Genomic DNA, 141,182 nt, shown 5'->3' with positions numbered 1-141,182 from the left:
ACATGGGGAACTCAGGCTAGAGAGATGGCTCAGCTGTTCAGGACTGCGCTTCCAGAGGACCCGAGTTCCTCTCCTGGCATCTACACCAGCTGACTCACAACAACCTAGAACTCTAGAACTCTAGCTCTGGGGATGCAAAGACTCTGGCTTCACCTCACATACACCCCGCCCCACGAAACACATACACACAGCTACACACAAGACCTAGTGGGAAAACGAGTGAAGAACTTAACTAGACATTTCTCCGGAAGAGAGAGAGAATAAATATGCACAGGAATGGTCATCAGCACTGGTCTGCCAAGCAGGAAAATGCCAAGCAGAATGACAGGCAGCTCTGCCTTGGCAGCCTCTGGAACGGCTACAACCGAAAGTCCCACAATCACAGGGTTGGCACAGTGCAGGGTTCAGGGAGAAGTGTACACCATTTTGGAAAACAGTGGAGTAGGTCAAAGGTCAAACACAGAGCTGCCCTGTGACCCTGCTGTTCTGCTATGAGCGTACACCCATGAAAAACAAAAGCTTGTGTCCACATTAAAACTTGTACACATAATTGCATCATTTTCAAGAGCCAGAAAAGCAAAAATAGTCAACATTCTCAAGGTACACCCGTGCAATTAAACGTTATCTACTGGGGACTGGAAAGATGGTTCAGTGGTCAAAGGAACTTGGTGTTCACTCCTGAAGTGGACTGGAGATTGATTTCCAGCACCAACATCGGATTGGCTTTCACATGGGCTGTTAACTCCAGTCCCAGGGAATCTAATACCTTCTTCGGGCCTCTAAGGGCCACCAGGTGTTCATGCGGTACATAGACACCATACAGGCAAAATACCAGTATGCATAAAATTAATTAATTAACTGGTTAAACATGTATTTTGGGCCAGGCATGATGGTGCATAGCTTTAACTCCCATTACTTGAGGAGGCTGAGGCAGGTGGATCTCTATGAATTTAAGACCAGCCTAGTCTACTCAGAGAGTTCCAGATCAAAGAAAAAAAAAAGCTGGAGTCTAAAATGAGAAGTATAATTTGGGATTACACAAGTGTCCCTCTCCAGTCTATACTCTTAAAGCACACACTCTTTCCCTGGCTGAGTCAGAAACTGTACCCAGATAAGAGCAAGAGAAAGTCTCAGTTCCCAACTGCCATCCAAGCCCTGAAGACAAGGAGCCCCAGGCCAAGGAACTTCCAAACTGAGAACAGTCCTCAGCCAAAGGCAGGAGGGAAACCGGGGAGTTCTCAGATCTCAAGGCACTGAGCTGTACCAGAGCAGAACACTTCTGAAGCAACACCACGGCTTCTCTGCCCAGGACCAAGCAACCCCTGTAGCCCAGCCAGACCAGAGGCAGCGTAAGGGAACAAACAGATCGGTTGTTTAACTGTGGTACTCCATTATGGCAGCAACAGGGAACAGAATAATAAGTCATTTGGAGATTTCTTGTGTGGGGATGAAAATGTCTACCCATGGCTGAAGAGCCATACCACACCTGTTCTCTCCCTCCCTCTTCAGTGAGAAGCAAGAAGCCAGCAAGTAGAGCCGACTTGGGGCATGGTGCCTGAAAATAGAAACTGTAACATGATTTTATTTCTAACTCCATAGACATCTCTGTGAGTCATTCATCTCCCCGGGTTTCACATTCCATGTCTGCAAAGCAGGCTGAGTTAACCCCGACCTGCTCACCCAGTATGCTGTGTGATGATTAGAATACAAAGCCCCCCACCCCCACCCAACACACCCCAATGTGCTTCACAGAGACCCTGGTGTTTTCTTCCTTACCCAGTGCAAGATAAACCAGGCGCAATCTGACCACGAGAACCCCTCCCCTAAGGGACAGTTGTCCCCTCCCCCACAACCCCAACTTCCTCCACGGAGTTTTGAGTAAACAGTTTGGAGTGTGTAGTAGCAGCTAGCACAGAAAGGAGAAACTCCAGGCAGGTAGAGGTACTGGGACTAATCCCAAGCAAGGCCCACACAAACAAGGTTTCCAGGCTGATTTGGAGGAAGCAGTGCTCTCATACCTAGACAATTGGCGCTTAACGCAATTGGATTGTTTGTATGAAGAGTTAAGAAATAGTTCACGGGGCTGGTGAGATGGCTCAGTGGGTAAGAGCACCCGACTGCTCTTCCAAAGGTCCAGAGTTCAAATCCCAGCAACCACATGGTGGTTCACAACCATCTGTAACAAGATCTGACACTCCCTCTTCTGGAGTGTCTGAAGACAGCTACAGTGTACTAACATATAATAAATAAATAAGTCTTTAAAAAAAAAAGAAATAGTTCACATCAAACCAGAAGGCTCAGGGGTAGGACGGGAGGTGACAGAGGAAGAAGAGGGGGTGTTAGAGAGATGGATCAGTGGTACAGTGACTGCTGTGCATCGCTAGCACCTACATAATAAAGCCAGGCACGGTTACATATGGCCTAATATCCAAGCACTGGAGAGAACAGCCAAACCAGCTAGATGGAGCCCACTGTAATGGAGATACTGACTCTAAATAAGGCACAGAGGCTGGAGAGATGGTTCAGGGTGAGGGGAACTTGTTGCTATTTCAAAAAAGCCAGGTTCTGTTCCCAGCACCCACAGAGTGGTTTATAAGTTAGGTTTCAGGGGATCTGACACCCTCTTCTGACATCTACAGGCACCAGATACACACACGGTGCACATAAATACATGCAAGCAAAACATTCATACACATACATGCAAAAAAAAAAAGTGTAGAAAGATAAAGGAAGACACCTGGCATCATTGACTGCTGGCCTCCACACGTGCACATACAGCACACAGACACACAGACACACAGACACACAGACACACAGACACAGATGCGGAAGGAGTGTGGAGAAACGAAGCAACTCACAGTAATGTGGGGGTCACATCCCAGCAGAGCAGGTATAGCAGGCTTGCTTGTTCCTCTCCGAGTTCCAGCCCCACCACACAGGGGGGACACACGAGTATTTATCAGGCTGGTCACAGCTAAATGGGTTTGGGGATATTTTAAAAGATGTCTTCAAGGTAACTGGATGTGACTCCTATGATGGGCCATGGAGATCTGGTGAGTATTCCTCTGCTCATTTCAACCTCTGGGCACCTGCCCGCTCCTATCTGTACTTTTCTCTGGCTCTAGTTCTGTCTCACAGGACTAGGGAATGTGGAGAGGACTCTAGGATGTCTAAGAATCTGGACATCAGCTCAATTCGATTGGCCTGACCCCTGCCTTAGACCCTCTTGCTTGTTTCGGTTCTAGAGGTGACCCAGAAGGGTCCTGGCCCTTTGCCCCATGTCCCCACCTCAGACTCAGGGAGGTCAGTGCACCCTGTCTTCATTACTCCAAAGTTGCTTGGGCCCTGCTGAGACGAAGGACCACAGAGGGAAGCTGCAGGCCATCTTCAGTGTCAGAGTCATAGGGGACACTGTAGCGTCAGAATGAAAATGGGCATGGGATTGGGGGCAGGGCACCAAAATGGATAGGGGTGTGATAAAGCCAAGAGCGAAGATGTCTTTTAAACACCTGCTACTCTCTAGAGAGAGAGCACCCTGTTTTATTTCCTGTCTTGTTTAAAGCCACACAGGCACAAGCTAATTCTCCACCCAACATGACCTCAATATTTGCTGCAGCTCAGCAGGCTTCCCAAGGCCCCTGGGCTCCATAACAGTGGGCCCCAGCTTCCCTTAGCTTCCTAGAACCTCCTTGCCCAACATTGCATTCAGTAACTATGCCTTTTTCTTCACTTGGCCCTTCAGGTCCTGCCAAATTCCCCCTGCTGGTGCTTGATGCGTCTACTTGGACAGTGACCATCATGAAATAAAAAGCTGGTTCGTTTTCCCTCACACCACAGTCCCCTCTCAGAGGTGGCCATGTAGCCTTTCTGTCAGTGGAGTGTCTGAAAAAGGAGCAGAGTTTTGGTGCTCCGAGAGTAAAGACGGATACCCTCATCCCCGGGCAGCCTGGGAGGTCAGGGCACCGTGCCTTCATTATCCCAAAGTTGCATGGGCCCTGCTGAGACGAAGGACCACAGAGGGAAGCTGCAGACCATCTTCAGTGTCAGAGTCATAGGGGACACTGTAAGGTCAGAATGAAAATGGGCATGGGATTGGGGGCAGGGCACCAAAATGGATAGGGGTGTGATGGAGCCAAGAGCGGAGATGTCTTTTAAACACCTACTGCTCTCTAGAGAGAGAGCCTTGTTTTATTTCCTGTCTTGCTTATAGCCACACAGGCACAAGCTAAGCCTCGACATTTGACAGTTTCCGGTCCACACTTCCACTGCCTTCTGTGTAGAGAAGAGCACAGAGACCCAAGACCATGCACATTAGGTGGTGTCAGATCTGGAGCTGACTGGTGAAGGTGTGGCAAATGTGTGCACTCCCAGCGTTTAACTCACTCCTCTGGGTGGGCTAAACGTCACTACAGATAGGGGAGCATGAAGTCTGGAGAAGGCAGGGAACCCGTTCCAGGTTCCAGACTACACGCCAGAGGCGCTGCTCAACCTCTGAAGCTCCTCAACCAAACAACCACTTTCTCTACCTCTTAGCATCTCTAGGGGTACACGCACGTCTCTGAGCCAGCTGGGAAGCCCTGCCACCCAGGATACAACCGACATGGGGATGCAAGTTAAGCAAGAGACCAAGAGCAGCAGCTGTCCGACAGCAAGGGAAGTACTCAGAGGCCCCGCCTCCTCCGCGCCCCCGAGTTAGGGGGCGTGCCTATGCCCGAGGCCCCGCCTCCTCTGCGCTAGCTTCGCCCCAGGCCCCCATTGCGCGCGCTCCTGGCGCCGTGCGAGCGCGGCTCCCGGCCCCGGTGGCCTGAGGCCTGCCCGCTGCGCCCTGACGCTGCGCAGCCCGACTCTGCGGCATCCCGGGCTAAACTTGGCCCCGCGCCCTGGGCTCTCGCCGCGTGCCCGGCGCTCTCGGAGCTGCGAGGCGCGGCCCCGCGTGAGGCGCGCACCCGCCGAGGACGAGGCGCGGGCAGGGGGTCGCAGGTTTCCCCGCGCCCCCGCTGCCTGTCGTGCTAGCCAGCCCAGGCCACTTCCCGGACGAGCGAGATGAAGTAAGCTGCACCCCACCCCGCTTGCTCTGGGCTGCGAATTTCTTGCATCCGAGGACACGCCAGCCAGCCGGCCTGTCGGCCGGCCACGGTGGTGGCTCGGGTCCCACGGTGCTCGCCCGAGTCACCGATCCTTCACCCGCACGCCCCTCCTTCCGCGGAATAAAGGCGTCGTCACCCTACCCCAACCCCTGCGTGGCCTGGGGATGCAGTGCAGTTAGGTGGCGGGCCAGCAGGAGGCGGCCAGGCCCCTTCCCTGGCAGCCCTAGGGTCCCAGCGTGCCCTTGTCCCTGGGCTTCCTGGAACGTGCTTTCCCAGTGCTTAAGCTTTGGCAGTTGCTATCGCGTGAGCATTTCCCACATACCGACCCAGCACATTCTTTTCCAGAGGCACGAGACCTCTGAAATTCGGCTCTCCTAGCCTTCAATATTTAGCCAGAAATAAGAACTGAAATTCCTTCCATTCGGTTAGCACAGTAGCCAGCCCACCCGGTGCTCCACCGTGGCCCCTGAAAGGTAACGAGGCTGGGAAACTAGGACATCTGAAGTGATGCACGGCTGACTGAATCTTTGAGTTGATGAAGCTAATCTTTATTTTGGGAGCGTATCACAGAAAAGCGCATGCTTAAAAGGAGGCATAAATGGTGCACACCTTTAATCTCAGCACTTGGAGGGCAGAGGGCAGAGGCAGGAAGATCTCTGTGGGGCTGAAGACAGCCTGTTCTACGTTGAGAGTTCTAGACTAGTAACACAGTGAGACCAGTGTTTGGCTTGAGCACGGCTCATTTGAAAGAATTATGTATTTAACAAACAAACAAACAAATAAACAATTTAATATACAAGACTATCTAACAGAAAGCAACAAATCGCTGAGGCTACCCAAGTGGCTGTTTGGGTAGCTGAGGGACCATTTAAAGGAGAAAGAGTGGACTGGTAGAGCCCACCCATTATCCCAGCATTTCTGAGACAGAGGCAGAAGACTGGGGAGCCTATGCCAGCCTGGGCAGTCTAGCCACACTCTTGTCTCAAGACAAAACCAAGCCATAAAGGAGAATAAGGAAGATTGCATTAGCCATCTACAGTCCAGCCCTTCGGATCTGTCCGGGGAGCAGCTGTGCTGGGTTGCAAGTCAGCCAATCACTTACACCATGTCCTCAAAGAGTATTTTTTTGTTCCCTGATCTGGTTTCTTCTGGACAGCCATTAAAATTAGGTTGTTTATTCTCACTTTACAGCTAGGGAAAACAACATAGAATTAAGCCATGGATTTCTGGTTACACAATTACAGCCTTACGCTCTTTATTCTTTGCAGTTTTTGGACCTAGGACATCGAACAGACTAGGTAAACATCAAACTTTTGAGCTACGGCCCCAGCGTATATTTCTTTTAAAACAATTTATTATTGTTTTTTTAAAGATTTTTTTTGTATGTGTATGAGTATTTTGCCTGCATGTATGTACGTGTACTACGTGTGTGCAGTGTTCACTAAGGCTGGAAGAGTGTGGGACCTCCTGGAACCAGAGTCCTAGTTGGTTACGAGCTCCACGTGGATGTGGAGACTCTCAGAACTTCTGCAAGAGCAACATGTGCTCTTAACCACTAAGCCAGCTCTCTAGCCTCATATATAATGTGTTTGCACGTTCATGTGCCTGTAGAGAACAGAAGGGGAGGTGGATCTCACAGAGCTGGAGTTACAGTAAAGCTGTCATGTTGGTGCTGGGGACTGAACCTAAGTCTGCAAGAACAGCGAGGGCTGTGAACTGCTAAGCGAACACTCTAGTGTCGTCCCCCCCCCCGTCCCCGTCCCCGTCCCCGTCCCCCTCCCCCCCCGTGTTTGTTTGTTTAATTTCATCTATTTATTGTATGTGTGCGGTTGAGTGTTTTATCTCCATGTATATCTTGTACCTCGAGTGTGCCTGGAACCCTTGGGGGCCAGGCGAGGACCGAGGATGAGGACCAGAGTTACAGATGGTTGTGAGCGGCCACCCCCCCCCCGCCCCCCCACCTCCCCGGTCATGCATATGCTGAGAATTGAACTCTGCAATAGCAGCAGGCACCCTGAACTGCTGAGTCATCTCTCCAGCCCTGCTTTGTTTTGTGAGACAAGGTCTTGTTTTCTATCCCAGGTGGGTCTCAAGCGCTCAGTTTTTCTACCTCAGTCTCTTCAGACATACAACCCCTGCTTGTGTTCTTTATTCTTCCGGCCAGATGTTAGACTTCTCAAGGGCTAAGAAGGGGCCACCCCAGCCCCATACCTCTTCACTCTTCCCTATGACCACATGGAACAGCTGAGCTCTCATGATCCGTGCCTTGTTGTTGTTCTGTAGCAAGGTGGTTCATTGGTTTCGAGGTGCTGCAGGCGGTCAGCTCACGGTGCTAACGCGCAATGGTGGAAGCTAGCATCTCTTGAGAGCCTGCAGCTTGCCAAGGACGGTGCCAAAGTGCCTCGTGTGGGTGATCTTCACGTGTGCTCATCATGGGCTTGCTTTTCTGTTCTGTGCTTAGGAAACAAAGAGGTTAAAGACTGTCCGAGGTCACCTCGATGCTGAGAAGCCCGGAACTGAGTCCCAGATTGTATACTTGATGTCTTAGCCCACAGGGCCTTTCAGGTTTCACCAGGGTACCGACAAAATGTCCCTCCTGATGCCAGAAAGAGGGCATGTGAAGTGCTAGTGGACATGGGGCCCAAAGCAGTGTTCAACCAGCTGGCCCATATGAGCAACACCGGCAGGAGAACCTGTAATGTCTACGCCAAGCTGCTGTCTGTCCATTCTGTCATGGCGGTCAGGCCACACATTCTTTCTTGTCCTTTTTTTTTAAAGGTTTATTTATTTTTATGTCTAAGTTTCTATGTATATATGAGGTCATATGTACATATGACACATATGTATATATGTGATCATGTGTACAGTGCCCACAAGAGTGAAATGAGGGTGCTGGATCCCCTGGCACTGGAGTTACAGATTGTTGTAGGTGCTGGGAACTGAACCTGGGTCCTCTGCAAGAACAGCACATGTTCTTAACCACTGAGCCATCTCCCCAGCCTTTAGCCACACGTTTCATAGAGCCATTAGAGATGAGCTCTACGACCAACTGCTTCCATTCACGTTCCGTCACCTCTGAGTTGTCTGACCTTCAGCAAGGTAGTCTACCTTTTTGTTCACTGCTGGGCAAACGGTTGATAGTGCATATCTCACCGAAGTGGCAAGAATAGAGGGTCTGTTGCTTGTCATACTCTAAGCCTCGCATTTGGCATATGGTGTGCATGCTATAAATAGCTCACAATACTAATAGCATTGTCATAAGCAAGAAGCAGCTGTTGGTGGGTTGCGGGAGGGTCACCGTGCTCCAAGTGACCGCTACAGCCTATTGTTTCCATGGCACCATTCAGCCCTGGGTACCTTGTACCCGAGGTTATGGTGATCCTTTGTAAACGGGATTCATTTCGTCATTAGCAAGTATCGCTGGGAGCTTGCTGAGTGCTTGGCCATGGGAGTGCCTCCCATGGTGTGGGAGCTACTGCAGGGAGGTGACTGTACCTTTCCCTGTCCAGGTGGATCTTGACTTCTTGGGAGGAGTGCATGGCAGGCAGTAAGCGAGCTAAATGTAGTTATCACACAGGGTCTCAGGAAGTGTATACACATAGGGTCGGGGTTGTAGCTTGCTTGGTGAAGTGCCTGCCTAACATGTGTAACACATCCAGCACCGCATGAAACTGAACATGTGACATGTGCCTGTCATCCTAGTGCTCAGGAGATAGAGGGGGGAAGAGCAGAAGTTTATGAGTCTGGAGAGATGGCTCGGCAGTTAAGAGTACTACTGGCTGCTCTTGCAGAGGACCTGAGTTCAGTTCCCAGCACCCCACATGGCAACTCCCAAGTGTCTGTAACGTCCATTCCAGGGAGTCTAAAGCCCTCATCTGGCCTCTGCAGGCACCAGGCATGCATGTGGTACACAGTCATACAAAACTCCCACATACAGACAATAGGTTCAAGGACATTGAAGGTCAACCTCAGCTACATGGCAAGTTTGAGGACAGCCTAGGCTACATGAGACCAGGAAGGAAGAAAGGAAGAAAGGAAGGGAGGGAGGGAGGGAGGAAGGAAGGAAGGAAGGAAGGAAGGAAGGAAGGAAGGAAGGAAGGAAGGAAGGAAAGAAAGGACTACTGAGGGAAATAGAATAGGGAGGAGGCATGAGGTGGAAGTGGAAGTTCTAGTATTTTGTGGAGTGGTCTGAGAAAGCCAGACTGAGCAAGCGGTCTTGCTGAAGCTGGTGAGCTAAGGTGCCATGTGAGTACCTGTGGGGGAACGCAGCTCAGAGAGAAGAGCCAGAACAAAGGCCCCGAGGCAGGAGGATGGCCAGAATAGTACAGGAGGTCAAAGAGATGATGGTAAGATGCTAGATTGTGTAGACTCTTTCTTACCAACAGTGAGGGTCACTCTGGCCCCTGTGCTAGGCTCAGCTCTGCAGGGGCCATAGGAAGCTATGGGGGGGGGGGGGCGTTCTGCAGTAATCCAGACAGAGGAGATGGCAGGACAGACAGAGGCAGTGAGAGACACTGTGCTCCAAACCTGTGTGAGCTTTGTTGTGTTTGTGTGCACGTGTGTGTGTGTGTGTGTGTGTGTGTGTGTGTACGTGTGTGTGTGTGTGTGTGTGTGTGTGTGTGTGTGTGCACATGTGGAGCTCAGAGGACAGGCTGTGCAGCTGGATCTCATCTTCTACCCTGCGGTTCCTGTGGCGGGAACTCAGGTCATCAGGATTGGTGGCAGACACCCGAGCTGCCCCCAAATAGGGTTTGAAGGTGGACACCTGTATCTGCCAACAGACCAGACACCGCTAAGGTTTATGATCTGAGTATGTTGTGTTTACTGGGACTGGTGGAGACAGCATTTGAAGCAAGTTGAGAGATGTGGTAGGCCATGCCAGAAATCCCAGTGCCAAGGAGGACAGGGCTGGAGCATACCAGGCCTGAGGCCAGCCTGGGCTACATAGAGATGCCTTGTCTCAAAAACAAAGAACCACAAACCTGAAGGGAAGGGGAGACAGGGAGGGGAGATGTGGGGAGGGCAAGGAGGGAGTAATTTAAATTGTGGTTAATAAACCAGTTGGATTTAGATGTGCCTAAACCCAGTCAGCATTCAACTAATGTGATCAGAGCTCTGATCTGAGTATGAGTTGATTGACCACTCTGGAGTGAGGTGGGAAAGTGCAGCCAGGAAATACCGGTTTGGCCACACGATAGCAACTGGCTGGCCAGTGCTGAGCAGCTGCTATGTGGGAGGTGGGGCCGGGGAACTTGATTTATGATCTTTGCCAATATCTGGGTTATAGATGTCCCCCTAATGAGCCATTATCAAGAGCATACATGACAGCAAAAAGTGATCCCGTGATCAGGAAACATAAGTTTTGAGTGTCTATTGACCTTTGTTCTTAATGGAATTTGGTTGGTTATTCATTTATGTAATTTCACTTTATTAATGGCTGTGTTTAACAACCAGCTGGGAAAAATACCGGAAATTTTGCAATCAAAACATTGCAAAAAGGTTCAAAGGGGCTTTGAGTGCTCCTCCGGGCTCCCAGTTATCTTTAGAGGAGGCCGGAGAAAGGGCTCTTTGGACTTAGAGGAGAGCTTCATCTGGAAGTGCTGGTCCCCAGATTGGCCATGAGGGGACCAAATGCAGACCAGGGTTGACTGACACCAGGTTGTGTTCTTTGCCTGCACTGGTAAGTTTGGCGTCGGAGCCCCGGAACTGGAGGGGACGCTTGGCTGATAAGGATGATTTTCTAAATGTTCTTTCATCTGAATTCTTGTTTCTTTTCCAATCCTTTTAAAATTAGTATTTATTTTTATTTTTTGTGCATTGGTGTTTTGCCTGCATATGTGTCTGTGTGAGGGTGTCCGATCCCCTGGAACTGGAGTTACAGACAGTTGTGAACTGCCGTGTGGATGCTCAGAATTGAACCCCGGGTCCTCTGGAAGAGCAGCCAGTGCTCTTAACCACAGAGCCATCTCTCCAGCCCCCCAATTTCTTTTTAAAAGTCCAGATTCTGGGGCTGTGATTAGAGGCACCCCTCTTCTTGCCCCATCCATGGGAAGCAGCTTTGTCAATGGTATCTGAGGGGGTAGAGTAGGGAAGGGGAGGTAGGTAGTGGCTCCTGATCTCTCTCACTCACCCTCCCACCCATGTCTGTGGGCATAGAGACTGTAACTAGCCCGCACCAGCCCTGCCTCTTGGTGCTGCTGGACTGGGCAGGGACAGCTTTGGGATGGCTGGCCATGTGCCTCTTTCCAGTGAGGGTGACAGGAAGATGGAGCTGGACTCTGCCCCTGTTCACCATGGCTGGCCAGATCAGTCTTTCCCCTTCTGGAATGTTAGCAGGGCCTCTGTCTAAAGGGCGAGTCTCTCCCAGGACGGCCTGTCAGAGTAATGCATTCTTGCCCAGAGCAAGCCCGCGTGCCCTCCTGCTTGCTGACTCCCACCGCCTGTTTTATCTCGTGTGTCCCCATGTCTGTACGCGCACCATGTGTATACTTAGTGTAGGGTCCCCTGGAACTGCCGTTAGGGATGGTTCCGAGCCACCGTGTGGCTGCTGGGACTGGGTCCTCTAAAGTGCCGAGTCATCTCTCCAGCCTCCACCCTACTCCCCACCCCTTCTGCTTTTCTTTCTTTTGACATGGGGTTGCTAAGTAGCCCAGGCTAACCTTGAACTCACAATCCTCCTGACTCCTAAAGACTGAGACTGTGGGCTTGGGTTACCATGTCCTGTTCCAGCTGTTGGTATGAATAAAATTTGTTATACAGGAAACTGTCTTCCACCCTCTTCTGTTGTTGTTGTAGCTGTTGTTTTGGTTTTCCAGACAGGATTTCTCTCTGTATCCCTGGCTGTCCTGGTCTCACTCTGGGGATCAGGGTGTAACCTTGCCTCTGTATTTAGCCCCATGACGCCACTACTGTGGTCTGTGTCCCCTCTAGCACTTCCGTGCTTATATGGATAGGTGGTGGCATCTCCTTGATAGTAGGGTGGGGGTCTCCCTTGAAATGTGTGGGACCAGGGGCCAGAAGACAACCTGAGCACCCTTAGTCCATTACCCAGGGGAGGAGGCAGAGACCTTGGCAGGTTAAATGCCTTGTTCAAGGCTGCGTGGTTGTTTAGAATGAGGGCAAGAGCGTGTGGCTAAGGGTACTTTTCCTGTGTCTGTGTTGATGTCTCTGTCCTCTCTCTCCTCCAGCCTCTCTGTCTGTTAGTCATGGCCTCCCGACTGATTGCTTAATTAGACAAAGAAGGAAGCAAGGGAGAAAAAATTCCTTAGTGGAAATTTGGTTTCCTGCTTCTTGGCCAACGTCCGTTGTGTGTGCCGCTTTGGCAGGTTTATTTCCTAGCCCCTTCCTCTCAGCCAGTGTAGAGCCCAGGCGGAGACTGCTTGAGTAAAACCCCTCAGACCGCAGCCTCTGCAGCAAGAGGTGGCACTTCCTGTGAGGAGGAGAGCCAGAGGAGGCCCCAGGTCTCCAGGCCACATCTTGGGAGGCTGAGGGGGCCTGTGAAGTTGGTGACAGACTTTGTTCTTCGGGGCGCTCCAGGGCAGGGTTGGCTCTGTAGCCCACAGGTAAGGAGAATGGCCCAGCTTTCCTCCTAGCAATGGCCCTGTGCTGCCCTAAGGCAGGGAATCTCTTTATAGTTAATTTTCTTTCTTCCTTCCTTGCTTGCTTCCTTCATTTTTCCTTTCTTCCTGCTTTTTTCCCCCAAGACAGTTTCAAACTGCTTGTACTATAGGCTGGCTTGGATTTCTCACCTCCCTGACTTCACCTCCCAGGTGCTGGCTTCCCGGCCGTACATCACAATACCTGGACTGTTTAGATAATCTATTTAGTTAACGTTTGTCTAGCTCTCACTCTTTAAATGTCTTATTATTTTATTTAGTGCGGGTTATGTGTGTGCGCCCCATTCACTTGCCAATGCATGTAGGTCAGAGGACAAACCCAGGCAGTCCGGTTTCTCCTTCTATCACGGCAGCTCAGGGATTGAACTTGGCTCATCATGCTTCCTGATTACCCACGGAACCATCTCGTTCACCTGGGGTGGGGGTGGGGTGTGAGAGTAAGAGGAGAGGGAGGAGAGAGGGAGGGAAGGAGGAGAGAGAAAGAGGTGGAGAGAGAATGTGGAGGGAAGAGAGATGGGATGGGGGAGGGGGGAAGAATGCATTTCCTGGTTTGTTTTTGGTTTGGGAGACAGTCTTACTGTGCTTACAATAATCCCCCTGCCTGAGCCTTCTGCCTGCTGGGATGACAGGCACGCACTGTCATACATGGTTGTGTAGGGTTTGTTTTGTTTGTGTAGCTTGGGTCACATACCTCATCTGTTAGTCTTTGCGGCAGAGTCAGCGAAGCTATTTCTAATGTAGCCTTCCCTGGACCTTGGCCCAGGGCCTCGCTCATGCTAGATAAACCCTCTGCCATGGGTTGGAATCTTCAGCCCTCCTCTCGCTCCACATTTTGAGACAGGGTCCCTCTAAATTATCCAGACCGACCTCCATTTGTGGCACAAGCTGGCCTCGAGCTTGCGATGCTACTGCCTCAACCTCCTAAGTAGTAGGATCACAGGCCCGAGCCACCATGCTTGGCTTCAGCCATGTTTTGTAGAGTATGTCATTTCCTGTACTAGGGGTGCTGGGCCCAGTGTTTGCGACGAGGGTTAGCGTGGTAACTTGGGTTCTATGGCTTCGTAATCAGCTCCTGGGCATCTCCTCAGCTGTATCATGAGAATCGTGTCTGAACCAGTGGGGTGAGAAGTGTATAGCTCCATCCCCCAGGCCATGCCCGCTTCCACCGCTTCCACCGTCAACGCAGGACTTCGCGTCTGAAGCCGTTTCTGATAAGGAGATGGATGAATGAAGGCGTCTGAGGACCGGCCTGAGCAGGACTGTGCTGACTTGGTGATGAGCATGCAAGGCCGGGCGTGGGCTTTTTGTTTTCTCCCTTTGTGAGTATGGATGGGTGTTTCCTGGGCACTGTGTGCATGCTTGGTGTCTGTGGAGGCCAGACGATTGTGAACTGCCATGTGGGTGCTGGGAATCTAACTCTGGGAGCAGCTAGGGTGTCTAGCCACTGAGCCGTCTCCGCCCCAGGCATGCCTGCTTGGATGCTGACGTCCTCTGTGCTCAGTGTTCTGGAACCTTGCCTCTCAAAGTATGCTTCTAAGGACCCAGGCTTCATCAGCTCCTTAGGCCTCTCCCTCATCTTCTCCATCAGAGTCTGCCTTTTAGACAGCTCCCTAGGAGACTTAAATACACAGTGCAGTTTGAGCTCCGCTGTTAAGGTTTAAAAAAACCAGGATCATCCTAAAAACAAGTAACGTGTATGCCACCCACGCCGATTTCGGAAAGAGTAGTCACACAGGTGTTCAGTAATCACACAGTACACAGCTCTGTTGAAATACCCAGTATTGCCTGCTTCAGGAGTTCTGGGAATGTAAGGGTTTACATTCTGGGAATGTACTGGTTTACGTGGGCACTAGGTCTGGAACACACCCGCTGTCCGAGGGAAACAGTCTTAAGAAGAGGGCCAGAAGCCAGTGTGGGCTGGGTGCCACCCATCCCCCTTGTCCTCAGAGAGGTGGCCTTGGGCCCCCCACCCCCACCTGACAGGGCTCCCCAACTTCCCCCTGTACCAGCACATCTTGAGCCCTGGCTCCCAGGACAGGATCAGGAGTTGGGAATACTGCTTGCCAGCTGGCGCCACCTCCTTCTCCAGGCTGTTCTCTGGGCTTCGGATTTCTCCCGCACTGACCTTGTAGCTTCTCCTTCCCCCGGGGCAGAGGCTGCTGCCAGCTGAGAAAAAAAGGCTCAGGTGCCAAGGACAGGAGTTGGGAAGCAGAGGAAAACGCAAGGCCCTGTGGTCTGGGTAGAGATGCAGGGACTGCAGGTGAGGAAGGCTGGGCCCTCTCAGGTCCTGCGGATGGATGGATGGACCATCCATCTTGTGGACATGTCACAGACACTATTACTGGGCCTTTGTCTTACTTGGGTGTCACCGGAAATGTTTTGGGGAGGGATCCCCAGAGAGATGAGGAAGGAGGACTAGGGCCAGGCAAAAGCAGGTGCACGGCTCACATCTGCAATCCCAGCACTTCAGAGGCTGAGGCAGGAGGATTGCCATAAGTGTAAGGCCAGCCCTGGGCTACAGAGATCCTGTTTCATAACAACAATAATCAGTAGAGGCTAAGTGAGTCCCAACTGAAGAGTACTGGTAGGCTAGCCAGCTCTGTGGGGCCTTCTGTATGTTCAGCAATCTCTCTGGACCTCAGTTTCCCATCTGTTTGGCCATATTTATTCTGTTCATGCTGTCTGGCTTACAGAGGGTGCTTACCAGGTTCTGTAGCGGCCCCTTCACCTTTCCACCTCCAGACTGAACCCCGTATACCAGCTACTTCCTGGAGCCGTGGTTCCTCCTCTCTTCGCTTCTTTCTGCCTTTTCCCGAAGCCCAGGCTCAGTGGAGACCTGGAGGGCTGCGGTGATAGAAACCCAGCACTTGGCCCTGTGACTTCGACCAGAACAGAAGGTGGCACAGTAAATATGACACAGTAAATACTCAGGTTCTCCTGTAACTCGACCCAGGCCTCTTGCCTGGGAGGGCATGTTCGACTAAGGAAGTCCCGTAAGGCAGCAGCAAGGGCCCAGCTTGTCACTCTGTCTGTCACTGTGGAAGCTGCATTTCACAGCACCTCAGACTGTGTGAAGGGGATTGCAGTTAAACTGGCTTGGGTGGGTCTTCAGGTGAAATCAGACGGTGTTTGGTTTTGTGATTGGTACATAGAAGTATCATTTTTACGCCCTGCTATCAGCTGTTCTGTAAACAGGAGCTAACAGGCAGCAGGTACTGCCCTAAGCATCATATAAAGGTGAAGTTATTTTATTCTTGGAACAAGCCTGGGATGGAGGTACCACGACAGCACCCATTTTATAAGAAACGGGTGTGGCCAGGTTAAATAATTGTCCGGTTATTAAGGAGCTGATCTGGGGTTCACACTCAGGCACAAGGCCACATGGTCTTTCGTTTGTTTGTTTGTTTGTTGTTTCTGTGGAGGCGGTATTTCAGATAGTGTTTCTTTCTGGCTGTCCTGGAACGCCTGCTCTGTAGACCAGACTGGGCTCGAACTCGAGGATCTGCCTGTCTCTGCCTCTGGAATGCTGGGATCAAAGGCGTGCCCTGCCACACTGGACTTGTTTCTTGTTTTAAAGGGATTTATTTATTTTTAATTTTATGAATTTTTTTTTGCCTGTATGTATTTTTCCCTTGGAGGGCAGAGCCACTGGAACAGAAGTTATAGATGGTTGTGAGCCACTGTGTGGGTGATGGGGCCAGAACTCGGATCTTCTGCAAGAGTAGCCAGTGATTTAACTACTGAGCCATCTCCCCAGACCCTGTTGTTTGTTTTCTGAGAAAAGGCTTTGCTATGTAATCCTTACTGGCCTTAAATTCACTCTGTAGCCAGACTGGCCTTGAACGTGTGCCTGTCCTTCTGCTTTAGCCTCCAAAATGCTAGGTTTACTGTTGCGCACCACGCAGCTTTTTTTTTTTCTTACTGTTCTGGGAGTGGGTCCCAGTACCCTTGTGCATGTCCCAATACCAGGTTCCTGCTGAGCCACATCCTAGCCCCAAAGTCTATTCCTTTCCTATTACGTTAATCTGTGTATGTATGTGTGTGCATGTGCATGCACATATACAGGGAGGAGGTCAGAGGACAAATTGCAGGGTCCCAGGAATCCTTAGATCATTGGGTTGGGACAGCTGTGCTTTCATACTGAACCATCTCGCTGGCCCCCACAGTCTGGTCTTAGGTGCTGTCCCGGAGTCACTATTAGTTGTGACTTTTGCATGATGTCCAGCAGACATGAACAAAAGCTGAGTCATGTGTGAGAGAAGACGGCCGTGTCCTCTCACACTCCAGCCATTGGCTGGAAGGGTACCTGCGACTGTCCCTGGGCTAGGGTTCTTCTGCCATCCTGTTAGCCTGTGCACATGGCTGGGACTGGCTGTGGTTGTGAAGACTGCTCTCTCATCACCATGGACCTCCCTGGTGATTCATGCCATTCTCCAATGCTCAGAGTGGCAGACTGCGCTGGTTCCACTCAGTGGCCTAGGACTTTCCCAGGCACAATTCCTGTTTGCAGAGCAAGCTCCCGACATACTTTTGGCACGGAAGACAGACTGCTCAGGAGGGAGGGGATTGCTGTGGGACTGTAACATTTTCCTGAGAAACAAGTGACCGTTTCTTGCCAGGCAGGAAATGTTTGATGTCCTAGCTATGTTCCTTCTACATCATAGCCTCCTGACCCATGTCTGATTCTTCCTTGTTCCTTGTCTGCTCTTCCCAGGCACACAGGCATTTGGAAGATGCTCCTAGCGGCAATGTGCTTGGCCCTTCTGGGCTGCCTACAGGCGCAGGAACTCAAGGGTCATGTTTCCATAATCCTGCTGGGAGCAACCGGGGACCTAGCTAAAAAGTACCTGTGGCAGGGACTGTTTCAGCTATACCTGGATGAGGCTGGGAAGGGCCACAGTTTCAGCTTCCACGGTGCTGCCCTGACAGCCCCCCAGCAAGGCCAGAAGCTCATGGACAAGGTCTTGGAATCCCTCTCCTGTCCCAAGGACTTGGTACCCAGTCGCTGTGATGAACTCAAGGGTCAGTTTCTACAGCTGAGCCAATACCGCCAGCTGAAGACAGTGGAGGACTATCAGACCCTCAACAAGGATATTGAGACCCAGGTCCAGCAGGATGGGCTCTGGGAGGCAGGCAGGATCTTCTACTTCAGTGTGCCGCCCTTTGCCTACGCAGACATTGCCCGTAACATCAACAGCAGCTGCCGACCACACCCAGGTGCCTGGCTACGGGTTGTTTTTGAAAAACCCTTTGGCCATGACCACCTCTCAGCCCAGCAGCTGGCTTCAGAACTTGGGAGCTTTTTCCAGGAGGAGGAGATGTACCGTGTGGATCATTACCTCGGCAAGCAGGTGAGCTGCAGCTTGGAGCCTGGCATGGCTGTGCTAGGTGGTGTACCATGGCTCAGTCACGAGGAACTCACTGCCGAATGGAAAACTGAGCTGGAGAGTGTTAGGAACCCTCGGCCTCCATGGTCTTCCTGAAGGAAGACCGGAAAGGTAGAAGTTGAGGAAATGGGTGGAATAGCAGGCAGGACCAGTCTCTATATCCTCATCTGGGCTTCCCAGTGAGAGGGTATGTACTCTGAGTCCTCCATGTTGATCTGCCTTCTCCACAGAAGTGGTCCAGGGACTCTGATGTGTGGCTATGGCTTTCATTCGGGAATGTTGTGGGACTTAGAATTAGCTTTTCAAATCCCTTACCTGTCTGCCTTTTTAAAATAAAAATATTTTTTTTTCATCTTGAATGCTGTCTTGAGGCAAAAGGCTGATAACAGCTTAGAACTGAATAAGGAAAGCAGTGTTCACCAAAGCCTGGGAAACAGGAGCGTAGGACGACCTCCTGGAAGGCACAGGTCAAGACCAGTTCCCTTTGCACGGGCCTCAGGGCTGGGCACTCTGGGCTCATCAGGGCCAGCACCCCCCAACAGAGAGTGCACTGTACCCGTGCTCTTTGGTACCCAGACTGCTGAGCTGGGCCGCGTACTGGGCAGGGAGGCGACTGCCTGGACAGGTATTTTGCTTCCCATCCAGTCCTTTGCATTTGTCACGGTTATAGTCTCAAGACCAGGACCAGCTTTGCTAAGGGTTTATTGGCCTGGAAATAAAAGGAAACAATATTAAATGTATACAGTTTGGAGTTTTTCATATTACAATTTTGTCACTAAACTATTTTATTAAAAGTTGATAGTCTTAAAAGATAGGGATTTTTTTCTGTCCTTTTTTTTTTTTTTCATTTTCGTTGTACTGCATATTAAACCTAGGGTCTCCTGCACGTGAGGCAATCACCCTACACTGAGCCGTAGCCACAGGAAAATAGTCAATTTAAAACATGTTCTTTCTTAGCCAGAAACTGTTTAGGTCATTTTGTCTAGAGTATCTCACTGAGCTGTGAGACCTGAGGTCTAGGAGCCATTGTCCACAGAGTGTTTTTAAGTGGAGAGGGCTGGGGCTCGAGGGCTCTTCCTTTACCTAAAAGAACCTGGGATGACCAGTCTCCCTCCCTGACAGGCGGTGGCTCAGATCCTGCCCTTCCGAGATCAGAACCGCAAGGCCTTGGATGGCCTCTGGAACAGGCACCATGTGGAGCGGGTGGAGATCATCTTGAAGGAGACCATAGATGCGGAAGGTGCGTGAGAGTCCTGGCACTCCTTGCCTGCCTGGTGTTTGGTGGCATTCCAGGCCCTGCAGTCTGGAGTATCAGCCAGGTCTTTGCACCACGGCAAGCTCAGCTTGGAGGGAGGGTTTCTGTTAGTATGTGACCTCCTTCCAGTATGTCTCCCTACTGCGTGCTGCACTTTTTACTCGGCCAATCCGCAGGGTGTCTAGTGGTAAAGCCCAACTTGTCATTGATGCCAAAGGGGGCATTTGGTCCAGTGACATGCACCTGGTGGAGACGTTTGAAACGGCCGACAAGTAGTGCTGGAGGTTACCCCAGGAATGTTTTAGTGTGTGTGAGTGTGTGTGTGTGAGTGTGTATGTGTATGTATATGTGTGTGTATGTAGTTTTGAGATAGGTTCTCTTATAGCCCAGGCTGGACTCAAAATCGCTACATGGCCAGTAATGACCTTGAGCTTATGATCCTCTGGCCTCTCTGTCCCGGGGACTGCACTCTAGTGTAATGGCGGCCATTGCAGTTGTGAGGCTTGATTCTTATGTGGGTGATGCTGCTACCTGGGGGATGGCAGCTCTCCTATGCCCTCCTGTCTCTCTCAAGTGATCGCTAGCACCCTTGCTCGTTCTCTGGGAGGCCTTCACGGGCCACTCCCTCCCAAAGCCACAGGCTTCCCTTGCTCTCTGTGGAGCCCTTCCTGGCCTGGGCTGGCTTTCCTATCTCTCACATGTGATTATAGGTGCCAAGAGGGCGCCTGTCTTACGAAGTGCTGTACAAACGGTATCAGTCCAGGGTCGGGAGGCAGAGTACTGGGCTCGTCTCTGCCTCTAGCTTAGTATCTTCAGTGTGTCACTTTTCCATCTCTGGCAGGAGTAGGTTTTTTGGGTGATGACAGGTAAGGTTCCTTTGAGTTATGGCATTCTGCAATGTAGGTTAAAAATGTTTAGATGTGTGTGTGTGCGTGCACATGCACATGTGTCATGTGATCTTGTGGAGGTTAGAGGACAATCTTTGGAGTTAGCTCTTTCCTAACAAGTGGCTCCTGGTTATTGAACTCAGATCATCGGCTTGATGGCAACACATTTACTCAACAGGCCATGTTTCTTGTCCTGTTATTACAATTAAAACTATTTTTTTAGATTTATTTCATGTCTTATGTGTATTAGTGTTTTTCCTGAAAGTACTTGTGTACCAGGTACTCACCTAGTGCCCGGGAGGTCAGAAGAGAACACTGGATCTCCTGGGACTGGAGTTGCAGACAGTTGTGAGTCACCCTGTGGGTGCCGGGCATTGGATGCAGTTGCTCTATAAGTGCTTTAACCCCCGAGCCATCTCTCAGGCCTCTGTTATTGCGGTTTTGATTGCGCTTACAACATTGGCTCTTTTACCCCCATCCCACCCCCATTAAATAGTAATAATTTAAGAAGCTAACTGTTACTATGTCCCCAGTAGCCATATTAGGTGGGGACAATTACTGACCCTCTCTAAAAGAATCAGTATGGTACTGTGTCCAAAATCCTCGGCTGGAGTGAAGGAGACCGCTCTTAGGCCAGCTGTGCGGCTTCACCTCTCACGCGTGGCACCACTGCACAGTGTCACCGTCCCACGCAGATGTACGCCTGCCTTCTGCAGCTGCAGGAATCCCCAGAGGCCACCCCCCTTTCCACCCCAAAGTGTGACCTGGCTAGAGCAGAGCCCCCCAGGCTTCTGGCCCAATGATGGCTGTCTGTCCTTCCTCTCCTCCACCTGTACTTTATGCTTTGTCTTTCTCTTCCCCCTGGCAACTTCTCTCCTTTCTCTTGATGTGTGTACTTAGCACTGAAGCTCTGGGCAGGGTGGTAGGGTCTCTGAGAGTATGAGACCCAGGCCAGGGTCGGGGTGAAAAACTCCAATGTAGAGGCCACAGGCAAACTGGGAAGCAGGTGTGGAGTGAGGGGCAGGAGGCTCGGCAGGGCTTGGCAGGCCTCTCTCTGTCAGGAGGTAGTGATCTATGCCCTCCAGGATCCACGGCAGAGAACGGGTACAGCCCCTTCTCATGATTTTACATGGGTCTCAGGCAGTGTTGGGAACCCTTTCAGGTGCCTGATGTCCACGGAGAGTGAGTGCGGGACCTTGTCCTTGCTTCATCTGCAGAGAGCTGGCACTGAATGAGGGCTTGGATCTGACGGGTGGTACAGCGGCCACTCCTGAGCCAACCAGCGGGGGGTGTCCACTTCTTTCTGCTGTCCGGACTCCGTCTGTTCCCACCAAGGCAGGGAGAGAGGGTCTTGCTCCCTCTCCCTGGGGTTCTTCCCTGTGCTCGCCATGGGGCATGGAAGAATCCAGTGTGCAGTTGTCTGTGGTCCTTCACGTATTGCACACCCTCTATGGATTCTTTTTGAGGATTCTGTGGAGACTGTGACCAGGCAGACTATAGCACTACAAAGGTGCCTTTGGAAGTTACAGAGTGGAAGCTGGCAGACAGATAGACAGACAGGTGGACTTAGTGAGGCCAGCCTGTAGCAGTGAGAGCATGGGTCTGAACAGCAGCTGCTACCAGGGTGGCTGTGCCCAGAGACAGACCAGGGGCTGGCTACAAGGCTCCTGTAGCAAGTAGTTTGACTATTCCTATACCTCCAGGATGGTGCTGTCCCATGTAGTGGGAGGACAGGCAGCCAGGCCATGTGTGTGTGTGTGTGTGTGTGTGTGTCTGTCCCAAAGTGTAGCCTAGGCTGGCCTCCATCTTCCAATATAGCTCAGGTTGGCCTTGAACTCACAGAAATACTCCCGCCCTGATCCCAGACTCCCAAGTGCTGGGGTCACAAACACAAACTACCACTTATGATTCCCCTTTTCTAATGTTTGTTTTTGACCCAGCTGCCCAGCAGGACAACTGCTCTGCTGTGGTTTGGGTCTCTCTAGTCTAGGCACTGGTCCAGAGCAGCCAATAATGGGAAACTGTGCTACCAGACCCTCAGTCCCAGTAGGAGGGCCTCTGTTGCAGGCCATGTTGGCACTAGATTGAGCAAACATGACTGCTGGGCAGGCGAGTCTGGTTGGCATCCTGAGGAGTGCGCTGCAGAGGCTGCAGGCCCAGTCCTCTCCCATCTACCTGACAGGAGCTGTAGCTCTGCCCGTGCCAGCACCTGGGTGACAATGGATGAGGGCCACTCCTGTGGGCCTCAGCCTGGGCTGAGTGTTTCCAAGGCTGAATTCTGAGCCCTGCAGTCTGAATTGCAAGGGAGAAGACCAAGGTCACAAGCCATTTCCCCTCCCTCTTCCCCCACCCCTACCTGCTCGTGTTCTGCTTCTACCTAGGGGTAGATGCTGGGGCTCTAAACTGTACCCTGCATTCTGGAGAGGCAGGGGTGCTCTCTGAGCCTGTCATTTCCTGCCCCCGCCCCTGCTCTGTGGCAGCCCTGGGAAAGGGACTTTTGAACTGCAAGGTCGTTTGGCTCTTTCTCTCCCACCCCCATCCACCTGGGTGGCCGCAGTCTCTCCAGCTCCCTCCCCTCCACGGCTTCTGCTTCTGCCGCAGCCTTTGGCTCAGTGGAGCTTGCTGCAGAGGCTGCTGCAGAGGCTGGGGGCACACTGGAGGAGGAAGGAAGAAGCCATCCTTCAGGCCAGCAGCAACCCCCCCTGGCAGTGTCTGACCTGGGTTCTCCCCACAGGAGACCCGAGGTCCCTCGGTGGGGTCTTCAGACGCAGCAGCATGGGCTAAGGAAGTGACCTTGGTCACTTGCTGCATTGAAGCAATGAGTCCAGAAGACTGTGCAGACAGAGAAATCGGGTCTGTAATGACAGAGGTTCAGCAGTCTATGTTCTGGGGTTTGAACCCAAGCTTTTATCCATGTGTTCCTCAGCCTCTCCGTGCCCAGGCTCTCCAGAGTTGGCCTCCCTCACTACCCTGTACTCTGGACACTCCCTACCAATTCAGTTCCCTCTGCACAAAGAGTTGATTGGAAAATGGGAGTAGGGAAGCGGGGGAGGGGCACTCCCCGAGACTGCCCCTGGTGAGGAGTGTGCTATCCAGGCATTGGGGAAAGGCATGTTCACCCCTGGGGGTTAGGATGGCTGCCCACTGCCTCTCACCAAGGGACCCAAACAACCAGGCTCCTCCCAGGTGACACCAGCTGTCCTGGCTTCCTTCTGCCCATGTGACATAAGGTGCTGGGCACTTGCTCAGCAGAGCAGCGTCCCTTCCAAGCCATCTGCTGTGCTGTCTGCAGGGTGAGCTGGGGTAGCTGCAGCTAGCTCCATACCCAGAGCCAGGGAGAGAGAGGAGGGAGGGAGAGAGAGAGAGAGAGAGAGAGAGAGAGAGAGAGAGAGAGAGCGCCAGCCAGCCAGCAGTCAGTGTCTCCCCTCGGTTCTCACCTTCCTTATTTTTAGTGATCCCAGAAGACATTGGTAGGAACTGCAGCTAACTTTTGGTTGTTTTCTCCTCTTTGTTTTGTTAATTAATTAATTAATTAATTAATTTTTGGGTCTGGGAACCCAGGTCTCCCACAGCACAGAAACATGGGAGACGGTTACTGGCTCAGTTGGAGAGAAGTGACTCTTGGTTCAACTTGTAAAGAGTGAAAGCCGCCCTAGGCACTCTCTGGGTGATTTTCTGTGTTAAATTAGATAATGACCGTGGTTGTACTCAACAAATAGAGATTCCCTCCAAGTTCACAAAGGATGATCTTAAAATGCCTGTTCCAACCAATGCTGGCTTAGCGTGTGGTCTGTAACTGGTCTACAATACTCTTCCTGCTTTCTTAAACCTCCCATCCATATCTCCATGTATTGACAATCTGCATAATATATTTTTAACAGATCTATATTTTTGTTCAGTTCTATTTATATCACAGAATATGCAGTATAAATTCTATAACTAGGCATTTTGGCTGTTTCCAGTTTTTGCTATTTTAGGTAGTACTTTCTGAAATTTTTTTTTTGAGATCAAGTCCACATTCTGTAAAATTTATCATTTAAAGTTCGTGACTCAGTGTGTTTTAGCGCTTTTGCAATATCTACTTCTAGAACATTCATGGATCATTAACTTTTACCCCTCTTGCATATTTCTACAGTGGAGTCACTGGGCCAAAGATAACAAGCAGTTCCGAGCAGTCTTCTGTCTTTTAGATAAACAAGATAGCAGAGGGCAAAGCCACGGTCCACCCTGGACTCGCACAGCTACGAGATGAGTACACGGGGTCTTCTAGTTGGCCAAACTGCTTGCACTTCCTCTTTTCTACACTCTGAATTTTAGCTTGCAACCTTTAACCTAGAAAAGAATGTGCAAAGCCAGTAGAGACTCCCTTTAGGAAAAACAAATCAGTTCCGACAGCTGACAGGTCTTGGACTAAGTCAGCACACTGAGTATGGTGAGAGCGAGCCAGCGCCAGCACCTGGCAGTCCGCGCTGCCACTCAGCCTCTGGTCCCGCCCACTCAGCGGCTCAGCCTCTGGTCCCACCCACTCTGCCGATCAACCGCTGACCCCGCCCACCCTGCCGCTCAGCCGCTGAGCCCTGTGCACAGCCTCTTTCTCCTTCACGCGTGGCCCAGGCTACAGCCCTGGTTCTTTATAGATCAGGTTGGGAGCAAAACCCATAAATCCACGGGCTGTGCTAAATACAGGCACACTCCCAGAGCTTGAAATGAAGAAGTAAAGGAAGCACTCTCTAGTCAGCAGGTAGTAACCCCCAGGCATGCAATCTCCCCAGAATGAAGGAGTGGGTGGATAAAAATAGGAAGAGAGCCACTCGGGGATTTAGGAAATTAATGAATAGTAAGCAGATAGCGGGCTTTTAAGGACTCTGGTGCCCTCTCTCCATCAAAAATTCATCTGTTCTTAAAGCCGTAATTGTCCTCTCTTTGCTTAAATCTGCTCTAACCCATTGATTTTTATCAAGTATGGGTTTTCACATTTGAGCATCCCTGAAGCTGAGTTTGCTGTCCAGAGTACCAGGCTGAGCCAGCAGCCCGCTTCTTCCTGAAGTTATAATTAGCCACGTCGCTTCACCTCTTGCCTCCAGTGACCTTTTGGGGACTCCACCATGTGTCCCATGAGGTCTCCTCTGAATCCGATTTCAAATGGACACCATCAAGGTGTACTCACACTTTCCTCATGAAATGCCAACTGCTCGTAAAAAGAAACATTTATTTTTATTTTATGTGTATGGGTATCTTGCTTGAATGTATGTCTGTGTACCACATGAGTGCCTGGTGCCCATAGTAGTCAGAAGACAGTATCTCACCCCCTGGACCTGGAGTTACAGATGGTTGTGAGCCACCATGTGGTGTTGGGAACAGAACCCTGGTCCTCTCTGTAAGGGCAACAAATGCTGAGATAGAAATATATATATATGTACACATACACACACACATATATATATATGTCCCATATATACACATGTATACATATATATACCATATCTATATATGTGGTATATATATATATATATATATATATATATATATATATATATATACCAAATATGTGTGTGTGTGTGTGTATGCTGTCTTAGTTAGGGTTTTACTGCTGTGAAAAGACACCATGACCAAGGCAACTCTTATAAGGATAACATTCAATTGGGGCTGACTTACAGGCTCAGAGACTTAGTCCATTATCATCAAGGAAAGAACATGGCAGTGTCCAGGAAGGCATGGTGCAAGAGGAGCTGAGAGTTCTACATCTTATTCTGAGGGCTGCTAGCAGAATACTGACTTCTGGGTAGTTAAGAAGAAGGCCTTAAAGCCCACACCCACAGTGACACAGCTACTCCAACAAGGCTATGCCTCCTAATAGTTCCACTTGGGCCAAGCATATATAAATCATCACATATACCATATATATATATTTTTTTTTTCCTGAGACAGAGTCTCACTATGTAGCTCTTGCTGATCTGGAACTTTCTCTGTAGACCAGACTGGCCTTGTACATACCAAGATCTACCTGCCTCTGCCTCCCAAGTGCTGGGATTAAAGGCGTGCACCACATGCCTGGCTCTATTTCATTTTTAGTTGTACTGCATGTGTGTGTTTGTATGTATGAGTGCAGTATCAGTGTGGCCAGATGAGGGCTTCAGATGCCCTGGAGCTGGAGTTACAGGTAGTTGAGGGTGTGGGAACTGAACTCAGATCTTCTGGAAGAGTGGCAAGTGCTCTCAACCGCTGACCCATCTCTCCAGTGCCCCTCCCACACTGCCTGTTAAATTTCCCTTATTTCCTGATAGCCATCACATCTGTCCAGCGAGGCAGGTGCTGAAGACTCAGGATGCCTGCTCAGAACACGCATGCTCAGCTCACAAGTCTAAGCTAGGATCATCCCTCATTTATCTGCTTGGGATTAAATAGTAACAGGATTCCTGATAAAATAATGCTTAGGAAACAGGTGCAAGGTGAATGAGCTATGCAATAAGAAATACCAACAGTTTTTATTTCAGTTTTTTATTTTTCCCTCCTGGGAATGAGCCCAGAGCCTTAAGCATGATAAATAAGAATTCTACCAGCACACCCCACCTGAGCTCTTGCAAGTTCTGTTCTTCAAGACTTCTATCTAGTACAATTAATTAATTACTTTCTTATTTATTATGTGCATGTATGGGGTGTGCACGCCATGATACCCGTGTGGAGGTCAGATGATAACCTGTGGTAACCGGTTCCTCTTTCCTGGTTATGGGACCTGCAGACTGAACCCCAGTTGTCAGGCTTTCGAGCAAGCACGTTTCCCTACTGGCTTATCCCTGCAGCCTCCCAGCAGAGGTTTAAAGGGGCTTTAGCATCTCCCGTGTTGGGTCGCCTTGGCCTCTATTCCATTTCCTGTCCTCTGTTGCTCTCAATATTGAGGGACTTACTTCTGTTTGTATGTTTGTACACTTTTGTGTGCACGTGCGTGTCGCACACACGTGTTTACATATGTGTTCTTGTGGGGAGCCAGGTTTCTTCCTGAAACATAGTCCACATTGTTAGTCTTGAGTTAGGGTCTCAGTATGGCCAGCCAGCTATTCCTGGGGCTGGAGTGCTGTCCTTAGTGCTGGCGTTCCAGGCGTGCACCGCCACAGCCAGCGTCTGACATGGGTGTTGGGGATATGAACGCATGACCAGCAAGTTGCTGACTGAGTCATCTCCCTGGTCTTTACTGTTGTTATGTGTGTCCATCTCCTGAAACGATATGCTGTCAGATCCCAGTGAGGAGCCACACGTTGTACATCAGCTTTTTGTTTGCTTGGGTTTTTTTGTTTTTTTGTTTTTTTTGTTTTTTTGTTTTTTTGTTTTTTTTTGTGCTGCTGAGGTTGGAGACCAGGGCCATGTGGTGCCAGGCAAGGCTCTGCTGCCAAGTCCCTCCTCAGCCTTCCTTCACCTCTTCATCCTGCCTCCCTTTGCAAACTTCAGGTCTCTTTTCTATTTTGCCTCTCCCAGTTCCTCCTCATCTCTAACTACTCTCTGCTGCATTGCTAACTTCAGTGATGGCTACTTACTTTGATTCTGCTCATGGGTACCAGTTTAGAGCCTCTTTCTCCATTATTTACCTCTGTGTGTGTGCGTGTGTGTGCACTCACGTGAGTGTATGTACATGTAAGCGCTGGTACCCTCAGTAGGAGCAGCAAGTGCTCTTAACTCCTGACTCATCTCTTCAGTCCCCATAGCCTCTCCAAATAAGTTCCTCCTTGATCAAAGCAATGCTGTCTCCCTGTGACCCGTGCCAGGATGCGTGGGCATCCATTCCTTCTGCTGTCTATTGTATCAAAGTGGTAATGTGTTAGGTACCCCGTACACAACAGCTTAGTCTCCACCATGGCCCTCAGGTACAGATGTGAATGCAGCATGAAGTGGGTCAGAGAGGGCAGGTCTGTAGTATTGGAGGCCAGAGCTCCTAGGTTCTCAGGGCGCACAGGGATTAGTTAGCTACACTGTAGCACACATGGCAAAGCATTTGGTAAGTGAATGGTCTTTGTGCCGTGCTGTCAGGTTTGATGTGTGACTGAGGTGGCGACTGGGCTTGGTGTTTGCAAGTTGGGACCTCCAAGCCCATGACGAGGGTAGAGGTATATCTGAGTCCTGTGCTTTGATGCTTGTGTCTGTGTGGGAGTCAGGGATAATCAGAGCTCCTATGCTTTGGTCCTGGCCCTGGTCACACGACTCCTTCCCAGCTAGAACAGGGGCAAGCAGATACTGTCCATGTCAGACCTTCATGGTTCGAGAGTGACATATGTCAGGTGCTTGATGGTGTCCCAGGTCCCAGGTGGCAAGCTTTGGGCTTGGTGTTCCTAGACACAACCCTCACCGTCACACTGGCCCACCTGCCAGCCAGCCGTCTCCACCTGGATGTCTGCAACATTGTAACACATGCATGGTTTCCCTTCAAGCGTTTGTTCCCTGCCTGTCCTCCATCTCTGAGTGTTAGGGATGAAACTGCTCTGGACCAGTTTCAGAGTCTGCCGCTGCTCCCTCCTTTCCTTTTGCTGTTGTCACCCTCTCCTCTTTGGTTGGCAAATCCAGTCAGCTGAAAAGACTCTGACTCCCCAGCCACTGGCTCTAGCGGGAGCCTGGCCATCCCTGCCACCTCTTCCTGCCTCTACAGCCTCACAACACAGCAGGCCAGGATCCTGCTCCCCTGTGGACATCCAGGGGCTTCCCTTGGAGCCCTGGCACTGTACCTTAACCTCACCCCACAGGTTGCCAGCTCCCCTCCACCATCTCCTCTTGCTTCCCTGTCCAGCCCCAGCAGACCCTGTTTCTCCTACCCCAGGTCTCTTCATCTGCAATGCCGTTGGTCTCGAAGGAGCCTTGCATGACCCTCTGACACATCTCACAGGTTTTCCTGTCCCCTTTCCTCTTTCCTTTCCATTTTGTTGTACCTTGGCTAGGTATACTCTTGCACTGGGCCATGGGGTGGTGTTTTTAGCTCTGTTTAGCGGTAGGACATCCAAGCCAGTCAACAAAGTAGCCCTCATTAGGAGGTGGCTGTCAGAGCCAGCACCCAGCCTCTCCGGGCTGTCCTACCCGATTCTCACCTTGATCAGGTAGCTTTCCCTGCTGGCCTGTGCCCAGGGAGGGAGAAGGCAGGGCAAGGAAGCTGGCCAAGGTCCAGATATGTTTCTTCCTAGGCCTGAGACTAGGACCTCCCCAAGCACATTCCTGTAAGGCCTGACGGGATGATCAATCCCTTCTCCTAGAATACTTGTAGATGAAGGGCGGTCGGTCCAACCGTCCCCTTTCCTGTGTCATGTGAGGCTTGCTGTGGCACACCTTGTCATAGGTTCGTTAGATGGAAGAATGAGGATGCCAGGGCAGTGATGGGGTAGCATCCCGGGGACCCTCTGACGGCCCTCGTGTCACTCAGGTCGGGCCAGTTTCTATGAGGAGTATGGCGTCATCCGTGACACGCTGCAGAACCACCTGACTGAGATCCTCACGCTGGTGGCCATGGAACTGCCTCTCAACATCAGCAGCTCAGCCGCCGTGCTCCAGCATAAGCTCTGGGCCTTCCAGGCCCTGCGGGGGCTGCAGAAGAGCAGTGCCATCCTGGGCCAGTACCAGGCCTACAGCGGACAGGTGCGCCGAGAGCTGCAGAAGCCAGACGGCTTCCAGAGCCTGACACCAACCTTCGCAGGTAGGCACCGGAGCTGGTGTCTGTGGGGCCACCAGCAGCTGGAGGCCACTGGTCCACCAAGTGCCCTTTGCAGTGTGGGACTCCGGGAGATCTTTTCACCTCCTAGGCCTGTTGCCAGCTTAAAGCTGCAGGTCACCTACCTCAGGCTCCATGCAGTCCCAGGAAATCTGTGGGACTCGGATAGGAACCACCTTCGTGGTGGGCTGTGTTTGTCACTTCTATGATGAGGCACAGAGTTCTACCCAGCCACAGCCAAGGAATGGTCCTGTGGAGAGACACCACATTGGCCATCAGATACCTGCTAGAGCTACCTGGAAGGTCCCAGGAGGATTTAGGGAGAATGGCTGGCTGTTAGAAGGCAGAGACAGGGCATGGCCATCTAGAGTCCATTTGATGTGGCAGACAGTGTATGTGCCTCACCTTAGTCCCAACACACCCACAAGGCAAGTATAGTCATTGTCCTTGTATGTGAAGGCACAGAGGCAAGGCTTGACTCTGTGTGTCATGGCTCCTATGACTGTTGCCTAAACACACGTGCACATGTTACCCCACCCCACGGACTACTTCATCTCCTCCCCACCCACCTGGTCTCCCCTCATGCTTGCCCTTGTTTTGGCATCCTGGGGGCTTCACACCAAGAGAACTGCCCTTCCTCAGGACAGTGCCCTTACCCATCAAGGCCCAACATGCCTCCCACCACTTCTGCCCCACCACAGAACTTCCCATGGCAGGCAGGCAGGCAGGCACCCAGCCTGGTTAGACCAGAGGGTCTCGGAGGGACCTCAGAGTGCTGGTGTTCTGCTGTAGAATTAGCCCCACAAGCTGTTTCCAGCCCTGCCTGAGAAGAGGCAGGGAACGCTGAAGGCAAAGCAAGACAGGGCTTGCTCGGCAGGGCTGCCAGGTGCAAGGTGGGCTGCAAAGCTCACTCTCAGGCTGTGATGTCACTCTCAGGCTGTGATGTCTGCTCTTTCCCCACCTCAGGTGTCCTTGTCCACATCGACAACCTGCGCTGGGAGGGTGTCCCTTTCATCCTGATGTCTGGCAAGGCCTTGGATGAGAGAGTGGGCTATGTTCGGATTGTGTTTAAGAATCGGGCGTACTGCACCCAGAGCGAGAGACACTGGGTGCCGGAGCAGAGCCGGTGCCTGCCCCAGCAGATTATCTTCTACATTGGACACGGTGAGCTGGGCCACCCTGCCATTCTGGTCAGCCGGAACCTGTTCAAACCCTCACTACCCACTCAGAAGTGGAAGGAGGTGCAGGACCAGCCTGGGCTCCGCCTGTTCGGCCGTCCTCTGTCTGATTACTACGCCTACAGGCCTGTGCGGGAGCAAGACGCCTACTCCACCCTCCTGTCGCACATCTTCCACTGCCGAAAGGAGTCCTTCATCACCACAGAGAACCTCTTGGCCTCCTGGGTCTTCTGGACCCCGTTACTGGACAGCCTGGCCTTTGAAGTTCCACGCCCATACCCAGGGGGAGCCGAGAATGGCCAGCTGCTGGACTTTGAGTTTAGCGGTGGTCAGCTGACCTTCTCCCAGCAGCAGCTGGAGGTGCTGATACCAGATCTAGGCTCAGTCCCAAAGCCCAGTGACTTCCAGGTCCTCGGGGCCCGGTATAGACAGAGCCCACTGATTACCGCCTGGCCAGAGGAGCTGATCTCTAAGCTGGCCAGTGACATTGAAGCCGCCGCGGTGCAGGCAGTACGGCACTTCGGCAAGTTCCACCTGGCACTGTCAGGTGGTTCGAGCCCCATAGCTCTCTTCCAGCAGCTGGCCACAGGACATTACAGCTTCCCCTGGGCCCACACACACCTCTGGCTGGTTGATGAGCGTTGTGTCCCTCTCTCAGATCCAGACTCCAACTTCCAGGGCCTGCAGGCTCACCTGCTACAGCACGTCAGGGTACCCTACTACAACATCCACCCGATGCCAGTGCACCTGCACCAGCGGCTCTGTGCCGAGGAGGACCAGGGAGCTCAGACCTATGCCAGTGAGATCTCAGCCCTGGTGGCCAACAGCAGCTTCGACCTGGTGCTCCTGGGCATGGGCACCGACGGGCACACAGCTTCTCTGTTCCCACAGTCCCCCACAGGCCTGGATGGTGATCAGCTGGTGGTGCTGACGGAGAGCCCGTTCAGGCCACACCAACGCATGAGCCTCAGCCTGCCCCTCATCAACCGAGCCAAGAAGGTAGCTGTCCTGGTCATGGGCAGGACAAAACGTGAGATCACAACGTTGGTGAGCCGCGTGGGCCATGAACCCAAGAAGTGGCCCATCTCAGGTGTGGTGCCTCTTTCTGGGCAGCTGGTTTGGTACATGGATTACGAGGCCTTTCTGGGATGACAGTACCATCCTGGTCTTAGTCACTCTCAGCCTTCCTCTTTAGCTGCCCACTGTGCCTCAGCTGTGTGGAGCCTGGTACCAGAGTCAGGCCCCAGAGAAGGGAGGACAAAACTCTGTGCCGACTTCCTGGACCCACTGGTTCTCGGGAATTTCGGTGCCTGCACATGGAAACAAGGTAGAGCTCTGGCCTCAAAACCCAGATAGGAGAGGGACTAAGGCCTCCAGCAGTTACACACCAGTAGCTACAACACACAGTAAGACTGGGCGAAGGCTCCACGCTAAAGAACCAAAGTGGCCTGCCAAGACTGGCCTGCGATCTTCAAACTGGTTTCTGTGGAAAGAGGGGCCAGTGTTGATGGGGAGCAGGGTGCAGAGACTCCTGGTGAATGTCTTGCTCTGAGCCAGGCCAGCAGAGTAGACACAATCCTGAGCCTGCACCGGGCGCCTTGCCTCTTCTGGTATCCCATCATCCCTCTGTGCACCTAGCTGAGATCCAGCGCTCCTCCGGGCAGCTTCTGTCTACTCTGGGAGGACACCCACTGTCCTCAGTATTCCCCATTACCCCTCAGCCTCTCCCTCTCTACAGACACAGACACTGCCACGTCAGAAGTTCCCCCAGATCTAGAGACCGGGGCTCCCTTTCCCACTAAGAACTGTTATGCTGTCATTGGGCTGTCGGGCATCTCTGATCTATCTAGACGGGAGGGCTCTGTCTGCTCCTGGGTCGGGGGTGACTCCAGATCACAGCCTCTTTCTAGGGCTTATGTGGCCAATTGCCAGCATCAGGGCAGACTGCAGCTAGCCCTCCTCACACTACCTCTCTCTGGCTTCAAGTCTGGCAGCAGCCCCTCCTCTGCCGGGCATCTCCACCATTCTTACTGACGAACCTGGTACCACTGGGAACACTACAGGCAGCTCCTAACTTCAGTCCCCTCCAGGGCCAACAACATAAACATTTCAGGGCACATACAGTTTTCATTTAGGCCTCCTGCTGAGTCATGTGAACAAGGGAAGGCCCAGAAGGGTTAGGATGGCCCGTCCTCACAGTTACCTATGTGTCAGTCACAGAGTCTCCGTGTCTTTCAGAATTTTCCCATAGAGAGGTTTCCTGTGATGAGGAGCGTCAGGAAATCTGTTTCTCTCCTTTTATTTGATTGTACTTTCTCCCAGACAGCACATGGAAAAGAATTCTTGCTTTCACTAGAGATGTGTGCATAGAGTGTAGCCTGAGCTGAGGGCTCTGTATGAAAGGCACTCTTGTTGAAATTCTGCTTACTCTGACCTCCAGTGACCCAGACTGACAGAACACCTCTATTCCTTGGCAGAAAAGAGGAACGCCCTGGGGTCCTTTCCTGGCCTGCTTTGCTCAGGCTTGGATGCAGGTAGTCGCAGGTGAAGTTCCACCTTTAGCCATGTGGGGGAGCCCACGTGCCACCACTCACATTCCACCCAGGAGGCGGGTTTTAGTGCCAAACGTCTTTTCTTCGCTTTTCTTGCTCACTGCCTCTCAGGCGTCTTAGCCCAGTGCGTTTTCATCAGTTCTTAGGGACTCGGCCTTCTGCAGTTGCAACATCAGAGAGCAAGGGGCCTTGCATGCCTCAGGAGAGAGGGTGCCCAGGCTCTGTGTCACCATTCTGAATAACGGTGAGTCACTGCCCAGCCTGAGCCTAGAATGTCCCGTTCTTATCCAGATGAATGACTCGCCTCTGTCTGTGGGGAGTCTCTGCACAGGGGAGGCCAGTGTGGGGGAAATACCAAAGATCTCCTTTCCGGAAGCAAGCACAAATAAAATTTCATTGGAAAGGTTGGTGGGGGACATTGTCTGTGTTCTCTGGCATGCACCTGTGTGTGCCCTTTCCCTTTCTGCCCCGGGTTAGGAAGGAGTGATGTTCAGAGCCAGGACCACGGAAGATGCTGCTCTTCAGACTTTCTGAACCATCATCCACAGCCAGCAGGGCTTTACCAATCAGTCACATCTGTGTACGAATCTGTCTCAGGAAGGAGCTCTCAGCCTTAAGACCTGGGATACCCTCTATTTTTTTAAAAATTTTCATTAAAAAATTGTTGCTTGCAAACCACTTAACATTGAGTTGATAAACAGTGTGACGAATACAGCCTTTGCCAGCCTCCTGCCTGTCTGGAAGTGGGGATCTGAGGCTGGGAAGACAGGACAAGGTGTCCAGGTTCCTGGGGAAGGGAAGAGGGACATGTGGTCACTGTGTCTGGGACACAGCCTTCCCTCCCTGGATTCACTTCTGGCTCCCTTAGGGTCCCTGTAGCTGTGGCTTAGCACTGGCCTGCAGGCCGTAACCCTGGGCTGGCTCTGACCCCGCCTGGGATCTTCTAACTGCACCCTGCTCACTCCCTGTTGAAACAATGGAAGCAAAAGTCTGCACCTTGCCTGGTGGCTCTGTGGTCTCCCCACTGATGGGCAGATGCTAAATGCTATGCACAGGCACACCTTGTCCTGCCAATAGCCCAGTGTGCCACGTGGCAGGGCCTTAGTGACTGAAGATTTGAAACTGGGAAAATGTCCAGTGTTGTCCAGAAACTGTATGTTAGATTCTAGAAGCCATGCCAGCACCCTGTGGGGCCTGTTCCTTTCCAGGGGACCCATGAAGGGCTCACATGGCTGAGTCAGGTTCCTTGGGTAGGCCTGTGAGTCCACTATGGGAAGGACACAGGGGCATACAAATGGCAGAAGTTGTCCTCCTTGGGGCGACATGCCAGTTAGCATCTCCAGGCTAGATCCTGATTTCTAATTCCAGGCAAATGTTCCTGGTAACTGCACTTTAAGTAGTCCCATCTTGTTAATTTCTTGCTTCTTCTTCTTTTTTTTTTTAAATGATTTTAAAATTTTTATGTGCATGTTTGCCTGCCTATGTGTCTGTGTGAGGGTATCAGATGCCCTGGAACTGGAGTTACAGACAGTTGTGAGCTGCCATGTGGGTGCTGGGAATTGAACCCAGGTCCTCTGGAAGAGCAGCCAGTGCTCTTAACCACAGAGCCAGCTCTCCAGCCCCAATTTCCGGCTTACTATTGCTCTGGAGAAAATACTCTCTTCTCACTTTTGCTCCCCAAATTAGTGGAATCAGAGCTGCCTTCCACTTGGACTGATATCTTAGCGCTCTCCCAGGAGGGCCTCCTCCGCAGCCTGACAGGCCTTGAGCTCCCCCATGCTCTTTTGCCTTCTTTCTCTGACTCTGACAGAGAGTCGGGGGTGTGCCATGCAAAAGGGAATGAAGAAGCCTCCAGAAAACCCTCATGGGGTTACTTCTTAGAGCTTAATTTCCAGGAACCTTTTTTGGATTTTGTCTCCCGCGGAGTGTGCGAGCCCCTCAGAGCAGCTCTGCAGCAGATCCGCAGCTGCGTTTTCATCTTAGACAGCTGGCACCCCTGCAGGCCTCCGCTCACTACTAGAAAAATCACCTGGCAACATTCCAGGGAATGAGTCGTGGGTGGGGAAAGGAGAGCAGTACTGGTCAGCCCCTGCCTGCTCTGGGAATGACTGTCCAGGGGAGGGCTGCTGTCCCCAGGGGTCACAGGCTGCACAGGTCATGAGACTGCGAGCTGAACTGGAGAAAACAGGCCCATTTATCTGCCTTCTGCTCTCTTCTCCCCCAGCTCCCTGCCCTCCACAGTTCTGTACCAGCGTCTCAGCCCCCAAGGTCGTGCTGTGGCCCGGGACCTTGGTACTTGGCTCGTAGATTGGTTTGGCAGCTTATCCAGTGGGGGAAGATGGCGGGCAGGAGTTAGAACCCAACCTGAACTGGCAGTGAGTTGGGAGGCTCTGCGCTGTTCTGCCTGGGCTCATTTTAACTGTAGTATTTGGGGGTACCCGGCTGAAGATGAGATTCGTTCCTGGCACAGCCCTGCCTAAGCGTACCTTGAGCCCGTCAGCAGCCACAGTAGCTTAGCTGCGCAGTCTGCAGGTGCAGGAGAGTCAGCTCATACCTCATGCTGCATCCCATGTGGAGCAGAACTGGCCTCCAGGCATCAAAGGATTTCTTGCAAGGGTTTGGCCCCTGGAAGGGAGCAGGCATCAAACCAGAACATGTTCCTGGAAGATGCACGGGGCAGATGTCTTCCAGGAACATCGAATCCTGCCTTCTGCAAGCTCCTCACACCCACTGTAGGCTCCTCACACCTAGAGGTGGGTGTGAGGAACCCCAAGGATCTTTCAGCTTCTAGCTGAGCAAGGTGTCAATTCACCACTTCTGTCACAAGCACAAGACAGCCTGCCAAGGGATCCGAAGAGACTTCACTGTGATCTAGCAAGCCATGTGGGTAGTGATGGCTTGGATGTTTTGTACCTCCGGCCGATCAAGGTTGGGAGTATATTTATTTGCAGGTCCCAGAGGATGTCCACGTCTCTGTGTGACCATGGACAGGACCTCTGAATAATGACCCCTGTGTTCATTCTTTGACCTCAAGGGTGAGTTTGTTAAAGTCCTACGTTGCTTTGATGGCTTGGTGTTTTAAACGAACTCTATGCATCTTTTTCTGTCCCTTTCTATTGAGTGGCAATGTTTGTATTTGCTAGATGCTGTTGAGACAATTTGAACAGCCGAGAGTTTGCACCGAGAGTGTGGGTGTACACGGACACCACATGTGTCAGGATGCAGGTGTACATAGACACGGTGTTTGTCAGGGTGGTCCTTGGCCTCACAGAGGTCTGGAGGAGCTGTTTATTGTTGCGTTTTGTAAAAAGAGAAACCAGAGATATGTTTGGTGGGGACGAGGTATGGTGTGGGGGAAGGGGTGCCTCTGTGGGCCTGTGCTGAGGCATCCCTTCCCCTTGAGGTACCAGCCACACGACATAGGTATAGTATAGAGGAGAGTTTATTTAGGTCATGAGGGGGGGGTTGAGGGAGTAGAGACAGAGAAAGGCAGAGAGAGAAAGAGAGAGAGAGAGAGAGAGAGAGAGAGAAGAAGAAGAAGAAGAAGAAGAAGAAGAAGAAGAAGAAGAAGAAGAAGAAGAAGAAGGAGGAGGAGGAGGAGGAGGAGGAGGAGGAGGAGGAGGAGGAGGAGGAGGAGGAAGAAGAGGAGGAGAAGGAGGAGGAGAAGCCAGCCATGAGTACCTGGAGAGAGAGGGCGAGGGGAATGGGGAGAGAGGGAGAAGAGAAGAGAAGAGAAGAGGGTAAGGGAACAGGAGCAAGACTAGGAGAGGAGAGGGGAGGAGAGGAGAGGGGAGGGTAGAGGAGAGGAGAGGAGAGAAGAGAAGAGGAGAAAGGAAGAGAAGAGAGGAGAGGAGAAGAGAGAAGAGGAGAGGAGAAGAGAGAAGAGGAGAGGAGAAGAGAGAAGAGGAGAGGAGAAGAGAAGAAGAGAAAAGAGAAGAGAAGAGAAGAGGAGGAGAAGAAGAGAAGAGAAGAGAAGAGAAGAGAAGAGAAGAGAAGAGAAGAGAAGAGAAGAGAAGAGAAGAGAGCAAGAGAGAGAGGAGGGGACAAGCAGCCCCTTTTACAGTGAGTCAGGCATGCCTGGCTGTTGCTAGGTAACTGTGGGGCGGAGCCTAGACGAAATGCCAACAGTTATGATGCATTATGGGATTATAGCTCAACTGATGGCGCACATGCCTCATGTCCACAAAGCCCTGGGTTGCATTCCCAGTGTCTCATAAACAGGGAACGGTGGCACACACCTGTCATTGCAGCACGTGGGAGTTCAAGGTCTTCAGCTAATATCAAGCCAACCTAAGGTAGATGAGACCCCCTGGGGTTTTTTTTTGTTGTTTTGTTTTGTTGTTTTTTGTTTTTTTTAAAAACCAACCACTGTGAGTACAGAAGGTAAGGACCAGGCTAGCTGGGCATGAGGAAACCCACCCTGTTTCTCTCTTATCTCTGGGTCTGGCACTGTTAGCTCTTCCTTGATCTGTCCACTTGGGAGAGCGAGGCTAAGTGAACTTCAGTAGCCAGCAGGGCTACTTCTGCCTGCCCATGCCTGAGTGAGGGTGGCTGAGTCGCCATCAACTCCTCAGTCTCTGTGACACACTAGAGAAAAACAGAGAAGGAAGGATTTATTTTGGCCCATGATTCATTTTAGCCCAAGGTCACCTGACTGTGTTGTTTGTGGGCCAGAACTGAGGCAGATCGTCAGTGCAGGAGCATGGTGACCCGGAAGTGGGATAAAACAGGTGGGGAAGGAGCAAGGGACGAAACGTGTCCTTCAAAACCACTGCTGACAGGGACCAGGCTTTCTCCAGTGAAGGCTGACCTCCTTTCGTCACCTCTGATACAGTCTCCCATTACGAAACCAGCAAGGGATTAATGTGGCAGTGACCTTCAGCACCTTCAGAGCCCACCAGCTGGCAACCCAGTCCCTGAGGCAGGAGTCTGCAGACAGATTTCCATCCAAACCATCACAGAGTGGGCAAGCTGGAACGGTGCTGAGGGTCTGGGTCGGGGTGACGAGATAGGTGGCGACCAGCATGACCTTAAACCTACCTCTGCCTCCTGAGTGCAGGCTGGGGTTAAACCTCCCCTGACCTTGTGGAACTGTCTCAGAGAATAAAGTATGTTCAGAGACCATTTATGGTTTTTGTATGTCAAATATAACATCTGGCTTTTTTTTTTAAAGCAATAAACTTGTTTACTTGCCAAAATCCAAGTTTCTTCCTTTGGGAGATGAAGTAGAACGGCTTGTGAGTCTGGCTAGTGTGGTCAGGGGAGGAACATGGAGCAAAAAGGACCTGCTGGGTCCTGCTGGTTTGTACCTGTCAACTTGACACAGGCTAGCGTCACCTGAGAGGAGGGTGGTCCTCTTCTGGCTCTCTAGGGCACACACACACACACACACACACACACACACACACACACACACACACAGAGACACACACACACTCCCACACCCACACACACTCATACACATAGGCATACACAGGCGCACACACAAACACACAGACACACACATGTTCATATACAATAAAATTATTTTTAATGTTATTATTTTGGAAATCAGAAATGCTACTCAGAACACAGCTGAATTTACATAGGCACCCTGAAAAAATGATCATGACAACAGACCCGAAACTAAAAAAACAAAAACAAACAAACAAACAAACAAAAACCCCATTCTCATGACTCATGTGTGCTTGTCCTATATTTTATCCTTCCTCATCACCAAGTATTTTCTCGATCTCCTTCTTAAGTTTCACATCTATATTGTCTCCTGGCAGCTGTTTTCCTGAGCACGTAGAAGGCCACACTCGGAATATGATGAAGACCATGTGTTTTAGGTTTTTCTCTCTGACTGGGGGGCACCTCGTAGAATAGTGTACTTTCTGGGTCCATCTGCTTTCCTGAAAAATCTCACAATTGCATTTTTTTTTTTAAAAAAATTTGCTGAGTAGTATTCCAGCATGTAAATATACTACACTTGCTTTATCCAGTCATCTCTTGGTGAGCGCCTAAGCTGGTGCCATTTCCTTGCTCTTGTAAATAGAGCAACAGTAAACACGGGTGTGCAGACATTTTTTGTGATGGAATATGGCAAGCTTTGGTAAATGCCCGGGTCTGGAATGGCTAGGTAGTTCACAAGGTAGATTCACATTTAACTTGTTGAGGAGTCTCCAAACTGATTTGCATAACGGCTACATTAATTTATACCCCAGCAGTGAATAAAGGTTCCCTTTCCCTACAACATTTCCAATGTTTGATATCAGATTTCTTTTTTTAATGTACTTTTAAAATAAAGACTTTTAATATGATATTTTGTAGTAATCCTCCTCTTTCCCCTCCCCCTAACTTCTCCTGGATCTGGATCTATCTCTACTTCAACACCCCTCCCAACTTTGTTTTTTATCTTTCATTTTTTTTAACTTGCATGTGGATTAGTGTTTTGCCTGCATGTATTTCTGTGCATCACATGTGTCTAGTGCCCAAGGAAGCCAGAAGAGGACATCTGATCTTCTGGAACTGGAGTTAGACGTGGTTGTAAGTCACTGTGTTGGGGGCTGGGAATTGAAACTGGATCCTCCAGAAAAGCAATCAGTGCCCTTAACTGATGAGCTATCGCTAGCCCTTGTATCCTCTTTAAAACAACAACAACAACAACCCACTGAGTCCCATTGTGCTGCCCAAAATCTCATGGGTGGGGTGCATTCACTATGACTATGGTCAACCTGCTAAGGGCCACATTGACTCTCCCATCCCCAGAAGCCACCAAATGTCAACAGAGGGAGTGTGTGCTGGCTAGTTTTATGTCAGCTTGTCCAAAGCTAGAGTCATCAGAGAGGAGGGAGCCTCAAGCCCATAAGATTGGGTTGTAGGCAGACCTGTAGGGCATTAGCCATTGATGGGACAGGCCCAGGCCACTGTGGGTGGTGACACTCTGGGGCTGGTGGTCCTGGGTTCCATAAGAAAGCACTGGAGGAGCAAGCCAGTAAGCAGTATCCCTCCATGGCCTCTGCATCAGCTCCTGCCTCCAGGTTCCTGCCCTGTATGCGTTCCTGTCCTGACGTCCTCCAATGATGACCAGGACACATAAGCCAAACAAACCCATCCCTCCCCCAGTTGCCTTCGGTCATAGTGTTTCCTCACAGCAATAGCAACATCAGCTAAGACAGCGTGGCCAGGTCTCTTGATGGTAGCCATCCTGAATGGGATGTGGTGGTATCTCAAAGTAATCTTAATTTGCATTTCTCCAAGTGGTAACCACTTTTAAAAAAATGGTTCTTGCCTATACATTTCTTCTTTTGATAGCTGTTCGGTTCTTTAGTCCATTGGTTGATATGCAGTCTTTATTCCCCTGCTGTTCCATCTCTTCAGTCCCTTTTACATTCTGGACATTAGCCCTTCTCTCTGGTACAGCTGACACAGATTCTCCCCCCTGCCTTGGGCTGTCTGCGGGATCTACTGCTGCTTTTCCTAGCTGTGTGGAAACTTATTTTCCTGTAGTCCTGTCTGTTGAGACTGAAGCTGGTCCTGTGCCTTTAGTGTTCTAGTCAGGAGGTTCTTGCTGGTCCCTGTGCCTTGAAGAGCATTTTCTTTCAGCGTTTCAGAATTTAAACTAAAGTCGATTAAATCTCAAGCTGATTTTGCACAGGGTAAAAGATGTGAATCTAATTTCATTCTTCTGTATGTTGAAGCCCAGCTGTACTGGTGTCCTCTCTTCAATAGGATCTCTCCTCCCAACCCCCAGCACCGCATGTTTTTGCCTCCTTTGTCAAACATTAGGTTCCCCTGGCTCTGTGACTTTATTTTTGCATCTTCACGTCTGTTCAGTGTCCGGATACAGCCAGCTATGTTCTTCTCTCTAAGGATTGCTTTGGGTATTCATGGGTTTTTGTGGTTCCACGTGAACTCTTAGTATTTTGTTTTTTTGTTTTGTTTTGTTTTTTTCAGATCTCTGAAGAATGTTGTCAGAGCCAGACATGGTAATGCAAGCCTTTAATCCCAGCACTTGGGAAGTAGACTCAGGTAGAGATCTCTGTGAGTTTGAGGCCAGCCTGATCTATAGTAAGCTCCAGGACAGCCAGGGCTATGTAAAGAGACCACATCTCAAAACAAACAAGCAAACAGAGGAAGTTGTCAGTTCTTGCATTGAATATCTGCAGAAGCCTCTGCAGCCTCCACGGCCAGGAGTGACAGTCCGAGGGAGGCAGGAGGGCCGTCCAGTTCAACACGACTGAATAGGCAGTGTTGGTTCAAACTTCTCAAATCTGACCCCAAGTAGTTTATTTTAGGTATATTTAATCACGGGACAGTTTGGTGAAAACGTTTCTGGTGATAATTAGCTTGTCTGTGTGTACAACAGAGGATACATAAATCTCATCGAGGAACAAAGGAAGTTAAATAAAGATCGGACATAACCACACCAAAACTCTTTGTAAAGCGTGTGTGACACCTTTCACAAAGATGGGTTCTATAGATTGACTGGACAAAACCATGTCAAGGGTCTGGGAGAGGATCCAGTGTGGTCTAGACCACACTGACAGTGCAGAGGTCTCCAGGCGACTAACCACGCCCACTCCCAGCCTTCTGGTCAGATAACAGGTTAGGAATCACGTCCTTTGAAGGAACAACACTGTGCATTTAACATTCCAGGTTCCCCCGTACTTATCTGCGAGCCTCTGACAGCTACCAAGATTAATTTTGGTAGTAGAACCATTTTCATGACATCAATTCTGCCGATCCAGAAATATGGATGGTTTTTGCATTATCCAATCTTCTTTATTATTTCCTTCTCTTTTTTTTTTTTTTTTTTGTTTTCTGCTTTTTTCCATAGGGTCTCTTTATGAAGTCTGCTCTGTCCTGGAACTCACCGTGTAGACCAGGCTGTCCTTGAACTCACAGAGATCTATCTCCTCCTGAGTGCTAGGATTAAAAGCCTGTGCCACCACGCCCAGCTTTGGTTTCCTTTTCCGATGTATTAAAGCTTCAGTGTGTGTGTGTGTGTGTGTGTGTGTGTGTGTGTGAAGGCACACAAGTCAGAAGACAATGTGGGAAGTCGGTTCTCTCCTTCCACCCTGTGAGTCCAAAGGATTGACCTCACGTCATTAGGCAAGTACCCACCACGTCCTCTCCCACATTGATGCTTCCTTTGGTCTCTGAGGCCAAATGCTTAAATGCCTTCGGGGGCCTCAAAAATCCCTAGGCTGCCACAGCCTCCCCCGATCTCATCTGCCTATGATTTCTTGTAAGTATTTCGACTCTCAGTGCTGTGGCGGATACAGCACAAATCCATGGGAGGGGGCCTCTGGTGATAAAGGTGACATAGCAAATGCCAGGTAAGACACAGGTGACCTCAGGTGACAGATGAGAGATGCTGCCTCTGCACATTTTCCCACACACAGCCGCTGCTCAGCTCCACCGTGGTAGAGCATCTTAAGAGAGACCGTTCCAGGGACAATCAAACCAATAGGCTTCCTTTTCATCCTTTCTTGCCCTTCCCTCGGTTTCTCTCCCCCCTCCCTCTGCAGTCTCCAGGTGTCCCATCTTTCTTCCCTTGCCACCCCAAATGTCTCTCAGTATCTTCCTTCAAGGATGTGTCTTGTCCCCAGATACAGCTCAGCTCCGTGTATCAGGCAGGCAGTCCAGGGCCTCTCTAGGCTGGGTCTCAGGGTACCTGGATTGGTCACTCCTGTGTCTAAGAGAACAGAGGAGTGCATGCTACCCCCAGTCTGAGTCCAAGCCCTAGAAGGTGCGTCCTGGACCGTACAAGTGCCCTGAGTACCAGGCTCGCAATGGCCTAGTCATCTCTCTCATTTATTTAAACACCTTGAGTGGAGGCAGAGTGTTGGGCAGTGGGCGTGGGGGAATAAAGGGAGTGGGAGAAAACCCACATCCACCAGAGTTCCGGTGCTCTGGGGCAGGCGGACTTGGAAGACTGCCGCACGCTTTCCACGTGGACCCGGGTGGGTTTCTGGCTGTAAGAAGCCGTTGGACCAGGGGCAGTCCTAGGTACCAGGTTCTCAGCCTCAGACATCTCAGACACTGCTGGGCACCTCAGAAGAGCCGAGAACAAATGGGGGCCCTAGGGGCAGCTTGGTCATCCCTGGGGCCGAAGAGAGGAGAGGGCAGGGGAAGAGGGGGGAGCTGGGTGGTCCTCACGCCCACGTGGGCAAGAGTCCTTGGTCCAGTCCGTGGCTGGAGCGCAGGAAGGCCTCCTGGCGGGAGGTTAGACATGGCTCGATAGCAGAAAACCTATCCCATCGTTCAAGCACAGCGGGCCTTGATGAGCAGAGACAGTCTGGTTTTAGAGCTTTATTGTAGAAAGGCAGGGAGAAAGAGAGAAGGTAGAAAAAGGGAGACCGGCCATGACCACGTGGAGAGAGGGGGAAGGGAGAGAGAGAGAGAAGGAGAGCTAGAGAGGAGAGTAGGAAAGGTGAAAGCTTAAAGAGCCAGGAGGGTCCAAGCAACCCCTTTTATAGTGGGCTGGGCTATATGCTGTTACCAGGTAACTATGGGGCGGAGCATACCTGGCTATAGTCAGGTAACTGTGGGGGTGGAGTCTAGCCAGAATGCCAGGAGCTTGGGACATGTCTGCATGACTGATAGTCACACATCTCTCCTTCCGGGGCTGTGAGGGTGATAACTTCGACAGAAGCCAGGGGTCCAGGAGCCATGATGGAACACCTTCTGTCCCATGTAGGTGGAAATCACCACCCATCAGGTCCCCGGGGTTCTAAATCTTTGCTCGACTGGAGACCAGGCTGTCTGTGCGTAGCCCACTGCCCCACAGCAGAGGAAGAGATGGAGAGAAGGGGAGAGTACTAAAGATAGAAAGAGAAACCTTGTGTCAGTACAGCCATGGCTTGGACTTCCCATCTCTTCCCTGGTTCCAACTCCGAGTCCTTCTCAGTAGGGAGGCTAGATGCACTAGTCTGATTATATCTGGGTCTTATCCCCTGGCCACAGACACAGGGAGAGGGGGCAGCAGCAGGCAGCTTAGGTCGTCTGTAGGTGTCCTGCCCAGTAGCTTCCCCTCCATCCTGTCTCAACGTGATCCGAGGGAAGTTCATCACACAAAGTGCCCTTGGCCCTGACCAAGGTTTGAGGTATCAGTGGGCTTCCATCCCGCGCAGCCCCCTCCCCCCAGCCCTTTCCTTTGGGACTTCAGAAAGGAGTATAGAAGGGTCACAGCACTAGTACCCACCATGGCTTTCTTAAGGGACAGGTGCCAAAGGCTGGGGCTATAGGCCTCACCTACAGTCCTCTGACATCTTCTACCTGGATTTGAGAGCAAAAGAGAGTTTCTCTTTTTGTCTAAGAACTAGCTGGTCCTGTGTTTCAAGCCTACAGAGCAAGCAGTGGAGTCTGTTTCCTCCCCCATTGCTGGTCCCAGGGAAGGAAGCCGAACAGACTGGGGGCCTGAGGGTTCCCGCCAGCCTGTGGTGCCCAAGGCTCCGCCCACGCTTCCCCCATCCTGTAAATCAATCCAACTGCTTCTTTCCCTCCTTAAACGACTTTGAACTGGATTTTTTTTCACTCTTAAGGAAGAACCCTTGGATAATGGAGCAGACAGCCATAGAAGGGAATATTCGAGGCCAGTGCTCTCCCACAGAGACACATCCCCAGCCCAAGGCAATATTAGGGACTTAGGGTTCTTCATATCCATATTATTTTTAGTTTATATATTTATTTTATTTTTTCAGGGTTGGGGATTAAACTGAGGGCTATGTGAGTGCCAAGGTACAGAAAAAACAGGTTTTTTGTTGTTGTTCTTTCTCTCTTTCTTTCTCTCTCTCTTTCTTTCTTTCTTTCTTTCTTTCTTTCTTTCTTCCTTCCTTCCTTCCTTCCTTCCTTCCTTTCTTTCTCTCTTTTTTTCTTTCCTTTCTTTTTCTTTTTCTTTTCTTTTCTTTTTATTTTTAGACAGGGTTTCTCTGTGTAGCCCTGGCTGTCCTGGAACTCACTCTGGAGACCAGGCTGGCCTCAAACTCAGAAATCTGCCTGCCTCTGCCTCCCTAGTGCTGGGATTAAAGGAATGTACCACCACTGCCCGGCTATTGTTTGTTTTTTGTGTCAAGGTCTCATGCATCTCGGGCTGGCCTTGAGTTTACCACTTTTAGAGTGCTGACATCATATGCAGGGCGACCACACCTGGTTTATGCAGTTTTGAAGATCAAGCCCTCAAGCTCTGATCATGTTGGGCAAGCATTCTACCAACTGAGCTATATCCCCAGAAACAGAAACACAGAATTCTAATTCTGTCTTAGAAGACCAATGATATGGGGGGCCCAAAGCAGGGTGCTGCCCCCCCCCCAAGGAAGAGGACATGGGTGTGTCCTGAAAATCCCTGCCAGGGAAAAGGACTGGAGTAGAAGGTAGGCTTTTTAAGGCAGGCAGTCTGAAGCAGCGTATCTCAGACGGGAGACCTGTGAGGCAAGGATGGTCCCAGGCTTGCAGCTTGGGCTACCTACCTACAGATACTGAGCCTTGAAGGCTGTCTTATCTTCTCAGACTGGGCCTCCCCATAGACTTGCAGACATCAAGGTATAGGGGAAGGGGCACCATCTTCCAAAACAAAACCATATCCAAGAGTGGACAGAAATTACTTTTGCCCTAAACAAAGCTAGAGCTGCAAGTGGACTTCAAACCATTATCAGGCCTGGCAAGAAGGCTCAGCGCCTATCCATGCAAGCCGGATGGCTTTATACCTCCTCTCTGTAACTCATGGAACAGTGGAAGGAGAGAACTGGCCCCCCAAAGCTGTACTCTATTCTCTGCAAATGCTAATAATAATAATAGTAATAATAATAAGCTAAAACTATATCAGAAACACCAGGCCCAAGAACTTGAACAAGTCGCATGTGTGAAGAGGCAGTGACACCCACCCTGGACTCCGTGGAGAGGAAGGCACTTAATGCGGAGTCAGATGGTTCCGCTGTGTCCTGTCATCTGGTCACCTGTGACAAGAAACTGAGAGGCCAAGAACTCCCGACTGTGCCCAGGGCTCAATCTCGGATCAGTCCCTACAGCTAAGTCTGTCTGTTTAAGCTGCCGACACCATGTTGCTGCCATCTGTCCTGTCTTGTCTCATCCCACAGTCTGCTCCTCTGAAGCTCGACCTGACTCTGAGGTGGACCCTGCACCGGTTCTGTGTGCCCCAGCCTCTAGCCCACTCCTTTATATCTTCTCTTTGGGGCTGAAAGGTGGGTCAGCCGTCAGGAGGACTGGTTGAATCTATTTTGACATTGTGCAAAGATACAGATGTGTTTGTCAATGTTTACGGTGTGGCTTGCTTACACCAGGTGTCTGGCAAGTATAGCTGCTGTGGGAATGCCGGGGAATGCTGGGAAATGCAGGGGAATGCTGGAGAATGCTGGAGAATGCTGGGGAATGCTAGGGAATGCTGGGGAATGCTGGGGAATGCTGGGATGGGTGATCTGCACACCAACACACCGTTCCTTCACTCATTTTACCCACACCACCGTAATTCTTCCATTCAGTTCAGGCACAGTGGCAGACACTGGGTCCCTGGCTATGATGAAGCTGACCAGGTCCTCCCTTCCTATGCCCCACTGTGACATGTCTCTCCACTGTTACACACCCTGCCTGATGTGCCTTGAACACTCAGAAAGTGAGTCAGGCCTACAGGCCGGACCACCATGCTGCCCTGCCTACACACATTTCCCTCCCATGGGCTTGCTCAGTATCGGCCTGGCTCATGCTGGTCCCCTGGCACTCTGCCCACACAACCCTTCTCTGGCTCCTGCCAACAGCGATTTCCTTTCAAACCTCCTCCTAGGTCCACATGGGAGGATCGGCTTTGCCTGTGACACACTCTCCACCCTCTCTGGAGGAAACAGGGAGCAAGGATGTGGGGCCCCAGTTGTTTCCAGCTTGTTAAGGAGACAGCGCCTTGTAAGATTCCAAACATGAAAGATCCGAGTTCAAATCCTGGCTCCACTGCTTAGCAGTGAACGCCATGGGATCATGCCACCATTATGAACTTTGGTCTCCTCCTCTGTGAACTGGGATAGTTAACTCTGCTTTCCAGAAAGGAAGCACAAAGCTAGGACTTCCTATGACGTTCCAAGATCTTAGAATGGGGCACACAGCAGGGTTCTGGGCACTTCTGTTGGGGACAGATTAGGAAAGATTTCCACTGAGCCAGGGCCACAGGTATAAGGAGTTCAGTAAATGTCATAAGCTGGTTTTGTGTGGTCCCACTGGTACTTACTAAACACATACTGCGTGCCAGGCACTGCGCTTAGTACTGGGACAAAGTTTATAGCAAGACAGAGCAGGACATGCCCCAGGATTACCGGTCTGCAGGAGACAGGCCAGGTCCCAGGCAACCACAGCCCTGAACACTGCCGAGCCCAGCCTGTGTGCAGCCAGGTAGAGGGGACTCCTCAGGAGAAACCGACCCTCAGCTGGGGGCCAGTCCCATGGGCCTGGCCTCACCCCCTCTTACCCCGTGCAAGTTGCAAGCTGCAAGCTGCAGCAGCGGAAGCTGCCTTTCAGGCTTTGGCAGTTGCCATGATCTGATTTCCTGACGTTCTCAGATTAATAGGACCTACTCGGAGAGACTGAGCACCCCCACCACTTTCCTTTTAATATTTTATCTATTCCTCCTCCCACCCCCAACCCCCGTTTGTGAACAAGCAGGTTACAACACACAACATGCCTGTTGAGGTCAGAGGACTGGGAGTCGGCTCTGTCCCGACTGCGGTTTCTGGACATTGAACTCAGATCTTCAGGTTTATGGTTTTTATCCATTGAGCCATCTGGCTGGCTCTCTTCTGTCTTTGGCTGTTGAGACAGGGTCTCATATAGTCCAGACTGGCCTCAAACTTGCTGGGAAGCTGGCATTGAACTCCTGGTTCTCCTGTCTCCTCTTTCCAAGTTCTGGGATTAGGGGTGTGTGCCACTATACCTGGCTAGGACTAAAAAACCCTTTGAAAGGCCAGTGCCTTTGTAAGAGGATACTCTTACAGCAGAGCTGGCTTGTGGAAGCAGGTTTACAACCCAGCTTGGCCACAATGGCACAGACCACCTCCTACCCTAGGCCTATTAAGGGAGGTACAGCTTCTCCCTGAGCCTTAAATGAAGCTCCCATAGCCTTGCCTAGCTGCAGAATGGCTGTTTCCCCTTTGTACCATTGGCCCCGCCTGGAACCCTGTGAAACCCAGACCCGGGGAGCATAGGCTAACATCCCAGAGCAGCCCTGGCCCTGGCCCCTGGCAAAGAACAGCTTCCTGAAGCAGCTACCGGAAAAGGTTCATCCCACTCCTGGTATGTTCCAGATCCTGGGTGGTCTAATGTCAGGGACCCAGAGGCCAGAGGATCTGGGTTCAGATTGCCACCAATTTCCTGAGAGTTTTTTTTTACCCCCCTAGGGCTCCAGGCAAACCCACCAGTTGAACAGGAAAAATAACAGACCCCACACTTAAAACCAGATGTCAGAATCTCTCCTGAGCCATTCGGAGAGACAGAAGGCGCCAGCTCATCTCTTCCCCTTCCTCCCCTGACCAGTCCTTGCTGCAGATGGGTCAGCCACCACTAAGCCACACAACACACAACTTACTTGGCACCTAAAAATATTGCCTTGTGTTTTTCCTTTAAATAGAAAGGTCCCTCAGCTCAACCCATGCCAGGCCTCCGCCTTCTGGGTTCTGGGTGGGCGCCTGGGACTTCAGCCAGACTCAGCGGCCCCCGAGTTGAGCTGCCATGGCTCAGAGATGGAGCAGGGTCGGGGGGGGGGGTGAGTTGTCATGGGCACTTGTGCCCTCTCGAGAGCTGGATGGGGTGACACAGGGTAGACTGGTGTTTGATTTGCCCAGGGTCCCAGAGCATTATGTATCCAGATGGGCCCTATTTCAAAGCCCGGGGCACCCCCATGCACAGATGAGAGACTAGCGTTCAGGATTGGGGGACCCTGTGACAATAGAAGGAGGCAAGGCATACCGATGTGCTTATAGGACCCTTGTCCAGGGATATCTGACCTCTTGAGGTGCCAGTGAGAGCCGGGAAGCCATAACTCATGAGTTATTCGCTCTGCCTGGCAGGAGAGATCTTGGGTTCAAGATTCTTAGAGGAAGGACCAATCAGGGGCCCCTGGCAGTTGGGAGCCCTCCTTAATTCTGAGCCTCAACGATGCCTTTATTTCTTTATTGGATCCAACTCCGTGGTCAGTGTTTAGTGGGAAGAACAGAAAGAGGTCCACGCAGGGCTGGTGGCACCTATGGCAGAGCACACAGTGGACCTACTAGTCTCTGAAAGATGCCCAGGTGACCGTGAGAAGGCCACCTCTGGGGACGGGGGTTGCTGATTTGCACTATAATCAGGACAATGCAGGCTGTTGCCAACTGAGTGTTTGTGTCCTTAGAGCTAGGTGATGATCCCTCTAAAAGAGGCCTGAGAGACTTTCTCCACCCTTCCACCGTGTGGGGACACAGTGACGAGAGGTTACATGTAGGAGGTTATAGCAGTCTAACAAACAGTCTATGTTAGCTGTTTTTGTCACCTTGACATAAGCCAAGAAAGTCACCCAGGAAGAGGGAACCCCAACTGAGAAAATGCCTCTGTAAGATTAGCCTATCAGTCAGTCTATAGGGACATTTTGTTGATTAATGATAGATACGGGAAAGCTCAGTCCACCGTGGGCGGTGTCACCCCTAGGCAGGTGGTTCCAGACTGTATAAGAAAGCAAGCTGAGCAAGCCATGGAGAGCAAGCCACGAAGAGACATTCCTTCATGGTATCTGCTTCAGTTCCTGCCTTGAGTTCCTGCTCTGGCTTCCCTCAGTGGTAGAGTTCAAGCCAAATAAACCCTTTCTTTCTACGTTGCTTTTGTTCAAGGTGCTCAGCACAGCAATAGAAAGCAAACTGAGACACAGGCCTTCCCCAGACATGAAGCTTTGGACTTTACCCAGTCCCCCCAGCTTCCAGAACTGAGAAAGAAATCCCTACGGTGGTTTGTTATAGAAACGAACTATTTAAGTTCTTTATTTGTTTATTTTAGTCTGTAGTCCCTGTGATCAGACACAGGGCCCTGTGCTTGTGCCACCGGGCTATCTTTCCAATCACAAATCCGTTTTTATATGAGAAAGACACAAGTAAAATAACACACTCTTTCCCCAGTCCCTTCCTGCCCCGCCCCTCCAAACCCCAGTTGTTACTGGGGGGGGGGGGCTGGGGGAGGGGCGGACTACTAGAATTCTTTTTTTTTTCATTGTTCTGTGGTTTACTCTCACATTTTCCAATAGTCTTCCTCCATTACCCCTTCATAATGCTTATTTTATTTTTTAAATTGTGTGTTCCGTTTATTTAAATTTAAATAATTAAATTTTAATTAAAAATAAAAAGGTGTAAATTAAGTTTATATTTTTTTTAAAATTTAGTTTTAATTATTCTTTTAAAGATTTATTTATTTATTTATTTATTTATTTATTTATTTATTTATTATATATAAGTACACTGTAGCTGTCCTCAGACACTCCAGAAGAGAGCATCAGACTTTGTTACAGATGGTTGTGAGCCACCATGTGGTTGCTGGGATTTGAACTCAGGACCTTCGGAAGAACAGTCGGCACTCTTAACCACTGAGCCATCTCACCAGCTCCCTTAATTTTTTAATTAAAGAGTAAAGTGTCTGAGGCAGACAGGAGAAGGCATCAGATATTTCGGGGTTGGAATTACGGGTGGTGGGAAGCATGCTGGGAGCTGAACTCCCTGCTCTGTAAGAACAGGGATACTCTTAACTGCCGAGGCATTTCTCCAGCCCCGTATTTTCACTTTTGATGTCACCTAAACGTGTGCTCTCTCACATAGAGACCCGGTGCGATGCGATGCTTTTAACAGCTGGAACGGGGAACATCCTCCCTCCTCGGGAAGGATCTTTATTTTGGGAAGTCCGGGAATCTTTGGGACTGTGGTCCGACCAGCAGAAGTGGGTTGCTGCTTGGGAGCCTTGAAGGTGGGATCTGCTTCTGCTTCTTGTCCCTCCAAGATGGCCTCCATCTCACACTTTTTTTTTTCTTTTTTTTCTCGAGACAGGTTTTCTCTGGGTAGCCTTGGCTGTCCTGGAACTCATTTTGTAGACCAGGCTGGCCTTGAACTCAGAAATCTGCCTGCCTCTGCCTCCTGAGTGCTAGGATTAAAGGCATGCGCCATCACTGCCCGACTTATTTATTTATTTATTTATTTATTTATTTTCCCATCTCACACTCTTGCCAGCCAGGGACTGCCCTGTTTCTGAAAGATCCTGGCAGAATGTAAAAGGACACAGAAGCCCTGAAATTGGCAAGATAGACGTCAGTGTTAGCAGAACTAGCTTCACTGATTTAAAAAAATAGAGGTGCACAATGCTCTGGCCACTCCTTGAACCTATGTGTCTGCCAATGTTCTGACCAGGTGTGTGCCCATTGCTGCACCTTCATTAGACTCTTTCCTTGTACCCCTCCCATACCCATTTCTTGAGAATAGACATTGTTTAGATCTGGAAATCCCCTACTCTCCCCCTTCTCCTTTCCCCCCTGAGGGCCTATAAAAACTGGGAACTCTTTCCCCTCGAGGTCGACTCCTCTATCCCTGCGTGGGATATGAGTCGTCCCTAGAGCTCTGGCTTTCCCCGAATAAAGCCTCATGTGGTTTGCAACAAGCTCGGTCTGTCGTGAGTTCTTGGGTGTCCGCTATTGTCCTGAAGCCTGAGCGAGGGGCTCCTCTCGGAGTCTTTCATTTCTACCACCATACCTTCCCCGCCTGTGAGCGGCTGAAACTGTGAGCTCAAACCAACCTTTCCACGAACAGTTTGCTGCTGTGGGGTATTCTCATCACAGTGGTAAGGAAGGTTTCCAATATGAGTCCTGACTCTGGAGCCAGGTTGCATGGGTTCGAGTCCAAGCTGTAATTTAGTAGCCACACAAGGCACTGATTTTCACAGGCCACCAGCCCTGTGTGTTGTGTTTGCTCTGTCTACACCTGAAGGCTTGAGTGAGGATTAAGGAGATAAGGTTTTCTTTTGTTTTGTATGAGACAGTCTCACTTAGCCGAGGCTGGCCTTGAACTGCTAATCCTCCTGCCTCAGACTCCTAAGTGCTGGGATTGCCAGACTGCTACGCTTGGCACTTTAGACAAGGTTTTTCTTTTAAAAGTTCATTTATTGTAGCAGAACTGGGGACTCATCCCAAGGCTCTACGCATGCCACAGCCCAGAAGACACCTCAGGAAGCCAGGCGTGGAACAGGTCACGTTGGCTGCGCTTTGGGACTCTGTTTTTCCAATCTTCACCGCGCTATCCCTTTATTTGACTCAGCTTATTCCATCCAAATGGAGGTCCTCATGTATTCGTCCGACACTATTTGAGGAGAGTGGGGACTGAGATTATTAAGGAAATCCTCGCTGTTGTCTTGTTTCGCCTACTGGAGCATCTTTTTCCTCTGTCCTTGTGACTTCTTTTTGCTCCTGAAGGGAGCAGACCAGAGACTTAAAGGGCACACAAGCTATGGGTTCTCCTTCCAGGGTTTCTGCCGCCCTTTTAGCCCAGGTCCCAGTTTGCTCATCTATGAGTCAGGCTCGGACAGCCCTGGAACCCAAGGCCAGAAGAACCAGCTCATCTCCAGCTGCCCGGCTAGTGTGTGTGGGGATAAATAATTGCTCTTTAATGCCTCTTTGGGGTAGTTTGTTCCACAGCAGTGACTGGGAGATGCCGTGTGTCAAGGATCCAGGTGAGCCTTGGGCATCAATAGGAATGCAACGTAGCCCTTCATATAAGTCTGGTGAGATTAGGATGACCCAAAGATTCAGACCATCGGTGGCGAGATTGCCTCTCATGGGGGCTGTGAGGGAGGGCCAGGTGGGAGAATGTGTAATGGGGGGGGGGTGATCAAGCCGAGAAGGGCAGCTGGGAGCTGGGAGCCAGAGCAGGGGTAGGATGGGGGCAGGGAAGCTTCTGGAGAGAGGTCTGCGGCACAGCGGAGGAGGAGGAAGCAGGGGCGTGAGAAGGTAAGGCAGGGAGGAAGACTGCCTAAGGTTTATTGGACATCCTCAAAAAACGTCTATATTAGCCCCTCCCCCTACGCACACTGCCTAAGGCTTATTGGGCATCCTCAAAACGTCTATATTAGCCCCTCCCCCTACGCACACTGCCTAAGGCTTATTGGGCATCCTCAAAAGGTCTGTTAGCCCCCCCACCCCCCACTGCCCAGGGCTTATTGGACATCCTCAAAACAAAAACGTCTATATTAGCCCCTCCCCCTACGCACACTGCCCAAGGCTTAAGAGGGAACAAAAAACTTTTAAGAGCTGGAGAACCGGGAGGAGTGTGGTGGAATGCTGTCTTCTTGACATGCATGGCTGCCCTGCCTATGACCTCACTGCCGCGGTGGTTCCTGCACAAGCCCTGTATAAGAGTAAGCCAACCAATGTGATCAGTCCACACTGTAGCGGGTAGCACCAACTGAACTCAGCTGGTTAAAAAATAATAGAAAGAAAAGAAAAAAAAAAAAAAGAGCTCAATACATGTCCATTAAGATCCTCAGATTTTAATTAAAAAAATATCAAGAGACCAGAGGAAGAAATACTCTCAGCAAGTATTTGTTTACACTGTTTAAATAAAGATTTATTGTTCCAGTAAAGGCGTCCATCCCATGGGGAAAATACCCTGAAGGACTGGCAAACATTACTAGTGACAATCTGACAGAGGCACAGCATCCCAGCCGACTGGCTATTATTTTCGTGGAAGAATTATCAGAAAATATTGCAGTAGGAGCTGGAGAGGTAAACTTAGTGCCTAAGAGCACCGGCTGCTCTCTCAGAAGATATGGGTTCAACTCTCAGCACCCACACGACAGACAGCTCACAACCGTTCATAACTCCCAGTTCCAGGGGATCTGGCACCAACTTCTGGCCTCTACCAGTACCAGGCACTCACACAGTACGCTTGTGGACTCGTAGGCAAAACATTCATTGATATAAAATAAAAATAAGTATATCCTTATAAACAAACAAACAACAAAAACCATTGCAATAATGGTTATCGGAAGATCCCCTCTCCCCCTATCCCCATCTCTTGGGAATCTCAAAAAGCCCAAGCTGGTCTTGAACTCACTTTATAAAGGATCATAACATTGAACTTCTGACCTTCTTGCCTCTACCTCCCGAGTGCTGAGTTTACAGGTACATGCCAGCAAGGCCAGGTTTATGTGATGCTAGCTAAGAAGTCTAACAACTAGCTGCATGCCACAGAATGTCCATCTCTCTGTTAACATCTTCTCAGAGTCTTAAGAGCTCCTTTCAAGCCTGGGTACCACCCAAATCCTGGCATAAAGTTCCGGAGCCTTTTCTCTGAATGTTTGATATCGCTATACTGCAATCCCACATATGGCCAGCAGGTGTCACTGTTCAACAACGTGATCCTGCATCAGCACAGGCACAAAGGACAAATGGAGCCTAGTTTGTTTTACCTTGTGAGAGAGATCTGTCTTCTGTTATGGGTAAGGGATGGCCTACATGTACTAATATGCCCGTGTTTGTTCTCTCGGTCTTGGTAGCACTTGCAACACTTTTGTGTCATGGATTGGTCTCACAAATCCTTGGGAATCTTTAAGCTCCTCAACCCCCCTTTTTATTTCATGTTTGTTAAATAAGTGCACACATGTATGAGAACATGTCTCTACAAGCCCTGGGAAACACGTAGAGCAGTTCTATGGGTAACAAAACCAAATCGGCTGGGTAAAGTGAACCCCGCAACCATCCGAGTTAAAATTCCAAACACTCGGCATAATCTCATTTACATACTCCTACTTCTCAGATCATGGGGGAGAGGCGTGGACTGGAGATTCCCGAGAAGCTCCTATAACCGGCCTCGCAGAAATGAAAATATTCCAAAGAGACACTTTTATTTTTCAATTTGACTGTCAGACTATTGAAATAATGGACCCCAAAGAAATGGGAATTTCCCCAGGAATCTCATGCTGGCAGGAGAAAGGACTCTGGCTAGAGGGGGAACTTGTCTCCCAGAAAGATTTCACATAGTTCTAAGAACTCAGACCTCCCTATGGGATGCGGCTGAAGCCCAAGCCATGATGGGCCAGCGGGACCATATTTTGACCGTAACTGCCTAGATACGCGTATTCTTGGTCCCTACCTCACGTCACAACCCCACAGATGAACTTGTGGCATTTATGAGATCTCTCCAGTGTGACCACACCAGATATATCTTCTTTTTCTGCTGCTTTCCACTTTTAATTTGGCTACCTTAGTAGGCTTCTTTTTTTTTTTTTTTTTTTTTTTTTTTTTTTTTTTTTTTAGTTTTTTTGAGATAGGTTTTCTCTGTGTAGCCCTGGCTGTCCTGGAACTCATTCTGTAGACCAGGCTGGCCTCGAACTCAGAAATCCGCCTGCCTCTGCCTCCCAAGTGCTGGGATTAACTTAGTAGGCTTCTTGAGGATAGGTGACCCAACCTGATTTGAACTCATGTTGTAACCCCACATTCGACAACATGCCCAGGCCAGCTAGCCTGGTGTATGCAGCAGTGAGCACTAAAGCCGAGTCTGAGATGCAGCGGATGGCGAGGACCAGTGCCTGAGGTTGTCATGACCTCTGTAGGCACGCTGCTGTATCCACATGTACATTGCATATACTGACATGCACACAAAATTAACTTCAAACAAATCGAGTCTCTGCAGGTTAAGTATCTTGGTCAAGGACACCCAGTGGGTGAACAAAGGTTCTTGGGTTTACGCTAGGCTGGTCTTAATGCAAGGGGCCTCAGAGAAGACAAGGGCCCTGTACCCTTTAAAGAATGGCAGGGTTCTTCCCTGCGGGCCCCAACTATCCAAGACACCTCTAGCTAGACCTCAAACTAACATCAGAGAGAGCAATTCTGTGAGGGCTTGTTCCCTAATCATCCATCCTTATCATTTTCTGAAGGTTAGAGAAGTGAGTGAGCAAATCATATCAACAGAACCCATGATGTACAAGATGTGGGAGTGGGGTCTCGGGGCAGCGTGAACAGAACTGGGAGTCCAGAGCCTCCTCCTCCCCTGGGGCCTGATTTGACTCAGGCTTAAGCAATCATCAGCCGACCTTTCGATCGTATTTATCAGCTGGTGTATCAGCTATTGCGAGCTAATGACTTTTCAACAAACAATAGGATCACGCCCCTTCCCCTCACATTCCGGCTTTGAGGACTCTTTCACAGTGCTCTGACTCACCGAAGTCACTGCTGTATGACTAACGGAGATTTACTAGCCCACCTTCCCGGTGTCCCAGGGATAAGAACGATGACTGTCAGGTAAGCTTAGATATTCAGACCATCAGTATCCATTTACCCAACAGGGTCAGAACTCAGGAGTGCTGATAGAGAAATATTCAAGCCTTTTGAGAGCTGTCTTTCTTGGGGTCAAAGCTAAGAGGACCCAAATGGACAGCTGCCATTCTTTTTTTTTTAATTAATTAATTAATTTATTATATATAAGTACACTGTAGGTTTCTTTAGACACACCAGAAGAGGGTATCAGATCCCATTACAGATGGTTGTGAGCCACCATGTGGTTGCTAGGACTTGAACTCAGGACCTTTGGAAGAGCAGTCAGTGCTCTTAACCACTGAGCCATCTCTCCAGCCCCCCCGACAGCTGCCATTCTAACCATTTGAAACAGCTTCCATCTGTTCTGGAAGCTTTCCCCCAGGCAAAAGACAAGTCTTAGAAGAGAGTACATAGTCCCAGGTGTAGTGCTGCAGTACCTGCCCTGTGAGGTGACCGACCACACCTGATAAGGGACACGTACTTCTCGCTCAACATATGGAACATGCTCTCTTTCCAAGCTATATGGGTCAGTGGCTGCCGTGCTCACAGGGAATGCTTCAAATTCCCAGACTTTGAAGAGTCCAACAGGAGGGAGTCACCCCCCTGAGTCACCGGCAAGGCTGCCTGCTCGAAGAGCCAATAGCGCCCCGGAGAGGCCGCTTTCCCCACGCAGACCCACCTTGTCCATAGCAGTCTGGAAGCTTCTGTGTTTTCAAACAAAATTGGCAACAGTGAGGTGGTTGGAATCTACACAGTAGCCTCCGGCCCTTCGGGTCTTTACAGTGAGTGATTAAATAACTTCAGCGGCCACAGTATTTATAGCAACTTCTCTAGCATCCCTCCCCACGTATGGGTGAGGAGTGGGAAGATCTTAAGGGGATATCGCGAAGATGGGAGTGAAAATTCCCTCAGTCACCTGTGACTACTCTCTTCTGTAATGACGGGAAAGGAAAATCCCTTTCAGACTAGAGCTTCTAACGGTGTACTTTTAATGTGAAGTCCCTGTCGCTTGTGCCATCCTAAACTCATTGTCTAGGTACTGTGGACGCCTATGCGACCAGGACCTCGGGGTCTTGAAGTTCTGAGTTGCCTGTCTGTCTCCATGAGCGCGGAAACAGTAAGTATAGAGCAGCCGGATTACACATGGACTCATAGACAGTTCCTTTGCACGACAGCATTACAGAACCTTAACCCGGAGTTTCAAACGAGTTAAGCAAGATCTTGCTCCTGTGATTACTGCTATAACCTCACCCTGCCAAACATTTTTTCCCTAAAGAATGAACCTCAGCTCCTCAATACAGTGCTGGACACCACCGCAGCCCCCGCGCAGGTTTTCTGTTATTATGATCCTGGCCTTAGGTCCAGCCTTTCCTAAAAACTTCTCCAGAGGAATCAAAGCTCTTGCTGCAGAGGCCAAGGCAGAGCGATGTATGTCTGAGCCTACAGCCCTTCTGCAAGAAGGTGGTATCGGGGGCTACAGAGTTCGCAAAGCCCCAAGCCTGCCCTGCCTCAGAGCCCTGCGCGCTCCGGGCTCTCGGGCGACCAGCGCCGCTCAACGCTAGGAAACCCAGCGCTGGGTCGGAAAGTAGAGGGGCGTGGCAGGAGAAGGGGCGTGGTGTAGGGCGGGGCTAAGCGGGAAAGTGCGGAGGGGAGGGCTGTGAGGAGCGCCAGGCAGAAGGGAGGGTTGCGATAAAAAGGGCGTGACCTGAGGCGGGGCGTGGTGAAGGAGCGTGACATGGGGCGTGGCAGGGCAAATGGAGGCGGGGTGGAGCGTACAAGCCCCGCCCACGGCGCGTCCTTCTTTTTTCTCCGCCCTCCCACCTTAGAGCTGTCGGTGGCTTTTTCTTCTCAGCGCAGGAGTCGCGCTCGAGCGGCCCGCGCGCTTGCTGCAGGAACCAGCTCCAGGCGCTGGCGCCGGGGCCACGGGGAGGAAGCGACTTCGCTCTCTGCAGCGGGCGCGGCCCTGGGCACCGCGAGCCTCCGGAGCTCCAAGAGCTGCGGCCTCTCTGTGCGCGGTAGGCGGCATGGGACACCGAAGACCGGTTGGGTGGGCGCGCGTTCGGGCTCTGGGATCCGGGGATGGGGGAGACACGGGGACCACCACGCTGAGAGAACTGAGAGGGTGGGCGCGGGGCAGAGCGTGGGCATAGGGTGGGCACCCGGCGTGGAGCCATGATCGATCTTGGGTCCCCGGAGAGGGGCCGGGCGCCGCCCAGTGCGCTGCCGCTTCTGCTGCGGAGGCTCTGGGGTCCCACCTGCGGGGGCGGCATTGGGTGGGGACCTCAGTGGAGCGGGGACAGTCGCTCCCTAAGATGAGCCTAGGCTGCAAACCGAGAAAGAGGCCTGGGGCTCTCCTTAGTCCCAGGGCGCCTTAGGGTTCTGATTGTTGAGGGGGACTCCCATCGCCAAAGTCGAGGGGACCCCTTCTGCCCCATGCATCGCGACCCTGCTGAGTTAAGTTAGTTTCGCTTTTCCCGCCAGTCCGGGCTCTGATTTGTAGCGGCCCTAGTCCCCCTTCCCGATCCGGCCCCCGTAGCGCCTCTCTCTGGGAGACTGCCTGGTGACACTGCGCGCGGCGCCAGCCACCCCGGAGCCGCCGATGCTTCTCCGGGCAACCGAGGTTATGTCAGGAAATCGATGGAAACAGAGAAACAAGAGCAGCCTGAATCGGATGGTAGAGCAGAGGATGAGTTGTCCCGCGCCTGACGAGTGTGCGAGGACTTGCTAATCTCCAAGTTTAAGGATGTGCCATGGCAAAGACTGAATGTTCACAAATGGTGCCTGTGAAGATGTTTGCCAGCCAGGAAGTTGTGTGTGCTTTTGCGAATGAGAGTGTGACCTTGTGAGTTTCTGTTCGTGTCTGTTGTTGTGTATCGTTGTGAATATGTGTGTTTCCTAAATGTTCTTGCCTGTCTGTGAACAGTAGTGGGGCTGGCCATTGGCTCTGGAAGGTTGTGGAGTATAACTCCCCTTGCTTGGTTGGTTTTGGTAAGTGGGGTATTGCTGGAGTGCTGGCTGGCACCTTTCCAGGGAAGCTCCTGCCAGCTGAGCGGGGCTCAGGCTCCTCTCTCTTTTTCTCTGAACTCAAGCTGTACAGTGTGGTGGTGAGCTGGCAGAAGCTGCTTCCTGAGTGAGTAATAGTTAATTAAACACTTTAGTTAGTAACATCAGAAACTGCTCATGAGCTGAGTTTTAACAGGTGTTTATGGTAAGAGCGCCAGCCCCCATGATGAAGGCTTGGTGTCCTTGAAGGTTTAGGATCGCCGACGAGTGTGTGTGTGTATGTGTGTGTGTGTGTGTGTATGTGGGTACACACACACACACACACACATACACACACACACTCACACACACACACACACACACACACACACACACACACACACACACACACACACGCTGAGGTAGGATGGCCTGGAGGGAGTTGGCTTTCTTCCTAATTGTTAGACTCTAGGAGAGAGTGGGATTGCCTTTTCCTTTCTGCCCTACGCCTTCCCAGCTCGCATCTCTGGGAGGCAGAAAGCACTACACTAACATTAGTGGTACAGACAGAGGGAACCATTCAGTCAGAGAATCCCAACATCATTTAGAGACTATCTGCCCAGACCAACCCTTTCCCAGTGGAGGCCCAGAGAGGTTGGGTGATTTAGCCAAAGTGCACAGCCAGGGCTATGCACCAAGACAAAAATCCTGGCTGTTGCTTACTGTCCCTAGCTCTGAGGTCATAGGCCAGTTATCTGCAAACTGACGGGCTGGATTAGATCATCTGAAACAGTTCTTCTCCTTTTACTGCAGGGAACACTTCTTCCAATAGATCGAAGATGTTATCTAGATGGGAGATATGGAGTTTCTGAATCCGGAAACTTTACAAGCCTTTTTCTTCCTTAGCCTGTATCCCACTCAAATCAGCCAGACCAAAACCTGGGGAGAAGCCATAACTGTCAGTCTTAGGAAGGCTGGTTCTTGCCTGGGGCCCTGGGTGAAGTCACTTAGGGGGTAAATTAGGCTTCTTGAGTGCGAGGCTGTGCCAGCAAGGGTGGACACACCCTTCAATGGATTCCTCGTGGCTGCTGCATAAAATGGGTCCCCTTGGAATCAGCAGAGATGTTGAATTTCTCCTTGCTCCCCAGGCGCTTCTCATAGTGTTGTGAGTTTAATCTAGGGACTTCACACCAGTCTCTTTCAGAAATAGTGTGTGGCCAATATTCATGAATTGATTCATCTTTTTGTTAGGATGCACAGTGCATGGCAGGTATGCCTCCATGGGTCTGGGCGCCAGCACACAGTCCCTGCGTTCCCTGCAAGCCAGATTAGTGAGAGCAAGAGCAAAAGGCTGCCTATCACCCGGGGCTCTCAGTGCCGTGCCCACCCTTCTGCAGATGGCATCCCCGCCATTGGGCTCTGCTGTGAGCTCTCATCGCACTCCTGCTGGGCAACGGCTGGCACTGGTGGCAGCCTCCAAGCCAAGTGCTTGACACATTGCATTGTCTACACTTCTGAGGTGCTTGGATTGGGCGCTCACCGCTTCCACCCCCCTCTGCCCCAGCAGGTTACTTAACCAAGGTCTGTTTGCCATTGAAGGGTGGAGTCAAAACTTCAATCCAGTCACCATCACCATGGCAGTGTAACTCTCTTGTGCCTTCCCTGTCCCTTCAGCAAGTTTGTGTTATTATCGAGTGTGTACTGTGTGTGTGTAGGGGGTGCACATATGCCATAGCATGTGTGTGCATGTGTGTGTGTGTGCCAGTTTGTGGCACTTTGTCTGCTGAACCATCTTGATAGCCCCTGTTAACTTTATAAGTGGATTTTTCTGTTGTTGCTGCAAAAAACTCAATTATAGACTTGTAGAAAAGATAATGTGTAACACCGTGGGGTTGCTGGGAATCGAACTCAGGACCTCTGGAAGGGGCGTCGGTGCTCTTAGTCGCTGAGCCATCTCTCCAAGACTGGAAATGATAATGGAATGAACACGCCTTCACCTTTCTTCACCAGTTCTGAGGGTCATCATGTGCACATACATGTACGTATACCTGCATACATACATGTTGGAATATTCAGAAGCAGAAATATGTTGCCTTTCCTATGGTACCTTGTAAGGTGTATTAAAGGGGAGAGTTGGGCTAAAAACAGACCCCGTGACTCTGTATGAGGGGAAGGTTTGTGTGCCATCTTGTGTGTCTTCACTTTCTGCACTTTGAAGGAGAAGATGATGCTATCTATATTCTGTCGATGACCATGACCGTGCTGCCAGCAGCCCATGGGGGCTCCAGTTTGGTGCCGCTCTGCTCTTCAGAGCCGCTGGGCAGCGCCTGGCTTATTTAGCATTGTAAAAGTTCTGTTCCTTGCCTAATATTAAAAACAATGAGTCTGAGGATCCTGAGGCAAACCACATGGATTTAGGCCGTCTTGGCCTCCCTGAAGAGTTGGGCAAGAGAAGCCGCCAAGGCACAGCCCCGCTCTGAGGCCGGCCGTGGAGTCGCAGACCTTGTGCAATGCTCACGCAGGGGTCACGGCAGGCCTGGGTGTTAGGAAGGAGAGATGATTTGTCAACAAATGCTGGATCAGACATCAATCCAAGCTTAGCTCTCCAGCTTGCAGAGCTGACCATGGCTGGAAGGGGCTGGGAGCCCCTGCTTTCCCCCAACTTCTGCGTGCCCCGGGCTGAAGGTGGAGGAGGGTAGTGACTGGGATGTGACCTCCACACTCACGGAAGGACAGCTGAGTGGGAGATTGGCGTCTCAGGGTGGGAGGACCCTGCCTGTGACAAGGTCTCTACTCTGCCCCTCACGGTGAACCCTGCTTGCCACGTTAGCTATGTGGCTATGAAGCTTCCAGCTGTTTTGGGGGCCACCTTGATTGTTAAATTTACACCTGTGTAAGTTACTTTTCTTATTGCTATGGTGAAATATCTGATTTTGTTATATGTACATATACATATATATATGTATACATATATATACACACACACATATATACATATATATACATATATATATATATATACATAGATATGAAAATATAACAAAGAACAACTTAAAGGAAAGGCAGTTTCATCATCTTGGGGAAGGTGTAAGCACAGAAGCCAGAGGTTCCTGGTGTCATGGTGTCCACGGTCAGAAAACAGTGAGATAGGTGCCCATGCTCAGCTGGCTTTATCCTGTTCAGTTAGCCCGTCTTGGGCGGTGACACTTACATCCAAGGCTGGTCTTCCCTCCTCTTGAAACAGCCTCACAGACACACTAGTCTCTGAGGTGATCCTAAATCCTGTCAAGTTGACCAGGAAGACTAAACATCATGGCACCTCTGAGCTGTGAGCATCGGCATCCCCTACCTGTCATCCCACCCTTAAGGAGCAAAGGTGCTCTCCCTTGGGGTCACCTCCCTTTGGGCCATCTTACCTGTGCACAGTGAGCTGCCTTCCAAAGAAATGTCTGTGCCTCCTAATTTCCTAGGAGGAATCTACAAGCCTATGGGGGTAGATTTTTGTGGGTCTGGGGTCCTGGTGGCAGGGAACATAGAGTTGGGTCTGCTGACTTGATTGAGGCCGAGGTTCTTCGTTTAATGTTGCAGACCAGGAGTTGGGAAGGACGTTAACAGGTTGGCTTGGCCGGCTGAAACATGGAAAGCTGGCACACTGTGTCAGAACTGGAGATGCCAAGTCTCTCTGGGTTGGGTGGAGGAAGGGTCCGCAGCAGCTGGAAAAGATCGGGGTTCCAGAGGAGCGGATCTCTCCCACTTCAAGCCTCACTGCCCATCCTGGGGGGGCCCAGCAGATGGGCTTCCTCCCTCCAGTACTCTGGGAAATAGATTTGGGAGACCCACTCTGAAGTGCTTGTTGGTCTTCTCTGACCTTCTGTGGGACCCGTCACTGAGAACTCTCAAGTCAGTACAGATGGGGGAGGAGGCTGAGAGGTGGCACTCAACCTCCAAGGGCACGGTGGGTGTAATTAGTAATTACCATAATGGGCGGTCGAGCAAAGCAGCAATCACAGCTGTCTGGCTCGTGCAGACCTATGGGGCTGGAGAGTTAATCACCATGTTCCTAGGGGTGAAGTAGACGAGAAGCCTGCTGCCTTCTTGACTGTACAAGCAAAAGGCTTCCAGGGTGAGCGAACTGGAAAGCATAACTCGGATCATAAAACCAGACGCGTGGATCCGCAACTCGTCCCGCCTGAGCTCCATGACAGGGAGGCTGGGCCTACCCAGGTACACCCAAGTCACTTACGAAGAAAGTATACACTCTTAATTTTTCAGCCAGGCCTCCCCAAAGGGCCTTAAGGTCTTTGACCAGGACGGCTGGCTGTACACTAGGGGACAGGAAGTAATCAGAGAACCCAGGGACTAGTGGGTGTTGTCTGTGAGCTGACTCCATTCCAGGAGGCTGGAATGCCATTGTGGTCTTCTCTTCCCAGAGGGGCTGACAGGTCACGTGGTCAGTGACGTTTTAGCTTAGACCCAACTTAGCGGGTGCAGAGGGTCCCTGAACATCTCCTGGGGTTATTTACTGGAACAGAAAGTACAGCAGCCGGCATAATCACCACATTGACTCTCGGCCCCATGTGGCAAGACCAGGGTCAAATGGAAACCTGTCTGAAATGTGTTCAGCCAGGGAGAGATGATGAATTGGAAGCAGCGAGGTATCTCTCAGAGGGTTTCCAGAGATGAGCACCCCATCAAGGGTTTGAGAGAGGCCAAGGGTGGCCGTCTCCCCACCTGCATCCTCATTCAACTCAATGAGCACAGGTAGCCTGGGCAAAGCCACCCTGGGTCTTAGAAAATGATAGTGCTTATCATTAAATGGACCAAGCGGTGACTCCAGCTGCTGTACCAGATGTGGCTTCCTTGTTGAGCAAATGCACACATCTGGTATAGAGCCATGGATCTGGGCAATGCCTTTTTCTCTAGATCTGTCCACAAGACCTTCCAGAAGCAGTTCGTTTTCACCCGGCAAGGCCGGTGAGACGCATGCATGGCCCTACCTAAGGGGTAGTTCGCTCTCCTATGCTATGGCACGACTTCATCCCCAGGGTCTTGCCTCCCATGACCTTCTACGCTATGTCGCAAGTGCCCGTGAGGTTAATGTGCTATGCTGCTTGGACTGAGTGAGTGAGAGGTGAAAACCGCCCTGCACTTACTCGTAAGATCTTCATGGCAGAAGGTGGAAATAAGATCAATCGAAGTCTAGGACCCTTCGCATCAATGAAGCTTTTGTGAGTTGTGTGGTGTGAGGCATGCTGGGGTCCCCTTCTCCAGCAAAGGATAAGTTGTTGTGCCTTGCCCTGCTTGCAGCCAAGAAAGACGCGTAATGCCAGCAGACCTATCTGGACTTTGAAGATAGTACATTCCAGACTTGGGTGTGGTGCTCGGCCCCATCTATCCAGGGACTCCAAACGCTGCTGGTTTTGAGTGGGACCTGGAGAGGGAGAAGGTTCTGCAACAGACCCAGGGCCCCATGCAGACGGCTTTTACATTTGGGCTGCATGATCCAGAGGCTCAGGGATCCTTGAGGTGCTGTGGCAGATAAGGATGCTATTTGGAGCCTTTGGCAGCCCCCAAAGTGAATCACAGCACAAGTGTTTGGGATTTTGGAGCTAGGCCCAGCTGCTATCCCCAAATAACTACTCTCCTTTTGAGAGACAGCCCTTGGCGTGCTGCTGGGCCTTAGTGAAAAAATGAACCTCTGACCATAGGCCACCATTTATCCTTTGATCTGAGCCACACATATAAACTGGGTGTTATCGGATGCTTCCTCCCCGCAAAGTCATATGGATGTGTACATAGGAACAATCCATGATCCAAAAAAAAGCTTATATGGCCCTGAAGGCTCAACTATGTGTCCAAGTAGACAAAGAATGTGTAGCTAGATTCAAATGCATAGGATGCTTGTTTTGAAGATATTGGGCAGATTCTGTTTCCAGTCATCCTTCCTATTGCCCAAGGGTGTCCTAGAGTAGCCGTGGTGCCAGAAAATGATATTGTGTGTGCGAAGCAGAGATACTGATACGTGTATATGTATATAATAAGCATGCACGCACTGTTTGCATAGGCATGTGGGCTTACGAACCTTGAGGCAGTCTTGCTGTTCTAGCTTAGATTGGACTTGAACTTGTGACCCTGCCTCAGCTTCCCTGATGCTAGCTAGCATTATGGTCATGAGCCACCATGCTCAGTTTTTGAAGATAGAAATAGAAACCAGGTCTTGGTGCATGCTAGACCAATACTCTACCAGCAGGGCTACATCTCCAGCTGCTTGGGGAAGGCGGCTCTGTGGTGTGCCTTTAAGGTGATTGTAGAGCTATCAGCTCTGTGGGTAGTCGTGGGTTTCCTCTGATGCCTGCTTCAACTGGATTGCAGGTGGAGTGACGTTGCTCATGCTGCTGGTGGGGGAAAGGTCTAGGGGCTGGAGAGGTGCCCTATTGCTCTGGGTTCTTGGCTGTTAAGTGCCCCCCACCCCCGCACACGGTACCCCTGTCCTGGAACAAGAGGAATGACACCAGTCATGGCTCAGCCTTCATTCCCAGGTCTCTGGACTGTGGTCAACACAGTTGTCTCTGGTCCCTCGCCCTCCTAACCGCTGCCCCAGCCTGATCCTGGCAGCCCTTGTTACTAGAACTGCTCAGCAGAGCTCAGCAATGACCTGTCCCCATCAGCCATACACTCTAGGGTGCCCTTGCCCTTGCCCCCTGCTAAGGAGCTCCTGGTCGCTCCTTGGGTCTCTCCCGATGCTACCAGTCCCTGTTTGCTTCACCTCCACTGCCACCTGCCACACAACCCCCAAAGAGGACAACTGGACATTTGGCTGGTGGCTTCAGATTTTGTAGGCCGTGGTCACTCTGCTCTGCTGCTTCTGGGCCTGTGTGGCACTGCACAGCTCATGTGCAGGTGAGGAATGTGAGGAAAAGCAGCCTGCCTCATGGCAGTTGGGAAGCGGAGAGACTGACGTTTGGAGAGCCAGCAGGACTTTCTCTCCGTTCCTTCCTGACTGCTTCTTGCATTCTTTCCACACTTGGGCCGGCAGTCAGTGGAAGATGTCTGAAACACCATCTTCTCGAAGCATGGTTCGGCTAGTTGTCGGGATCCTTGTCAAATGCCTTCTCTGCCAGGCTCGGTGCTTGACACCCTCAAATGGTCCCATGAGGTCGATGCTGCTGCCTTGTTTATGGCTGAGCATAATGAACTTCAAAGCTGTTTCCTGAGCTGTAGATAGCTTCCAGGTTCCCGTGGACCCCGAGAACATGTGAATTCTAGACACATGTAGCCAGCCACCAAGAGGGTTCTCACAAGGCTGGGACTTTTCCCAGTCAGTGCTAGGAAGACTGGCTTTCATAGGGAAGCCTGTGGGATGGCTGCTACGTTGCTATATAGCAGGCGGTGGCATCCTATTTCAGGCTTCGTGGTTGTTTGTGGGTTCGGAGTATCCTTGTGCCCCTCCCCCACAATTTCACCTCCAGTGCTGTTCCTGTAATATTGATCAGATGGGATGCCCCCCTTCAGTTTCCTCTCTTACCTTGTATTTAAAACACCATAACTGGGGATCCTAGACAATTTCTCTCAGAAAACCCAAATTCAACCCCCTTGTCTGTCCAACTGCCTATGCCCCCTCCGTCAGGTTGTTGATGCCCCCTGGCAATGTTGCCGTCCACTGACTGAGGCCCAGGTATCTAATTGTGTGGTGCTGCTCTGTTGCCTTAAATCTTCCCTCTTGTGGGGTCCATGATGGTAAAACAGTCCTGCGCCTGCTGTGGGGGAGGGCACAGAGGAAGTGAGCCATCAGATGGGGATCCCAGGAAGCTGGCAGTCCCCAAATTAAGCACAGGAGTCAGAGAATAGCGGGCTTTGTGAGGGATGAGGCATTTGGCCTGAGACAGCCTTCAGACGGTTTCTGGATGAGACCTGTAGACAAAGCCCACGGAAATGGAGCCCTGGCGTTTGATTCCTCCGAAGACGAGGGATGCGGGAAACCTTTGCACGTTCTCCGGATCCCAAGCTCCTCTCAGTTTGGTGAGTTTTAGGGCTTGTGAGAATGATGGCTGTATGCGTCTGTGAAGCACAGAATTGGGGAGGGAGGGCTTCTTAAAGATGCACAGCAGTGTCCAATTTATGATAATTACCTATAAATTATATGTATGTGTCAGGGTTCCTTTGAAGAGACTTTCTTCAGAGTGATAGATGCGAGGCCCGGATTCCTCTGTCCCTTGTGCACTGTTGTGTTGATTCTGAGTCAGTCCCTATGGTCTCCCCCTGACCCCATTTGATCTCCAAAGCCCCTCAATTCCAGCCTTCCTACCACCCAGCTTTCAGGGCTGTCTGGAAAACTCAAGATAAAAGGCTTTCTGCTCCCCACTTTAAAAAAAAAAAAAAGAGCCTCCCTCATCATTCAGCCGCTGTCCCCTGAATGCCTGCTCTGTCTGGACTGTCCCAGTGCCTGCACTGAGGGAGATGCCCAGACAGGGCTAACCCGGAGGTCTGAGTCTGAGCTGCACCCTCGTGACTGGGTCTCTTTCTTCCCTGCAATGGGTCTTGCCACAGCGGAGGTTTGCACGGCTGTCAGATGTTTACTGTGGAAACTTGCAGACAGGGATACCTCCGGGCCCCGCCCCGACCACCCAGCTTCACCGCTCAGTCCCTGGGTCCTCAGTAGTGTTCCTCCCTGGAAACCACTCAGGCTCAGGAAGAGCGTTGGAATTCTAGGGAAGGGCAGCAGGGCTCTTGTGCTTTGGGGGTTTACACGGGGTGTCTCTGAGTCTGTGCCTTTGGACACCATCCACAGTTTGTGCAGAGAGGGGTTCTACTTACATTTGGATTTAGGGGAGGGGTAGTGTAGGGGTCTCTACTTTTTTGGGGGGGAAGGGGTAGTTTGCACTGTGACTTGGTCTAGAGGAGGTACGACAGAGCACCTTAGGGTGCTGCTTCCTGGGAGTTAGCAGCGCCCATCCAACTCACTCCCAATCCCAAGCCCTCAGCACACGCTGTACATGACAGCAGCATCCCCAGAGAGGCAGGAAAAGACCCCGAGTCTTGCACTTTTCCCAGACAACCCTAGACATGTTTAGCGGTTCTGCCGGGTTCTCAGTAGATCAGCCGCACCCAGCGATTCCTCTACTTTCTCACAAATACCCAGGAACAGCTGCCTGGCTGGGAAATCTGGGGGGCTCCCTTAGCTCCTAGGCCTTTCCCGCTGGGAGCTGCTATTCCCCAGTGTTTTGATTCTCAGACCTGTCTCCTAACCCAGAGGGGATGCATACTTGTGTTTGAATTGAGGAGGTCGAGGGAGGTTGGGGGGGGGGGGGGAGAGCAGGGCCCTGACACTTGCTTCTGCTTTTTGTCTAAGACTTCGCATTTAGACAAACTGAGAGAGGCCTCGAGGCTGGCCTTCCCTTGTGGTGCCGAGCTTCTCTCTGAGAAAAACCAGCCTTGGGCGGCAGACTTTAATTACCTTCCCGAGGGAGGCTTTCTGTGGGCATTTCTAGTGACAAGTGGCTGAGGCCGAGCTCCTGAATAAAATTAGGGTTTTTAACTAGGTCATAAGCTCCCGTGCCCCCAGAGGCTGCGAAGGGAGGAAGAAGGGCATCCGAAAGCCTGTGATAAAGCAGTGCGTGTCCCAGCTCAGGAGTAGCTCCTGCGACTGTGGAGCCCACTGGCATGGTAATGTTCCGTTTGGTTTTGGTTTTCCCCCAAGAGAAGCCAAGAAAATACACACACACACACACACACACACACACACACACACTGATAACTAACTCAGTGAGTTTTGTTTGAGAAGTCCCAACACTACACGGGTTGAAAATGAATCTTTGAGACAGGACACAGGACACAGCTGGGGAGCCCACTCAGTTTGGGTCCAGGCAGCTTGGGTAGGGGGACTGCTTCCAAACCTGGTCCAGCCCCCAGCCCACTTGCCCAGGTTGCATTGTGGTTAAAACTGAGGACCAACTCAGCAGATTCCACTACAACAAGAGACACATGGTGACTCTGAGGGACAAGAGGAGACAACCCCCTACACCTCAAGAGATGGTGTTTGCATGATAGTCTTTTGGGTACCCTGCACGGGCATGTCTCTGGACAGTTTTTTTTCTCACAGTTTTGGAAACGTAACACACACACCTGGTAGGTGCTTATTATATTTATGTTGCAGATAAGCAGCACATTGTGACCTGCTGGAGCCCTGCCTACTTTGGTGGGTGGGATTTTAATACAAGACTGATTGCCTTGTGTGTGTGTGTGTGTGTGTGTGTGCCAGTGACCTTGCCCTTAGAGCTTGGGCTGTATTCTAATTATATCTGCTGAAGAACACTGGGTGTGGAGGTCAAGGTCCCGCTAGCTCCTCTCCTGTTGGAGCCCCTGTAGGAGCCCCTGTAGGGTCCACAGGCAGTCCTACCCATGAGCCATCCAAAGGCTGCTGACTAATTCTCCTCACAAAGGGCTCAGTTTCATGCTGGGGCTTCCAGGAACCTCGTGGGTGGATTTGTTTCACTAAAGGGGAAAATGAAACAAAACATGGAGGGGTTTTCTTTCCCGAGAAAAGGACTCAGTAATTAAGGGTGTGCACGTGTGGCTCTGGGCATCCTGGTGCATTCTGCAGCCAGCAGGGCCTCTTGGCAGCCTGCTCCAGGGAGAAATGCCTTAGTCATTTACAAGCGGATCCAGGTATAGGAGGTCAGGGAGGTGCAGGGGCTGCCGGGGCACAAGAGACCCTGCCCCACCCAGGGAACCACATCAGCCCGGTGCTCCTTCCAGCTCAGATCTGCCCCCAACCCGGCAGGAGAGGAGCTGGGTGAAGAGGAAGGTGCCAGGTGAGACAGCAGGTCAAACCCTCGGGGCTCATGGCACTCCAAAGGGACATGGCCTGGCAAGAAGATGCTCCCAGCTGGCTAAGACTGCCTGCCTACTGCTGTTGGGCTGGAGACAGGGGAGTGCCTAGGCTGCTCAGGTTCTGCTGGGGAATGTACACAGCAGTTAGTTCCGGGAGGTGTGTGTGTGTGTGTGTGTGTGTGTGTGTGTGTGTGTGTGTCTGTCTGTCTGTCTGTCTGTCTGTCTGCCTGCCTGTCTGCATTGTATATTTCCACATAGCCTCCTTCAGGTCATCCCTATACCTGGATGGGTCCAAGCCATATCAAAGTAAGCCTGCTTTGGTCCTGATATTAAACAGGATCCCAGGAGGCTGTGCTATGTCCTAAGCTTAATGCAGAAGCTTGTTCAGTTGCTTTATGGGGAGGAAGCACAGGTCACAGCAGAGCTTGTGATTGGTTGGGCAGTTTTTGGTACCCTGCAGCCCATGTGTGTCCCTTGCCTCAGAACAGGGACGTAAGCATGCTGTGCAGTGACCGCTCCAAATGCAGTGGACTCTTCTTTAGGGTGGCAGGTTCTTGTCTGGATGGGGCCGCAGGGGAAGCGGGTTTAGTCTGTGTGTGTGTAGGAGGTTGAAGCTGTTTGGAGCTTGGCTGGGAGTCAGAGAGATGACTGCAGTCTAGCGTTGGAACTTCCTGCCTCTGTGACCTGAGCGTCCTGGTCACTTCTTGGAGCCTCCTGTTTGCCCCTTGGAAGTGGAAGTGTCAGGATGCCCCCCTGGATGCAATGATGCAGTGCAGGTGAGTTGCCTGGGGTTATCATCCCAGTATCCAGGATGCCCTATCTACTGGGAACAAGGCAGCTTATCATGAAGAGGATGGACAACCAGATAACTCCTCCCAAATACAACCGTAATGGAGGTGGCGAAGGGGTCCACAGGGATTGGGGAGACTTTTAATGGCAATCAGGAGTTATTCAGGAGACCACGGGAAAGCTACACCGGGGGTGGTGTCGCTGACCCTGAGTCTTAGAGCTGTGAGGCCTGAGAGCAAGGAGGAGAGGAAGACTAAAAGAGACACATTCACTGGGTAAGGGTAGTGTGTGCACAGAGTCATCAGGCGCTTAGCAGGGACTTAGAGTCATAACAAGCGTCCGAGAAATGTCACCAGTAAAAGCAGTAGGAGGTCTGGATTTTCAGTTTCAATATTTGGAAGTTGTGTGTGTGTGTGTGTGTGTGTGTGTGTGTGTGTGTGTGTGTGTGTGTCTTATGTCCGTAGGTCTGTCTCTGTCGTCCCCGCCCCCCCCCCCCACACACACATCCCAGCTCGATTGGTTTCTTGGGTCTGAGCCTTTTATTCTTTTCTGACCTTCCGTTTATCACACACATGCGTATTAAGGGTGTCTGTGGGCCAGCCATAGGAAGCGCAGTGGACAGCTGTGGGCTGCGACAAGCCAGGTGGAGACGGGAAGCATCTGTGTTGTCTTCCCCCCTTTCCGGGCAGGTTAGGGAAGCACGGTGATTGTTCTGGGAAGCTCAGTTTGGACAGCACCCATGTTTCCTGTGGCTGCCGAGGGTGTGGCCTTGGGGTCTGGGCTGCGGCTAGGGTTGGAGGTGGGCTGGGCACCAGAGGCTTACAGCGCAGTGCCATATCTTCAGCTAGGGAGGTGGCTGGTGGTGAGAGACTCTCTCCCCATACCCATGCCTTTTGCTGTGTGTTCTCTCTGGCTGTGCTCGCTTCACTTTCTCCATTGGCAGCCTAAGTCCCAGGCTTCTGCAGGCTGTCTGGGTAGCAGGCAGGCGAGACCGAGGGACGCATCTGTGTAGTGCTTCTTTGCCACGTTCTTGGCTCCAGAACCACCTCCCAGCATCCCCTCCCAGGCTTCTGTGTCTTAAGAACTCGGTGATTTGGTTCTGGCTTCTGACTTGGATCCTGGACCAGTTCCTGTGCCACTGAGGCTCAGCTGTAGAAATGGGTGTGAGTTCCTTGTGCTGAGCCATGGCCGGACTGAGTGGAGATGCAGGCAGATGTGTGGCTGGTGCCATCATTTAGACAACTGTGCCTTTTGTGGGTTCAACAGCTTTGCCAGACTCTGGATGCACAGCTGCACGAGGCAGGGTTCATGGCCCTTCCATGGTGGGGACAGTCGTGTGAGCTGGTGATTAGAACATGATATAACTGCAGGAGCCACCCCGTCAGGTTCCCAGCCTATGAATGTGCCCTAGAACAGGTCCTATGGAGGAGTCGGGAGCCTCAGAGGCGGAAGTCTGAAGGGCAGTGCAGTGTGTGTGGCCCATGTGAGTCGCCCAGGCCACTGCTCACCAGACTTCTCAGCCGGGCAACATACCCAAGCTCCCTTCTAGATAGACCCTCCCCTCCAGGATCCTGCTTTCTTCAAAGGTTGTGCTGATCTGAGGAGGTAGGAACCCTCTTAGCTGCACACCTTTAATAAACACTGCTAAGGCAGGAGGATGTCTATATGTTTGGGGCCAGCCTAGGCTATGCAGGAAGACCCAGTGTCCAAAAAAGGAGAAGTAGGCAAAGAGCTCTACTTTCAAGCCCACCGGGGTCATGCAGGTCTGGCTTCCTAGGGACAAGGCACAGTCCCATCCTAGAGACTAGGTGTTCATGTTGCTTCTGCTATAGTTTCTTTGCCTCCTTCCTGGCTTTACATGGCAAGAACTTCCTCCCATAAATAGGTGTGGAGATCCACAAGGACTATGGACTGTTCTTGCTGTGGGGGGGCAGGTGGCAGCTCAGTGGGAGAAAGACTAGAGGGTTGTAAGGAGCCATCACTGTCTCTTGTATGTTAAATGCATCCACTGGTTCAGCTGGCCAAGCCAGAAGCTTAAACCTACAGAAGACTTTGTGTCCTCTCAGCTCCCTTTCGCCTCTGTCTTGCCTCACGTGTGTGAGATGTGGGGTGGCCACAAGAGCCCTTATGTCCCCAGGTGTGATCTGTTAGTTTGGTATGTCTCAGTCCTTGTAACACAGAGGAAGCGAGTACCCACCTCTTTTCATCTTGCAAACATTTTAGGCAATGTCCCAGTAGAACCCTGGGGGAGTTATGGAGCCTCATTTAGAGCTGATCCCATCCCTCAGTATCAGGCCTGAGGGTGTCTAAAGAACCCACAGGCCCCAAAGAGAATGCTAGAGCACATTCCAGGCACAGACATGGCTTGATCTCTGTAAGGGTGGCGGGTGCCCTCTTAAACAGTAGCTGGGACATGGTGGCCGCACACGGTGGATGCTTGATAGACACTGAGTTGAATGGATAAGTGAATGAATGAGCTAGCACATCTCTTCACTGATGGTGGAAAACATAGCATCTTTGATCTAGCCAGGTCATACTTCGTAGTTATCCACTGATTGGCTCTCAGGCTCCATCCATTTAGTTCTGAAGCCACTGTGTCTAGGACAGTGCCTGGCTTACAAGGGATTGATTTTCTTGACCTAGTAAGGTGGACTACATTACCTTTGGCTCTCTAGCCTATGTCCCCTCCCTGAAGGAGCAGGTCTGTCTCCTTCCTCCTCAGAGATGGCTTCTCCAAACCCAGACTTCTACCTTCCTACTGAGGGTGGGCACTATGCTTGGCTCTCCCCACACAAGCTGACCACCGTCCTCCTCCGTGCCCATTGAAGGCAGGCTCTGTAGTTCTTGTTTCTCCTTGAGAGGCATTTTGTTTACGTCACTGGTGTTCTTGAGACGTAACATCCTGAGGTGAAGTGAGTGGAATGGAGGATACATAGGACTCTCGCTGGACAAGTTCAGAGTAGCAGAAGGGACCTCGTTCTACCAGGCTCCAGGGAAAGACTCCCCCCTCCTCTGCCACTCCCCCAAGCCTCTTCTCTGCCCCACGCCACCCCATGTCCTGTTCAGGAGTCTGAATCCCCAGGAGCCCCCACTCCCACCCTCCAGGCAAGAGGAGTAGCTTGGCCACGATTCTGGGGAAGGAGGCGGCAGGGTAATTACAGTTACTGGAAATAATCTTATTTCCTTTCACCCTTCTCTATCCCACTGAAAGAAAAAAAAATAAAAAGGAAAGAAATCAAAACAAAACAAAACACTGTCCCCAAAACACCAAGCCGAAAAGAATTCTTCAACCTCCCTAGTTTAGTCTGTGCGGTTGGTCCAGCCGCCGGCCTTAAACATTCGCATTCCCGGGGCTTAGCTGGCTCTTTGGGTGTAGGGTTTCTGGGTTAGTGGTCCTCCAAGGTGGAGTCAGAACTCCTTACAAAGAAAGTGTGTGTGTGTGGTGGAATGTCAAATATCCTGCTAGGCATGGGTGGGTCCCCGGAGCACGGGGGTGGGGTGGGGGGGGTGGGGGGGGGATGGGGGGGTGTTCATGGTGGGAATGGGCTCTAATCTATTTACAGGTCACCTCTGTGCTGGGGAGAGAAATGTCCCCTAGTTGGGTCTTCAGACCTTTATAGCATATCACTGTGTGTTGGGGTCACAGCTGAGAAGGGGTAAGAAGTTTGAGAGACAGACGTGGGGTTGTTCCCTTTTCATCAAAGGCCATTTGGGTGGAAGTCACCCGTTTGCCACTGTAAGGTGCCTTTGTCTTTTGGACCAGTCTGATGGCAGAGATAGTAAGATATGGGTCACATGACTGAGTCAGTGGGGGTGAGATGAATATGTTAGGCAGGTGGGTTATGATGGGTAGGCTAGGCAGTTGGGTGGTATTGGGTAGGCTAGGCAGGTGGGTGGTGATGTGTAGGCCAAGGTCCTGGGGAAAGAGTGTTATGGACAGGCAAGCTGGAGGACACAGACCTGATCCTTCAGGCAGGACACAGAGCTGGAAGACTATCGACCGACTGTGTGCTGTGTGGAGAGGTGGGAACTGTTGTAGGCCCCGGGGCTGCAGCTCTGGGTGTCTCTGTGGCTCACAGCAGGCCTGGAGAGGGTGGCAGCAGCCACAGGAACAAACCCAGAAAGGACCACCTCTGAGTGCCCCAGGTGGCCTCTCGGCCTATGGAGGGGCAGCTCTGGCATCTGTTTTATATATGGGCACAGGCTGTCTGTCTTCAGGAGATATACAGCTGGGTCATGCTCCTGCCCTTTCTGGACTCCCATCCTGTGAGAGGCTCAAAGGGACTTTACACACCTGGCTTTACCCTGGTGACTGAGCCTTACCTTGGTCCTGTTCCTGTGACTTCCTTTTAATCCGCTCTTGGTACGTGTCAGGCTCAGGACTCAGTGGATGCCAGCATTGTCTCCTCTAATCTTCAAGTTATTCCTATAAGACGAGGCTGTTAATCCAGTTTGTAGAAAGGGGGAAACTGAGGCCCACAGTCTCTCAGGTCCTGAGTCAAGGTCACAGCTCACATTGAAAATACAAAGTTTATACCTCTCTCTGATTTGGGCCACTTTTCCATAGTCTCTTATTTATTCCTGATTGGAGAACTGTCCATTAACCTGCCCTCCTCTGTATGGTGTGTTCACCAGCTCTTGGCAAATGTGATTAAAAAAAAAAATCCCAGCCTGGTAACCAATCAAGTCCAGACATCTGTGACTACAACCCGGGAGCCTCGGCTAATGCGTTCTCTTCAAAGCTGGATGAGAAATGGCTTCATCTCTGAATAGAGTCTAAGGACTAGGGAATGCTCTGCTAAGGAGTTCCCGAGTCAAATCTGAGGCAGTCAGGGTCACCGGCTAGTTTTATCATGATTGAAAATCAGTGGACAGTTTTGGAGGGCCAAGGGAAGCCACTTATAGGTCCAGGTATTACAGAGTGGCTACTCTGATGGCTAGCAGGAGCCTGGGACCCTTGGCCTGGAAGCCGACTCTAGGTTAAGTCAGCAGACTTACCCAGCCTCTTACCCTCACCACACCCTTCCTAAAACTCTTCCCAGACACCTTTTGTTGTCTGGCTCTGACAGCTGTCTGGGCTCCCAGGGAGGTTCCTGATGGGGGACCTTGGAAATAGGTCACTCCCTTCCCGTGTAGCCAGCACTGACCCAGATCTGACCTGCCCCATGTGACAGTGTCTGTCTGCGTATCACTCTTTGATGCTAGCAGTGGAAGGGCCAGGTGGCCATCTCTTCCCAGCTCTGGCCTTTGAAGACTCTATCTTCTCAGCTACAGCGCTCTGCATGCTCCTTCAGTCAGCCCCTCCTCCTCTCTGCCATATTGGAAAGGGGAAATCCCGCCTTGACCTCTTCTACTCTCATGAGTGCCCTGGCTGGGCTAGCGGCTCCCAGTCTCTGGATGAAATAGGCAAGTTCCCGCAGGGCCAAAGCCAAAGGCCGCTGGGCCTAGACATGGCCCCACTCTGGCCCCCTACCCTTCGACATCCCACAGAATCTTGGGTTTTTCTGTTTCTTCCCGGCTTGAGTTCTCAGTTGCACCCCACCCCACGAGCCTTTTGGCTGGAACCTTAGGAGATGCTTGGAACATGGACCTTCCTCTTCTTCCTCTCAGGGATTCCTGAGGGCCAACGAGAAAGTCCAGGAGACTTTCTTCCAGCAAAGAAAACTGAGGTACAACCCCCTCCCCAAGGAGGGGATCTTTTTATCTGAGCTGCAGAATTCCTCTCAGAGTATCTGGTCACAGTTCCTGGGATTTCTAAGCCTCTTCTCTTCCCTCTTCCTCTAGTTTCCATCCTGTTTTGTGGAGTTATATTAGATCTTTATTTATCCCTCCCCAGACAATTTCAACTTGGTGGGAGAGAAAGAGACAGAGACAGACAGAGAGAGAGAGAGACAAAGACACACACACACACACACACACACACACAGAGAGAGAGAGAGAGAGAGAGAGAGAGAGAGAGAGAGAGAGAGAGAGAGAGTTTGAATGTGGAGGTAAGAGGACAACTTGTGAGAGTTGGTTTTCACCTTCTATGGTGTGAGCTCCAGGGATCAGACTTCCGACTTCAGCATGCTTTGTAATCCTTCTACCAGCCGGGTTGTTCTATCAAGCCTAGGGTCCCTGCCTTCTGATCATCTCATGCCTACGGTTTTTCTCAGTCAGTAAGTCTAGCACCTGTGATGCAGCTGGATGAGACCCCAAGCAAGCAAGCAAGCAAGCAGGTTTGTTGTCTTTATCACCATGTGGACCCGCTGTGAGGCAGGCATACACTCAGGAGATTACACACAACCATTCATGGTAACGGCGAATGATGTTCTCAGTGGCTGGCAGTGTCTTCCCATCGGTGGCTCTGCTGTATGCAGGCTCTTCTGAGTTCCCACTGTTCGGCACATAGTAGGTCCTCAATAAGCTTCTCAAAGGGAGTGAGGAGATGATCAGCGCTGACTGAATATGCCTATCCTTGATGTCTTTGTGGCCAGCCAGGTTCAGAAAGTTTGGTGAAGTAGCCTGGGGGTCCTGGACTGTTTCTACTGAGGAGGCTGAGTGGGTAGCCATGGGGTAGGAGTCAAGACAAAACCTATTGTATCCTGGGAGAAAAAAATCCAAGCCTGGCTTTCCCTGGTGCTGAATGTGCCAGCGGCCAGCCTGTTTTCCCGTAAAGAGAACTTTGCGTGGGTCCTCATGTGAGGCAGCCACTGGCCAGTTGTCTCCTGGTGCCCAGAGATTCTGGGATGTGTGTGACAGCCTTGAAGCCAGGAAGCAAGCGCCATGACGCCAACTCAGTGATGCTTAACTTAAAGCTGACATTAGACTAGACAGTCACGTTTGGGACAAGAAGTCTGTTTTCTCTGCCAAGGGGCTTGTGTGGCCAGATCCGGTGCAGACACATTCTTTCTTAGAAGACAGTGCATAGAAAGCGCAGACACTGGCCTCCCAGGCTGACAGATAGAGAGGTGGCTGGGTGCAGGGCACACAGTTGATTGCTCTGTCTGGAAGGATCATACATACTAGCTGTTGCTCCTGAAGAGAATGCTCGTGTGCATGGAGGGAATATGTTGAGCCTCTTCTGTGCCTAGTGTAGGTGTGGGTTCACCAAGCTGGAGCTGGGTGCCCGGAAGGACCAATGAATGCTCTTACGTCCAGTCCAGAACTAATACGCTAGGCTTCGAACTGGAGAGGGTGAAGGTACTGAAGCCACTACCTGCTTCCTGAGCACAGCCAGCTCTACCAACACAAGACAATTTGGGCTGCAGGAGTCCTGACATTCAATTCTAGGAAGGAGGCACCTGAAAGGCAAGCCTGGGGCAAAGGTGCTTCTTACAGAATGGAGCAAAGTCAGCTGGGGACAGAGAGAGGAGCACGGGCACCCCTTCAGGGTCTATCTGGGGAAGACGAGAGGCCCTGCTTTCCCAGGAGGACTGTGTAACATGTCTGTGGAGCACAGTGCTATAAGATAGAAGGAGCTCCTCTCATCCAATCAGCATTTATGTATTCTTGTGCCAGTCACTGTCCCACATCCTGAGATGCAGAGAGCAAGACGACATGCATGCCCTCATAGAATGACTGTTCTGGTAAAGATGGAGTCTTAAGCTGATGTCCCTGGAGAAGCATGGAATGGTCTCCTGAGATAGGAGGGCTGGGCCAGACACAAATGCTATCATGAACGATGGCTGCCAGGCCTCTGTGGTGATTGATGTTGGAACAGAGGGCTAGCCCTCTGAACGGTGCAAAGACCCTGAGTTTGAGACTGAAGGCCGGAGAAGCTGGACAGAACGTGTCAGGGTGAGGAAGAGCAGGTGACAGTGGGGTCCAGAGGGAAGGTCTACAGGCTCAGTGAGATGTTAGCTCAGACCTGAAGACAGCCACAGGGGAGGGTGGGCAGTGGGGCAGCAGAGGGATGAGCTGGCTTAGAAGCCACACAGGGAAAGAGAGAGGAACCCGAAGGAACAGAGGTGTGGAGAACGGTCTGGCTCTTCTTAGGTTGACTGGGTTTCCGCCCTCAAACTTGTCCATGATGTGACATCAAATAAGGGTCAAAATGTAGGTGCTCCATCCACGTTTGCCCGACATGTGCTGTATGCCTGGTGCTAACTTAGAGAAGGTTTAGTAGCAGCAGTTAGGACAGCCCCTGCTGGACTGAGTCAGGCATCATAGGGACAGGGGTTCCGTGGCTGAGCACAAACAGGTCAAGGATAGAAGGCATGCAAAAGACATGTGAGGGCACAAGACTGCCCGATGTCAAAGGCTCTATGGGGGCAAAGTCTGATCAGGAAACAGGGTGTGCCTGGTGGAAGAAACCGTGAGCCAGAAAGCAGCCTTTAACGCTCTGCTTGGAACCGTGGAGGAGTCCTTGCTCCTCTTACCAGCAGCCCTGCCTCAGTCCTCAGCACCATAAATACATAAAGTTCATTTACGCGAACACACCAAACCACTCAACCTGGGGACATGGCTCAGTGCTTAAAGAGCTCGTCGTGCAAGCACAAGGACCCGAGTTTAATCTTCTAGAACTCACACAAGCCCCAGTGCACGCGCCAGCATGTGCCTGTGAGCCCAGTGCTGGGTAGGCAGAGATATGAAGAGCCCCGGAGGTTGCTAGCCAGCCAGACTAGGTCAGTCGTGAACTCCAGGTTCAGAAAGAGATCCTGCCTCAAATAATAAGGTAGAGAGTGAATATGGAAGACACCCAGGGTTGACCTCTGGCCTCTACTTGTACACCCCCCCATATGCACACACACACACATACACACACACACACACACACACACACACACACACACACACACACACACAAGCACCAAAGCTTAACTTGATTGTCAGCAGGAACTTTTTTGAGTCAGAAAATCAAATCTAAACAAGGAAAAAAAAAAAAAAAGAGTTGCTGTATGTCAGGCGTCTCTGAGTCCAGGGGCTCCAGCCCTGGCGTCAGCAACTGTGTCTCTGCTATTTAAACATCTAATTTAATTTTTTTCTTTACCCCTTTCTCAGAAGGTCATTTAGGCAAAAGTCCCGGGATTGTTTTGACTGGTCCCATATCTCACTGTCCCAGGGCCATGTGAATCATCTCCTGATGTAGCAGTTGGAGATCGTGTCCCGACTCCAGCAGCAGGTCAAGTCCTACTTTGTGAATGGGGACAGGGGACTCTTCAGACTCAGAACTGAGGCACAGCCTTAAAATGAGACAAAATCAGCACTGGATAAAGACATCAGGTGCCTTAGCACCCAGCAAATTGTCGGGGACATCGAACATTCTTGTAGGGTAGTCACGTGTTTTCTTGAGAACAGATTTAAAAAAGGGGGGGAATAAGGGATGAATCTAGAATCATAGTAGGAGGTCACAGAACACCTTGTTGACTGCTGTCCTTGAAGTGACCAGCGCCTGCAGACTTGCCAAGGTGATCTGCATACTTCGTGGGTGGCCAGCAGGTAGTTTAGCAGGGGCATGAGACAGCACCGGCCGTGGGGATGCTTGTTTCTGGAGCCTTGTTGGGTGGAGGGCATATGAGGACTTCAAGAAGAGTCAGTCCAGTTGACACCAGGGAGCCTGGTGAAGCTCTGCCCCCTCCTGACGCCCTTCTCTAGGCGAAGCTGCCTACAGCGAGCGGCATGGAACCTGCCATTAGCAGGCCTCGGCAACCTCTCAGCCCTCAGCAGCTCTGGAGAGCTCACAACCCCCGTTTTAGCTTTGGCATGGCTGATGGAGGACGTGTTTCTAAAAGCAGCCTGTAGTCCACTGTGGGGAAGTTACAGCTGGGTTCCCTTGGCATTCCTGGCTCCTAAGAAGATGTCTGTCTCTTTTGCCATCCAGAAAGCCAATCCTACAGCTAACCCCAGGGAGATTGAGCTCTCAGGATTAAAGATCATTGTAGCTAAGGACTGATAGAAGAGACAGTGTCTCAGGGCCAACCAGAATCAAGTAACTGGTCCTGTCCCATACTGCTGTTGTCCCATCTGTCCCCAAGAGCATGACAGAGCCAGCTGCTGATGTCAAGTGTGTGTGGGGTGTCCCCTTACAGGAGAGGATTTGTTTTTCTCTGCCTTTGATTGGTTGGCCCTTTGGTGCTCATGGGAAGACTTCTCAGGGGAGAAGAGTCCCATTAGGGTCGCCAGTGTCTACTCCAGAACCACCAAGAGCTGGTCTTACTGCTTTTCTGAGACTTAGGCTCCCCTGCCACAGAGGCTGACATCCATGGGCTGCCAAGAGTCACACAAACGCTCAGGCAGGCCGTTGGAGGCAATGCTGTGCTTTGAATGGGGGTCAGAGATATGACCAGAATAGATGCAGAGGTAGGAGCTTGGCCTAGATGTCTCTGTGAAAATGTCCTCCTTGGAGAGCTCTGGAGATCTGACCCAGGAGCTGGGGGCAAATCTAAGAGTTTGAAGAAGTTGGGGTACTCACAGGGCCCTGCTGCGGCTTCCCCGTCCACTTTTCCAGAGAACGCTGCTGGGCAGAGGGGTGCTGCACACCCTCCCCCCCTCCCCCAGAGATAAACAGTCCCCAATTTGCTCGACGAACAGACACAGTCAGCCTGACTCTCCAAGGGGCTTTCCTCATCCCTAAAGTTTAGTCTACTCTGGTTTAATTTCAAAGATGGTATTGCTTTTGAGTCAGAGCATAAAAATCCCCTTGGATGCAGTATAGAGCTTGTTGACTATGGGGGAAGGGAACCGGGCGGGGGGGAGGGTGCAGGACAACTAGAACATTTTCAAAGCCTCTTCTGCCTGCAACCCTGACCAGCCAAAGACACCCCCTCTCTCATCTGAGGGTCTTTGTGTTGGAGCAAGTGTTTCAGAGCTGGATAATGCAGGTAATTTCACGTGCTTAGATGAATCTGTTGTTTCTAGGTTCAGAGTCAAACATGGCCTCTATGCATGTGTGTAGGCTGGGTGACCCTCCATGCCTTCCTGAGTAGCATAGCGTTCACAGGATGGCCCACAGGGGGTGGGGGGAAGAAAAGAGTTTTATTTCTGTACCAATTTAAATTTCTCTCTCTCTCTCTCTCTCTCTCTCTCTCTCTCTCTCTCCCTCTCTGTATGTATGAGATAATGTTCAGTCTTTATGGCTATAGCCATATTGTGAGTATAGTACATGTATCAGTGTGTCAGTCTATGTCTTTTGGGAGTGATTGTTTAAAAATGGACCCTCTTTGCCAAATAGGCATAAAAATTGAAAAAGGATGGGGAATTCTGGTGCCAATGAAGCTCTGGGTTGTGAAGAGAATGGGTGTCTGGGAGTATCCTAAGACGTTTGGGGTGTATCTTATGGGCAAGGACAGGCCAGACCCAGAGAGAAGGGAGCAGTGGGCAGAGCAGCTGACAGCTGAGTCACGCCTCTCTGCTTTGCCTGCAGCTAGTCCTCCCGCTGGAGCCTGGTCCTGGAAGACCCAAGTTTGGGAGACAGTTTAGCCATTACCTAAGGTCTCAATCAATCAATCAATCAATCAATCAATCAATCAAGGGCCAGCAAGCTTTCCAGGCTGGAAAAGCAGACACAAGGTTGTTCATCTCCTGGCAATAGTGGTACACTGCAGAGGGCAGCCGTTTGTAACTAACAGGTCCACCGGCCCACTGCGTTCTGGAGAGGCACTTTTTTTACTGCTCGAGTACCAGGAGTGGAACTTTCGGGTTGATTGCCAGTTCGTTTCCCTATTCAAACCATGTGGTGCTAGCTCCTTGACTCTTCCAGTGGAGGCTGGATCTGTCTGGGCTCTAGAAATCTGGCATATGCATAGTGATGTCTCATTTTAATTTGGGGTTCCCCTGTCAACTTGAGTATGAACATCTTTGCAAGCAAGTCTGTTTGCCATGTGGAATTTCTTTTTTCTTTTCTCTCTCTCTCTCTCTCTCTCTCTCTCTCTCTCTCTCTCTCTCTCTCTCTCTCTCTTTTCTTGGGGTGGACTATTCACATCCTTTGGCCATATGATGTCTGCCTTAGCAGAATGAGGATCAAGTGTGTCAAGAGCTACCTCTGCAGTGGCTTCAAGAGTGAGGACTCCAGCGGGCAGAGAGGGGACCAGTTTGAACTGTGCTTTCAGAGGAACCTCACACCTGGCATGAGGTGTGAAGGATGCCCAGCAAGGCAGGAAGGCATTCATTCATGTTTGGACTGTGAGAGCCAGGGATTGAGGGTGGAAATGGATAGATACATAGAGAGAGAGACTGGGAGGGGTCTGATTGAGTCCTTATGAGGGTGACTGCCGGCAAGGGGCAGCAGTCGCCTGCAGAGTTGCCGGGGTGGGGCAGTGGGCAGTGAGGAGTGTACGCACGTCATGGAGAGGACAGCATCTGTGTCAAGGACACGGCAGGATGTCCAGACGAGGACGCTTTTCTTAGGCCCGTTCAATGTATTGATTAGGAATTCATAACCTTGAAGCGCACTTAAGGGCTGGACCTGAGTAGCCTGCTTCTATAAGCTGAGTATGGAAGGGAACAAAAGCCACAGGAAGTGTGGGCAGGAGCATACTGGGATACAGGTCATCTTGGGACTCCCAGCTTTCTCCTGGGCTCTCTGGCCCTGACTTAACTTCAGTGATGTTCATTTGTTTGTTTTATGCATCAGCTTCTGATGTCATCCAACCTTGAGCTCACTATATAAATGGAGGCTGACCTCAAACTCCTTGTCCCTCAGCCTCCCAAGTGCTGGGGTTCCAGACACCCGCCATCACACTTAGCTTGGCTTTCTCTTCACCAACAAGTAGCTATGTTGAGCACCAGTGATACCCACATGTCTCCAAGCTGATTTCCAGATCTGTGGCCCTGGGTGATGTCCAATGTCTCCATGAGGAAGGAACCCTGGGGCCTAGGAGACATGGGAGCTTTTAGTTCCTTGAGGCTTGGTTTTCAATATCTTAATCTGCATGCGCCTCCCCCCACCCCCCCCACCTCCCCCCACGGCTTCTATCTCTTCCCAGTTTGGTCTCCTGTCTGTTTGGTGAGGCCTGCAGCCTGTAAGCACATGCGCTGCCTGGAATGGCCTAGACTGGACCCAGATGCAGGCTGGAATCATGATAGGAGGGATGGATGCTGCAAAGAGCCCTGGGAACCAACCCTTCACCAAACAGCCAGTGTCCTTTATAGCAGGGCTGCTCTTGGGAGGACTGACAGCCATGGCCATCGAGCAGCTTAAAGAGACTTGGGACACTGCCGTGGGCAATAGGCCACATTTCTTAGCAGTTTTGAGCATTTGTCCCAGGAATACCAGAATGAGGAAGCTGCTTCTTTCATGGCTTTTAGACTTCCGTGCCTCTGGCTTTTCTTTTTTTTTATTTTCATACGAAAGAACTGCTGATTGTAGAAAATATAGATAACCTAAAATTTAGTATTTGGATCTCAGGCTTGGACCTGAGGCCTCGTGCTCAGTCGTAGGGCGAGCGTTCTGCCACTGAACCGAATCTCCAGCCCCTTAACTGTTTTCAAGAATAAACTCAGGCTAGTGGGATGCCTCAGAGAGCAAAGGCACCGGCTGCTAGGCCAGATCACAGGAGCCCAGTACCCAGAGCTGTGTGGTGGAAGGGAGAAGGGATTCCCACAGTCAGTGTCCACTGATCTTCACAGGCATGCCCTGGCACGTGTGCGCGCATGCACACACGTAAATGTGTGTATGCAAGGGTGAGCTCAGTGGAAGTGGTGATGGTATGCGTGCTGTCGTGACGCTATTCCCACTACCCGTCTCCGGAACATTTTCATGTTCCCCAACTGAAAGTCTTCACCCCCTATCACTCTGACCACCCCGACATTCACCGGCCTGCACCAGTCTCTGAATTTGTCCTCATAGGGACCACGCAGAAGTGAAAACATACTTGTATTTATCTTTTTTTGTGACTTATTTCACGTCTCAAAGTATTCTCAAGGTTCATCCTTGATGCAGGTGTCAGAAGTCCCTGCCCTTTCAAGTCTGAATTACACCTTCCTGCGTGTATAGATTACAGCAGACAGATGGGTTTCATGTATAGATTACAGCAGACACTCCGGTTGCTCCCGCCCTTAGCTAGAAATGCTTTCCATTCTTTTGGACATCGTGGTGATCCATCTTCAATGTTAACTGGACTGGATTTAGAATCACCATGGATGCACGTTTCTGAGTGTATCTATGAAAGCATTTCCAGAGATGTTAACAAGAGGAAAGACTCACCATGAGTGTGGGCAGCCCCGTCCTATGAGTTGTGTGCTCTTGGGTTGAATAAAAGACCACCAGTGTTCACCTCTTAGCTTCCTGACTGCAAATACCACGTGACCAGCCACCTCACACTCTTGCTACCATGCCTTTCTGCTATGATGACTGTACTCGAAATCTGTGAGCCAAAATAAATCCAATGCTGTACATTGCTCTTGTTGGGTGTTCTGACACAGCAGCAAGAAGAGTAATCCAGAGAACTGGTGCTGAGAGGGGGCCTATTGCTATGGTCAACCTGACCTTGTGGTTCGTGGGCCTTTAGAACTAGTTTGCAGGGGGAACATGGAAGAATTTGGAACTGGGGACTAGAATGCTGTGTGCAAAACTGTTCCTGTGGGAGTTTGGAAGAATGCAGAAAGAAGCGTGGACAGTGGAAACCCGGCTTAGGTTTCACAGAGAACAAATACTCCACTGGGATCGGCTGGAAGCCATTTATGTTTTATGCTGGCAACGAAATCTGGCTACACTCTCCCTTGTGTCCTGGGCGTTTGAGTGTGACTTAAAGGTTACTGGCTAATTCATTTGGCAGAAGCAATCTCAGCAGGTAGTATACTCAGACCGCGGCCTGGTTATTACTTACAGCTCTTATCCAGGTTTGCAGTGACAGCGAGCAACAAGGCAGCAGAGAGGTAGGGAAGATGTGACCCGGAAAGGTGTGTGACAGATTTAAAGATGTGTGTATGGAGGGAATGGAGAAAGGCAGCTGTGATTGTTAAGGAGATGAACTGTCATTAAAGACAGACTTCAGGTTCTGCACAGGGACAAGAGGAAACCACTCGTAGCTCAAGACACCCCATTCCCCCACCCCTCTCACTCTGAGGGCTTGTGACATTAGTAGCTGCATTTGGAAGAACAGAACCAGAAGTGAGAATGGAGATGAAGAGGTGCCCTGCTCCTAAATGGCCACCTAGGCAAGCGTTTTCTCAGGTTTAGCCTTAAAGGCACACAGAGGCTACCGTGTTTGTGGTTCAGGGGGTCTAGGTTACACCTTGAGCTGATAGCAGAACTTGGCCCTGTCACCCAGCACTGTTTCTTGTGCAGGCATGGAAGAGTTGAGGAGGCCGTCATAGAGGCTTGCACCAAGGTTCCAGAAAGTGAGACTTAGAGATTATTGCATGAACCCAGGAGGTGAAGAGACCCCTGATCAATTGGAGGTGCTAAGAAGAGAGGACATCTGCCGAGGGAAGCTGCAGGCGTGGAGTAGAGCTAGTCCCAGAGTCTAACCACCATGAATTCCAGAGGCCATGTACTGAACTGCGGGAGCCGGCGTTTGCCCTTCCGAGTCTTAGTCTTGCTCTGGTCTGGTACTGCCATTCTACCCTCCCATTCCCCCATTGGAGCAGGAATGTTAATTCTGTGCCACTGTGTATTGGAGGATATATAACTTGCTTTTTTATTTTATATAGATAGGAGGTTGCCTTGGGTCTCAGAAGAGACCTTGGTTTTTGAGTTGTATTGGGACTGTTAAAGACTGCGGGGACTTTCAGAAATAGACTAAGCTCATTTTGCATTATAAGATGAACATGAGACTTTATATGTCAGGGAATGACTGTTACAGCTCAAGAGTGGTGTTTCTGAATGCCATGTGGGCATAGGGTAGAGTTGTGATGGTTAGTTGTCATTATCAGCCAGATTGGGTTAGAATCGCCATGGGAACACACCTCTGGCTCTGGTCCAGAGAGGTTTAACTGAGAAAGGAGGGTCTACCCTGAATGTAGGTGGTACTATCCCATGGGCTAACCACAGACTGAATAAAGAGAGAAAAAAGGAAGGGGCCTATGAAATGTCTCCATTGATCAAGTGCTTGACATAGAAATCTGAGGGTCTCAGTTCAGTCCCCAGGAGCAACCTAAAGGGAGGAGAGAGCTGATTCCACAAAGCTGTCCTCTGATGGCTGCATGTGTGCTGATGCAGGCACCCACCAACCTCTCTCTCTCTCTCTCTTTCTCTTTCTGTCTTGCACACACACACACACACACACACACACACACACACACACACACACACAGCAGTAAATAATTTTTTGAAAAGGAGAAAGTGAGCTGCCTACCAGCATTCCTCTCCCCACTGACTACAGACGCCGTGCCTCCTCCTCCACGATGGACTGTGCACCCTCAAACTGTGAGCCAGAACGAACCGGTCTTTCCCCGTCACTTTTGTCAGGCATTTTGTCACAGAGGTGAGAACTAGCTGTAGACATTAGAAATATGTGCCCCACGTGGAATTCTAAGATTACACAGTCATTCTTAGTGTTTCTCACCATGACTGCATTTACAAAACAAAGCATTCTGAATGGATAGATGGTCCTTTTAACATTTTTATTTTTAAAACGGTGTATATGTGTGTGTACATGTATGCAGTACCACAGATGCTAGAGAGGACATCAGGCCCCCTGGATCTGGAATTACGGATGCTAGTGAACCACCAGACATGGGGTGCCGGAAACTGAATTCAGTCCTCTGCAAGAGTAGTGCTTTCTCTAGATCGCTGAGCCATCTCTCCAGCCCCATGGTGGGATGGACCTTCAGGCAGCTTTGTGCTTTAAAACAATGTGGTGCTCACACAGCAGAGTATTTTGTGTTAAGATTTAACCACATGGACGCCAGGTAAACATCCATCACCCGATGCACAAACACACGTCACCTATTAATCCTCCAAACTGCCACACAGAGGGCTCTTCTTCCTGCACATTCATGGTATTCTCTGATTGTCTCAGGAGCCTCTGGGGCTGGGGCTGGTATTTCATCTTCTCCGTTTTGCAAAAGTGAAAAACGAGCCCAAGCATGCTGAAGGTGGTGTCGGTCTTACGCTGTTTCCCTAAGAGGCACCTACTTAGATACTTCCCAACTCCTCTGTCCTGGTTCTTACCTATGTGTGTGGGGGCCACTGGACACACGCAGATGGTTCCTCGGCTGTCAGCTACGGTGTGTTGTTGTTTGTTTGTTGTGTTTGTTTGTTTGTTTGTTTTTGAGACAAGATGGATCAATCCCTCCCTCTCCCTCTCTCCCCCTCTCCTCCCCCTCCCCCTCCCCCTCTCTCTCATCATCTTGGCTGCCTAGCTATGTAACCAGGATGGCTTTGAACTTATGGAGGTCCATCTGCCTCTGCCTCCCAAGTGCTGGGATTAAAGGCACGCACCACCACACCTAGTGGCATTTTTTAAAAAGTCATTTAGTGTGTGTGTGTGTGTGTGTGTGTGTGTGTGTGTGTACCGTGCATGTGTGACGGTCAGAGTTCGGCTTGTAGGAGTCACCATTCTTCTTCTACCATGTGGGACCTAGGAACTGAACTTAGGTCGTTAGGGTTTGCAGCAAGTGCCTTTACCTGCTAAGCCATCTTGCCTGCCCCATCTTGTTTATTGACATAAGTTCTTCTCTGACTGACCTGGAGCTCTCCAAGTGAGTTAGGTAGCCAGCTAGGAAGCCCTGGGGCATCAAATCAAGTCTTTCTGCTTGAAGGCAAGAACTATACCAACTAAGCACCTCCCTAGCCCTGTCTTAAGGCTCTTTCCCCAAAGCATAAGAGAAGGAAAATGGGAAGAGAGGGAGAGGAGAGAGGGAGGGGAGAGGCGGAGGATGATGTGCCAGCTGTTTCTGATGCCTTTTCAAGCACATGTCTAAGTACCAGCTCCCATATCCAAGCCTGACTTAGATGGCTTACATGGCTGACTCTGGCAGAGCCTTCACTTTAACGCGCCAAAATGACACTAGTCGCCATGTTTACGGGCCTGCCACCCTTCCCTGCCTCTTGCAATAGGTGGTGAAACTCTAACCTCTTGGTAGGGAGAGGGCATCGGCTCTGTTTACGGTGCTTTCTGGTTCCCGTGTGGAAACCCCTGGGGGGTGAGTGCAACAGTGGAGGGGTGGCTTTCTGACGTGTGGTGTCTTCCCTGGCTCTCGTCAGGCTGCTGCCCAGTGTCCAGTCCTGCCTGCTCCCTGAGGTGTCACAGCCCCAGTGTCCTTGCCATCGGGCCCCAGACAGTGTTTCCTATTCTCACCCTAAATGTCCTTGTGCCCTAGGCAACGTCTCCATTGACTCAAGCAAAATGAAGGGAGAGTGGGTTTCTCATAGCTTCTGGCTAATTATCCTTGGAATGTACTGTTTAAAATTTCAGCCGGACAGTATCAAAATCTAAGACACTGACCTCCACATTAGTAAGTTCAGTGGCCTTCCCGTCTGTGACTAGGGCAGGACGAGGGGGCAGTGGGTCCTCAGGTCCCTCTAAGACAAGCGGTATGGCCTTTGCGTTTAAAGACAGGGACTGTGACATGGACAAGGCAGACCCTCAGCCTGGCTGGTAAGTGCAGTGGTTACCTTTTTTTTTTTAAACCATGTGACCTCCCTGGATTAGGGACACAAAACACTATGGGGTTGGGGGGATGGGAGGATGAGAAAGTAGGTCAGAGTTGAGAGTGGGGATGAAGACTATGTCCCTGCTATGCTCGGAGTCGGGTTCCGGTTGCACATATCCTGGGGCAGAGAGGGTCAGTAACATCTTCGGCATCCATCTTGGAGCCTCCCCCCTCTGTGCCTCACACTCATTCTGTCTCCTTCCTGTTCCCCGTCTCTCTGTCTCTTTCCCCTGAAGCCGATGTAGGCTGACTACTGTGGTCAGAGAAAAACACGGCTCCAGGGTAGCGAAGGAGCCGCAGGTCCGAGGGAGCCTGAGGTTAGGGGAATATTTAAGAGGGTCTCCGGGTGTTATGGTGGCTCCTATATGAAGGGTTTGGACTCGGGGTGAGGATCTGAGGAGGGATGGGATGTGCCCTCAGGTCTCTCCTGTTTCTACTTAAGCTTTCCTTCAGTGTCTACTTACAGTGTCTCAAGACCCCGACAGCAGGGTATCCCTGTGTGGGGGAGATCCCATCCCAGAAGATGGAGCTGAGGGGAAAGATTCTGGATGTGCTAGGATGGGAGGGGATTGGGAGTGTACCTGAAGCCCTTCCCCAACACCCCCCCCCCAAGATGGTACGGGGCCCTGGTGGAGTCCTGGCTGCTCTCCTGCCAGGTTTGGCTGGACTCTGGTGGGAAATAGCTTTTCTTCTTTATTGGTGAGACTATTCGTCTGATGAGGAGTTGCTTGGGGGAGGGAGGGAGGGGGGAGGGAGGGAGGGAGGGAGGGGGGTGGTGGGTCATGGCTGGCAGGATCTGTGAGAACTGTGCCCACCCTCAGCCTGCCTGGCCACCCTGCCTGGCTGAGGTTTCTGGTGATCCCTTCAGATGGGACATCACGCCTACACCTGCCAAGCTTACTGGTGGAAAACAGTTTTGCAAACCTGGCTCAGTGCTCTGTGCTGTGTCCTGTGTTGGCCATGACTCTGCAGTTCCTGGGGCTCCAGTGTGTTCCCTGTCTTTCTGAGTGGGGTTCAGAGGGGTCCCTAGGTCTTGGGAAATACACAGAGGCATAGGAAGGGAATGAGTTACTACTGGCCTCTCACTGGCTCGCAGCCTCCAATCTTGGAGGGCCCTTAAACTGCTGGGCCGATTACCCTGTAATTGTTCCCAGCAGCGAGGAGAGAGGCTTGCTAGGCCTCCGTGTTTGTTTTGCCTTCTGTGTTAGGCCAGTGGTAACCAAGGGCCGTTTCCCCTTGGTGACGGTGGAGCCGACTCCAGCCAGGACTGATCCAGGCAGCTCAGGCACGGCGGGCCTGGGGACCCTGTGTGGCGGCCACATTCAGGAGGATACCCAGGTCTCAGCTGCCTAGTGCTGCCTTCATTGTACTCAAATCCAACCCCCGGTAGTGAAGACCCACCAGCTTTCCTCCTGGCTTTTCTCCAAGGCACTTGCCTGGAACATTCCAGAACTCTGGATTTTGTGGTAGGTGTTGGGAGACTGTGAGGCCACTTGCTGGCTGGCCGCATGTGGGCGGGTCTTGGACAGGCTCAAGGACTTCAGCCAAGATGCTGGGTTGTGACTGACCCCTGCCTAAGTTCCTGCAGGCCCCGGGTCCTGAGGTCATCCCAGGGAGAGAGGGGAGGAGGAGATGGCTGTGTGAGGCAGCCGCAGACAGCCATGGACACCAACCAGGGAAGGCTCTATGGAGCGGGGCAGCCAGGACAGACCTTGAGAAGAGGGCTACAGCTGAGTGCAGTTCGTTCAAGGGCAGAGAATGTTTTATAGCAGGCATGGTGCGAGAGGTCTCGGGGTCTGCCTGTCTAACTGGAATCTGGGATATTTGGAGAAGAGCTTTACAGGATGACTGAAGCCTGAGGTGGGCAGAGGGAGGACTGATGGGTACCTGGAGGAGCAGCCTGGGGTGCTGTCCCCATGACTTGTCCTCCCAGATCCCTGTGACCCCTGCCTTCTGGCAGGTCTAGGAACCACAGCCTGTTTTATGTGCCCCACCCTGCCCACCTCTAGGGGTCTGGCAAAAGAGTCTCTCAACATTGTCTGCCACCTCTGTCACATGGTTGTGCTCTAGGGTCAGCTTCCTGGAGGGCGATGAAGCCGTCCATCTAGAGCAGGGGCTCTCAACCTTCCTAACGCTGGGACCCTTTAGTACAGTTCTCCCTGTTGTGGTGACCCCCAACCGTAAAGTTATTTTCATTGCTACTTCTCAACTGTAGTTTGGCTACTGTTAAGAATCCCAATATCTGTGTTTTCTGATTGTCTTAGGCAACTCCCCCCTGTGAAAGGGTTATTCAACCCCCAGGTTGAGATGGGCCTGTTGCAGGTCCCATCAGTGAGTAGGTAGGGTGGGACCTGAGGCTCGGCATTTTCTTCAGGCTCCTAGCATGCATATGGTGTTTGCTGGGCGTCACAAGGTGTAGGTCGAGCCAGGTGACCTGTCTCCTCCTTTTATAAAGTGACAGCGTGCCTGTGATGGGACCATAAAGGAGTCACACTGCACCACCTGCAGGATTTCCGTGCAGTCTGGTTTTCTGCTTGGGGGCCTGGAGAGGGGAGCTGTCAATCAGGAGAGATGGGATGCAGAGGGTGGGGCTGAGCTCCACAAGCAACTTTCACACGGGTCTCTGCCACCAGCCCAGCTGCCTGTACCATTAGGCCTCAGTGATTCATTGTAGCTGCGTTACGAAAACGCTGGTCCCAGCGGCTTGCTTTGTTGGCAGGTCTTGTCTGCTCAGCAGAAAAGAGAGGCTTTTTGATATGGGAACGGAAACTCAGACGGCAGTAGAGCTGGGCTGCGCCTTCGGTAGGAGCGGGGATTGGGGTCCTGTCCAGCTGTGGAAATCTGAGTCTGGCGGGAAGGCTTGCAGCGGGGTCCTGAGGAGGGGTCTCCCATAACTGGTCTGGTGGCAGCTGCACAGCCGTGATGTGCCAAGCCCTCCCACGTCCCCCTTCAGGAGGCAGGGAAGTGTCTGCAAAGGTGACATGCATGCTGCTGCTGTTCTGTCGTGGGAAATCCAGCCTGCTGAGGACATACCTTTCTGAAACATTGCCTGGCTGTTTATAGAGCTCTCTGCCAGCAAGGCCAGAGTGTAAAATATATGTTTGAGTAGTGTGTGTATGTACCTGGGGTGGGAGGAGCTGGGCTAACTAAAGTGGCCAGCCAGTCCTGGGGTTGCTTATGTCCCTAGGCTGAGCCGACCGTCGACCAGTCTCTTCCTTCTCTCCACCGGTTGCCATTCTGGGTCATTCCTTTAAATGGCCATGCGGCCAGTTTCCCCTGTTCCCTTCTATGCTTTTTCAAGAAGTGAGAACTGGAAAAGACAGTCGCCCAGATCCAAACTGCTTCCCTAAGAAACTCTCCTGATGCTCAGGCTCTGGCTTCCTGGCATCAAGGAGCAGAGGAAGGGAAGGGCCCCTCCTCTCCTAGACCTTGGGTGAAGTCCCCAGGAGCTCTGTGGCTGTCACTGAGTTCAGGATGGTCCACGGAAGCCACAGGGCCAAGTCACAACATCTCCAGGCTGCTCTTCTTTGCCAAGACGACTGAGTTTGGGATAGGGGGATGTTGAATCGCTGTCTCAGGAGACACACCCCTCTGCTCTGCTCTTCCCTCCCCCCACTAAGTTGGAAATGTATCTCCAATGCTATCTGTTCATGCTTTTAGTGTTTGTTTATTGGTTGGTTGATGTGCATGTCTGTTGTGTGCCAAGACCTTCCCTGGGGAGGAGATGCAGTGCACATGCCATTCATCCCACACCGGGAACCCATGGCAGACCAAAGTACCGATGCTACCAAAGTCCAACTTGATAAACCAGTAAGTTTTATTGGAGCCGCTTACAGGAATGGGGTGAGGGGTTTCTTACAGGAGCAGAAATGACTCAGACATCTGCATCACCAAAGCCTACCCTAGCATGAGTGACAGCTCGCAAAGCTGGGAACCCGAGCTCACTGCACAGCCTGCAGGTAGCAGAGCAGGTTGAAGAAAGCCCTTTCCAGGTGCCACAGTTGGTCTAAACCTCTTCTAGGCAGCTGATCTGGATTCAGAGTCTTTGCATTTCAGCTTTCTGAAATGGGGACTCTGAGTTTTTATTGCTTACTCTTGGCAGGGAGAGGCCCAGTGATTCTGGTCAGTTTCAGGGACTTCCTGAAGGCGTTTTTGAGTTGTTTACCTTCCTGCTTAAGGAGCTTTCCCCACAGGGTGGAATGTTTGACTCTCTGGAGGAAACTACTATACACAATACCATGGAGCATGTGTGGAGATCATGTCTCCCCTACTGTGTGGGTCACAGGACTCAAACTCAGGTCCTTGGGCTTGGTGGCAAGTCCGTTTCATCTCTCTGGCCCTGGCCGTTCATTTAATGCTGCGCTTCCAGTAGGATCATCATTTTATACTCTAAGCAACCAGTGAGGTTGGATCAACAGTGGATAAGGGACCCAGAGCTCAGAGAGCTGAGGAGATAAGGTCACCCACCTTGTAGAGCAGAAGTCGACGTCTGTCAGCCTAACTCCAGACTGCACATGCCCTCTGCACTTGGTTAAAGCAGTCTCCCTCGATTGATGGTGTTTCATACAAGCCCAACCCTGCTGGAAACGGTTTGTGGGAAATGGTGGCACCTGCCTGAGGTGCTTGGGCTGTGCTCAAGCTGAAGGGGTAACGTTCCCTTTGCCCATTGGAACGAGTTTGCATGTGGGGGCAGGCCGAGTCCGACTGAGCATCAGCGTGGGGCCTCCAGGGTATGAACAGGGGTTCTGCGGTGTGGTACTGCTGGCAGTCAGGCCAAGCGAGGATCAGCAGTGGGGAGCAAGCAGGGGCTGAGCAGCCAGGATGGTGTCCTGATATCAGAAAGTGGGGTCCTTGCCAATGTCGGGCAAGCCTCGGGCAGTGGACCTGCTGTGAGAAAGAGGAACCTGTGAGAAAGAGGAGCATGTGAGCAGGCCTTCTGCCTGCTGGGCTGGGCCCACGTGTGCGCTGCCCTGGCAACGCTTCTCCCATGCCAGCATCCTTGCAGGACTGCAGTTTGGGATGTGCTGGTCCACCACTTCCCAGACTTCTGTTTGGGCACAGGCAGGAGATACAGGCACACACTCCAGGTTTCTCCCGAGAAACTTGATCCACAGGTGCCTGCTCAAGGATGCAAAGCTGCCAAGTCAGACTCAGCACTTTGTTCTTTTGCAGAGAAAAAAAATAGTGTGTGGGTGCAGGGACAGAGTATTACAGCAACCAGACTCTCTCAGAGGCTCTCGTAACTCCCACATCCCAATACGCTTAGCCGTGGCGGGTGCTCAGTCAGCCAGGTCCATGTAGGTTCTGGGTGTCCTTCAACCTTGCATCTCTGCCCCACCTCCCTCCTCCTTTCACTGTGGCCGTGCAAAGGTGCAGGCTTCTATCCAGTTGGGTTTCCTTAACTTCAGATAGCACAGGATTTACCTTTTTGTGTATGTTTACAAGCGTGGTGGGGTGCACATGCACATATGGAAGACGCATACATGACAATGTGGGTCAGCCCACCTTGGTCTTAGCTATCAGGAGCTATCTATCTACTTTGCTGCTTGAGACCAGACCCTTACTGGAGCCGAGGGTGAACTCATCAGGGCTAGACTGACTGGCCCGTGAATCCCCAGGGTTCTTCCCTGCCCCCACCTCTGCAGAGCTGAGGTGACAAGGATGTGCCACCACGTGTGGCTTTGCACATGGGTTTGGGGGGTTGGATAATGGTCTCCATGCTGTGTGGCAAGCAGTTTAGAAACCGAGCTATCTCCCCAGTCCATGTTAACCTGTATGTTTAAGAATTACATTTAGTGTGTGCATGTGTGTGTGCTACGGTATACACAAGTGGAGGTCAAAGGGCAGCTTGGAAACAGTTCTCTCATTTGTGTGTGGGGGGAGGGGTCCTGTGATTGAACTCAGATTGTCAGGCTTGTTGACAAATCCTATCTGCCACCTTGCCAAAACAATATTAATCTTTTTTTAGAAAGGACAATTTGGTAGCACATGGTATACACATACCACACACACACACACACACACACACACACACACACACACACCACTTAGTTCCCAAACATTTGGGTCCCTCATCAAGAGATCCGGTCTACTGGCAGTCTCTCCCCATGACCTTTTACTGACACCTTGAAATCTGATTTGGTCTGTGTGGCTTCTCCTGTTCTAGCCATAAGGGGGAATCATAGGCTGTGTGGCCGTTTGTGTCTGGATTCTCTCGGGTAGCAGAAGGTTTCTCAGGTCCACCCACAGTGTAGCATATACCAGGACACTGCTCCATTCACCCCTCGTGCTAAACACAGCGTACCTTTACATTCCTGGCTCTTTTCTATTTATTTGCCAGAGAATGACAGCTTCCATGTTGTTTGGCTTGTTGAGATAAGGTTAGCCAACTTGCTATATAACCCAGGCTAGCCTCTAACTCAGAATCCTCCTGCCTCTACCTCTGAGTGCTGGAATTTCAGGCGTAGGTTAGCCAACTTGCTATATAACCCAGGCTAGCCTCTAACTCAGAATCCTCCTGCCTCCACCTCTGAGTGCTGGAATTTCAGGCATGAGCCAGCACCTTGCCAGCAGCATTCTGAACAGGTGAGAGATAGTGCACCTATACACTGTCCAAGGGGTCATTTTCTCCCTCCTACTTCTCCCTGCGTGTGACAAAGCAGTGCATGGGAGTTTGTTCCCCAGAGCCTACATACAGCTTGTCTGAAGCACAGGATTAACTCACTTGCCACCTTTGGACTTGCTGGGGCCTCCCCTTTAGAGGTCTCAGGACTTTCCAGGCTAATGGGGTGGGAACAAGGCGGCCAGGGACAGATAAGAGGAAGTTCCTGGAGGCTACAGGAATCTGAGAAATTAAAGTCTCTGTTTTCCCCGCTGCCTGTGGGACCTGGGGACTTACCCTCTCCCAGGCCTCTTCTCAGTTCTGTGAAATCCCACCAGGGACCAGCGCTGAGGCTGCTCCCCAGTTCCCCTTGGACTCCTGTCCAAGTTCACTGGCAGCCTTCCTTTAGAAGTCTGTTGGACAAACTAGGCAGGCAGAAACCCTTTTCAGCACCTCTGCCTGCACTGTGAGGTGCAAAGACCAGGAGGCCTCGAGGCAGGTTAGTGGGGTCTTCGATGTCTTCTATGAAAGGTGACTGAGGTGGGGGTTCTGAGGGCCAAAGTTTTGAGGGTGAGAGTGAACTACTTCCAGGTCACACTGTTAAAGAGGAAATCTTATCCCTTATGTGACTGTCGTTACAAAGAACCCAGGTTAGCATATAAAACTGAAGCAGGGGCTAAGCTATGGCTAGGAAGAAGAACCCATGTCCTGGGGGTGGTGTGACCTTTGGCCATGAATGTCCATCATTGGATCTGCGGCCTAGAAGAGTCCAGAAGGAAGGTGACTAACCGTACATATAAATCTTGGTGCTTTTCCATGGCTGTGGAGGAGAGAAAGCCAACTATGCTTTCTCCATTTCCGTATTGTGACTTCTTACTTGTGACATTTGAAATAGTTTATATCAAGGTAGAAAGAACAAGAGGTTTCTGGAAGGTCACAGAGGGGTTAGGGAGACTGTTCAGCGGATAGAGCGCTTGCTGCACAGGCATGCAGGCTGTAGTTCAGATCTCTGGGACACATGCAAATGCTGAGCTGATGTAGTAGCCTACCTGTAATTCCAGTATATGGGAAGTGAAGACAGGGCACCCCTTCTGCACACTGGCTAAGTGAGTCTCTACACACACACACACACACACACACACACACACACACACACACACACACACACACCATAGAGGAAGCCCATTTATTATGGATCGGGGAGCCAGGTGTGATGGTGAACACCTTTGTTCCCAGTATTCCAGAGAACCAAGACTGTACAATTCCCAAGGGCTGCCCCTGCTGCCCCCACCTCACTTTGAGAACCACTCTCGCAAACATGATTTCAGGGAGCAACGGCACAGCCTCTTCCCCTTCTGGATATTTTGGGGGTGAACCCTGCTGTTGCTTTATATCCAAGGGGTTCACATGACTAACTGAATCCAGGAGACTTTAAGAGGGTGTTGTGCGAGGGGGCCTTTCGGTCCCTCGGCTTTTTGTGTACGGTTTGTGTCTTCTCTCAGAGACAGCTGGGCAACTGGAGTTTTCTCTGTGAACTATGGACTGGTGACTTCCCATGAGCCCCTGCGCTTGCCGTTCACATTCCCTGTTTTTAGGGATCCTTTAGTACTGAGAGAGACGGGAGGAGGTAGAGCGACTGCATGGACGATGCTTCTCCTGTGTGCTAGATGCTGGGAGCTGGAGCTGCAGCCTGTGTCCTGAAGTAACAAGCACCATACCTCTTCCTCCTTGCACACTGTCAGGTGGCTTGCAGCTATTCACCTGGATCTGCAGAGTGGGACGAGTGTACCCCAACCTAGGCCCCTAATCCTCCTCCAGCACCCCCCACCCTTTCTCCCCACCCGATTCTGCTCCTTTCTGGAATACACGAAGTGAACTGAGGTCCACTTGTAGAAGTAATCTCTGTGAGAGGACATCAGGGTGCTCCCGTCTAGTCTGCCCCGGTACTAGACCTTGGGACCCCAATTCTGAGGTTTGGTTTGACGTTGGGCTGTAAGCTATCTCACACCTGTGTTTGCTCCCTCTCAGATCAAGCAGCCCTGGAGCCAGCCTGGTGGGGAACCAGGCAAGAGGGACTTGGGTTTGTTTTCCTAGGGAGTCTTCTCCAGGCAAGAGTGACCACTTGGGGGCCGCAGGCACCTACCTCCAGCACCCCATCTTCTGCTTCTCTCTGGAGCTGATAAGGGTTTAGGGTATGGGGCAGCCAGGGCCTTTCTCTGTGGTGCCTTCTGTAGATCTCCCTGCCTGTCTGATGCTGCACTCAGCTCCTGCCGTGCCAGCACTAGCAGCCCCGTTTGTGACTGACTCCCCTAGGCCGTGAGAACCAGTGGCCCAGAGTCTAGACTCTTCCCACTGTCACTAAGGTACACATGCCACGTTGTGGCTGCCCATTCTGCGGCAGAGCTTCTCTGAGTGAGTCGTAGACCATAGCCCTCCGGCTCTAACTAGACTACACGCTAACTGTTATTTTAATTTCTGGTCTCTATGAATGTCTCGCTGATTTCCCAGGGGTGCAAAGCAACTGCTTCAAGCCCTTTCTGAAAGTGCAGTGAGTCATCTGGGCCCTTCTGTAGGTGTCTGTGGCAGGTGCATTTTGCTCTTTTTGAAGCCAAAGGCTAGAGCTCTGGACTATGTGGGATTTTCTTTCCAAAATTGCCTCTCAGAACTTACCAGAATGGCTTGATATACTCTCTGATGGTTCTAGGGTCATCATTTTATCCCCCTACCTGAGAAGGCCTCTCAAGTGGTTGAGGTGGGACATTATAGCCCCACAGCAGGAGTCCCACGGAAGATGACACCTTTGTTCTGAAGGCCAGCTTATGCTGGTGTGCAGATCCCTGAGCGCTCTCCCCGCTTAAGCCTCCCTGCTGTCTGTGTTCCTCAGGCTGGAGGAGGCAGTGAACCCTAATGAACAGGCTAAGCTGGGGCAGGCGGTCAGACAGTGGCTCAGCCAGCCTGCAGAGGCTGCCCTGTAATATAATAACAGGCTGTTCTGCCTCAGGCATATTGCTCTTGCAAAACCCTGGGCTGCAACCACTGAGGTGTGAGGTGGGGAGGCCTTGGGAGGGAGGGAGCCTATTTGATCTTCAGGTGAAAGGAGGTTTTTATAAATAGGTCACCTTGTTCCACATCCTGAATTTCATTCTTTCTCCATCTCAGGTCAAAACAATGGTTTTCCTGTTCTGGAGTCAGGGGTACTGAGGGCGAGCCTAGCTTCAGGAGGTGGGGGTGTGTCTGCCTCCTCCCTGGTGGCCCTCCTCTGTCCACTCCCATGCATGGCCCCCCACTCACCTTGGCAGTGCCTTCTACAGTAAAAGGCTAGTTTTCAGAAGAAGTGGGGCTCTTGGGCCAAGCCATCTGAAAGCACTTTGGGGGAAGCGAGGTCTGAGGGGCTGTGTCATTTACTAAAGGGACACGGTAAGGTCCCAGGTGGATGCTGGCAAGTTCAGAAGTCCTACCTGAGCCAAGTGCTGGAAGTTGTCCCCTTAGATGTCTCCCTCTGAGGTCCCCATTCTTCCTCCTCGTCCTCTCTAAAGTTAGTGTGTTGAGTCCAGAGCAGCTCTGGGTTTTATGTGTTCAGCATTATGAGGCCCTGGACAGGGGCAGAGCCTGAGTAGATCCCACCCGGCTGGTTTGTAGTCTCAAACCGTGTGTCTGCAGCAAGTGGCACTAGACGGCTGCTCCATTTCCAGTGGACAGAGTAAGCTGGTGGTTTAGAAAGGGTAATGATGCTCTGGAGGGTTCTTTGGGAAGGCCTTGCAGCTAGACCGGCATTCTTACCTTTGATTCCGCACTTCTGTCAGTCTCGGACCTTGGAGAATCTAAAATGAACGTGCCTTGTCTTTCCAAGCACTGTGTCCCAAGGTGGCCACTGTAAAATGTTCGGCGTACATTCTTCTCGGTCTTTCTCTGTGCCTGCTCCTTCGGAGATGGAAGGTCATGCTGCGCTTTCCTGTGATCCACTTTAACAGCCTCACCGTATAGTTTCGCAGCCTGTCCCAAGATGCCCCATCCCCAGGGCTTATACAGTTCTTCATCTGCGGGCTCCTGAGCATAGGCCTGGAGGAGCCATGAGTCTCTCAGATAAGACTACTGGAAGGGTAGTTGGCACCTGGTTGGAGGTGTGCCATTCCTTTGCCCCAGCCTCCAGCATGAAGCTGCCCTGGCTAGGGTCCTATTCTCCACAGTCACTGAGAGTTCCCTGCCTGCCAAGCTTGCCCCTCTGTCCTCCGTGACGCCCTGAATAATGGGCCCTTGACTGAGAGTATAGAAGACTGCCCAGGGGAAGCCAAGGCTTTGGGAAGTTCCTATCTTGTTAGAAGCAAGCTGTGCGAGTTTGAAAGTCTGTTACAGATGCCACCTCTGGAGGATTCCTGGTGCCCCTAGCCATCTAATCTAAGCTTTTGCCTCTAACCTGGAACTGAGCTGTGACCCCAACTCTGTGTGTGGCAGGAGTGGGGGAGGGGTGGGAGCTCTTCCTTAAAGGCAGGCGGAAGAAATTTAAACCACAGGGTTCAGTGTGGTCTAGCAGATGCAGACACCCCCTCGGTACTTCCTGAGCTTCTGATTTGATTCACTCTAACATAAAGAAATATAGCGTGAGGTGTGCCAGTGTGTGTGTTTATGTGTGTGTGTGTGTGTGTGTGTGTGTGTGTGTGTGCCTGTGTGTGCATGTGTGTATGTGTGTGTTCATGCATGCATGTGAGTGTGCATGTGCCTGTGTGAAAGTGTACATGCGTGCTTCTGTGTGTGTGTGTGTGTGTGTGTGTGTGTGTGTGCATGCATGCCTCTGTGTGTATGTGTGTGTGTGTATTAGTCAGGGTTTTACTTCTGTGAACAGACACCATGACCAAGGCAAGTCTTATAAAAAACAACATTTAATTGGGGCTGGCTTACAGGTTCAGAGGTTCAGTCCATTATCATCAAGGTGGGAGCATGGCAGCATCCAGGCTGTCATGACGCAGGCAGAGCTGAGAGTTCTACGTCTTCATCCAAACGCTGCTAGTTGGAAGACTGACTTCCAGGCAACTTGGGTGAGAGTTTTAAGCCCACACTTACAGTGACACACCTATTCCAACCAGGTCACACCTATTCCATCAAGGCCACACCTCCAGATGGTGCCATTCCCTAGTCCAAGAATATACAAACCATCACAGTATGTGTGTATGTGCATGCGTGCCTCTGTGTGTGTGTGAGTGTGCGTGTGTGTGTGTATGTGTGCATGCATGCCTCTGTGTATGTGTGTGTGTGTGTGTACATGCGTGTGTATACGTACCTGTGAATGTGGCATCAGCCCCCAGGGCCAGTGCCTTTGCTCTTGCATGCTGTGCTCCTGGCTTTGCTTCCCATCTGTGTTTTTCTTACCCACCCCACCCACCAGCCAGAGATAGGAAGGTCCCACCATGTACTTGGGGCTGGGTCTCTTCCATTCCCAGGCTGACTGCTGTGTGCCAAGTGGAGCACGGGTTGAGTTGGGATCCAAGGAACAGGAAGGTGAAAACAGAGAAAAGACTGGGGTCCGCCTAGCATGCCCCTCTCACAGCCTTGGGGTCTGTCCCAAACCTGGCCCCTTCTCAGTGTGCTTAGGTCCAGCCACACATCCCTAACAAGAGAGCAGGATATCCAATGACATTGGTGGCTGTACGGGAGTGACCGACCTGTGTGACCGGTGAAGCTGCTCCCATGGCATTTTCTGGGTAATTATCCAGGTAGCATTCATGTCGCAGAGCCCCGTCACCACTGCTCTTGACTCTAGAACAAGAATTCATACTCCAAACAAGGGATAGGACTCTTTTATGACTCACCAAGTTCTAGTCTATTGTGCAGAGAACATCCTTTCTCTCCTAAGCAGCCCACTCACCCTTGGCTGATGGGCAGCCCCATCCCCCCCACCCCCCACCCCCTACCCACGCTGTCCTTGGTTGGTCTTTAATCTGATTTTACCTGGAGAAAAACATTGCTGAGAGAAGGACTATATGTATTCCCTGCTGCCCAATACGGGTAACAGACCTGCAGTTAGAGCCCGTGCACACACGCATACATACATACATACATGTGCACACACAGCATACACAAACACACATGCACACATGTACACATGGGTGCACACACACACACACACACACACACACACACACACTTGTGTGCATAATCTCTTAGCTGGGACACTTGCCTGCTGCACTGGAGCCATGATGGATTAATGACATTGTATGTCTCCTCTTCAGCCCTCTTTTAGGAGTGTTGCTGGTCTTTGGGGATCACCAAAATTGTAGCTGTGTGACAGCTGACAAAAGCAGCCCTAGAGACTATGCACAGTGGGAGGTGTTCAGTTCAGGGTGGCCAGAGGTTGCTAGGGCAAGCGGAGTACCACCGACTAGGGCTTTGTTTGGGGATTAGCTGGCCATGAGGATGCCCAGCAGGTGCTGTGTGGAGGGTCTTGCTGGTGAATGCCAGAGTTCACTTGCTGAGCATGAGATTAAGGGACTCAAGTAGGAGCCCCCAATTTCTAGGCTTCTGTCCTGCTCCTCCACTTCAGTGACCTCTGATGTCACTTCACTCAGCGGTACTCCTGTGCACACGGGCACATGTGCCTGTCTGTGTAGGCATCTGTGGGTGCCGTGGCTGATGGGACATGGTGATGGCAGACCAGCCCTGTGGGCTCCCTGCTGTCTAGTTTCAGCCTACAAGGCAACAGACACATAACCGCTCCTTCCTACCCTTCATGATTTGGTGGCTCCAGGGTAGGGATGACGGCTGAGTCCTCCCACCTCTCTGAGGTTTGCCGTCTGCTGCCCCGGAGAACCTCAGGCCCTAGCTCTCATGTGGCACATTTGAATTGGACCTAGCTTGAGTCTCTGCTTTGCTTTCCAAACAGCAGGAGATGGAACTGGAGGTGAGCCAGAGCCAGCATCTGTACTGGGTCCCCCACTTCTGCTAACAATACCCACTGTCAGTCTTTACTGGCTCAAGGAAACCTGTCCTGTCCAGTGTTAACCACACTGTGAAGACCTGCCCATGTTCCTGTCACTCAGCACACATGGGTGGCACATACCCACCCCACCCTGAGCTCCATGTCCAGGTATTTTGGAAGAGCAGGTCAGCAGTTTTTCACAGTCAGTAAACCACGGCTATGGGCTAAATCCAGCTCTCTGTTTTCTTAAAGTATTATTGGACATAGCCACACCCATTTATTTACATACTGTCTGAAAAGCCTAAAATATTTACTATCTGGCCATTCACAAAGCAAATTCACTGACCTCTGGTTTAGTGGAGTCCTTAATCTTGGTCTTCCGTGGGATGGCATTCCAGTGCTTGGGTCACAGCCAGAGGCAGTGTTCATGTGTTGGGCCAGGTGTGGTAACCAGGAAGACTGGCTCACAGTGATCTTTGTTCAGGGAACGAGCGAGCACATTCTAGAACATCAGAATCAAGTGCCAGCTGTGCCGAGCCCTCTCTAGGACACTGTCTCCATTGGGTTTCGGATGAGCATGTGACACACGGGCGACACCCATGTTATACGTGAACAGAGGGAAACTTGGACAAACCAAAAGTGAGCCGTAGTCGGTGCACAAGGCGCAGAGTCCTGAGCGAGTTCGGGAGCCTCGGAGACAGGCCTGGGGACATGCCCTGTGGACTCCAGCCGAGGGAGAGGTGAGAATGGGAGGGTACATCTGCATGGGCGTGTTTTAAAAAATAATTTATTTTCAGATTATGTGCTTGGGACGGGGCCTGAGTGCAAGTCCCCACAGAGGCCAGAGGCCCCAACTTTTCTGGAGCTGGAACTACAGACAGTTGTGAACCACTGGTGTTGGGCCTGGGAATCAAACTTAGGTCCTCTGCAAGAGCAGTATTTACTTTTAATCTCTGAGGCATCTTTCCTAGCCGCCTGTACGGGGACAATTTGAAGTGGGTGGGAGGAGGGAAGGGGGGTGGCATGGGAATCCTTGCCTAGGCTAGGAGGTGGCTTAGCTATGGACAATAGAGCAGTGTCATCTTCAGCCAACAACCTGGACACACAGGAAAGATGAGTCAAGAGGGGCTCTAGGTTTGCCATGGCAACCGACCACTCAGAAGGTTACTCAGACGATGGGATGGTGTTCAAGCACGTCTAATGGAGTGCTTGAACCGTGTCCCCTGGCCTGCCCTTATGAGAGAATCATTCCACAATACAGTGGACGCTTCAACTTGTGCCAGCCAGCCCTCTCTCCAGCTCCTCCTTTCCACACCTTCCATCCAATTCATAGCCATTCTGTACTGGAGGCTCTCACCTTCCTGCAGGCCTGAGAGGGAAGCAGCTCAGCTCAGCACAGCGAGGGTGTTGGTGAACTTGCTGGGCTGTGTACCGGCTGTTGGTCACGTCTTAGAACTAGAAGAGACTGTAGGACTAACCTGGACAGGTGGCGGATACTCTACCCTGAGGTAACGTTTTTGGTTGTTCTTTCTAAGGCTACTAGGAGGTCCCTTCTGATACCCGCCGTGTGCTTGCCTGCTTCTGCCTTCCCAAAAGACTGTTCAATGGCCACAGAGTGGGATCTGTGATCTGGCTCAGGGGCCAGCAGGCTGCGTGCTGGCCTGTTTTTATAAATAAAGTTTTATTGGAATGCAGCCGTGAACATCAGCTTCTATGCCTTTTGTAGGAGCTTGTATGCTATGGTGGTGACATTGAATAGTTTGTAATCTGGCCCATAAAGTCCAAGACAATTAGCATGGACCGTTTACTCATAGACTATGCTGGTTTCTGGTTGTTTTCATTTGATGTCTGCTGTGGTAATAATATTCCGATGAGAAGCAGTTTTGGTAAGGAAGAGTGTTATTCCAGCTTACAAGTTACACTCTTGTCATTGAAAGACGTCAGGGCAGTAACTCAAGAAGCTTGAAGCAAAAATCGTGGCCGATTCATCAAGCCAGCAACACAAAGCCCAGAAGAGAAGATTTTTTTTGAAAGGATTGGTGGTGTAGCATACACCACATGCACACACATGCCACACATATGTTTAAAAAGCATCATACGTGTGAAGCAGGCCCTTTATCCACTGAGCCATCTTTCCAGCCCTCCAGGTTTGGGTGGCAGAGAACACAGCTCACGAGAGAGCCCCAGGAGTGCAAACTCTTTACTGTTTACCCTGATCCGAGCCTGGGCAGCAACAGGTGGGGAAAGTATTGTCAGCTCTCCTCTGGAGGTCCAGTGGACAGATGCGGTGAGGCCTCCCCTCTGCTCCCATTTCGTCTCCTAGCCATACAAATCCAGGATCCAGCCCAGGGGATCTTGTGGAAAGCCTCGTTGATGGCTCAGGTCCAGGCAGGGTAAAGAGCTGACAAGGAGTTGCAGAGGCCTCTGAGCTGTGGAGCCTGGATGAGTGTGTATGCATTTCCTACGCTGAACTGAGATCTGCATCAGCGCTCCCTCCCTTGGGCCACTTGATGTCATGACTATGAGGGGTGACAATGCTGGAGAAGAAAGGGGAAAGGCTGGGTGTGGTGTCTTCGTCTGCCTGTGCTGTGCTTTGCACTCTATACAGGGAAGAGGGGAGGAAGAAAGCGTCAGTGAGCCGAGGTTCACTCCGGGGGTCTATGCTGCCACCTTGGCCTTCTGACTATGAAAAGCCAACTAGAAGCCCAACCAGCATCCCCCGTGTCTCAGACTGACCCGGGACGTTGAGGGCAGCTCCAAGTTCTTAAGCCCACCTCTGCCTCTCCACACAGACCACGAGGTGGATGGCCTCTTGCTTTTGTGATAACATAGCCACGGGGACAGGGGCATTTCATTCTGAACCAGGATTCCAAGCTGCTGAGATGTATTGGGGTGTGTGCATCTGTGTTCCTCTTTAACCTTCCCCCTCCTGCTGCACCCCAGCTCACCCACTCTCCTGTTTTTCTTTCCACCCATTAGGCAATACAGAGTGCTTCACGACCTTTGGAGATCGCCTAGCAACCTCCCTTAGGGGTTCTGTCCGGCCCCGACCAGAGATCTGGAGTCAACGACCCAAGATTGATGAGTTTGCCTTGGGAGTCAGTGGAAAGGTGAAATAAAGGCCAACATGGGTCAGAAGGTCACAGGAGGGATCAAGACTGTGGACATGCGGGACCCCACATACCGACCTCTGAAGCAGGAACTCCAGGGGCTGGATTACTGCAAGCCCACCCGGCTGGACCTGCTGCTCGACATGCCCCCTGTGTCCTACGATGTGCAGCTGCTCCACTCCTGGAACAATAACGACCGTTCGCTCAACGTCTTCGTGAAGGAAGATGACAAGTTGATCTTTCACCGGCATCCGGTGGCCCAGAGCACGGACGCCATCAGGGGCAAAGTTGGGTACACACGTGGACTGCATGTATGGCAGATCACATGGGCCATGAGGCAACGAGGCACGCATGCCGTGGTGGGGGTGGCCACAGCAGATGCCCCTTTGCACTCCGTTGGGTACACAACCCTTGTAGGAAATAACCATGAATCCTGGGGCTGGGACCTGGGGCGTAACCGTCTCTACCACGACGGCAAGAACCAGCCAAGTAAAACATACCCAGCCTTTCTGGAGCCGGACGAGACATTCATTGTCCCTGACTCCTTTCTCGTGGCCCTGGACATGGATGATGGGACCTTAAGTTTCATCGTGGATGGACAGTACATGGGAGTGGCTTTCCGGGGACTCAAGGGTAAAAAGCTGTATCCTGTAGTGAGTGCCGTCTGGGGCCACTGTGAGATCCGCATGCGCTACTTGAACGGACTTGATCGTAAGTGTTCCCTGCTTTGTCTAAAACAGTGTTGTACCCCATGTCCCCGTGGTTCTGGCTAGCTTATATAGTTATTGGATTTAAAATATCTTTAGATAGCCCAGTGCTTGTAGATCCTCACAGGTCATATTTCACCTCTACCTGGTTAAGTGAGAAAGTCTGTCTAGAGCTTGCAGGAGTACCCGGCAGTGTTTCATGAACAAATAAAAGATGGATGGATGGATGGGTGGATGATGGATAGATGGATGGTGGATGGATGGATGATGGATTATGGATAGATGGATAATGGGTGATAGATGGATGATGACTGGATGGAGAGATCAGATGACTGGATGAATAGATGATGATGGAGTAGTGAATAGATGAATGAATGAATGAATGCTTTCTTTTGATTATTCTCTGGATAACATGTTTCTAGCCTTGAACTGTAGTTGACTGTATTCTAGCACTGTAGCTAGCATCAGCAAGTTGATACCCTGGGGATGCTCTGCTCTCTTAGATAAGTGAAAGCCAGGGACCTCTCTGGATCATGACCCAGATTCTGCCCCCCGCCCCCCTCTCTCAGAGTTAGGCACTCCATTGCACCACCGTCCTGAGAAGGACTTGCTTAGTCTTGGAGTAGAGACGCTGCTGAGTCAGCAAGGACGTCTGCCTGTCCCTTTGGAAAGGGGTGTGGCCTCTTTGTGTGTTGAAATGGCTTGTGTGCAGCAACACCGTGCTGGTGGCAGGTCCAGGTCTGGGACATCCCAGCATGAGTGAGGTTGGGAAGCCATGTTAGTAGGGGTCCTCATGTTCCAGACCCATCTACCCCCGTGCCAGGCCCCCTCTCACTTCCCACAAGGGTGTCTCCTGTGGTCTGTATCACATCTCCATATTGGATGAGTATATTGGATGAGCCAGAAAATGCCAACCACCCATGGCTGCTTTTAGGGGCAAGTTTGGCCTGGCTCCAAACCCCAGTCCTGATCTGTGTATCGTGATAGGCGAGACTCTCACTGATGTCAGGAGCACAGGCTGGACCATCCTACTCTCTAACCCTTCAGGATCCCCTCATCTGCCTCAGCCTTCGCTAAGGTCCTTCTTTGAAAGGCTCTGGGATATTCGGAGTCATCAGGCACAGGAGCTAACTCCTAAATCTTCTCAGAAGCCCCTCTCTGTTCTTTTCCATATCCAGCGACTGGGAACCACTTGTTGGGTGGAGGCATCTAGAGTGCAGAGTCCCTGCCTGCTCCATCTTTCCCTGTGCAGCTCAGCCAAAGGGTATGGCAGATGTGGCCAAGCGTGCACCTCAGAGGGAGCCTCCTAGGGGACCAGGGAACTAGCAGAGCAAGTTCTGTGGGTCTGTCTCCCTCCATTACAGAAACAAATAGCATAAGCCCACAGCCGACTTTGCCGGCACGGCCAGAGACTCCTGCGCACAGGTGTCCGGGGCTTAGGTTCAAAAGCCTCCCTCCTCCCTACAGAGGAGTGCTCAGTGCCCTAGGGAGGGAGGTTTATGCTCTCTCATGGCAGAGTAGCAGATGTGGGATGGATGTCTCCTAGACACCAGATCTGAGCTCCCCAAGAATTGTCCAACCTTGTATTTGGCCTGCCAATACTTCCATGAGCCCAGAGAGTTTGTGTGGCTTCCACGTATTCCGGCTCCTGTACAGAATGCAGACCCTTAGCAGCTAAGAGGGGCCTGGGGTGTGTTTGCCCTGGCGCGTCATGTGTAAGTCACGTGGCTTTTCCATCAGTGCCCTTCCAGAGGCCTAGACATGCCTTGTGAGCAGACGGTACTTCACGGAGCTCTGCGTCAAGTGGAGGGTTGTCTACCCACCAAACTAGTTAACTCTTCTCTTTGCCGAGACAAAGCTGACAGATGCCCCTGAAGGAAGGAAAGGAGGGAGGGAGGGAGGGAGGGAGGAAGGAAGGAAGGAAGGAAGGAAGGAAGGAAGGAAGGAAGGTTGGTTGGTTTATTCTGGCTCACAGTTTGAGGGATGCAGTCCATCATGGCGGGGGAGGTATGAGGTAGCTGGTCATATTACATCCCTAGTTGAAAAGCAGAAGAAGATGAATACCTGCTTCCCCCTTCTTCTTCAAAGGGGATCCAGAACATTCTAAAGAGGTTGAGTGGGGCCATGAGAATGGGAATAAGTTGTTAGAAACTGACCAGCAGTCTGTCATAGCAGCTAGGGTCCAGATAGACTCAGAATGTCACATCAAGATACTTCTTGGTCAGCGACACGCACTCAGGGCTCGCCCTCTCTCCAGCTTACCTGAGTGCCAGGCAATGCCGAGACCTGTGGCTTTTTCTTCTCCACGGTCCTGGATATATACGGTTGACTTTGGAGGACAAAGATGAAATGTGTCCCTTTCCCGACAACCTGAGCAGGACATCTGAGGGCGGCCTGTTGTCATGAGCCCTGCTGCAGAGGGAGAGTGAGGAGAGGGGGGGCGTGTGTTAGCGCCATCACCTGTCTCCCCTGACACCTCAGCACAGTGTCGGACAAGGAGCAACTCCTGCCTTACAGGGTTCCCTTGGCTGATGGTAGGCAAGGGCGGCTGCCATGCCAGGCAAGAGATGGCTGGGCCGGAGGCAAGGCAAGAGCTAGAGAGGTGGTAAAGGCAGCCAAATTCTAGACTGCACACCTCAGTAGATTGTGTGTGAGAAATGAGAAAGGCTATCGAGGCTCTGACCCCAGGTGTTTGGCCTGAGCAGGTTGAAGGGTATGGCTGCAATCAGAAAGCTGGGAAAGCTGGAGAGAGACCATGTAGAGGTTGAAATCAGTCCAGGGGGACCTACAAGTCACCCGAGACACAGGGGACACAGGGGAGAGCCGCGGAGTTCATCCATATACAGACAGCATTGAAAGCGGCGACTCCTGGCTGAGAGTATGGCTTAAGGGTAGCAGGCTTGCCTAGCATGGGGAAGGTCCCGGGACCCATCCCCCAAAACAACCAGAAACACACCCTGGCTCCGTGATGAGCGTGCCCAGAGAGATGTGGAGAGCCAGGTTTGAGAGCTGAGGTTGGACCCTGTTGGAAGCAGGAGGCCCAGGAGAAGCAGGCCATGTGTCCAGAGGGTCCCAGGAGATGGTGTTGAGTGCCAAGGGCAGAGAGAGTTTCAAGAAAGACAAAGTAATGACAGGTCAAGACAGCTGCCTTGGCAACCAGACGGTTGCTAGTGACCTTGCCAGGAGTCATCTGGGTGGATCGGGGTTAAGGCCTGAGGCCTGATGGAGGAAGCAGGATGCTATCTGTCACAGTTCAGGAGGCCAGATGTCTGAGACCGAGCTGTCAACAGGGTTGGAGCTCTCAGAGGCTCTGGGGGAGAATCAGTTCCCTGAGAACAGCAGGCCTAGAGTCTGCTGTTGCTCTGTTTGTAGCCATGTTACGCGCTTCCTGCCTCCCTCCACTCCTGGCCAGTTCTCGGTATATCTGTCCTCTCTTCCCTCCTTGTTCTCTGGCTGCCTTGCCACAATGGTTCCTTCTCAGTGCCCCCCAGATCAAGCAGTGCTCTGGGGAGCCTGGCTACCCTGCCCCTGCCAGGACGCCCTTCGGGGAGTGTCACACCATGAAAGAGAAGTGACACTGTCTCTCAGAAACGCTGGCCTCATGGAGACAGCAGCTTCTCAGGGTTTGGAGAACAGAGACCAAGAGCTTCTGTGTCACTCGGAGAGGTACCTCATGGGGACAAGGATAAGGCTGTGAGGTTCCATGGCTCTTCCTGTGAGGACCGCTTAGCACAGAGAGTAAGATCAATGGTTAGTTCCACTCAGAACATTCTAGAATGTCCCCATGAGTATTTCTCCTACCTGCTGCTTGTAGGAGCGAGCGCCATGTCAGCCACACGTGCCATGGGAATAAGCAGCAGGACCATTACTGAGCTAGAGTCCCCTCCTGATATAACTTTTTTCCTGGATCCTTTGTCTGTCATAGACAAGGACAAAGCATTTGCCTCATTATTTTTTTTAACTTCTTGTTTTTGCATGTGCATAGGAATGTTTTTGCATGTGTGCATGTGCACCTGAATGTCTTTGCATGTGTGCGGGTACCTGTGTGTGGCTGCGTGTGCATGTGGAAGTCCAAGGTTTATGTCAGGAATCGTCCTCAATAACTTTTCCACCTTATTCACTGAGGCAGGTTTCTCAATCAAACTCAGAGCTCACTGATGTGCTAGTCTTGCTAGCCAGCTTGTTTGGGGAAACCCGTCCCTATCTTCCAAGTCTGGACTTACAGGCAGATTGCCATGCCCAGTTGGCGTTCACAGGGTCCTGGGGGTGCAAATCTGGTCCTCACATTTAATATTATCTATTTATGTTTATATGAGTACACTGTAGCTGTCTTCAAACACACACCTGAAGAGTGTGCATCAGCTCTCATTACAGATGGTTGTGAGCCTCCGGTGTGGTTGGGAAATGAACTCAGGATCTCTGGGAGAGCAGTCAGTGCTCTTAACCTCTGAGCCATCTCTCCAGCCTGGTCCTCACATTTACACAAGTGCTTTAACTCACATTTAATAAGTGCCTAAGCCATCTCTTCCTCCCCCCCCCAAAAAAAGTCTTGTGTTTTTGAAGCTTTGTCTGGGTCAGATCTTTTTCAGGGTACCACAGACATCTCAGGTTGGGGCTCCAGGGCTATGCAGAGCCTTGTAGATCACTAGGAAGCTGTTCCTCTTAGAAATGCAGAAGTGGGCATGGGGGCTCTCCCAGGTCCCCAACCTTCTGCTCCTGGAAACAGTGTCTGGTTAACTTCCTGGTGTCTTTGCTGCACACTCTGCCCCCATCTTCTCTGTCATTCACAGAGAAAGCAGCGACCCACCCCAGCCTCCTGAGGCAAGCATGAGTAGCCAGTGGTTCCAGACAGCAGCACGTGTGGCCACCAGCTCTTGGAAAGGGCAGGGAGCAAGCCTGAAGCTCTTGGCCAAAAGTACAGAAGTGGGAGCGACCCTCCTGGGTCCTGCAGTGACCAACTGAAATTGGCACAGTAGGCATTGTGTCATTTTGCACAGTCCATGCATTCTTGTCTCTGCCCAGAATTTGAGAAGCAGGCAGACCACAGCTCTGTGTACTGTTCTTTCTCCCCCTACTTGGATGGGGAACTGTGAGCTGTTTGTTCTTGTTAGCAGAGTGAGTGGCTTACTCTGATTATATTTTAGACTCTTAAGGCATCACTACAGCCATTAGCTACCCCTCCTGTAGCTGGTCCTAGCAGGTCACACAGCCCATGACCATACCTCCCCATCCCCCGTGTGCCTGCCTTCCACATGGATGAGTGAGGTAGCGATGTTGCCTCTTCAGAGACTTTGGGCTGCTGATGTCTGAGTCCCCATCTCTAGGTTGAGGCAGCAGTCCTCCCAGGCTCATAGCACAGGCTCCACCTACCATGGTAGTGGTGGTGGTGTCTGCTGCAGTGTCCATCCATCCATCCATCCTGAAACACGGGAGCTGGGGTAGTCCTAGTCCCCTGCTTTGGAAACTTACTTCACACGGTATCTGTGAGGCGGCCTGAAACCCACAATGCCAAGGGTTTCATGGTGGGAATGCCTTCTGGGTTGGTGGGGCTCCTGATGCTTCGTCAACAGCCCTCCAGTCCTTGGGGAACCCACTGTAACTTCCAAGTGGGGCGGAGCCCCATCCTCCCGGAATACTACTCTGAGCAGCCCTAGACCATTTGCCCCAGGGACGCTCAGCAGTGAAGAGGAAGCACAGAGGATTCACCACGCTACCACGTAGAAGGGCACCCACAGCTGCCAGATGTTGGCCAGAGGCTGCTGTTAAGCCTTCTGGTTTCAGGGTCTACTTGGACATGGATGCATAGAACTCCTTTAGTTTATGCTCCTGCCTCCAGGCCCCTATGATCACACTGAGCTGTCTAGGAAAGGCTCGATTTCAAGGCATCCCATTAAAAACCACTGCTACAAGTCCCGCTCCTGAGAAACTACGGCAGAAGCACTCCTTCAGGTTAGAGGTCAGGAAATGCCTAAAGTTTATTCTTTTTTTAAAAAATATGACTAAACGTGTGTGTGTGTGTGTGTGTGTGTGAGTGTGAGTGTGAGTGTGTGATGTGTATATGTGCGTGTCTGTGTATGTGAGCATATGTGTATGTGTGTGATGTGTATATGTGTGTATATGTGTGTGCATGAGTCTGTGTGTGTGAGCATGTGTGTGTGTGTGTGTGTGTGAGTGTGAGTGTGTGATGTGTATATGTGCGTGTCTGTGTATGTGAGCATATGTGTATGTGTGTGATGTGTATATGTGTGTATATGTGTGTGCATGAGTCTGTGTGTGTGAGCATGTGTGTGTGTGTGTGTGTGAGTGTGTGATGTGTATATGTGCTGTCTGTGTATGTGAGCATATGTGTATGTGTGTGATGTGTATATGTGTGTATATGTGTGTGCACAAGTCTGTGTGTGTGAGCATGTGTGTGTGTGTGTGATATGTTATTTGTGTGTGTGTGTGTGTGTGTGTGTGCGCGCGCTGCTGGCACACCCATTCTTCAGATCAAACTCTGGTCCTTGAGTTTGTGCCACAGACACTTTACCCACTAAGCCATCCCATCAGCTCAAGTGTATCCTGTGGGGCAGCTGTAAGTGTGAGCCAGTGCATACACACATATATGTGGAGGTGTCATTCCTGACACAGAACCTCCTCCTTTCTCTCTGGGGGACTCATTATATGACTAACCTAGCTAGCCAGTGAGCCCCAGGAATCCTCCTGTCTCTGCCTCCCCAGCACTGAGATTACAGTGTGCACTACCACGCCTGGTTTTGCTCATGTGTTCTGAGAACTAAACTCAGGTCCTCCTCCTTTCGTGGCAAGCACCTTCTAGACTAAGCCATCTTCCCAGCCTGGTTTATTCCTTTTTAATACGACTCGTGTAAGACTCAGCTTAGGTGCCATTCTAATGCCTCCGTGTGAAGCACCCGGTGACTTGACTACCAGCGGCATCTGAACATTCTCCTACCCCAGAGAATCCTGCACGCCATGTTCTCCCAGACATAGGATTCAATCGTCAATGGATTTTTACTCACTTATTTAGTTATTATTTGGTGATGGGATCTGAACCCAGGGCTTTGCACATGCCAGGCGCGCACTCTACTACCCTTAAGGGGATTGCGCTTGCTGTTTAGTGGCATACTGGTGACTCTTGAAGAAGCAAACAGAAGGCTGCACTTTAGCATTAAGGTCAGTCAGTAAAATGCTTGCCTTGCAAGAAGGAGGGAAGGCCCAAGTTCGATCCCTCAGAACACGTGTAAAAAAGCCAGGTGCGATGTGTGCACTTGTAAGCCCAGCATTAGGGACACATATCAGAGGCTAGCTAGCCAGAACAGCCCACTTGGTGAATTCCAGGCTGATGGCCTTGTCACAGAACAAACAACAGCATGGTGGGTTGTTTTCCTAAGGAATATGGGCTACGGTTGCCTGTCCTGTGGCCTCTACATTCACACACATGCATGTCCACATATGAACATGTATATACTTTGTCATCGTCCTCTGCAGTAAAATGAAGGCAAGGACAGTACCTAACAGGATCCTGAAAGTAGAAGCTGGGTGGCATGCAAGGACCGAGCTCCCCTGGAAAACCTGCCTGGGGCGCTGTGTCTGGAATGGGGGAGCACTGAGCTGACTCACTGTCCCAGAGCCATTCATACTCTTTATCCAGACAGGGCAGAGTAGCCCCCACAGGGAGACCAGGAGCAGGTTCCTTCAGGTTCCTGCAGGGCAAGCCTAGGCAAGTTGTTCACATGCTGTTTCTCAACTACCCTTTCTGTAAAGGGAATGAGGACAGCAATGGCCTCCCTGTGTCTACTCCATCACAACTGATCACAGTTGTGAGAGCCATGACTCAATGTCAGCAGAGGGCTTCTGCGTAGCCCAGGGCTCCTCCTCTGCAGTCGCCACAATTCGGAATTTAAAATACTTTGCACCATTTGCTAATGATCTGTTTGTTAAACTCCACTTAGATCAGTTCGGCGCTAACCTTGGACGCGTCGTAAGCGCTGTCCTTAGACGCGTTGTAAGCGCTGTTGTCTGTTCAAGATTCCTCTTGAGCTTTGCTAAGGTTCTCCTCTCTCTCCTGGTTTCCCCAGCTGAGCCCCTGCCACTCATGGACCTGTGCCGGCGTTCGGTGCGCCTAGCGCTGGGAAAGGAGCGCCTGGGTGCCATCCCCGCTCTGCCGCTACCTGCCTCCCTCAAAGCCTACCTCCTCTACCAGTGATCCAAATCCCAGGACCGCCATACGACAGCCACCTGGTGCCAAGTCACTGAGCCCGTTGGGGTCCGCCGACCCCTGCGCCTGGGATGGATGCCCACCCTCAGCCATGGGCAGACGTGCCCCCTCATCCTACCGGCTGCCTCTGCTGGGGGAACCTATGCCAACGGACTTCTCCCTTCCCAACACTGGCTGAAGCAGCAGCACCCAGGCCCTTCCCTGAACCAGATGCAGAGAATAAACTATGAGAACCTCTCTCAGGCGCCTTCTGCTCTCAGGTGGAGTGGGCTGCCCCCCACTCTCTGCAGAGAGAGGCTACACCCACCTGGGGGGTCCTGGGAGGTAAGACTAGTAGGAGGTGCCAGGGCTGAGTCCAAAAGCAGGAATGGCCAGGACCAGGCCATACAGATGAAGCTCAGGATGTCACATACCATGGACACTGAGACAGAACCCCAGGTTGGACTTCCCTTGGGCCAACGAGTGCCAGCTTTAATGTCAGCTGCCGGTGCTCTGTGGCCTGTATTTATTCTTTAAACAGTAGCAAAGGCCATTTATTTATTCCACTTAGAAAGGAAACCTTGGTGGGTGGCTTCCCTCGATGTGCTTTCCCCCACCTCCCTGGAATGTGTGTGCCACACCTGTCCTTGTCCCAGGCCAGGACTGTGGCACATGAGCTGGTGTGCACAGATACACGTATGTCGTCGTGCATGACCCCTGACTAGTTCCTAAGTAGCCCTGCACCAAGCACCAGAGCAGACCCCAAGAGAGGCCCGTGCAAGTCCCCATGTCCCCAGGTCCCTGCTTCTGTTGCCTTGGGCACTCATACACCGGCACACGTGTTTCAGCCTCTTGACTTCCATGAGCTTCGAATTTTGCCCCCGATTCTTCTGATATTTCCCATTGGCATCCTCCAAAGCTCTGGGCCTGGAGGGCCATTAGGACACATGGAATGAGTGGGGTCTCCAGCCCCTGGGAAAGCCACTGGCAAGGCAGGATTAGAAAGACCAAGAGCAGGGTGGGGCGCCATGAAGCCTGTATGCCTCTCAGGCTCAAGACCCCGCCACACACCCACTCAAGCCTCAGAAGTGGTGTGTAGGGCAGCCCCAGGAGAGGAATGCCTGTCCTAGCAGCACGTACATGGAGCACCCCACATGTGCTCCAGCCCTCTGGCTGTTTCTCTTGCTCTAGAATCAACTCCCTACATTGGGAATGTAGCCATTTGGTAGAGGACTTGCCTAGCCTGCAGGAAGCTCACGTTCCATCCCCTGCACCAAGGAGAATCAAAGCTCAGGAGGCTGAGGCAGGAGGATTGCTGTCAGTGGTGTACAGAGGTCATGGCCATCCTGGGCTATATTAAACCTTGTCCTTTAAGAAAAAGAAAAGAAATCAACTTCCATTGAATCTGAGTTCTGCTCATTTCTGCACAGGTACAATAGATGACTTTATTTGTTGAAAAATGTTTAATATATTTACATATATATATATTTGTAAGAAGCATTTTAAGCAGCTGCTGTAGGGTACCTTAAAAAAAAAACTTCCAGTAGAGTATAAATTTTAAAGCACAGAATTGGTGCCAAGACTAGATAAAGAATGTAAATTATTCTCTTTATATTTTGAGGTTCTTTTCCTTTTTGGGGCCTTTGTCAGACTGCACAACCTTACTTGTTCTCATTTGGAGTGGATGGTGTTCAGTGGTATAGATCCCAGCGTGTCACCCCGATCCCAGCTGTACTCCCATGCATGCTGGTGAATTTCCAGGCTCTCCTGTGTCCCCCATACTCCACCACCCCAGGACTCGCCACACCTCCCTGACATCCCGTCACCAGCACCGTAAAGCCTTGTGGCATGTATAGTTCTGAAACCCCCGTTCTGTTCTGTTTTATGATGACTCATAACAGTCAGCAACCTAATAAAGGAAAGTTTGTTAAAATATGAAACCATCCGAGTCCTTTCGTGCCCGTGGGGGTGGGGGGAGGGCGGCTAAGCCCTCTTCCATCGAGCCAGTGACACTGCCTACTGTGTGGCTGGCTTGCTGCTCCTTGGCCTGGCCTAAGAGTGGGGGTGCCAGCCGAAGAGTGTGGGTACCATACTGGGGTACACCTCACACTTGCAGAAAGTGTTATAACCCCAGAAACCCAATAAATGTAGCCCCCTGAGCCCAATAGGAAGGGATTCTGAGTGTTGATGAATTTCTCATTGCCTTGTTAAAAAGCTTAGTGGGGGGGCAAGAGGGGGGAGGAGGCACTGATTGAGATGTAAAGTGGATAAATAATGAATTAATGGGGGGAAGAAAGCTTAGTGTAAGAGTTGGGGAAGATGGCATGTCACTCAAGCACGGGGACCTCAGTGTGGATCAGAGCACCAGTGTAAAAAGCTGGGAACAGTGGCATGCATCTGTAATCCCAGCGCTGGGGACAGAGACCAGCAAGTCCCTGCAGGCCAGCCAACCGTGCCAAATCCGTGAGCACCAGGTTCAATGAGGAGCCCTGTCTCAAAAACTAAGGTGGAGTGATTGGGGGAAACAGGTGACGTAAGCCTTTAGCCTCTGCACACTTGTGTGTGCAAGGGCACACTCACAAGCGCAATGAAGAGGGAAACCTGAATTGACTGTGGGCTGGTTAGGATCAGAGCAGCAGTTAGCATGGCTGGTTCTGGCCCTCAGAGTCTAGTTCTCTTACTTACCAGGAGACCTTAGGCTTGCGTCCCTCAAATCAAGAAGGCAGCACTATTGAGAGAACCTTGCCTGGGAGCTCATCCCTCCAGCTGCAGCAGGCAGAGCCCCAGGGGAAGGACAGGAAATTCTGGCTTATTTAGAGGAACAATGAATGACATGGTGAACAGTGAGCTCACACGTCATAACGAGTTCCAGAGAACCACCAAGAGTGTATGCAGCTCATTTGGGGGGTGGGGGTCTGAAGAACACGCTGGGCTCCGGGGGTGCTGTGAGAAAGTTGCCTGGTCGGGGGCAGGGGGTGGGCAAGCGGAGTAGCTTGGCCCTTTCTGAGAGCCTCTTGACCAGTTTTCCTTAGATCCCTCCATTGTTAAGTCAAGTTCCTGCTTTGTGATAGAACTCAGTTGGTAGAGGTCTTGCCTAACACCCAGAAGTCCTGCGCTGGATCCCCCAGGACCATAGATAATCTGGTATGGTTATCTATGGCTCAGCAGGCTAAAGGCACTAACAACCACGCTTGATGACCTGAGTTTCATCCCTAGGAATGTCCCCACCATCCAAATGGTAGAGCAAACTGACTCCCCTAAATTGTCCTCTGATGTCCTAATGCACCATGTGGTGTGTGCACACAAGCACAGGACAATTAAGATTGTAAAAACAAAACTCAGTCTGGTGCGGTGACGTAATCTCGGTACTCAGGACGTAGAGGCAGGAAGAGCGAGTGTTCAGGGTCATCTTAGGCTGGATAGTAATTTAGAGACTGGGCTGGGCTACATGAGACCCTGTCTCAAAAAACAATGCATATCACAGCAACCCCACCCCAATAAGCCCAACCAGCATTACTAGGGCCAGCCCCAGGAACCTACACTTTCTTACATGCCCACTCCCCAGGTAAGTTTGCTTGAGAGACTTGCTTGGTCTTTGAGCCCATGCGTACTCTGTCTCTCGCAAAGTTGCTAGGTAAAGAGACTCACTTCAGTCTGGTGGCACCTTGACCCAAGAGCTAGCACATGGCATCTTCAGCCACACCCAGAGTCTAACACTGGTGGTATAACCTTGGACAAGACTGTAAAATGGCAGTCACCAATGGAACAAGGGACTGTGAGGCCCCCAGAGCATGCCCGGCATCACGGCGAGGCCCATGTGCCAGCATGCGCTTCAGAGACCAGCTCTTCTGAAAGATATTGTTTCCTCCTCTGGAACTTGGCTTCTGAGTACAAACCAAACATTCCTGATCTAAGCTTCGAACTAACTTTTCTTCCCAGGTAGCTTTCCACAAATCAAGGTGGATCCTGGGGGAAGGACCTTTCCGCACCCGCCCCGGATGTAGGCAGAGGAAAGAGGGCAGGTCTAGAGTTATTTTTAGGCAGGAGTTCATGTCTGGGTTGCAGTTGGATCTTGGGCCTCCTTTGAAAGGGTGGCAGGGGAAGAGGGGTCAGGCATGGGGTAGGGGAGGCACCAGAAAAATGAGGGCCTTTGTGCTGCCAGGAGACTTCTGGGGGAGCCGGCCTTTGTGCTGAAGGGAACAGTTTTAATGAAACCATCTGTGCAGACTTGGCCCATCTGGTTGTAATTAATCCCCTGCCTTCAAGCAGGTAACCGGCTCTCTGGCTTGGCCATAGATGGGAAGCTGCCTCCGTCTCCATCCTGGCAGCAGCCTCCCTCCCGCTCCTAGGCGGGATGAGGAATGTGGACTTTGCTGAACCGTAAACTATGCTGGGGAAGCTGGGGAGGGGGCTGAAGACAGAGCAATTCGTTCATGTTCCAGTCCAGACACCCAAACATGGTCGGGTTCCAGCCACAAGGAATATTTGAAATAAATGCACTGCACGGGGCCAGGAGTTTGCTGTGTTTTCTGCATGGGGCCATGGCAACCGGAGAGGAAATCATGAGCCCGGATCAGGCTGAAGGATCAACAAATGATGTCCTGGCCCAGCAAACCCGAGGAAGCCTCGCATGACTCTCCGAGAGCTTCTCGGGACTCAGCTGCGGGGAGCCAGGACTGTCCGTCTTTCTGGTGCACTCAGACCTCATGATCTGCTTCTAGACACAGGCGCTTCATTATATTTTGTAGACCATAGAAGGTCTGCTACTGTCACTGAAGAACTGATAATGATTTTGAGCAGAGGGGATGTTCTCAGAAAGCCCAGGCTAAGGGCTAGAATCTAGCCGCTCTATGGAAGTGACCATAGTGCTGACCCCAGCCCGGGGCCTGTCTTTCAGCCCAGACCTAGTTGCAATCCTTCTGGCAGGTCCTAGCTGGGGACATCAGTTGAAGTCCACAGATGCCCCTTGCATCTGACTCACCTGTGGAACTTAAGAAAAAACCCAAATCCTAGCAAGCTTGCTATGCCAAAATGGAGAATCTGGTGACTGACTGCCCCAGAGTTCCGAGATCCCAGAATTCTGCAAAGAGCCAGGCAGATCCCTCTGCCATTCCCCACGGTTTCCTGGAAACCTCCAAGGGGGCTAAGAAGGGACTTAGTAACATCCCTGGTGCAGACAGTACCGTGTGAAGGCTTGGCCAGGCCTGTTTGCTTTGGTCTTAGCACCCAAGGAAGAGCTGAGGCTAAATTGGCAATGTCAGCACCATCACCCACACACACACCCAGGCCCAAAGGTCTTGAGAACTCAGTAACTGAGTCCACAGGGAAATTCCCTCCTGGAAAGCTGAACCAGGAGGCTGCTGACATTATCAGATCTCCAAGCCATGGCTCAGGCAAGACCTTTCTATCAGGACTGTCCCCTCCAGGAGCTGTCCTTTTATTTGCAATGAAACCGAAATCATATGACATTAAACTCACAATTTTTCAGTGCACACATCGGTGGCTTTTAGCACACTCTCAGTACTGGACATTAGCCTCCTTCCTGATCTCAGACGCTTCATCATCCCCAAAGGAACACATTCGAGAGCGAGTACACACACACACACCACCACCACACACATAGACCTATAACACACATATACATACATATACCACACACACATATAAACATGCACCACACACACACACCACACACACATACCCCCACACATGCCACACCACACATACACATATACCACACACACACACTTACACATGCACCACACACATATACCACACACATACTACACACATTCATATACTAGACATACATACACCACACACACACACACACACACACACACACACACACACACACAAAATCCCTCTTGTATTTTCCCTTGCCCACAGTCCCTGGCAACCACACACATGCTTTCTGCCTCTATGGATTTTCTGTTCAATGGGCTCATGACACCATGGAGCCTTTTGTGTCTGTCTTTTGCTTCCAAATGGCCTGTGAAGAGGGTGTGTCCCTCATATTTTCCTTTATTATTTCTCTTTGTCTCCTTGTCTGTCAGAGAGGGAGAACATTTCCTCTCAGGATTCTTTCAAGATCCCTAAGCCAGTATCACTAGAGCGCTCAGTGCACATCTAAGCCACAGATGCATGAGAGGTGTTCCACAGTTCCAAGCCACCACAGTCCCTGTGTGTGCTGAACCCAAAGCTCTTTCCTACGAGGGCTTTCAAGGCCGTTGCCAAGACCCAGGGGACTCAGTGCTCTGGGAGGAAACCAGGTCTGGCTTGTTGTTGTTGTTGTTGTTGTGGTGGTGGTGGTGGTGGTGGTGATGGTGGTGGTGGTGGTTTGGTTTGGTCTGGTTTGGCCTGGTCTGGTCTGGTCTGGTCTGGCCTGGTCTGGTCTGGCCTGGTCTGGTCTGGTCTGGCCTGGTCTGGTCTGGCCTGGTCTGGTCTGGTCTGGTCTGGTCTGGTCTGGGAGCCAGGAGCAACAAAGAGCCAGGTGATAAGCCCTTCCTGGCCTTGCTCAGCATCTCTGAGAATGCAAGCGGTTCCAGGTTCCAGCTCAGCCCCTCCCTCTGTTTTTACACCTGTCTTCTTAGAACACTTGTCATCAGGGGCCCAAGAGAGCTGATCTCAAGTCCTGGACTCAATGGCATTCCCCAGAGAAAGTCACATTCTTTTGGGGTTCAGGTCTCAAAACACAGACACATCACTTGAGGCCACCATGCAGATCTCCACTGCATCTTAAGGACAAAGTTCCTGAGGTGGCTGAGAGGACTTTTCCAACAGAAGCCCATGAGAAATGCAGCCCAGGCTAGCCCATGGGGGCTGCTGCCACACAGAGTTCTCAGTCATCACTGGTTACGTTGTCCTCTCTCCCTGGCCACTTACCTAAAGGCTAGTCCTCCGACACCAGGTTTCTGTGTGCTTGACCCATATTCCCTGGGAGGAACCCAGGGCAGACTCAATGTCGTAGGTCCAGGATCCAGTTACAAATCTTTTACTGTACACTTCAGTGCGTGCTAATATAGATGCTGTCTCCCCTCTGACCTACTATACTATCACGGTCTAGAAAGGATGAGCACCAATCAGAGAGGTCCCTGGAAACAGAGGTTGAGCCTGAGTGAGACATCACATCTTAAGGGTCAAGTTCCCTATGGGACCTCAAGAGGTCTTCTTCCCTCCACCCTACCCCCCACCCCTGTCTGATGGCACAAGGATGCCAACGGACCCCTGCAGCTTTTCCTGGAGGGCTGCGTGAATTGGTCCTACAAGGACATGGAATGTGAATCCCGAGCTACTGGGAGACAGGAGTTGCAGCTGGTGCCATGCCAAACTGGGGTGCCGTGGTCAGTCGTCACAGTCCTCTGTGCGCATGGTTTGATTTACAGGAGGCCGAGAGCAGCTCCAACTGCAGACAGAAAACTATTTGAAGCAGCTGCCAGATGTTGTGTCTGAGCTGGGTTTTACAACTTGCTTACTGGTGAACAGCCACCTCCTGCTGGAGTTCAGCTTGCCCCAGTGGGTTTGGGCCCTGGCGCCAACCCCACAAGCCTGTCTTTTCAGCTGCCTGAAGGCTCGCTCCTGTTTAGCAGGAATCTTGTTGGGACGTTGAGGGGGAGCCAGGCTGGGAGCCCAGTTTCCAAAGCATCCCACCTTCCTGAGGAGGTCCTGAGGGTCTGACTTCAGGATTTCTCTCAGAAGCTCTAAGAACGCTCTGGAATGCCTGTCTGAGCTCAAGCACTTGGGGTGTGGCCTGAGAGATGTATGTACCGAGTATGACTTTTTTGTCTTTCTTGTTCTGTGTCCTGGTCTCTCCCGCTTTAGCCATCTGACCCCAAAGGCACAGAGGACGAGGGCTGGGACCAAAAGCTCAGCCAAGAGCTTCTAGAAGGTTCCTAACATTGTGCACGAGAGAGGGAGGTACTAGTGAGTACAGCCTGTCTGTGGATGCCGCAGTGTTGAGCCAAGACAGCCCTAAAGGGTGGTCAGGATTTTCCCTAGCATGAGACTACTGGAGTTCACTGGAAGTTAGAACACATTTCTAGCCCTCCCTGTGGCAAGGGACTCGGGACTCCAGGCTCATGATCACTTCCTGGGGCTGTGAAGCAGAGCTGAGTGTGACAGGGAAAGGGGCGGGGAGGAGGAAGGAGACGCGTGATTAATCTTGTTGCCTGTGAAAGCATGCCTGTGTCCGTCCAGGAATCCTGGCCGAGGGCCGCCAGAGTGGACAGAGTGTTCAGTCCCCTCCTGAAAGCGCCAGCGATGTTTTGTCCGCCGGGAAGGAAAACACCCTTTGCCTAAGCTAGAACTTGGCTCTGCCTCCGGGAGACGCCTGGGAGGCCTCCTTCTGAGAGGAGTGTAGTTGAGGACTAGAGGGTTTTGAGAGCCCTGCTTCTCTGAGGTGCCAGGGGTGCCCTCTAGCCTCAGGACCGCCCCTCTGTGATCTTGCCCAGCTACTCCCCCACCCAACCCCCCTTTTTTTTTCCTTCTGCAATAAGAAAAAAGAAAAAAGTTCCCAATGGTTCATCTCTCCCAAAAACCTGTGTTACCCGCCCAAAAATGATGGCGGAACTTAAGACATTCCCAGGCTGGCCCACATCAGGCACAGTGACCCTGCAGAAGTATAGGGACTCAGGCCCAAGATCATACGTCTGGGGTTTGGACTCAACATCTGTGAATGTGGCCCTGTCAGCTGCCCAGGTAGCCTGACTGTGCCTTCTGTGATTGGGAATAATAATAACTTTGAACCAAGCTCATGCTATTACCAAGATCAAAGGCAGTGTGAGTGAGGAGATATGACCAGAAGCCCAAGAAGCCATGCATATACGCACGCACGCACGCACGCACGCACGCACGCACGCACGCACGCATGCCCTAGAATCATTACCCATTTATTTACGGGGCAGTGGGAAAGAGACGCCTCCTAGCAATCCCTACTGCTGCCAGACAGCCCCTCCCTCTGGCTCAGCACTTCCTCCTGGGTCCTTAGCAGCCCTTCAGGAAGCTGATGGTCTCTTTGAGCATGCCCCCCCCCCGCCCCCACTTCCTGAAAGGATGGATTTGGCTGCAGGTGTCACTTCCTTCAAGGGAAGCCATGCAGCAGCCCAGCCCAGACTCACCCTGAGAACATGCCGGCCTCCTATGAAGGCTCAGAGGCCAGGGTTCCTGTCAGGATAGCCTATAAAATGTTGCCAAAGACCCCAGACTAATGGAGTCCCATTAGACCCAAACAGGTCTTGGCCCCATTGCCTGTGCCAGACGCACGTGGACACTGAATAGAGACCCAGAAAACCTGAGGTTCAACGGGAGGACACGAACTGGCAGACACGGGGCAGGGGCTGCAGGGGAGAATGTGGTGGACCCTCCCAGGCATCCTGGGCAGGGATGTCCTAGGGGCATTGGGAAGGATGAGTAGGAGGGTTCCAGAAAGGAAAGTAAGCCCATTTATGTAGGTTTCTAAATACAACTGGTTGTTCTGAGTAGCTCTTTGTAAAACAATAGAGTCCAGGGTTCAATTGGCTTTGTGGTAGACATAGAGGTCATAGTTAGTGATGGTGGTGGTGATGGAGATGGTGGTGAAGATGATGATGATGGTGATGATGACAGTGATGGTGATAGAGATGGAGATGGTGCTGGTGGTGGTGGTGATGTCATCCAAGCACATGTGTCTGTAGCCCACAGAAAGCTCTGTGAAGAGTCTTAGAAGCCCAGGTAGTCTCTGGGGCCCAGTCCATCCAGTTTCTGGCTTTCTGAGATGAACCCCTTCAGAGCAACTCTCTTGAGGAAGGCCCTGGATTCCTTCCCTATTCTGCATCTGGTCCTTTTCCACTGGGGATCCCGGGGCAGTCATGAGTCAGGCCAGCAAGACTGCTGTCACACAGTGGGGCATGGGTTCAGGATAGTAGCACCCCACCGGCTCTTGCATGGCCGAGAGCCTGTGGAAAGTTTTTTCCTGAAGTGACCCCACGGGACTAGAAAAATGGCTCCGTGGATAAAGAACTTGGCTCAACTCCTTAGCAGTCATGTGAAAAGCCAAGGAAGACTTTGTGTCTGTCACACCAGCCATGGGGCCGACACACAAAGGAGGAGAGGGGAGACCTAACACAGCGGTTCTCAGCCTTCCTAACACTGTGACCCTTTAATACACTTCCTCATGTTGTGGTGACCCCAACCATAAAATTATTTCGTTGCTCCTTCATAACCGTAATTTTGCTACTGCTATGAATGGTAACATAAATATCTGATACGGGGCCCTAAAGAAGTCTCCACCCACAGGTTGAGAACTGCTGGTCTAGCTTAATCAGTGAGAGACCCTGTCTCAAAAAAATAAGGAAGAGATCAGTTGAGGAAGACTCCTGACATCAGCCGCTGGCCAGTACGTGCTCACACATGTACAAGTTCTTGTTTCTGTGCACACATTACAATATGTAAACACACATAGAACACATACACAGTACACATACAGACACACACACAGAACACATACACAGACACACACACAGACACACACACAGACACACAGACACACACACAAACACACACAGACACACACACAGGCACACACACACACAGACACACACACAGACACACACACACAGACACACACACACACACACAGAGACACACACACAGACACACACAGATACACACACAGACACACACACACACACACATAGACACAGACACACACACAGACACACACACACACACATACACACACACACAGACACACACACACACACACACACACACACACACACAGACACACACACAAACAGTCCTAATTTCTCTTCATGCTGGCTCCCAGGTCTGGGAGGCCAAGTTTTCTGCAGACTGACTCCTGGTTGTTCTAGAAAGCCTGTCCCGGGCAAGGTAGTCTCTTCCTCCTGCACCTGCGCCTGCACCTGCACTACTTATGATTTGGGCGTGCTCTGTGGCCTCACCGAGGGCAGCTCTGCAGAGGGGCCACAACAAGCAGGCTGGCCTCCCCAGGGCCACATGACTCCTGTTTTCTCCGTAAACATTGCTCGGTCCAAGACCAGCGAGGACACCTGACCCGGCCGAGGTTACCCTGGTCTTCTGAGCTCTGTGTCAGCTGCCAGCTTATTTTTATGAGCTGTTTAATCTGCTCACTGTCCTCTGTTCCCAGTAGATGAGGACACGCATTCCAGGATGACCTCGAATGATAACAGCAGCTGTCTAGACAGAGGCTGGCCCCAACACCATCATAAATAAAAGTAGCTTTGTGCTCCAGGCTCTCGTCTGAGCCCAGGGAGGGGCGAGCAGGCCCCTGGTGGGCCGGCTGCCACAGGGCTCACCCAGCTACTGTCCGCCCCTACCCCACACCCTGGGATCCTAATAGAGTGCCTAAGACCTGCATGAGGGCAGAAAGCAGCCTGCTGGTCCTAGGATGCCCTTGGAGGAATGCAGTACTGAACATTGGCCCTTTCTCTGCTCCATCCATCCATGTGATCTGATGGGGTTGCTTAGACAGCACACAAGGCAGTCATGTGCTGATCTAACTTTACACCCCAGAGTTAGCGCTCTGCCTGCTGCTCCCTGGGCCCGGGGCCTCCAGGCACAGCCAGAAGTTTTGGCCTCCTGCTCTCTCCCTTTACTATCTCCTTGCTCCATGAAGCCCGTGCTCCCTCCACATGGTGTTCATTCTCTGGTGTGTTTTCTACTCCCTCTCTCAATGCCGACTGAGCCCTGTTTCCACAGAGCCAGGCAAGGCTGAACTCAGGGCTGAGAGGAGCTGGCAGATAGAAGGACCTTGGGATGCCCCATGAATTCAGAGAGCTGGGCATGGCTAACTCATCCATCGGGTGCACCAAGAGTGTGCAGAAGCATCCATGGGTGCATTCAGGCCAACGTGTGTGTGTGTGTGTGGGGGGGTGGCATACGAAGGAGGCCACAAGGGAATTAAGCCTCTGGCTCTTCTCTGGGTGTGTGGCATGGTTCATTTGGCTTCTCATGGGGGACAGGAAAGCTGTGGAGCACAGTGAGAGATTTGGAGAGAACAAAGATGGTTCTTGAATACAATCTGGCTCTTGGGTATGACTGGAGGTGAGGAGACAACTGTGGGCTAGATTCTACAAAGATGTATGTCATTGTGACATGGTATGTACCACGGTGCCCTGCGCAAGGGATAGGCCTTATTATCATTACTAGAGACTTGGGGACTAGATCTCAGTGCCGAACACCCCTTCTTTGAAAGGGGCACAGCTCCCCAGGGGCTTGGCACACCTATGCTGATCTCTCACTCCTGAGCGCATAGGTCTTCATAAAGCACAGGTCCTCAGAGACTGGGACCTGGGGACAGCAGAAGGGACAGCGCCCAGATGAGACACACCTACAGTGCACACACTGGTCCTTCCCTGTGCCCTGGCAACAGCCAGCACAGACCTGGAGATCCTTTTGTTTGAAACCTTGGTCAGCCTATTCCATCGAAATGGCCCTGTAGAGCTGAAGGGCCCAGTAAGGAATTCCCAAACCAAGCAGGTCCCTCCCACTCAGCGGAGGTCACTTTTCCTCCCTCCCCAGATCCCACCCGCACACACCCACAGAGGCTCCAAAATCAGGAGAGATGTCGCTGTGCTGGAGATAAAGCAGCAATGACTATTCTAAGGGGAGAGAACGTGTAGGATCTTCCTTGGATCCCCAGATGACATCTACCCCTGTGACAGGTACTACCAAGCCAGGAGTCCCCTTCCACATCCATGGTAGCCAAGCAACCTTGGTCTACCCCATCCCCAGGAGGCACCCCCATTCTGGCTTCACGGAAGGCAGCAAGTCCTCTGTGCTTTGAACATTTGTTCACATCCCTGACCTTTCAAGGTAGAGAAGAACGTCCGGGAGAGACGGTGGTGGGGATGGGGCCACTGTAGGTCCATCAGAAAAGGCAGTGTGGACAGCAAGGAAAGCAGCCATTTCCAGGAACAAGAGACAAGGGGCAAGGCTGATGAAGTAACCTAGAGAGGACCAGGGTAGGATGGGACTCCTGTCCTGTCATTGGCCACAGCCTTCACCCCCCAAAACACATCCAAGTCAAACAGGAAGACTGTAAGGAAGAAGGCAGAGAGTTTCCTCCCTGTCTTTTGTTTTGAGATAGGATATCATGTAGCCCAGGCTAGTCTCCAATAGTTAACCTCTGCCGACACAATGCACCAGTTCAAGGCGAATTAAAAAGTATATAAAGGCAGGTTTATTGGGGACAGCTCTTGGGAGGGTTCACTGATCTCCCAGGAGGAGGTCTGGGAAACAGCATTCAGGAAGAGAGAAATGCAGAGGGGGTGGGGGAAGAATATGTCTGAGTAATATAGTGAAGAGCCCAGCCCCTGGGCTGGAAAGTTCAGGGTAGAGGGCGTGGTATGCCAGCCATGCCCTTTAACAGGTGGACTGAGGGATGCTGGGAAAACCAGGTCTGCTTTGGTATGTTGACTAGGCACCTCGGGCCGCTTGTTCACTTGTTCCAGCTCTCTGTACAGAGGATGACGTGACCCCCGATCTTCCTGCCCCCACCCCGATATATTGGTGAAGTACAAACACACACCGCCATGCTCGCTTTGTGCAGTGCTAAGGAGTGACCTGGTGCATCACTGTACCAACTGAGCTGCATGCCTAGCCCAAGGACTTACGTTTTACGTGTTTATGATCTTAACAATTGAACTAGAGCAAACATCCATGTGACAGGCATCAGGTAAGGCCAGCGAGGACTTAAGGATGTGTCTGTGCCCCAAGCCTGTGGTAAAACACCAGGATATACTACCTCAATGCCACTGCAACTCTGAAATATTAGACACTTCATTTTACAGAGGAGGAAACCGAGGCACGGGGGGGTGGGGGAGGACGGGACGGGGAGGGGACAGTGTGCCTCACAGCTGGCAAGGGCAGAGTCAGGATTCCAGACACAGATGGCTCTGATTCCCTGTCGTCGTCTCAGCCTCTCTGTGTCCTGTAGTGCCTGGCACTGAGCTGGCACCAGGCGTGTTTATTCAGTGCATGGCCAGGACAGATCCGAGCCCTCCCCGCCTTGCTCTGAGTGGAGCTTCACTCTGGAGTCTCACGCGGCAGCTTACCAAACAAGAGTCTGTTGAGGATGTGGAGCAAACAAGGAAGCATTGGACCAGCCACCCCTGCCTTCAGGGGCCTCTGGCTGGCTGGGCAAAGGGAGACATCCAAAGTCAGAAGCCTGGTTTTGTGGCCATCAGGAGCGGAACAAGAGGCAGGGGGTTGCGAATTGGGGACATGGCCCTTCCTGACCATCTTTGGAGCCCTGGGCCAAAGTCTCTCCTCAAAAAGGCAATAGGGAAACAAGGTACCAGGCAGAAAAAAAGCAGAGATGTGTGAGGAAGGGCTAGACCCTGCTCATTCCAGCATTAGATCCTTTGTGAGGGGCCCAGGACACCAGCCAGGTCTGCTAAGAATGGAAGCCATGATCCCTGGAAGGGGGTGGGAGGGTGTCGGGTTGAGGTACCTACCTGGGAGAGGACAAGTGTGGGACTGTCTGAGTATAGCAGCCTGGAGTGTCCTGAATCTGACACAGGACATCAAGAGCATGAGCCTTGCCCCCTCCCCACAGCCTCTGGCCACCCTTTCCTTTAGCTCCTCTGACCAGGGAGGACCCTAGAAGATGAAACCCCCTTGCCTATGTCCCCTCAACACTACAGTTGACCCCAGTAAGCTCTCTTTCCCTGGTAGGACCTATGCAGCCTAGCTATCACCACTCTCTCCTAAAGTGTGATCAGCTCCCAAGTTTCAATTTGGGGAACTACCTGCCCAGCCTGTTGTGACTATCTGCTGGTGTCTCCCCTATGACCATTGTCAACAACACCATTGCGAATGAATCCTGCTTCACAAGGGGAAGCCTGTAGCCGGATGGATCTTGGAGCCCAACCCTCTGGAAGCTATCTCAGTCTCTCTCCGGGAGCTATCTCAGTCTCACCTAGTAGAACTGCTGAGAGTGAGCCACAGAGAGGGGGGGCTGGGCCAACTTCAAGCGATCGTTTGCACACCTGCATCCACAGGCACCCCAGACCAGGCCTCCACAAAACTCTTCAACCTATTCCTGCTGAAGCTGGTGGGAACTGGGGCTCTGGCACCCACAACTGCAAGAACCTGGGGTGGCTCAGTCCCCATGTCTCCTTACCATAAGCAAAAAGGCTTTTCCTGGGGCCCCGGAGGAAGGAGGGAGAAGGTTATTGTGTGAGTGAGGCCCGTCAGGAGCACAGCCCTGGAGCACAGCCCTGGGCAGACCTTGGCCAGTCTCAGCCTCCTGATATTAGACAGTAATGCAAACCAAGCCCCTTGGGTTATGGAGATAGCCCCGACCCCTTCCAGGCCTCCGGTTCTCCCTGTTCAGTGGGAAAGAAGAATAGACAGAAACCAAGACTGTGCTCGGTGTTGGCGCTATGTCTTGTCCAACAGGAGAGAGAGGGCGGCCTCAGAACAAGTCAGGGAAGGTTTTCTCACATGGTGTGTGTAGGGCAGGGGAGCCTCAGAGAGAAGACAGCTGGAGCTGGTGACAGCAAAGCCGCCTTCTCCCCAGTCCCGCAGGAGAACGGTGGTGACCGAGAGCTAACACCCAGAACAGTAAGCCCTTCTGCCGGCAGCAGTAACTCCCACTCATAGACTTTGCCGGCTCACAGGGGCCAGCAGTGTTCTAGCCTGAACCCCAAATTTCATGGTCACCCAGAGCTCAGAATGTGAGGTCACTTATAAGCTGGCTTGCTTGCTCTCTCCACGTGTATGTGGGGAAGTACAGCAGATAAAGTTACATCCAGTGACCTGTGGCCCCATGAGAGGACAACACAGTCAGATAAGGAGCTAAAGGCCATGTGCCGAAGGAGGCAAAGACGTGAGAGATGCGTCTCTGAGCCAAGGAAGGCTGGAGCCACTCCAAATGGGGATATGCCTGGACAGGTCTTCCCAGAGCCTGAGGAAGGCCCTAGACTTACAGACACTTTACGTGAACTGTGAGAGAGTACGTGTATGTGTGTGTGTTGTGAGCTCCACATCTCCTTCCCTCTGGCTCACCTTAAATCTAGCCCTAAGGCAGAGGACATGAAAATCTCTTGGGGTGATCTACACAATACAGACTCTAGACTGGAAGCCGGGGAAAGAGAGAGCCAGGTCCTGAGAGAGGAGAGGAAGGCTAGAAGGGACAGCTGTTGTCACAAAGGGCAGCCTACCCAGACATGCAAGGGAGACCTGCTCTCTGGGGAAAGTTGTCACTCAGTGTGCTCCTGGTGGCCATATTGGCACCTCCGTCCATTTTTCAAATCACATGCTCATCTACTAGAGTTCCTCAGAGACCCACCTGCCCGCTCTGCTCCCGAGAAAGTCAAGAAGTAGCAGAGTCCCCTAGCCACTCCCCAGGGAAACAACCCAGGGACACTTGGGTTTATCACTGCCTGTGCTTTCTCTCGCTCACTGTGTGTGTGTGTGTGTGTGTGTGTGTGTGTATCTGTGTGTCTGTGTGATTGTGTGTCTATATGTATGTCTGTATTTGTGTGATTGTGTGTCTATGTGTATGTCTGTGTCTGTGTGATTGTGTGTCTATGTGTATGTCTGTATTTGTGTGATTGTGTGTCTATGTGTATGTCTGTATTTGTGTGTCTGTGTGTCTTTGTGTATGTATGTGTGTCTGTGTTAGTATGTATGTGTCTGTGTGTGCATGTGTGTGTCTATATTTGTGTTTCTGTGTGTATGCGTCTCTGTGTGTTTGTGTGTGTGTGTTTGTGTCTCTGTGTGTATGCATCTGTGTGTCTGTGTGTGTGTGTGTGTGTGTGTTTCTGTGTGTGTGTGTCTGTGTGTCTGTGTGTCTATGTGTATGTCTGTATTCGTGTGATTGTGTGTCTATGTGTCTTTGTGTATGTATGTGTGTCTGTGTTAGTATGTATGTGTCTGTGTGTGCATGTGTGTGTCTATATTTGTGTTTCTGTGTGTTTGTGTTTCTGTGTGTGTGTGTTTGTGTCTCTGTGTGTATGCATCTGTGTGTGTGTGTGTGTGTGTGTGTGTCTGTGTGTTCATCAGTGTGAACACACCCAAGGAAGTCATAGGTAAAGCCCTGCAGCTGTTCCTCAGGACACCACCAGCCACTTTGATATTTTGACACGTGGTCTTTCACCAGCCTGGAACTCAATACAGCTAGGTCAGCTGGCCAGCCATCCTCAGGGGAGTGTCTCCACACCCCGTCCCCAGCACTGGAATAGAAATGTGACGCATGCAAGCACCCCTCGCTTTCTTCTGGATCCTGAGCATTGAACTCAGGTTCCCATGACTACAACTGAGCCACCTCCCGGCCCTAAGTAAGGTAAGGTAAGTTGGATTTCTTCAAGAGGAATGTGGAGCCAAGCCAGGTCTAGGGATTCATTTGGACTTAACAGAAGGACAAACAGATGCACTGAAGGCTGGGTAGGTCAAGCACTGGGGATAAAGGCCAACTAAAGTCCCAGGATCTATAGGGATCCTGTCCATCAGTCTCTTGACACACACCCTGGGTGGTCAGATGACAGGTGGGTGGTGCTGTTCCCTTCACACTGTTAAGTATTCTCCACTTGATGGGTCCAGGTGCAGGTATTCCCTTTAGTCTGTGTTCCTCAAGTCCTTAGCCTGGTTTTCCTGGTATGACTTTAATACATCTGTGCGCCCTTATGTTCCTAGTCTAGCTTGACAAGTTTTCAACTGTTTGTTTCTTACTTTTGAACGCTTGCTATCAGTCTGCATCCCAAACCACTTCTACATGCACAGGATGCAGAGTTAACCTGTCTGCATTTGCACTGAAAATGCAGCCAAGTGCCCCTTGCAAAACGGGGTCACCCAGGGCAAGGCACAGCCTGGAAGCCACAGAAGGGTCCTGAAAGAACCTAGGTGCTTCTGACAGGAGGCGAGGACACCAGGCAATCCCTTTGAGTTTCCTGTGGCGGCGTGACAACCGACCACAGACACACAATGTGTGACTTCACAGCTCTGGAGGCCAGACGTGACAGGCAGGTACGAGCAGGGTTGACTCACTCTGAAGCCTCAAGGAAGACTATTTTAATTTTCTAGCTTCAAGCAATGCCTCCGTCTCTGGGCTCGCAGCCTCCTGCTCCATCTTCAAAGCCATCGGCTTTGAAGCATCTTTGTCTCTTCCTTTCTCTGGTTCTCTGCGTGTTATCTCCTCTTCCTGTTTATGTCTCTCTGACATTTCCTGTCTCTCTCATTTTACGTCTCTGTGTCTCTATCATTCTGTCTCTGACTTTCTTGTCTCTGATGCTCCTGTCTGCTTCTTGTGGCAATCCTTTTGGTAACCCCAAACCTGCCTGGGATTCAAGAGGCCCTTAATCCCACCTTCAAAGTCCCTTTGCCCTGTAGAATCATAAAGATGATGTAGACGTCTTCACAGAGATGTCATTCTGCTACAGTGTCCCTGTAACTAATGTCACAGCCAGCCACTCATGCTCAAACTGCAGCTCTATCTTACTCAAGGTCAATTTTCAGGCCACCTCCCAGGGCCATTGGGGAATCAGCCTCCTGTGGTTGAGGATGCTCCAGCTGACAAGGTGCTGTGCCCAGTCTAGCGGCAAACAGCGAACCCTCCCCAAAAGTCAACAGGGGTGGTGGGGCAGAGGCCCATTAGCCAGACACAAAGAGACCTTGTCATTACAGACCACTCACTGTCCTAGCATCCTCGGAGATCTCCAGAAGGGCGATCAGGGAGAATCAGGGATGCAGGGGAGGCCAGGGATGCAAGGATTTTTGACTCTATAGAAAATTCAAGGTCTGGGTCCTTTCAATAAAATCTTGCTAGATGTAGCTGTCTCTTGTGAGACTATGCCGGGGCCTAGCAAACACAGAAGTGGATGCTCACAGTCAGCTAATGGATAGATCACAGGGCTCCCAATGGAGGAGCTAGAGAAAGTAGCCAAGGAGCTAAAGGGATCTGCAACCCTATAGGTGGAACAACATTATGAACTAACCAGTACCCCGGAGCTCTTGACTCTAGCTGCATATGTATCAAAAGATGGTCTAGTCGGCCATCACTGGAAAAAGAGGCCCATTGGACTTGCAAACTTTATATGCCCCAGTACAGGGGAACGCCAGGGCCAAAAAGGGGGAGTGGGTGGGTAGGGGAGTGGGGGTGGGTGGGTATGGGGGACTTTTGGTATAGCATTGGAAATGTAAATGAGCTAAATACCTAATAAAAATGGGAAAAAAAAAGAAAATTCAAGGTCATCCTGAGCTACATGAGACTGTGTCAAAATATTAAAGAAGAGAGAAAGGAAGATGGGGGGAGCAACTAAAGGATTTGTGGGAGCAAGACAGTGGTCCCTGCACATCTGGGGACAGGGGGGTGACACACACCCATGGAACCTGGCTCTGAGGGTTAGCACAGTCCTGATTGCCTTCCTGGACAGTATGGAAGAGGCACTAGTGGACAGGGCCAGGCTTGCCGACGGGTCCTGGAATGTTCTCAGGAACTGCCCAGAAGAGAAGAGGGAAGGGGCTGTACAACGAGTGTGCCTGGCAGTGCTGGCTGTCCCCAAGGCTAACTGCCATGCTACCTCCTACCCGCTTGCAGGCAAACCTCACAAAAGCCCTGGGGCCTCACCGAGTCCTGTTGTATACTGGGCCTCAGTTGATGGAGGCCTCCCCTAAGCTTGGCCACAAGGCTTGACTATACTCGCCTCTGAGAAGAGTGGGAATCTTGCGGACCTGTGAACTGGCTGTCAGCCCTGCAAGCTTCTCCTTGGGGTGCAATGCAGAGCCTCATGCTCTCTCCAGACCTTGATGACCCAACCACAGGAGAGATTTTATACGCTTCTCAATTAAGCCTGAGAGGTTCAGAGCACCCTTGAACACAGTGCACAAGCCAGGGCCCTCTGATAGCTACTCTGTTGGCACAAGTCCCCTGGCTAAGCCTGCCAGGAACACCCTTGGATAAACCAGGTTTTTCCTGAGTGGAAGTTAGGTTCAGATCCATGTGCCCTGCAGGCCTGAGCAATTGGGCAGGCCATCCGGGTCCCACAGCAAAGGTGGGGGATTCTGGCCACCAGCCGGGGAGGGGAAAACAGAGAATTCTGAGAAGCTGCCAGGCTTCATCCCGCCCTCCTGAGTCACACGGGAATGTTTGAGACCAGAAGGCAGGTGGGTGGGGGTAGGGGCCTTCTCACAGCCCCTTCCAGGGTCACAGTCAGGGCACTGCAGAGGGAGAGCGGGCCAGACCTGTGAGGGATGGCAACCAAGAGGCAAGCGGAGGATACAGCTGCAGCCTCGGGCCAGACACCACTTCCTCCCTTCATGCCCACCCTCCTTTCCAGAGATGCAGCCCACCGAAGATCTCGTGTTCTGGAAACACTGGCCGATCCCATCCCTTCCAGTAGGGGAAGGATCTGAGGTTCCTGTTCCCAGCGGATCCAGGGAAGCCCAGGGCCTTGACTCACACGCTCCCTTCACTCCCTACCCCTCCCACGCCCACTGTCCCACCCCCACCTGCAGCTTCGGGGACACAGCTTCTTCCCTCCTTCCATCCCCCCACGCCCAGCATCAAGCCCAGCATACACTGGGGCTTAGTAAACACCCACCGTCTCTCCTCAGCATCCCCACACTGAAGACTGCTGCAGCTGCTTTGCGCAGCAGCAGACTGTGGGCAGGAGCTGGCTGAGGCAGCTGAGCACAGTAGGACCACTTCTTAGTGGGGCCCTGCCCTGCTCCACCCCAGGAAGATGCTAAAGGCAACTCTGCTGTGACTGACATCTGCCAACCCCAGCTCCACTTCTGAGAAGGATGCTGATCATCATTCTCCCTACCCCACCCTGTCTGCCCTCTGGTGCTTCAAATAAGCAGAGCTGTGTTCCGCCAGCTGCCCACTGCACCACTCAGTCCAGCCTGAGGGTGGAGGCCCCAGTCTGTATCTGCTTATAGCATGCTTCCCTGCTTCTCCGTGCTTCTTGTGTGTGGACGTTCAGCCTCCAAGCTCTGTAAGGAAAAGTCTTGAGGCCAACCCACCAGTCTGGACCTGTGGGAGAGTACTGCACACCATTCTTGGTGCTGGGAATGTGGCTGCTGCACGCTGGTATGGCCTTTAAGTTGTAGGAGGGCAACATCAAAGACATCAGGTTGACCAGCCTAAAGCCCAGATCCTGCCACCTCCGTCTCTGGGTGAGCAGGAGCTGGGACAGGAAGCAGGATGCCAGCTGCTCCCCTCACACCAGGGCTTGCAGATCCAGCAGCTGGGCTTCGTCAGAGATTCCGAGTGAGTCCTCAGCCAGCTCAGCTGTGCGGATGCTCTCCAAGTGGAAAGCTTGGTCCGCACTGGGCCAGAAGATGGTGTGTGTACTGGAATGATCCTGGTCCTCCTGGCCAGAGACACCACAGGTCCAGACCACACCAGCCTCAGGGAATCCGATGGGAAAAAGAGTTGGCTTCACTATCTCAGGCTCCCATAGTAAAGGTTACTCCTTCCTGCCAGAGGGATTTGGGTAGCTCTGATCCAGCTACCTGGCAAATATCCCTGAACCCAGCTCTGTGCGGAGCGTGTAGTGGGTGTGACCAACGGTGGCCCTGCCCTGTAGGATCCTGAAGCAGACAGGTAAAATCAGGCCAAGGCAGCCTGTCTGGGTCAATGGAGCAGAAGTCAGGGGGAAAAGCCTGGTGGTGAGCTACCTGCAGGAGGGTCCCCGGGGCTGTCCAGGTCAGGCTGACTTTGCCAGGATGCCGAAGAGTTTGGAGGCAGCAGCCAGTCCCAGGCCGTTGGGCTTTTTCATCCCACAGTGCCCTCCTAGTATCTGGTGTGCCCGGCCCGGGAGTACCAGACTTGCTTGGGAAGACTCGGGCTCTGTGCCCTGGAAGACTCAGCTGCACCTGCCTGGCTTTGAGCCACGGGAAGTGACTTGCCTGTGAGGTCCCAGCAGGCAGCATCTCCCAGAAGGCACACAGGAAAGAGCTTGCAAGGTTTATGGCCACTGAAGTCAGGCTAGGTTTGGGGAGGGTGTGAGCCAAGCCTGCTGGTTCTAATTAGAGGACTGGGCTCCTCAAATGGCCAGAGGGGCTAGGGGCTATGCCAGGTTTGCAGAGCAGATGGCAGTGTTTGGTACAGCGTCTCCTAGCAACAGGGGCCACTGTAATGGAGACGGGGTACCCCAGGAGCTGGAGAACACAGCAGCCAGTTTCACCACAGGGCCTGTGACTAGCCTGGCTCGGGTACCTGTCCTGGGCTGAAACTGGCTGGCTCTTATCCCACACTAACCTGAGTTTAGGGAGAAGCAAACAGAACCTGTCTTCTTGCCTGGATCCTGAGTGAGAACTGTTGTCTCCCAGCCCAGGGTGGTACTGCTAAGGCTCCAAAGGTCCTGAGGCCAAAGCCTGGCTGTGCACCTCCCCTGAACGTTCTGAAATCAAACTAAAGCAGCGAACAGAACCCAAAATCTAGATTAGGCAATGCCCTGTCCACACTCAGAGCCCAAAGTAAAAGTAACGAGTCAGCGAGTAGAACTGAGTCAGAGAGAGTAGACCTCAGTCTGGCGTCCAGTGGGGCTCTCAGTGTAAGTGTTTAACTGAGGAAATGAAAGGCTGCCATCTGTCTTCAACACCAGACTCAGGGACAGCGAGGCAGACACAGGCAGCGTCCTGCACTCACCTGTACATGTGCTGTGCTATCTCAGGCTCCAGGGCTTCCAGGTTCCCACCCGGGTGGGGTGGCAGGCCTGGGTCAGACAGTGTGTGTCTGGCCTTTGAATGCTTCCCCCGGCAGTTCCTCTGATTCACAGCTGTCCCAGGAACAGTCATTGCTGTGTCAATAAATATTAGTGACACCAAGTGACCTCTCTGTCTCGCAGGGTTGCTTGGGCCTTCCTGCCCCTCCAAACCCCATCCCGGCCATTGTTATCCTAGTCAGCATGTAAGTCTCTGAGGCATGAGAGGTCCTGGGGGGGAGAACAAGCCCTGCAGACTGATAACCCAGAAAGCTGTGGCCGTGGCCTAGATTGGGGTCCCATTTTTTAAGTAGGAACTCCAGCCCTCTGAGAGTTCGCATCTCTGGGTTCATGAGGTTGAGGGACACCCAGAGGTCCTGACTCAGAACGATGTTGACCCTGCCCTGTCCCCGAAGCCCACCTAATGTCCCCCGTTCTTCCGTGCTAGTGAAGGGGCAGACGTGTGATGTAGACTAAGAGAAACCCCAAGCCGGGACAAGCTGCCTCTCTCCCTGTTTCACACTTTCCACAGCGGGCACTGAGCGCACCCCTTCTTCGGGATGATGAAATTTTTAGCATGAGAGGAAAAGACAACAGTGAGCACACAGGATCTGTGTCACCTCCTCCACTCAACTTCGAAAACAAGGTGATTTCAGCTTTCTGTGCTCTAGGCGCTCTGGGAATGTGACAAGTTGAACCCATGTCCCCTCTCCTAACAAGAGAGACTTCACAGAGCAGGTGTGGGGCTCTGGTGGCCAAGGCTCTGGGGAGTTGCCAGAGCAACTAGCAAAGCCTAGGGGGACAAACAAGGGAGGCCTGGGGACCGGGGAGGGCTCTTGGCTGGATCCTGTGTTAAAAGCAAAAATAGGGCCAGTGACTAGTGTTTGGAGCTGTTGGAGAAATTAATTGTCGAGAGCGTGTTAACTGGTACTCCTGAAACAGGGTCACATTTCTGGCTATAAAAATGGACTTTGGGACGTTCAAGAGACTACCCAGGATCCTCCAAGGTACTCGCTTATGTGTTAAAGGAGGAGGGGTCTTTGACTCTGCAGCTGTCTTGAAAGGCTTAGGAGACTATGGATGGCAAAGTGCCTATGGCTGAGCCTCAAGTCACTGCACAAAAAGTGAGGGGATCAGTCAGAGCTGAACTAGGAAAAGGGCAGAGAAGGTCTGGCAGCAGACAGCCAGCAGGCAACAGTAGCTCCCGCCTCCAGAGTGCGGTTGTGGGGTCTAGGAGGTAGAATCTGTAGGTATGAGAGATGGTATGGAAGGGATGGGAACTTGTAGCTTCTGGTGGAGACCAGGGGAACAGAAAGAGCCCTGGCATGGACAGAAGACTCAGGACCGGTGAGATTGCTAAGTGGTGAAAGGTGCTCGCCGCCAAGCCTGACACCCACACAGTGGAAAGGGAGAGCTGACTCTACAAGTTGTCCTCTGCCCTCCATCCATGCCACACAATGGATGTGCCACCTCTACACGTAATAAAATATAAATAAAATTTCTTTTAAAAAATGTAGCTTCAAATTATCTGTGGCAACGGGACATCTCAGAACCCCAGCTATTCGGAGGTATATTGGCCCAGAGAATCTGTGGAGTCTGAATTCTGTCCTCTGGCATGACTCTGGGGACATCGTGTCCTTTGGCAATGCCAACCAGGCACACTCGATGTCCCAGACCTGAAACTCAGTGGCGGCAGATTATGTCCTTCCTCATCATGATCCCCATTTCCCAGGACCTTCTCTGCCCGCATGGGATAGACAAGGACCCTTGACCCGAGTCGGAATCCATAGACATCCCAAGAGGCCCTCCACCTCCCGTCCCAGGTAGGGTAGAAACAGGTGTCTAGAGTTCCGCTGACGGGAAGCCATAACCTGAGCTTTCTCCATTCTCGAGTTTCTTGTCTGTTTACCACAAGGGTCTTCACGGTGGCTCGGACGCATAGGCGTGAGATGAGCCGACCTTAGGGAATCCGGGGATCTGATTCCTTACTGGCTTACCTGCAGGCTGAGCCTGTTCTGAGGTCCCTCACTCGCTCAGCACATAATTATTCAGCTACTGTGTTCCAGGCACCAGCGTAGATGCCAGAGAGATAAGCAAAGGCAACACAAGGAGCATACTGATGATGTAAATAATTATGCATGAGTGCATAAATATAAACTCGATCCTTGAAGCATTTGGAAATACACCCAGTGCTACACCAGAGGCCCTGCGTCCCTGTAACCTAAAGAGCAGCTATATGCAGTATCATTATCCTCAGTTGAGTTAGGACAATGGGGACTCAGAGAAAGGACCCATGTGCCTGCCCAAGGTCATGGCTTACAGGTACCTGGGTCAGGACATGAACTTGGACCTGGAGCCTTTGCACCTTCATTAGTCTGTCACCTCCCAGGCCTCAGCTTACCTTTGGAGGGTGGCAGTTAAGAATCTTGTTCAAGGGGCTGGAGAGATGGTTCTAAGGTTAGGAGCACTGGCTGCTCTTCCAGAGGTCCTGAGTTCAATTCCCAGTCCCTACATGATGGCTCATAGCCATCTATAATAGGATTTGATTCCCTCCTCTGTCATGCAGGCATACATGCAGACAGAGTGCACTTATACACAAAATACACACATGCATGTATGCATGCTTACACACATATACATGTATGCACACATGGATACATGCATACATACATACATGAATGCATACATACATATATACGGTTCCATCCTCAGGAGCTTGAATCTTGGACTCACATTTTTTTTCCATTGGTTCTAACCCTGAACCTCTCCTTTCACTCTGGGATCAGCAAGTGCTGCCTAGCAGTCAATGCATTCAGAGCATACAGGGGAGCAGAGCCACAGCCTGAAGCCAGTTCAGGCGGGCTAAGGAAGAGAATTACCTCACGTTGCACGGGACGTGCATGCATGCATTAAAAAGGCCCTTGCCAGTTCCC

At 51.4% G+C, this 141,182-nt stretch overlaps 2 protein-coding genes and 1 long non-coding RNA gene across 13 annotated transcripts; 2 read left to right on the top strand and 1 right to left on the bottom strand.

Annotated features, from left to right (window-relative positions):
* The first annotated feature begins 4,775 nt into the window (after window positions 1-4,775).
* Window positions 4,776-34,325, top strand: H6pd (hexose-6-phosphate dehydrogenase (glucose 1-dehydrogenase)). 5 transcript variants are annotated; one of them, XM_006538458.4, is made up of 6 exons: window positions 10,605-10,767; window positions 13,773-14,022; window positions 17,418-18,054; window positions 19,213-19,330; window positions 29,627-29,896; window positions 30,878-34,324. In XM_006538458.4, exons 2-6 carry the CDS (start codon window positions 13,931-13,933, stop codon window positions 32,239-32,241), a joined length of 2,481 nt encoding a protein of 826 aa, XP_006538521.1. In that variant the 5' UTR covers window positions 10,605-10,767; window positions 13,773-13,930; the 3' UTR covers window positions 32,242-34,324. The 5 variants fall into 5 exon arrangements, with proteins under 5 accessions (NP_775547.2, NP_001277933.1, XP_006538521.1 ...); XM_006538459.4 differs by lacking the exon at window positions 10,605-10,767 and adding an exon at window positions 12,490-12,649 and having other exon boundaries at window positions 30,878-32,705; NM_173371.4 differs by lacking the exons at window positions 10,605-10,767; window positions 13,773-14,022 and adding an exon at window positions 4,776-5,048 and having other exon boundaries at window positions 30,878-34,325.
* Window positions 34,326-58,792: 24,467 nt separating this feature from the next.
* Spsb1 (splA/ryanodine receptor domain and SOCS box containing 1) lies at window positions 58,793-117,516 on the top strand. Of its 4 annotated transcripts, none has more exons than NM_029035.2 (3): window positions 58,793-58,946; window positions 106,542-107,383; window positions 115,458-117,516. In NM_029035.2, the coding sequence occupies exons 2-3, from the start codon at window positions 106,690-106,692 to the stop codon at window positions 115,583-115,585; spliced, it is 822 nt and encodes a 273-aa protein (NP_083311.1). In that variant the 5' UTR covers window positions 58,793-58,946; window positions 106,542-106,689; the 3' UTR covers window positions 115,586-117,516. The 4 variants fall into 4 exon arrangements, with proteins under 4 accessions (NP_083311.1, XP_011248647.1, XP_011248646.1 ...); XM_011250345.3 differs by lacking the exon at window positions 58,793-58,946 and adding an exon at window positions 67,700-67,932; XM_011250344.3 differs by lacking the exon at window positions 58,793-58,946 and adding an exon at window positions 91,228-91,517.
* On the bottom strand, window positions 108,787-111,156 carry Gm13070. 4 transcript variants are annotated; one of them, XR_003955178.1, is made up of 3 exons: window positions 110,336-111,156; window positions 109,642-109,791; window positions 108,787-109,250 (listed from the first exon to the last, which is right to left on the bottom strand). It is a non-coding gene; the product is annotated as a predicted gene 13070 (long non-coding RNA). The 4 variants fall into 4 exon arrangements; XR_003955176.1 differs by lacking the exon at window positions 108,787-109,250 and adding an exon at window positions 109,325-109,414; XR_003955175.1 differs by lacking the exon at window positions 108,787-109,250 and having other exon boundaries at window positions 109,325-109,791.
* Window positions 117,517-141,182: the final 23,666 nt, after the last annotated feature.

This window comes from Mus musculus, chromosome 4, assembly GCF_000001635.26.
Source record: "Mus musculus strain C57BL/6J chromosome 4, GRCm38.p6 C57BL/6J".
Classification (NCBI taxonomy): domain Eukaryota; kingdom Metazoa; phylum Chordata; class Mammalia; order Rodentia; family Muridae; genus Mus; species Mus musculus.
Note: the sequence above shows the minus strand (reverse complement) of the source record. Positions and strands in the feature narration are given on the sequence as shown.

Bases quoted from the DNA above. Each gene is read 5' to 3' on its own strand.
- H6pd (XM_006538458.4), top strand. From the start codon at position 13,931: ATGAAGGCGTCTGAGGACCGGCCTGAGCAGGACTGTGCTGACTTGGTG. The intron at 14,023-17,417 runs GTGAGTATGGAT...TGCTCTTCCCAG, and splicing joins GCTTTTTGTTTTCTCCCTTT to GCACACAGGCATTTGGAAGA. The intron at 29,897-30,877 runs GTAGGCACCGGA...TCCCCACCTCAG, and splicing joins CCTGACACCAACCTTCGCAG to GTGTCCTTGTCCACATCGAC.
- Spsb1 (NM_029035.2), top strand. From the start codon at position 106,690: ATGGGTCAGAAGGTCACAGGAGGGATCAAGACTGTGGACATGCGGGAC. The intron at 107,384-115,457 runs GTAAGTGTTCCC...TGGTTTCCCCAG, and splicing joins CTACTTGAACGGACTTGATC to CTGAGCCCCTGCCACTCATG.